The 144,179-nt window shown below is 36.2% G+C and overlaps 1 protein-coding gene across 5 annotated transcripts; it reads right to left on the bottom strand.

Moving 5' to 3' along the window:
* Positions 1 to 38,945: 38,945 nt before the first annotated feature.
* Positions 38,946 to 121,958, bottom strand: SCN9A (sodium voltage-gated channel alpha subunit 9; the record flags this gene model as incomplete). Of its 5 annotated transcripts, none has more annotated exons than XM_082657759.1 (26): positions 38,946 to 40,409; positions 43,476 to 43,746; positions 45,360 to 45,457; positions 51,236 to 51,377; positions 52,286 to 52,339; positions 53,129 to 53,410; positions 57,076 to 57,198; positions 59,901 to 60,074; positions 61,595 to 61,749; positions 71,277 to 71,397; positions 89,153 to 89,629; positions 92,682 to 93,038; positions 93,785 to 93,958; positions 95,980 to 96,218; positions 97,429 to 97,558; positions 100,321 to 100,692; positions 101,532 to 101,819; positions 103,500 to 103,706; positions 105,776 to 105,917; positions 106,803 to 106,866; positions 112,823 to 113,032; positions 114,023 to 114,114; positions 115,562 to 115,690; positions 116,256 to 116,336; positions 116,686 to 116,813; positions 121,693 to 121,950. In XM_082657759.1, the coding sequence occupies 26 exons, from the start codon at positions 121,948 to 121,950 to the stop codon at positions 39,217 to 39,219; spliced, it is 5,961 nt and encodes a 1,986-aa protein (XP_082513885.1). In that variant the 3' UTR covers positions 38,946 to 39,216. The 5 variants fall into 5 exon arrangements, with proteins under 5 accessions (XP_082513885.1, XP_082513884.1, XP_082513887.1 ...); XM_082657758.1 differs by having other exon boundaries at positions 116,256 to 116,349; positions 116,693 to 116,813; XM_082657761.1 differs by having other exon boundaries at positions 100,354 to 100,692; positions 116,256 to 116,349; positions 116,693 to 116,813.
* Between the last annotated feature and the right edge of the window lie 22,221 nt (positions 121,959 to 144,179).

The following is a 144,179-nucleotide window of genomic DNA, read 5'->3' as shown; positions in this document are numbered from 1 at the left end:
AGAGCATTGATTAAGCATTGCTGATGCATCTCTATCAACAGAAACCATGGGGTTGGGGGTGTGCTCAGAACCCCTGCAAGAAAGCCCAGGATACGCTTCTGCATAGATACAGTTTCTCACAGCCCTGAGAAACCCTTTCAGACATTTTCATAAGCCTGGGTCCTATATGAGCATGTAATTCTAGCTTACACATAAATAAATAACATCAGTGCTAACAGTACGTGCATTTTTGTTGTGAGGTAAACTTGTCCTAAATGCCTATTGCTATACATTTTTAATTCCCTTCAGAATAAATAGAAGCTTTTCTTTACAAAGTAGTTAATGAAAGATAAAGCCCTTTTCTTTTGTTTTTCTATCTGATGAGAAAAAATGTCTACATCTTTTTTAAGGTTTGAGAACATAGGAGACCCGATGTTCATTCCCCAAAGCAGATTTGAATTTTCTAGTTTTACTTTTTAATGTTTAAATGTTAGCATATTGTATCAACCAAAATAAGACTATGATTATAAAAACTATAATTCACAATAAACCTGCATTATATGATCATTTGGAGTTAGCCTTGGTTTAGTGTAAAAATCATAGCAAAACACAGGCAGACCAGAATCGAGCTTCTGGCTCCATTAATTGATAGTGTTGTGACTTCTGGAAGTTGCTTAAATTTTTTGAGCCTTTGCTCTCATCTGTTTAATGGGGATGATGATCCAAAATCATAGGGTGGTAAAATAAGATAGTGAGATAATGTGTTTGCCATAACAAAGGTATTAGAAAAATACTACCCTTTTCTCACCTCTCCTTCTTAATCAAGTTGAAAGCACAGGGTAAGAATTTGATGAATGCTTCATTGAAAAAGAAAAATCAAGACCTCATGATTTTATCCTAGGCCTTCTGTTTTCCTTACTGTATACACCTTCCTGAGCCATCTGGATCTCTTTGTTGGCCGCAGTTACCACCTCTATGCTGATGGCCTCCTGGTCCAAATCACTTTCCTGTGCTCCAGACCCTTTTATCTGTATGCTTTTTAGTAATCTCACATACATGTCCTGTTAAACTCTACATTTTCTAAACTGAGTTTAGCATCGCCCTCCTGCCATTAAAAAAATGCCATAACAATCAAACAATTGCATTCTCTTGCTCTGTTTCCTATCACATGTACCTAAGCTACAAATGTGGGTTATAGCCTGGACTCTTCTCTAACTTTTCCACAACCAATTGCCAAGTCTTGCCCCTTCTACTTCTTAAGTATCTTTGAGATCCATCAACAACTCTCCATTCTTACTGCCACCACCCTACCTCAGGCCACTGTCATCTTTTGCCTGAATTTTTGCAACCAACTTTCAACTGGTCTCTCTGTCTACAGTCATGCCTCTCTCCAATCTGTTGCTCACTTTACAGCCAGAAAAACCTTTCTAAATATACATCATATTGCATCTCTTCTGTGCTTAAAACCCACACTTACCATCCTTCTAATGGTTTAGTCAATGCATCCTTAATATACTTTATTTACAATGGAGTTCACTCCCTAGGCCCCCTTGAAAACTCAAGCATTTGTTGTAGTGCTGCAGCTAACAGCTCTCAATTCTGTCCCTCCCTGGGACTTTCCCTCAGCTGAAGAGAGCCTACATGCATAAGGTCATACCCTCCCCAGAGCAGCTGGTATCCAGTGACAGCTCCATTCAGAGGTCTAAAATTCCAACCCCCTGAATCCAATCAGAGACAACTCTGAAGGTCCATCCCAATTTCAGAGCTCCCTGTGGGATTGGCTAAAGACTTTGTAGTGACCATATAACAACCCAACTTCTTCCACGCACAGGGAGAGAGAGAAGTTGGGCAGTGGAACGCCTTCACTGACTCACAGGGGTTGATATTGAAACCTCTCCCCAGTAAACTTCCTGCATGAAGACCTCAGCATTGGAGCCAATTTCCAAGAGAAGCCAATATTTGGCACAAGACTCTCCTGTGGACTATTTAGCATTTTGGCCTCATACTGTATGACTTCTTCCCGTTGCACTCTATTTTTTATCTGGTCTCACCTAATTTCAGTTCTTCAACTATATAGTGCTCTATCTTTGAGCCTTGGCACTTGTCCTTTCCTCTGAGCTCTCTCCTCCCTCCTTCTTTTGGTCTTTGTTTAAGTGTCACTTCTTTCAGGAGGCTTTTCTGATCCAGATTCTAGTTAAGTGCATTTCCTTTGTGTTCGCCTGGTATTGCGTTGGCCAAAAAGTTCATTCAGGTTTTTCTGTATGCTCTTATGGAATGAACTTTTTGGCCAACCCAATATTTCCTTCCTTACAGCATTCATCACTTCCACGTTGTGTTGTTACAGCCCATGACCACATCTAGTCCATATTGTTGACTGGCTATAGGTTCTGTGAGGAAAGGGAATTTTCACCATTTTATCCCAGCACATTTTATGTTAGTCTCTCAAACATTACTTAATCAGTAAAGAACAAGGTAATTACATATACATATATTCTTAAAAGTCTGCAAGCAGGCTAACTTTTTCCCCTAATAAGTAATCCTTAAAACAGTTTCCTTCACCTCTCAGAGACAAGGATACCATCTATTTTGGCAAAGGCGGAGAAGCCCTTTGGGATGGACAAACTTGGCCACGTGGTCTTCTCTTTTCCCCAGATCCCACCTGCCAGAGCTAGAGCTGAGCCACATGATAGGCCCTTAGTAACAAGAGTGAGTGTCCAGCCAGTGTGAAGGCAACCAGACATTCAGCCTATCAACCATGGGCCTGGAGGTTTTCACACTCCCTGGAGAGCAAAGAATTGTCCAATTACTTTCTAGTTTAGCAATTGATGTGTTAAGTTTCTCAGTCAGTATTTAGTAGCGATTTGCATGTATTTTTAGTTTGACCTACATGATCTCATTTAAAATCCTTTCTAAACTTGACTTAAAGCCAATTTTTCACTTCAGATTTTTTTCCTTCTCTTCTGTCCCAAAGATACATATTTAGATGATCTTTGGTTTTAAACTACAACTGTTTGGTCAGCCTGTTAACAAACACTGGTGGTGGTTTCAGCTGCAGCCTCTTATGATTCTACATCATTAAAAACAATGTGATTATAAACAAATCAAACCTGCACTGGATCTCTCTAGAATCTGACCATTGTGTGCTTCTATCAAGTTCCTATGCTTAATGAAAAAAACTATATGGTCTCTCTGTTTACCACATCAGGTCTCTATGAAGCATTGTGCTACAGGGGTGGGAAGAGTCTTTAGCAGACAAATATTGACCAGGGGCTGACAGAAAAGATGAAGGAGCCAACAGGTAGATTTGTTTTTCTTTTCCTCCTCTTACAGACAGTTCCAAAGCATAGTGCTGTATATAGCCTATCCAGAGACATCCCACATGGCTGAGTGACCAGTTGGTGGTCACTTGGTGAAGCAGGCCACAGCCATAGTGTACCACCTGACTTTACTCCCCTAACCTCCCAACTCACTGCCGTCTCTCTCTCAGTTGCTCTTCTTTGATTCCATCATGGCCTCAGGCTGTTTTCTAGTCAACCTTGGCTAAGATTAGAGCATAATCCCTTACCTACTGCTAGACGAAATAATTATGAAACACTGTAAATTCCAACCAACACTCCTAACTCCAGCTTAATACTTCTTTTTAGGCTTTATTGTCACTAAGAAAATAGTAGCTATAAGCAAGAGAAAAATCAGGAAGGCTTAATTGAAAAGCAGTAACAATGGTTTTCATTGGTAAGTTTATTGGAGATTTCTAGTTTCTGGTTTGTTTTCTTTTTTTTGTATATTTCTATTTTCATTTTTTTCTGAAGTGCAGGTATTTATGTAGTTAAAGGACTATTAAAAGAAAGCAAATAAAAATATTTTATTTTAAAATATTATAGCTATTATTTTTTTAATCTACTTTTAAGTATTAGTCTAAATTCTCCAGAAAGTGGGCAGAGAGAGAACGTACCTCAACACAATAAAGGCTGTATATGACAAACCCTCAGCTAACATCATACTTAACAGTGAAAAGCTGAAAGCATTTCCTCTAAGGTCAGGAAAAAGACAAGGATGCCCACTCTTACCAATTTTATCCCACATAGTTTTGGAAGTCCTAGCCACAGCAATCAGAGGAGAAAAAGAAATAAAGAGAATACAAATTGGGGCTTCCCTGGTGGCGCAGTGGTTGAGAGTCCGCCTGCCAATGCAGGGGACACGGGTTCATGCCCCGGTCTGGGAAGATCCCACGTGCCATGGAGCGGCTAGGCCCGTGAGCCATGGCTGCTGAGCCTGCACATCCGGAGCCTGTGCTCCACAACGGGAGAGGCCGCAACAGTGAGAGGCCCACGTACCACAAAAAAAAGAAAAAGAAAAAGAATACAAATTGGAAAGGAAGAAATAAAACTGTCACTGTGGATGATATGATACTATACATAGAAAATCCTAAGATGACACCAGAAAATTACTAGAGCTCATCAATGAATTTGGTAAAGTTGCAGGATACAAAATTAATATACAAAAGTCTGTTGTGTTTCTATACACTAACAATGAACTACCAGAAAAAGAAATTAAGGAAACAATCCCATTTACCATAACATCAAAAAGAATAAAATACCTAGGAATAAATTTACCTAAGGAGGCAAAAACCTGTACTCAGAAAACATCTAAGATGCTGATGAAAAAAATTAAAGACAACACAAAAAGATGGAAAGATACACTGTGTTCTTGGATTGGAAGAATCAATATTGTTAAAATGATCATACTACCCAAGGCAATCGACAGATTCAATGCAATCCCTATCAAATTACCAATGGTATTTTTCACAGAACTAGAACTAATAATTTTTAAATTTGTATGGAAACACAAAATAACCTGAAGAGCCAAAACAGTCTTGAGAAAGAAGAACAGAGCTGGAGGAATCATGTTCCCTGACTTCAGACTATACTACAAAACTACAGTAAGCAAAACAGTAAGGTATTTGCACAGAAACAGACACATAGATCAATGGAACAGGACAGAAAGCCCAGAAATAAACCCACACACTTATGGTCAATTAATCTATGACAAAGGAGGCAAGAATATACCATGGAGAAAAGACAGTCTCTTCAACAAGAGGTGCTGGGAAAACTGAACAGCTACTGTTCAGCTACTGAACAGTTCTAATTAAATTAGAACATTCTCTAACACCATATACAAAAATAAACTCAAAATGGATTAAAGACCAGAATGTAAGACTAGATAGTATAAAACTCCTAGAGGAAAACACAGGAAGAACACTCTTTGACATAAATTGCAGCAATATTTTTTTGGATTCATCTCCTAAAGTAAAGGAAATAAAAGCAAAAAAAAAAAAAAAAAGAGGGGGACCTAATTAAACTTAAAAGCTTTTGCACAGCAAAGGAAACTATTGATAAAATGAAAAGACAACCTGCCAAATGGGAGAAAATATTTGCAAATGATATGACCAATAAGGGATTAATATCCAACATATATAAACACCTCATACAACTCAACATAAAAAAAGAAACTTGATTATAAATGGGCAGAAGAACTGAATAGATAATTTTCCAAAGAGGAAATGCAGATGGCCAACAGGCACATTGAAAAGATGCTCAGTGTCACTAATCATCAGAGAAATGTAAATCAAAACCACAATGAGGTATCGTTTCACACCTGTCAGAATGGCTGTCATAAAAAAGAAAACAAATAACAAATGTTGGCAAGGGTGTGGAGAAAAGGGGACCCTTGTACACTGCTGGTGGGAATATAAGTTGGTGCAGCCACTGGAGAAAATACTATGGAGGTTTCTCAGAAAACTAAAAATAGAACTATCATATGATCCAGCAATTCCACCTTTGGGTATATACCCCGCAAAAAAACCCAAAAAAACCACACTAATTTGAAAGATACATGCACCCCAATTTTCATAGCAGCATTATTTACAAATGCCAAGATATGGAAGCAACCTAAGTGTCCATCAAAAGATGAATGGATAAACAAGATGTGATGTATATATTTATTGATACAATGGAATATTACTCAGCCTTAAAATAGAATAAAATTTTGCCATTGTCAGCAACATTGATGGACCTAGAGGGCATTATGCTAAGTGAAATAAGTCAGAGAAAGGCAAATACTGTATAACATCACTTACACGTGGAATCTTAAAAATACAACAAACAGGTGAATATAAAAAAAAAGAAGCAGAACACAGATATAGAGAAAAAACTAGTGGTTACTAGCGGGGAAAGGGAGCGGGGGGCAATATAGGAGTAAGAGAGTAAAAGTTACAGACTTATGTATAAAATGAACTATAAGGATATATTGTACCACACGGGGAATAAAACCAGCATTTTGTAACTTTAAATGGAGCATAACCTTTAAAAATCGTGAGTCACTATATTGTACACCTGTAACATATATTATACAGCAACTACACTTCAATAAAAAAATAATGATTAAAAATAATAGCATAGGGCTATTAAGTAGCCGATACTTGAATTATTTCTAGACTTTAGTTCCAGAGTCCACGCTCAATAAATACTTGTCGAATTAAGGAATCAATAAAAGAATGAATGAATATTTTAAAAAGTTCTTTCATCTTAGAAGTGTTATTCTGAAACCTCAGTTAGCTTTAACTTGTATCCAGTGAAGGAAAAACAAGCAAATGAAATACTTCTTTGATCAGAGTGCTCCACATAGACTTAATATTCAGCTACTAATTTTGCAAAATTGGGTAAGGGATAGGAAAATCCTTAGGAAGAACTAACTGTTCACTGCTTAAAACTCATATTGTGTTACCACTTGCTATCCTTTTTAAAAAGTGTGTTATAATCTTTCTGAAATTTTAAAATGCATTAGTGTTTCCACATTTTTGTAGTTGATGTTTTCTGTGTCTAATAGAAGTACACAAGTCTTCAAGTTGAGATGATTCCAGTTTTGCTTTTCTTGCAGGCAAACACTTGAGGTATTTCCCTGCAGAATTTAAGACTGGGATTCCCCAAAGCAATTTCTTCTAGTTAATTGCTCCACTGTGATCTAAAAGATTTTTCTCTCCACTGCTGCTAGAATCTTGATGCAATCAGATAGTGAAGCAAGAGGTACTGACAACTGAGGCCGAGTGATGGCCTCAGTCTTGTCTTGGCACCTTTGTACGAAACAGGCTCTAACTACCAGCTGACAAAGAAGTCAGAGAGGTTGCTGCCACCAGAAAGCCCTTCCTGGAGTTAAAAATCTCAGGTCAGTAATCTCCAAGAGCTTTGGAAGCTACATTGAGATTTCAGTTTCTTCTACACTCATCCCCCAAAACACACACTTTTTTGCACCCCCAAAAAGTAACATGAAAGGTATATACATATATGTGTGTATGTATAGAACATAAACACACTAATCAAAATACATCCTAGTACCACATACATCCTAGTTCATTGTCCTTGGGATAGGGTATAAGAACATTTTTCTTAGAAGAAAGGACTATATATTTTAAAAGACATCCCCACAGAACTTTATTTTTGTAACATGCTTTCATTATTTTTCTGAGGTAGAAAGGACACTGTAGAGAACCAATAAAATTGCTAGCTTCCACATTGGTTTAATGTCTGCAGATGGAATTAAAAACACTTTAATGTGCCCTCCAGTGCAATGTTACCACTTCCTGGCCATGTTTAAATTGGGTTTAAGTGCTTCGATGTCTGCCAATAGCAATATCCATGTTAAACAGTGATTGTGAGGCACGTAAAATGGTTCACCAATGTTTTTGTCTGAAGTCTCCCATGCTGTCTTTATAGAGAGGAACTAAGTACAAGATATTGGATATTTTCTGTGCACAATGGATGAAATATTTAAATATAGTTGTTGTTGGGAAGGTGTAACATTCAGATGTCTTAACTGCTCTGTATTTTTCTCTTTTATTTGTACACAACTATGGTGAGCTTCACTTTGCAGTAGAGCACATCTCAGTTTCCTTTTATTTCATGGCTAATTGGTAGAAAGGAAAGGGCAGATGTGAATCCATCTCCCTACTTAATCCTTAGAGCATCATAAAAATGAAAACTTCTCAGTCTTACTTTGTAGTCCCTTTGATCCAAGAAGTAAAATAATTGCACACATTAACTCACTCCTCCACAAGTGGTTAAAAGGTATGAGCATCATTTGTTTAGAAATCAAGCTCTAAATATTTAATAACAGATTCAAAGATATCTCATCAGTTTAGTGATGTTATTCTCTAACTGAAGTACAATATTTACCTATGAAAAATGGGACTGATTTATTGTCTTATTTCTTGTGTTTATAAAAAAAATCAAGCAACTATTCACTGGTTCTTGACTCTGTTCCACATGCTAAGAAAATGAAATGTTGATTTTTCTCTTCTCTACTTCTTTGTTCCAATCGTCCTCTTTCTATGTCTAGGTTTATTAAACTCACTAGTAAAATAAAACATCTTGCTCAGTTCTGATAGTATGTGTGACCAGAATCATTCTTTAAAGCATGTTCATACTGAGACTAGCTCTTCTTACTCTAAGTGAATCTTATTTTCTCAATGATTTTTTTTGTTTCCAAGAAGACACAAGAGCTTTGGGATGCACTGCTAAGAGTAGAATAATTAAATTCATCTTACAAAGTAAGCTTTGTACTCACTATTCCTTAAGATAATAGAAACAGTTAAAACTAATACAAATATGAGAAACACATACTGTAGAAAAATTATCCTTTTTTAAACTTCATACAATTTGTGGTTTATTTATTCGCAGGTTTAAGGTATTATTCTTTTTCCAAGATAAAATTATTTGATAAATGTTTTGAAAATTTATGAGTACATCCAAATACTAAATGGAAAAAAAAAAGCAGCAGTTCTAATATCTTTGTGTTTGGAGATACCTGATGAATAAGTGGGCAGCTTTTCTCACTCACTGTCTGTGTCCTTAAATACAATTCCACGCAACCTAGATGCCACTGGGGCACTAGAGATCCATGTCAGGTACAGCATTGCTATATTTTGTTAATTTTTCCCTTTTCCCCTTTACCGTGAAACAATTACCTTTCACATATAAAGCTCTCATTAAATGTAAACCAGTTAGAATGATTACCAACATGACCTTAAAGGAGTATCCAAGCAGACAGTGAGGCCTGGATCCTGAAAGCATCCTCACCTGGCAACCGGCCCACTCTCTGCACGGACCTGATTGAGCTTCTGATCCAAAAACTCATACTATGGGGTCAAGTTTGCCTCAAGGTTAAAGCCTCAATATAGTATTCCAAACTTTTAAATAACCTCTTTGCTCCGTGTCCATTTCACCTGCTTTATGTCTAAACTGATTATAAAATTCATTCACCGGAATGAACCTTGTTCTACAAAACCTCACCATTATATTCCCTGGACTATAATGTACATCAGTTCTACCAGCTGTTCTTTAGTTGGAACCCTAGTTTCCATTATTCTTCTTTTGGTAAGAATGCCAGGCTTCACTTTGGGCAAATAACCTCTCCTCATTTTTGTGCAGTCAAGGCATCTTGTCAAGAGGAAGAGTGAATGACTCAGGTTGGGCCAACTGGGTTTTCTCTCTTTAAATTTGGAATCTTGAGCAGGTTGAACACAAGGACAGAAAAAGTAGTCAGAGTGTTCATTTTGGAAATGGTACTCTGATGGTACCAAAGTGGTATTTTGGCACTTTAGAGCCTTGTTCATAGCTTTTTCTCTGAGTCCTCTTTCTTTAGCCTTCCTGTGAATTTTGAACTACAAAATATCCTTATAATACATTATTTTCTCTTGAAATTAGCCATAGCTGATTTTGTTGCTTATAACCAAAAGCTTCTAGCTGAAATATGCTGCTTTCTTGAGTGTAAGTCTGAACTGCATCTATATTCCTTATGGATTTCATCAACATAATTATTTCTGAATGTATACTTTTGGGAAAAGTTTGACAGTTTTAGAAATGGTTTCAAAGAGGACAGGATACCGGCTTGCATTTTAGGCCTAGTTAAAGATAAGAGTAAATTAAAATATAAGATTCCTGGTCGTGTAATAAGTATTTGTTTGGGTGCCTATGAAGAGCACATTTCTATGTTGGATTAAGAGGGGGATATAAAATAAGAAAAGATCCATATATCCATACTGAAGGAAGGTTTAATTTAACAGTCTAATGAGGTTGTATTAGACATAATTACAGAAAGTTAAACAAAAATGTAAAATATCTTAAATAAAAATTAAACCACAATACAAAAAATGTCATAAGGCAATCACAGGATTCATTCCCAAATGAGAGATAGAGACAAGTGCTATGATGTCAGAGGAAGGCGAGACACCTATGCTTTGAGGGATCTAAGAAAGTTTCATAGAGGCCTGGAGGAGATTGGGTTGAACTGGGCCAAGAAGGATGGGGTAACCAGTAGAGGAGTATTGTTAATTCAAGGGTATCCCTCAACTCTGCAAAGCATGCCAAACAAACCACAAGAGAGGACAGCAGCAGAGGATACATAATAATTCCCAAACTGGCCTCTGGCACACTGACACCTCACTCCTTTTACATCCTCCAACTCAACTCTCACATTAGCTTTCCGACTTTCTGTTCGCTCAGATCATCTGACTTGGCAACCCCTCTGATCAAATCTCAGGGCCCTTGATTCCCCCTCCACCCCCATTTTACTCGAAGGTTGAAAATTGCCTCCTTCCTCCAATATTGATTTTGGAGTGTCCTCTTGGTGATGCCCTTCTTCCAACTGGCTCCTCTCCTGATAGAAAATTGTCCTTTTGAGGAGCACCTCCTGGGTTCATGCCAAGCTTCTCTCCTTTACAGTCCCCATAGGCTGTACTCAAAAACTGTGAGGAGGTGGAGAGGCTGAGGGAAAGAGACTCCAGAGTGATAAAGTACAGGCAAAATAGCATGAGGCCAAGGGCAGAGGTAGAAAAGTTTATGATGTATTCAGGGGAACAGCTCTGACTGATTGAGGTGACAGGATTGAATGGGAGAATTGTGAAAAATTAAAATGATATAACGGGTTGGAGTTGACAACAGTGATGGAACCAGAATAATCAGTATGGATTTTATCTGTAGATAATGGGAACACACCAATTGTTTTTAAGCAGCACCATCTATATAAACATTGACTGGATTTTAGAAAGATTAATTTGGGAAGGTTATGACCGCTAGATTGAAAACAAGATACTCTTGCAATAATCTAGATATGAAGAGATGAGTCCTTGGCTAGATGGTGACAGCAGATATGGAAATAAGTGACTGACATGAGAGGCATAATAATGTTCCTAAGACCCCAAATGGTTTTTATCATGCTGGGCTTATGCAGAATAAATTACCAGTGATTATTCTACAGACTTCAGAGCAAGCCATGATAATAAGAAAAAAATGATTCTTACTATTTTATCCAGATTGGTTGTCAACAATAGACTGATCTTCAAAATTCTTCTCCCTGAGAGGCACAGACATAGAATAATAAGTATTGTTACCAAAATGGTGGCCTAGGAGACCCCAGCCTCCATCCTCCCACAAAGATCAACCGTGAGACAACTATCCATGAACAAAAACAGCTTTGGGAGAGCTCAGGAGCCCACTTCAGAAACTCCAGCAACACAGTAGAACAAAACACCTGAGAACACAAAATTGGAAGGAAGAACAGCTTTATTTTGTCTGTATTATTCCAAGCCCCAGGCTGGCATTGTTCAGCACCAAGAGGGAACACCCCAGGTAGAAAGATTTTCCTTCCCTGGGAAAGGGAGAATGGGGTGAGCGACCCACTTCCCCAGCCTTTTGGGGCACTGCATGAAGGACCCGCTTTTAGTTTCATGGAAGAGACCAGTATAGCTGAGATGTATGGAGATGGCTAGAAACAAGGAAGGAGAGCCGGGGCTATCAATGTCAGCCCTGTAACGGGAAAAACCACGGCTCCCAGTGACCTGCCCTGGAGAGGACCCTTGTAGCTTTTGCCACTGAAGAAACCAATGGCTAGCATAGGCACTGCAGACCTCCTGCAGATTTCACTAGTTTTTGTCCCACAGGTATTAGCATCTGCATACACCTACTGCCTGACTCCCTTCCTGTTTCCTCTTCCCTGACGCTGCTAGAGCCCAGGATCCTCCCCAGCAGCCATCCTAGGCTTCTGCATCTGTGCGAGTGCAGGATGCCAGCCTAGACCCCCCACAGCTGAGTTCCACCATCATGCCCTCACTCGAGGCTAGCCTCTAGCTGGGCTCCTGCACCTCGCTGGCCTGATGCTTGTCAGAGTCTGTGTTTGTCTCTGTGGTGAGACCCTGTAGCCGCGGAAGTGCATACCAACAGCCAAGGCCACCAGAGCTGTGTGTGGGCTCGGCTTTGGTCTTAACTCCTATTACTGGCCTGCAGCACCGTGCTCAGCCGCGGCTAGCCTACCCAGCCAGGCACCTGCATGACCCCTGCCCAAATCCTGCCACCGGCCTTCACTGCTGTGCAAGTGCCTGGGGTGAAATCCTGCAGTCACAGGAGTGCACACAGATAGCCAGGGCCCCCACAGCTGCCAGAAAGCCCCTAGCGACCCTGGCTCTTGAGGCTGACCCTGGTCCCACCACTATGCGCAAGTCTGCCACCAGTCCTACTACTAGCCAGGTTCTTGCAGCTAGGCTCTGCAGCTGAGTGTGTACACACCACCTGTTCCAGCCACCACCACTGATTGCCATAGTCCCTCACTGCTGGACCTATAGGTGCTGCCGAGGACCCTGACAGTCCTAGCAAACACTGCAGACTCCCCACAGTGCTCATCAAGGACCACAAATTTGTCAAAGCTGTGGAACGTAGCAGCCTGAGCTGATAAGACATCACATCCCCCCATACTTGAAGCTGCCACATGCTCCAGCACTTGGTGCCCTGCACCTCTAGACCTGGGGTCACAGCATGCTCCAGCATGCCTCCACTTACAGGTAAAGGTCTTTTCTTACTGAAGTTAAATCCATAAAGTCTGAAAGAAATGATTTCTTCAAATGCACAGACACGCACACAAAGCTATAGGGATCACAATGAATCAAGGAAACATGACACCACCAAAGGAGTACAGTAAACTCAGGAATTGACACCAAAAGAATGGAGATAGATGAATTGCCGGACAAAGATTTCAAAATGAAAACTAAGCCCAGGGCTTCCCTGGTGGCACAGTGGTTGAGAGTCCGCCTGCCAATGTAGAGGAGAGGGGTTTGTGCCCCGGTCCAGGAAAGTCCCACATGCCGCGGAGCGGCTGGGCCCGTGAGCCATGGCCGCTGGGCCAGCGCGTCCAGAGCCTGTGCGTCCGGAGCCTGTGCTCCACAACGGGAGAGGCCACAACAGTGAAAGGCCCGCATACCACAAAAAAAAAAAAAAAAAAAAAACTAAGCCCAAATTTACCAGAAGCAGGGATATAACAAAGATCAGAGAAGAAATAAACAAAATAGAGAACAGGAAAACAATAGAAAAGATCAAAAAAACAATAAGAGTTGTTTTTTGGAAAGAAACAAAATTGACAAACCTTTAGCTAAAAAAAAGGAGAGAAAGAACTCAAGTAAAATTATGAGTGAAAGCATAGACATTACAACTGATATCACAAAAAAAACCACAAAGAATAATTATACGCCAAAAATTTGGACAGTTTGTAAGACATGGATAAATACCCAGACACATACAACCTACCAAGTCTGAATTATGAAGAAATAGAAAATCTGAATAGACCAATAACAAGTAAGAAATTGAATCAGTAGTCAAAACCCTTCCAACAAAGCAAAGCCCAGGACCAGATGGCTTCACTGGTGAATTCTACTAAACACTTAAAGAAGAATTAATACCAATTCTTCTCAACTCTTCCAAAAAATGAAGGAGGCAGGAACACTCACAACCTCATTTTTACAAGGCCAACATTACCCTAATACCAAAGCCAGATAAAGGTACTACAAGAATAGAAAGGTTGGGCTTCCCTGGTGGCGCAGTGGTTGAGAGTCTGCCTGCCGATGCAGGGGACACGGGTTCGTGCCCCGGTCCAGGAAGATCCCACGTGCCACGGAGCGGCTAGGCCCATGAGCCATGGCCGCTAAGCCTGCACATCCGAAGCCTTGCTCCGCAACTGGAGAGGCCACAACAGTGAGAGGCCTGGGTGCCGCAAAAAAAAAAAAAAAAGAATAGAAAGGTAAGGCCACTATCCCTGATAAATATAGGTGCAAAAATTCTGAACAAAATACTACCAAACTGAATTCAAGAGCACTTTAAAAGAGTAGTACAACATAAGTAAGTGAGATTTATCCCTGGGATGCAAGGATGGTCCAACATTCACAAATCAATAAATGGGATATATCACATTAATAGAATGAAAAGCAAAAATCATATGATTATCTCAATAGATGCAGAAAAAACATTTGACAAAATTCAACATCCTTTCATGATAAAATCTCAACAAATTGGGTATAGAAGGAACATAACTAAACATAATAAAGGCCACATATTATAAATCCATAGGTAACATCATAACATTGAAAGATTAAAGGTTTTCCTCTAATATCAGGAACAAAACAGGGATGCCCAGTCTCATCACTCCTATTATAGTATTAGAAGTCCTAGTCAGAGCAGTCAGACAAGAAAAAGAAAGAAAAGGCATCCAAATCCAAAAGGAAGAAATAAAATTGTTCTGTTTGCTGATGACATGATCTTGTATATAGAAAATCCTGGACTTCACCAAAAATCTGTTGGAACTAAAAAAGAGTTTAGTAATGCAGGATACAAAATCAATGTACAAAAATTACTTGTATTTCTATACATTAAAAATGAACTATCTGAAGAAAAAATAAAACTCCAATATCATCAAAAATGACACTTAGGAATAAAATTTTTTTTTTTTTCATACGTGGGCCTCTCACTGTTGTGGCCTCTCCCGTTGCGGAGCACAGGCTCTGGAAGCACAGGCTCTGGAAGCACAGGCTCAGTGGCCATGGCTCACGGGCCCAGCCGCTCTGCGGCATGTGGGATCTTCCCAGACCGGGGCATGAACCCACGTCCCCTGCATCGGCAGGCGGACTCCCAACCACTGCACCACCAGGGAAGCCCACTTAGGAATAAATTTAACCAAGGAAGTGAAAAATCTATACACTGAAAATGACAAGACATTGATGAAAGAAATTGAAGACTCAAATCAATGGAAAGATATCCATGTTCATAGATCAAAAGAGTTAAAACTATTAAAATAGTTTTACTTCCCAAAGCCATCTATAGATTCAATGCATTTCCATCAAAATTTCAATGGCATTTTTCACAGAAATAGAAAGAATAATCCTAAAATTCATATGAAACCACAGAAGACCCCAAACAGATAAAACAATCTTGAGAAAGAGCAGAGCTGGAGGCAGCACTATACTACAAAATTATAGTAATCAAAAGAGAATTATATTGCCTTAAAAAAGACACACAGACCAATGGAATGGAATCGAGAGCCCAGAAATAAGCCCATGCACATATGGTCAACTGATATTTGACAATGGAGCCAAGGATACTGAAAGGAGAAAGGATAGTCTCTTCAATAACTGGTGCTGAGAAAACTGGGTATTCACTTGCAAAAGAATGAAATTGAATCCCTATCTTACACGACTTACATAATTGTCTTGAAATGGATTAAGGACTTAAATATAAGACCTGTAATCATAAAACTCCTGAAAGAAAATATAGGAGGTAAGCCCCTTGACATAGGTTTTGGCAGTAATTTTTTGGACATGACATCAAAAGCAGAAGCAACAAAAACGTAAATCAGAAAGTAGGAGTACATCAAACTAAAAGCCTTCTGCACAGCAAAAGAAACAATCAAGAAAATGCAAAGGTAACCTACAGAATGAGAGAAAATACTTGCAAACTATGAATCTGATAAACAGTTAATATCCAAAATATGTAAGGAACTAATAATTCAATGACAAAAAAATCCCCAAAACATCTGATTTAAAAATGGGCAGAGGATCTGGACAGATATTTTTCTAAAAAACACATGAATGACAAACAAGTATGTGAAAAGTTGGTTAACATCACTAATCATTAGGAAAATGCAATGTAAACCACAATAAGATATCACCTCATAACTGTTAGAATGGCTATCATCAAAAAGAAAAGAAAAAATGAATTCTGATGAGGATGTGAAGAAAAGGGAATACTGTTGCCTTGCTGGGTGGGAATGTAAATTGGTGCAGCCCCTCTGGAAAACATTATTGAGGTTTCTCAAAAAAATTAGAAGTAAAACTCACATATGATCCAGCAAATTCACTTCTGGGTATATCTCCAAAGGAAATGAAATCACTATCTCAAAGAGATATGTGTACTTCCATGTTTAATGCAGCACTATTCACAACAGCCAAGACATGGAAACAACCTAAGTGTCAACTGATGGATGAATGGATAAAGAAAACGTGGCAAATATATCTATAGCAGAATATTATACAGCCATAAAAAGAAGGAACCCTGCCATTTACAACAGCATAGATGGACCTTGAAAGCATTATGCTAAGTGAAATGAATCAGAGAAAGAAAGACAAATACTGTATAATCTCGTATGTGAAATCTGAAAACGCTGAACTCATAGAAATTAGAATGGTGGTTGCCAAGGGATGAGGGGTAGGGGAAATGAGAAGATGTTGGTCAAATGCTACAAACTTTCAGTTAAAAGATGAAAAGTTCTGGTGATCTAATGTACAGTGTGGCAATTATAGTTAATGATACAATATTCTATACTTAAAGGTTGCTATGAGAGTAGAGTTTTAATATTCTCACCATAAAAACAACTACAAAATGGTAATCATGTGAGGTAAAGGATGTGTTTACTAACCTTATCTGGTAAACATTTCTCAGTACACACACACACACACACACACACACACACACACATATCAAAACGCCTCACTGTCCACCTAAATTTACTCATGGTTATATGTCAATTATATTTTAGTATAGCTGAGAAAAAAGAATAATCAGTACTGTAATATTATAGTAACTCACATTCTAAAGTCTACTTAATGAAGTTTTCTTCCAGACAGCAATATTTTCTCCAATTTTAATATAGTTTGAAGCATTTTCTTATAAGCCTTGGCCTCTGTAGAGGGCAGTTTGGTATTACTTTTTAATGATTAAGAATACATAGCCTTCAAGTATCTTCAGGAATGTGATATGAATTGGGTAGGATGCTACTTACCTAGTCATGTTGTAGTTTTGATTCAAGCTTTTCCAGATCCATTGTTGGAGGCAAGGAAAGCACATAAGTCTCTGAAGTGAGCCCTGGAAAACAAGGTATGATTCACGTTGCTGCCATATTCAGAAAGACAAATGCCATATCATTTTCTATGAATCATTTCAATTGTTTCTGAGCAGGTGACACATGGCAAATAAGCCTTACTCCATAGAAGAGGCCTGTGTTTGCTCCTCTGTGTGCTGGTATCACCGTCTTCCACTTCTCACTTACTGTGGCATAGACACAAATGCGGCCAGGGCAAGTGCTTTGCTGAATTAATCACTTAAAACTTTTTGTTTTGTGTTATTTTTAAAATAAACTAGAAAATATCTTTTTTGTGCTGATAAAAGTAACTCATACTTCATTTTTTAAAAATGCAAGCTAAAGGTGAAATTCATAAAAGTACAAATATTCAGAAAGCACATCCAAATACCAACACTTAGAGACACTAATGTATGATGTATATGCTTCTACACATGTTTATGAATTTATACACACATGAACTTATAAGAGTTTTAAAGAGTTGAAAAATGGTTAAAATAAGTAGAAATGTTTTCAAACACACTCCCCTTTTTGGTATTTTCAAATACATACATATACACCCATTCCAATTGTGATTATAAGAACAATACATGAATAGATATGGGAGGGTACTTATGATGAAAATTTTGACTCTCATAGGGGTCTGCCCCAGGACCAGAAGCTGATTTAGTAAATGTTTGTAACTGAAAGTTTCTATACACATTTTATTGAAAAGTGCTCCCCTAGGTGGATTAATATTTGGAAGCAAGCCTGTTGATAATTTTGTCTTTGCTACCACTAAGAAGCAGCACACAAAATCCCGCTTCACTCCTCTGTCCACTGGAGTCAAGTAAATTAAATAGTATAGCCTCCATACGTGGGAGCAAGGAGTGGGGACTTTTCACCAGCATCAGTGCCTTCACTGGTGAGAGAGAGAAAGAAAGAGAGAGAGGCATGCAGAGATAACAGAGACAAAAAAGACAGAGACAAAGAGACAAAGAAAATCAGAGAAAGCTCTATAAGACGAACCATCCACCTCACTAAAAATAACTCAATTTCGTTTCTTTTTATGGCTGAGTAATATTCCATTGAATATATGTGCCACATCTTCTTTATCCATTCATCTGTTGATGGACACTTAGGCTGCTGCCATGTCCTGGCTATTGTAAATAGAGCTGCAATGAACATTTTGGTACATGACTCTTTTTGAATTATGGTTTTCTCAGGCTATATGCCCAGTAGTGGGATTGCTGGGTGGTATGGCAGTTCTATTTTTAGATTTTTAAGGAACCTCCATACCGTTCTCCATAGTGGCTGTATCAATTTACATTCCCACCAACAGTGCAAGAGGGTTCCCTTTTCTCCACACCCTCTCCAGCATTTATTGTTTGTAGATTTTTTGATGTTGATCATTCTGACCGGTGTGAGATGATATCTCATTGTAGCTTGTTTTTTTTTTTTTTTTTTTTTTTTGCGGTACGTGGGCCTCTCACCGTTTTGGCCTCTCCCGTCGCGGAGCACACGCTCCGGATGTGCAGGCTCAGCGGTCATGGCTCACGGGCCCAGCTGCTCCGTGGCATGTGGGATCCTCCTGGACCAGGGCACGAACCCGTGTCCCCTGCATCGGCATGCAGACTCTCAACCACTGCACCACCAGGGAAGCCCTCATTATAGTTTTGATTTGCGTTTTTCTCATGATTAATGATGTTGAGCATTCTTCCATGTGTTCATTGGCAATCTGTATATCTTCTTTGGAGAAATGTCTTTTTAGGTCTTCTGCCCATTTTTGGATTGGGTTGATTTTTTTTTGTTATTGAGCTGCATGAGCTGCTTGTAAATTTTGGAGATTAATCCTTTGTCAGTTGCTTCATTTGCAAATATTTTCTCACATTCTGAGGGTTGTCTTTTGGTCTTGTTTATGGTTCCCTTTGCTGTGCAAATCTTTGAAGTTTCATTAGGTCCTCTTTATTTTTGTTTTTATTTCCATTTCTCTAGGAGGTGGGTCAAAAAGGATCTTGCTGTGATTTATGTTGTAGTGTTCTGCCTATGTTTTCCTCTAAGAGTTTGATAGTGTCTGGCCTTACATTTAGGTCTTTAATCCATTATGAGTTTTTTTGCGTATGGTGTTCGGGAGTGTTCTAATTTCATACTTTTACATGTACCTGTCCAGTTTTCCCAGAACCACTTACTGAAGAGGCTGTCTTTTCTCCACTGTATATTCTTGCCTCCTTTATCAAAGATAAGGTGACCATATGTGCATGGGTTTATCTCTGGTCTTTCTATCCTGTTCCATTGGTCTATATTTCTGTTTTTGTGCCAGTACCATACTCTCTTGATTACTGTAACCTTGTAGTATGGTCTGAAGCCAGGGAGCCTGATCCTTCCAGCTCCGTTTTTCTTTCTCAAGATTGCTTTGGCTATTCAGGGTCTTTTGTGTTTCCATACAAATTGTGAAATTTTTGGTTCTAGTTCTGTGAAAATTGCCATTGGTAGTTTGATAGGGATTGCATTGAATCTGTAGATTGCTTTGGGTAGTAGAGTCATTTTCACAATATTGATTCTTCCAGTCCAAGAACATGGTATATCTCTCTATCTATTTGTATCATCTTTAATTTCTTTCAACAGCGTTGTATAATTTTCTACATACAGGTGTTTTGTCTCCTTAGGTAGGTTTACCCCTAGATATTTTATTCTTTTTGTTGCAGTGGTAAATGGGAGTGTTTTCTTAATTTCACTGTCAGATTTTTCATCATTAGTGTATAGGAATGCTAGAGATTTCTGTGCATTAATTTTGTATCCTGCTACTTTACCAAATTCATTGATTAGCTCTAGTAGTTTTCTGGTAGCATCCTTAGGATTCTCTATGTATAGTATCATGTCATCTGCAAACAGTGACAGCTTTACTTCCTCTTTTCCAATTTGGATTCCTTTTATTTCTTTTTCTTCTCTGATTGCTGTGGCTAAAACTTCCCAAACTATGTTGAATAATATTGGTGAGAGTGGGCAACCTTGTCTTGTTCCTGATCTTAGTGGAAATGCTTTCAGTTTTTCACCATTGAGGATGATGTTGGCTGTGGGTTTGTCATATATGGCCTTTATTATATTGAGGAAAGTTCCCTCTATGCCTACTTTCTGCAGGGTTTTTATCATAAATGGGTGTTGAATTTTGTCGAAAGCTTTCTCTGCATCGATTGAGATGATCATATGGTTTTTCTCCTTCAATTTGTTAATATGGTGTATCACATTGATTGATTTGCATATATTGAAGAATCCTTGCATCTCTGGGATAAATCCCACCTGGTCATGGTGTATGATCCATTTAATGTGCTGTTGGATTCTGTTTGCTGGTATTTTGTTGAGGAATTTTGCATCTATGTTCATCAGTGATATTGGCCTGTAGTTTTCTTTCTTGGTGACATCTTTGTCTGGTTTTGGTATCAGGGTGATGGTGGCCTCGTAGAATGAGTTTGGGAGTGTTCCTCCCTCTGCTATATCTTGGAAGAGTTTGAGAAGGATAGGGGTGAGCTCTTCTCTAAATGTTTGATAGAATTCGCCTGTGAAGCCATCTGGTCCTGGGCTTTTGTTTGTTGGAAGATTTTTAATCACAGTTTTAATTTCAGTGCTTGTGATTGGTATGTTCATATTTTCTATTTCTACCTGGTTCAGTCTCAGATGGTTGTGCATTTCTAAGAATATGTCCATTTCTTCCAGGTTGTCCATTTTATTGGCATAGAGTTGCTTGTAGTAATCTCTCATGATCCTTTGTATGTCTGCAGTGTCAGTTGTTACTTCTCCTTTTTCATTTCTAATTCTATTGTGTTGAGTCTTCTCCCTTTTTTTCTTGATGAGTCTGGCTAATGGTTTATCAATTTTGTTTATCTTTTCAAAGAACCAACTTTTAGTTTTATTGATCTTTGCTATCATTTCCTTCATTTCTTTTTCATTTATTTCTGATCTGATCTTTATGATTTCTTTCCTTCTGCTAACTTTGGGGGTTTTTTGTTCTTCTTTCTCTAATGGCTTTAGGTGTAAGGTTAGGTTGTTTATTTGAGATGTTTCTTGTTTCTTAAGGTAGGATTGTATTGCTATAAACTCCCTCATAGAACTGCTTTTGCTGCATCCCATAGATGGGATCCTATAATGATCCCTTGATCATTATGTAGTGCCCTTCTTTGTCTCTTGTAATAGTATTTATTTTAAAGTCTATATTGTCTGATATGAGAATTGCTACTCCAGCTTTCTTTTGATTTCCATTTGTATGGAATATCTTTTTCCATTCCCTCACTTTCAGTCTGGATGTGTCCCTAGGTCTGAAGTGGGTCTCTTGTAGACAGCGTATATACAGGTCTTGTGTTTGTATCCATTCAGCCAGTCTATGTCTTTTGGTTGGAGCATTTAATCCATTTACATTTAAGGTAATTATTGGTATGTATGTTCCTATTCCCATTTTCTTAATTGTTTTGGGTTTGTTATTGTAGGCCTTTTCCTTCTCTGGTGTTTCCTGCCTAGAGAAGTTCCTCTAGCATTTGTTGTAAAGCTGGTTTGGTGGTGCTGAGTTCTCTTAGCTTTTGCTTATCTGTAAAGGTTTTAATTTCTCCAACAAATCTGAATGAGATCCGTGCTGGGTAGAGTAATCTTGGTTGCAGGTTTTTCTCCTTCATCACTTTAAATATGTCCTGCCACTCCCTTCTGGCTTGCGGAGTTTCTGCTGAAAGATCAGCTGTTAACCTTATGGGGATTCCCTTGTGTGTTATTTGTTTTTCCCTTGCTGCTTTTAATATTTTTTCTTTGTATTTAATTTTTGATAGTTTGATTAATATGTGTCTTGGCGTGTTTCTCCTTGGATTTATCCTGTATGGGACTCTCTGTGCTTCCTGGATTTGATTAACTATTTCCTTTCCCATATTAGGGAAGTTTTCAACTATAATCTCTTCAAATATTTTCTCAGTCCCTTTTTTTTCTCTTCTTCTTCTGGGACCCCTATAATTCGAATGTTGGTGCGTTTAATGTTGTCCCAGAGGTCTCTGAGACTGTCCTCAGTTCTTTTCATTGTTTTTTCTTTATTCTGCTCTGCAGTAGTTATTTCCACTATTTTATTTCCCAGGTCACTTATCCGTTCTTCTGCATCAGTTATTCTGCTATTGATCCCTTCTAGAGAATTTGTAATTTCATTTACTGTGTTGTTCATCACTGTTTGTTTGCTCTTTAAATCTTCTAGGTCCTTGTTAAACATTTCTTGTATTTTCTCTATTCTATTTCCAAGATTTCGGATCATCTTTACTATCATTATTCTGAATTCTTTTTCAGGTAGACTGCCTATTTCCTCTTCATTTGTTTGGTCTGGTGGGTTTTTGCCTTGCTCCTCCATCTGCTGTGTTTCTCTGTTTTCTCATTTTGCTTAACTTACTGTGTTTGGGTTCTTCTTTTTGCAGGCTGCAGGTTCGTAGTTCCTGCTGTTTTTGGTGTCTGTCCCCAGTGGCGAAGGTTGGTTCAGTGGGTTGTGTAGGCTTCCTGGTGGAGGGGAGTAGTGCCTCTGTTCTGGTGGATGAGGCTGGATCTTGTCTTTCTGGTGGGCAGGTCCACGTCTGGTAGTGTGTTTTGGGGTGTCTGTGGCCTTATTATGATTTTAGGCAGCCTCTCTGCTAATGCGTGGGGTTGTGTTCCTGTCTTGCTAGTTGTTTGGCATAGGGCATCCAGCACTGTAGCTTGCTGGTCGTTGAGTGGAGCTGGGTCTTGATGTTGAGATGGAGATCTCTGGGAGATTTTCGCCGTTTGATATTATGTGGAGCTGGGAGGTCTCTTGTGGGCCAGTGTCCTGAAGTTGGCTCTCCCACGTCAGAGGCACACCCCTGACGCCTGGCTGGAGCACCAAGAGCCTTTCATCCACACGGAAAAACAGAAAAAGGATAAACAAATATATCTTTGCTCCCAAAGTCCACCTCCTCAATTTGGGATGATTCGTTGTCTATTCAGGTATTCTACAGGTGCAGGGTACGTCAAGTTGATTGTGGAGATTTAATCCGCTGCCCCTGAGGCTGCTGGAAGAGATTTCCCTTTCTCTTCTTTGTTCTCACAGCTCCCAGGGGCTCAGCTTTGGATTTGGCCCCGCCTCTGCGTGTAGGTCGCCTGAGGGCGTCTGTTCTTCGCTCAGACAGGACGGGGTTAAAGGAGCCGCTGATTCGCGGGCTCTGGCTCACTCAGGCCGGGGAGGAGGGAGGGGCACGGAGTGCGGGGCGGGCCTGCGGCGGCAGAGGCCGGCGTGACGTTTCACAAGCCTGAGGCGCGCTGTGTGTTCTCCCGGGGAAGTTGTCCCTGGACCCCGGGACCCTGGCAGTGGCAGGCTGCACAGGCTCCCCGGAAGGGGGTGTGGATAGTGGCCTGTGCTGGCACACAGGCTTCTTGGTGGCGGCAGCAGCAGCCTTAGCGTCTCACGCCCGTCTCTGGGTCCGCGCTTTTAGCCATGGCTCGCGCCCGTCTCTGGAGCGCCTTTAAGCAGCACTCTTAATCCCCTCTCCTCGCGCACCAGGAAACAGAGAGGCAAGAAAACGTCTCTTGCCTCTTCTGCAGCCCCAGACTTTTTCCCGGAATCCCTCCCGGCTAGCCGTGGCTCACTAGCCCCCTCAGGCTGTGTTCACGCCGCCAACTCCAGTCCTCTCCCGGTGCTCCAACCGAAGCCCGAGCCTCAGCTCCCAGCCCCGCCTGCCCTGGCGGGTGAGAGACAAGCCTCTCGGGCTGGTGAGTGCCAGTCGGCACCAATCCTCTGTGCGGGAATCTCTCCGCTGTGCCCTCCGCACCCCTGTTGCTGTGCTCTCCTCCGCGGCTCCGAAGCTCCCCCCTCCGCCACCCACAGTCTCTGCCCGCGAAGGGGCTTCTAGTGTGTGGAAACATTTCCTCCTTCACAGCTCCCTCCCACTGGTGCAGGTCCCGGCCCTATTCTTTTGTCTGTTTTTTCTTTTGCCTTACCCAGGTACGTGGGGAGTTTCTTGCCTTTCGGGAGGTCTGAGGTCTTCTGCCAGCGTTCAGCAGGTGTTCTGTAGGAGTTGTTCCACATGTAGATGTATTTCTGATGTATTTGTGGGGAGGAAGGTGATTTCCGCGTCTTACTCTTCCGCCATCTTGAAGCTCCTCCCCTATGAAGTCTTGAAGAAAAATGGCAGAGAATCAGAGGTGCATCTTTTAATGCCAGCCATGGCTGGTTTCCTCGGTTCAAGGCTAGAGCCAAACTTCACAACATAAAAGTAAGTGGTGCAGCAGCAAGTGCAGATACGGTATCTGCCTGGGAATTTTCTGAAATGCTTCGAGAAATAATTGATGAAGGCATGTATTCACACGAGCAGGTTTTTAATGTGGATGAGACAGGACTGTACTGGAAGAGGATGCCAGACCAAAGTTACATCAGTAAGGAGGAAAAGTTGATGCCAGGCTAGAAAGCAGCAAAGGATAGGCTAACTCTGTTGTTTGGTGGCAATGCTTCCAGAGATATGAAGCTGAAACTTCTCTTAGTTCTTCATTCAGTGAACCCAAGAGTACTTAAAAACAGCCAAGGGCTCTCTTCCCGGTGTGTGGAAGAGTAACCGCAAAGCCTGGGTTACACAGGCCATTTTCCAGAACTATTTTTTCCACCACTTTATCCCCGAGGTAGAGAAATATTGCTTGGAGAAGGATGCCCCATTCAATATTCTTTTGCTGCTCGACAGTGCTCCAGGCCACACCCCATTCATGGACAACTTTCATCCCAACGTCAAGGTACTGCATCTGCCACCAAATACTATGTTGCTCATCCAACCTATGGACCAGGGAGTTATAGCGACTTTTAAGAAATATCATTTACGTCAGACTTTTCATCAGGCAGTAGAGGTGAGTGATGAGTCAGGAACAGCCTTGCGACAATTTTGAAAGGCATATAACATCTACAAGGCCATAAAAAACATTGACTTTGCTTGACGTGAGGTTACAGCCATCACCATGAATGGGGTTTGGAAGAAGGTTTGCCTGCAGTCTATTCATAATTTTCGTGGATTTGCAAAGGTGGATAAGGAGTCCAAAGAGGTCTTCAGCAGCTTAGTGACCCTCAGCGAGAAGCTGGAGCTAGATCGGCAAGAGGACGACTTCATTGAACTCCTTGCTGTGCAACACAAAGAGCTTACTAATGAAGACCTGATGGAACTGGAGGCCCAGAGAAAGGATGAAGAGAGACAAGAGGAAGAAGAAGTAACTGAAGAACCGAAGAGATTCACAACGCAGGAAATGGCAAGGGGATTTTGTTTATTTGAGGGGGCACTGTTAGTTTTTGAGGCACAGGACACAAACTAGGCCGGTACACAAAGGTTGCAGCAGTCGTTCAGAATGCAATCCAGTGCTACCGTGTCATCTATGACGAGGAAAAAAGAGCTACTACCCAGACATCAGTGGATCGTTTTTTCAAGAGGGTAGATAGAATTGAATCCAGCAAGGAAGCGGAACCTGTGCCATCACCGTCAGCTGTGAGTGAAATTGCAGCTCGCCCTCCGTCTCCTATTGCTGACGATCCTTCAGCTCTACCACCTCCCACCTCCTTTCCCTCTTCCAGTCAGTAACTCTTCTTGCCGGTTCACTCAATGTCAGCCCCTGTATGCCAGCTGTTGTTCTGTACTGCTGTGCTTTTCAACGTACTATACTGCAAGATTTAAAATGTTTTCTTTATTTTTGTGTTTGTTTTTTATGTATTATTTGTGTGAAAACTATTATAAACCTATTACAGTACAGTACTATATAGCTGACTGTGTTAGCTGGGTACCTAGGCTAACTTTGTTGGACTTAAAAGCAAACTGGACTTATGAACACACTCTCAGAACAGAACTCATTCATATGTAGGGGACTTATTGTATTTTTTTCCTTCTTTTTGTGTTTCTGTGTTTTTCCAGTTTCTACAAAGAACATGTTATTTTTGCAATCTGAGGAGTGAATACTAGATTTTAAGGAAATAATAAATGTGTATTTCTATAGTGCAATGTGTTCCGCCAATAAATCAGGCAACGCAGACCCCTTTGAAGTGACCAGCCTGGTGCAATGTGGTTAAGCAGCCTACATGTGCTGACCAGACTACACAGAACTGGTCTGTGATCAGTGACTAGGGAATGTATACTCAGACTTAGTTCACAGTTGTTGTCATTTTAGTTTATACCAAATTAGCAGCAAGTGGTGCAAAGATTAAAAACCAGATACAGACACGAATGAGTGAGTGGATGCAGCTCCCCAGAGCCCTCCCCCCTTCAGAGGAACACCCAAAGAGAGCTAGCTATAAGTAGAGTGAGCAAGCTGTAAGGTCGCGGGAATCCAGAGCTGTAGGCGGGCTATCTTTCATATCTTCGGAGGCCACGTCACAGTTTAAGACTTACCTACTACAAACAGGGCATGACTTGCTGTCCACAAGTTCACTTTCTGGATCCGTTTCTTACCATTAATCCTGCAGGGGGAGGCTTTTACAGTGATATCTATGCCACCTGTAGTTGTCTACGGAGGTGTCCCTGACCCGTTTTCCCTCACTGTTCTAGCTTGCTTGTTCCATACCTTACTTTTCTTTTCTTAGTTCTCCTGACTCTTCAGGCTACTTAAGTGGGACCACGACGAGAGGCCTATTTTAAGTATAGATCCCAATACTGTGTTAGTACTTCATAAAGATGAAACAAAATCCCCAGAAAGCTGAGTACTGCTCAGGGCTGTTCTAACAACTTGCGGTGAGGAGGAGAATCCAGGCACATGACATTTATAACAGAACCACGCCAAGCCTCAACCCCCTCCCTACCCCCAAAGCTCCTTTCTGCCATATTGCTCAGAATGAACTCGGATTGTTGTGATTTTTTTTTTAACTACAAATGAGGGGAGTGAAGGATAATGAAGAAAAGAAGGGGACAAGAAGAAATTCGTTATAAATATTAATTGAGGGATAAATTAGATGAATAGATCATGCAGGATCTGGTGTAATTATGCCAAACTACTACTAGCTATTGTTACTGTTGTTATTATTATTAAAGACTGAAACTGTTTTCTGTTTTGTTCGCTCCTTTTTTCCCCCAGTGCCTAGAATAGTATCTAACAAAGACGGCAGTCAATAAATATCTATTGAATTAGTTATCCTACCAAAAAATCATCGGTTATTTCTTTTCCTTGTACATTTCATATCAGAGAATGTAAGACCTTATTAGTGAGTTAGTGAAAATACTGTGTCCATTGGAGGTTCACAAGAGACTCAGTGATTATTTTGCTATTAGAGCATTTAACATCTTAATCTTTTATTCTTCTTTAGTTTCTTTACTATACTTCTGAGGTAATTTTCATATCCTTTCATTTCAATAAAACCACTTAAAATATCTCAACAGTAAAGTATTAGAAGAGACTAAGTGTTTCACTACCATATTTGTAGGATGAAACAGTAGCAGAAGTTTTATTCTTCTTATAGAGCAGTTACAGAGCAAAAAGTATGGTACTTCTCTCCAACACTTTTCTTTTACTATTCAACTAACTGCTTGCACTCACTTTATCCCAAGAGACATATTAATAGACTCAATATGTGTTGGTGTAAATAATATCCTATTAGACTCAATATGTCTTGATGTGAATAATATCTACTGTGGCCCAGAACATTCCAATGGGTACAAAAATGAATCACGATTTCCATAAAATAAATATAAAAAGTAAAAATAAAATTTCTATTCAAGTATGTCCCTGTCTCCCTATTCTAAGAAAAGATAGTGTTCCTCTTAATAAAAAGCAAAACAACAGCTATAATGACAATAGGCTGATACTGGATTTCTAAAATACTAACCTAGCTGTGTATATTAATATTCAGTTATATTGAACCAGTAAGTTATATTTGCTAAGGCTCAGATAGACATTGAAATACAATTTTAAATGGTCTACTATTTTACTGCATTGTATTAACTAAAGAATATGGATAACTTGTGCTATATTTGCCATCAGATACACTGGGCACAGGGAGAGTAAAACATTTCCATGAGATTTATATCCAAACAGTAAGTGGGTTCATAGGGTTTTTTTTCCCATTCAAGTACACATCTTTTCTATTCATTTAAAATTAATCTCACTTTTCTTTCCTACTAAGCTAAGCCCATAAGCCCCCAAAGATCTCTTATACTTATTGGATCTAGATCTGCTATTGAGAATCTTTCTCTCTGCTGGATATTCCATCTCTAGGAACCACACTTTGTTCACGGGTCAGTTATCCATACTTTCTCATTGCTATTTTAGCATAAATTTCATAAAATTTCTTCCCAATTAGAATGAAAAGTTGGGCACAGAGCATGAAACATCAAGCCTGCCTGAAGTATCAGGGGTAGCAGCAGGACTGGGCGCCGGAGGAAGAAGTACCAAGCGGGAAGGAAGGGGAACAATGACTAAGGAAATCAGAGGGAAATATGCAAATACAACACCGTTCACTTTTACATAGCAGTGTTACAGAGATTGGGCTTGATTCAAACAATAAACAAAGGAAAATTCTCAAGGAAGAAATTAAATCAAGTTTGTGGAAGCTTTCTAAATAAAAAGTCACCTTATTCTTTTCCTGACTCAGACTAGACTAGTTAATTTGTGAAGCGTGAAACCTGACTGCATTTTGGAGCCTGAAAACTCTTTATTTCATTGACCAGTAGATGGAGCCATTATATAAAGAATTTTTAAAACTTGACAGCCAAAATGGAACCACACATTCTCTCTTTATTATTATTTTAGACCATTTTATGCAATCTGAGTAGGCTGAATATCATTTTGTTCTTAACAATGGAAAGGAGGTAACATGTTTTAACCTCCCATATGCAGAGAAATAATATATTATTATTATTATTTTCCAAGTTTTTTTTTTAATATACTGCTCACTATTATCTATACCTAAGAACAGGAGACAAAATAGAGAAATTAAATGTCATATTCAACTAAGTAAGGTCACACATTCAGTAAGTAGCAGAGACTGAGTGAGACCCGAAGGAGAGCTTCCTAACTCATAGCTCAGGCACAGTCTACTGGATCTCCCAGCTGGCACTCCAGCTTATACCAATCAACACACACTTGAAACAAGCTAGGACACTGAGGGAACCAGTGCTTTTCTTATGGGCCAGTTTTAGGAGGAAACACTGAGAGTCATGTGCAAAGAATATAGCATCCAAGGGTTAAAGTTCAGATCAACTTCTACTGGTTTTCAAACTTAGCTGTGCATTAGAATCACCTGTGGAGTTCTTAACATTCCCAGCACCCAAGCTGCACTCCAGACTAATTAAAGCAGAATCTCTGGGTTGGGACCTAGACATTTGTTTTAAAGTCCCCAGGTGATTGCAACGTGCAGTGAAGTTTGAGAAGAAGGGATCTTTACCAGTGCGTTTCCATCTGTAATGTGTACACCAATTACCGGGTATCTGAAGCATCCCTGCTCTAATTGTGGTCACTGGATGAAAAGCCTCAGCATCATCTGGGAACTTGTTAGTAATGCAGATTTGGGGCCCCACCTTAGATCTAGTGAATCAGAAACTGGTCGTGCAACTCAGTGATCTGTGGTGATCTGACACGTACTAACATCTGAGAATCACTGGTCTAACTTGGGACCAATCTTCTTCTCTTTTCATTCCTGACAGGTGGAGACTCAATCTCCCAAAGGGATGGAACTCCTTCACTACCTCATTGACATTTTTACCATTGAAACTGATCCATTTTTTGTTTTTCACCAGAATTGCTAAACACATAGACACATCCTGTTACTCACTTTTTCTTTCAATGCCTGCTCCCTTGACGTCTAAGATATTAATGTTTGGAGGAAAGGGTCAAAAAAAAAAAAAAAAAAGAGCTAGCAAACAAAGCAAGAAAGAGGACTAGAGAGAGAGGTTCCAAGAGTTTGTTGGTGCACTGAACTCTGATTAATCTTCCACTCTAAAGATTCTCAATCCATCTAATTGTATACTTTGCATATAATTGATGCTAGCAATAAAATTTCCATCATCTGCAAGACATCCAGGATATTCAGAAGATAACCATGATCTTAAGAAGCAACTCAACATTTAACCAAACTCTTGTTTTGTTTATTGCTGAGGTTTTGGGTGGCTTTTTTGACTACCACTCCCTGAAACAAATGAGAGATGTGGTCTCTGGAATCAGAGAAATCTGGATTTGAACTCTCGTATTATCCTTTTCGTGATGTATAGCCATGAGCAAGTTACCTAAGTTTATGTCCTCATCTCTGACATGTGACTATCAATTTATGGGTTACTCTAAGATAGGAGAGACTGAATAGAAATTTTCCACTCTGTTCTTGACGCATGAGAGATGGCAGTGGTGTGCTGGAGCCAGCTTGGACTGGCTGGAGGGGCCCGTGGTGCCCATCTCTTCCCACCTGTTTACAAAGTCCGTTGTGGACATCTCATTACCCAGCTTCTCCTTTAAATTTTTTTTATAATCTTGTTCACCCTGACTGCTATCACTGACGTGGGCAGATGCAATATTAAATAATTGCGAACAACTGCAGGGTAAACTCTTTGCACTGGCTGAGCTCTGAAGCAGGCCAAATAAGACAGCCATGCAAGTGGATTTACCAGGGAACTGCCACGCAATTTTCTGGTAATGGCTTTTGGGGAGCTCCAAATCTGTTCTCTCCTCCAGTGTCTCTAGGCTGTAGGTTTTCACTGTGATTGTAGGACTGTTGATTTTCAAAGGCTACTATGAAGTTTGCTGTTCTTACTGAGATATAGCCATTTTTCTTGAATAAATGTTCCTTTGGTTAATTTTGGTTAATTTTCAAAGTTCTGAATAAGTTGATTTTGACAATTTTGCTTGTGCTCCTGTTCATTCATGGAGAACTGGATTTTCAGAAGTCATTACTCTGACATATCCACTGATGTCCTGAAAGCCCAATTTAAATATAGGCAGAAAATGCAAGCATATACTTCATGAAAGAGGATGTTCAATTTGGCTCCTTAAGTTTCTATTCTTACACTATCTACTCTGCTGTGTGCTGGAAAGGTGAATTTCGTGACAGGTGTTTAATGGTCATATTAAGCCTTAACATACTTTTCACTGATTCATGCAACATAGCTCTTGCATGTACTATTCCTCGAAAATTTTTTGCACTAAATGACTGATACTTTTAGTTGTGTGCCAATTTTGCAGCATTGTGTAATGCTGCTCACTTTCTCTTTCTTAATACTCTCTTGGTTCTCCTTAAAACTCTCTGTTTCACGTCTCAGCCTGCATATGCTCTTCCTGGTTCGTTTAGTCTGTCTTTAGATACTACCATCCCTGCAAAGCAATGACTCCTGGATATGTGTCTCTAACCCTGATGTCTTCATTGAACTACAGGCTATTATATTCAATTGCCTTCAGGACTTTTTTCTTTGACCTATAGTACCTCAAATTCAACACACTCAAAACTAACTCTTACTCACTTTTCAATACTCAGCTCTAGCCTACCCTGGCTAGATTTAACTCGTCTTCATCATGTTCGCATGGTACAATATGGAAGTAAAGCATCGTACTATCATTGTGGACTGATTCTTCCAAGATACAGTAGATGCTCAATATTATTTTATAGAATTTATTACTGAATCCTAAATTGAGAGATACTTCAGAAAATGCATAATAAATTGTTGCCCTTTTAAGTTTCTGCCACATCTTTATGTATTTTGGATCTAATGAGTGCCAGTCTCTGATAGATGAAGAAGGCTCAGAGAATAGAGTACATTGTTCAAGTTTATAGTCACATTGTTAGTAAGTGACAGAAAGATTTAAACTCATGATATTATGTAATAGGCTGCTGCTGTGTATATGTGTGGCTATCTATATATTTTGGCAATCCTTAAAGGCATAAGATGATATTGCACTCTGAAAAGCAGAGCTTAGATTTCTTTAAGTGCTTTCAAAGTCATGTCTAATTTTCTTTATTGATCTTGTAAAGAGGAAGAGATTTGTTCGTCTTAGCTCTGCAGATGACAGATACAGGGGAGAAAAAAGAGAGTTCTCTTACTCTTGAAGGAGATAACTAGACAGGAAGAAATGCCAATGGGAAAAAAATGCCAACGCCTGCCATTTTAAGCTGCCAGAATGATTCCCTAGCTTTGTTCCGGTCAATGGGCTTTGCTTTTCTATAGAAGCATTGGCTTCTTAAGACCAAACTAATCATGCCCGTTATAGCTCTTGGCATGAGAGTTAAGTGAAGTTTCAGCTTTATTTCAAAGGAAAAAAATATGCTTACCCACATTCACTTCTTGCCTGCAGTCATTCTTCGGATTTCTCATATAGTCTGTCGTTTAGTATCATGAAGCTAAAGTAGATCGTTTCCTTTGTTCTCCCTGGCTCCCTCCCAGATCACTTTCTGCCCATAACCCGGCTCTACACTCGGTATTCTGGCCGAGGTTTGTAGGAGGCAGACCCATTTACCTATCAAATAAACAGACTGTGTGATTCCTTAGAGATAAACATCTTTTCTTTTAGTTGCAAGTGTCAGGGCCAAATTAGATGACTCTAAACCAATTTTCAATCTTTGTGGGTCGAAATGAGATGGGTAGGGAAAGATGAATTTATAAAAAAAAAAAAATTAGGCAGGAAAATGAAGCATGGAGAAATTCTTTTCCCACCTGTTTCCCCCAATTCTTTTCTTAACAGAACTGATTTTATTGAAGGCATCAACTAGAACCAATATATCAAGACAGGCTGAGTTGTTTAGGGAGATTACAAGAAAATTCTATCTTTACTGTTTTCTTAAAGGGAGTCAAAAGGAGATATTGATATTTAGGAGTTTGGTAGTTGTGAATTTCACAGGATTTTTAAGAAAAAAAAATGTTTTCTGTGGAGCTTTGATACCTATGTCTCATTCATCGTATTTTATTACAAAATTAGTTCTTAATTTCCAGGATTGGGAAGAACATCAGGGACAATAGTAATATCCTAGCTTCAAACAGAAGCACACATTTTAACTATAAGTTTTAATCTTTTCTCATTAAATATTTGGCCTGAACTGCCAAAGTGAAATAACTATTCTGTATTCTTGATTTCTAAATCACTTATTTGTAGGAGTGAGAAGTAAAATACCTACTAGGGCTGAAAACTTAGCTCCAGAGTGATTTTCTCTGGCCAAACAGCTTATAAATGATTAGAATGAATGGCTAGAGTATTTCTACAGTTACAAAATTTGCAGTAAAAGAATCTGAACAACCTCAAGTCACTGTCTTTAAGTTATGAACCAAAATTATGAAGCTTTTGAGAGTGGAATGTCCTGATACTCTTTCAAAGTATCATAAAAGAAAATAGTATGTAACATAATAATAGAAGAAATAGTAAAATATAATTTAACTCATATATACATGACTTATAATAAATGATAAATTAATATAATATTACTCTCTGATATTTATAATCATTCAGTTGTCATCGTTTTTGTCTCTCCTCAAATAAAATCTCCACGAGGGAAGGGATTTGTCTGTTTTACGTTGTCTGAAACAGGGACTGGCAGATTGAAGGTGCTCGGTAGATATTCACTGAATGAATGAACAATTCACATATGACAGTTAGCTCTTTTTGAACATAAACTGAATTTTGCTAAGTTTGACTCCCTTGAAAGTAATTAGGAGTCACAAAAGCTTTTAATTCATGGATTTGTTTCCATAGGCTGAGGTGGAAGTGAAGGTGTCAGCAGCTCTAAAACTCTGCAGAAAGACAAAAAGTAGATGGGGTTTGCGTGACGTTTTGGGGAAGGTTGGAAAAGTTCACTTTTTTGTTGTCTTAATTTGTCAGGAGTCTTTCCCAGACCTTGTCTTTGAATTGCGTTCTTTTCCCTCAATACTTTACAGCGGTTTTCTTTGGTAGTTCTCTTTTCAATTTTGCCAGGGGTCTAATGCAGTTAAAATCGATTTTATTTTAAATTCCCTAAGGTTATGAAATAGTTTGTTCTGCGTTGAAGTATTCCCATTGGTGTCACCTGCTAGTTTGTACGGTATGTTGCCTTTTCAGACTGGTTTCTTTCACTTCGTAATACGGTTTGTCTTCGCTTTTAATTATTTTGATAGGCCCATAAAGATATCCCAAGGTGTTGCTAGTCACCTAGTGGAAATTAACTAAATAGAAGTCATATTGTCTTGTATGAATTACAATCAAAACTAGCACATGCCAGCAAATATAGCATCTGGAACAGGAGTAATTTTTCCTCAATTCCACTAGGTTTTCAAAATTGTTAACAAGCTCTGAATCATTTCTATATACTTATTGCCTATAGTTTTATCTATGACGTTTTTGCCTTTAAACTGCTTATGAAAATATATATTAAATATTTGAGAATCAAGTTAAAGCACATGACACAGACATGACACATGCCTCCTAAATCTCTTAAAATTGGCTTTCTTTTCTGGGATGGATTAATTGTTAATGTAGGTACCTAATTATACAACTCTTAGAATAATAAAGTGTAGCATGTTTGCTCTGTTGCTTGTTTATAGCTCTCAATTATTCATGTTTCTCTTCCTGTGTGCATTAAATGTAGTTGCAGCAAAGGTCTCCTCTGCTCTAATCAGTATGCAACTTTTCCCTCCCTTGAGAGAGATTACCGTGTACTCTGCAGCTCATTTTGCCTGGATTATGGTATAATATTATCTACAGCAAGGAAGAATTGAGCTGTTCTGTTGTAGGAACTTCATGTGATTGCCAATCAGGTTGAGGTGATGGTACTGTTGAGGGACTATAATTTTATTCTGCAGAGTGACTATCACAACTGCCAGTACAGAGATTCCCTAGGAATATTTTATACCTTTCTACACGCCATTATACTAACACACAAGGTAGAAATAGTGGCCCAGCTCAACAGCAATTCTTTTTAGTATATCTTGTTTAAAGACAAATAACAGGACTGGATGCTCACAGCTGAACTAAAATAGAGGTTTGGATTGACTATTTAGTTAATATGGGAACTTCTACCTCCAAATACTCTCCTGGAAAAAGCTAAACCTTTGTAAATACAGTATGCATGTTTTCTCATTTTAGCATGTTGTTTGCATTCATAAATCTAAAAAAATAGTTCAATTTAAAAATATTTTGGTGCACTGAATGCTCACTACCTACCAACTGGGGGCATGAGACTCTCTGGGATACTATATTCACACTTACCCATATAAAATAGAAATATCATCATTTAACATTTATGGAGACTGCATTGTGCTCCTGTATGATGGAGAGGTAGCTTGAGCTCATACTTTTAGCAGCGAAGTGACTGTCGCACTAACTACTATTAGAAATATAAATTCTTGATTCTGTGTTGTCAGGCACTGTTCTAATTGCTTCATGTGAATTTTCTCATTCTACCCTTATAACCATATGGCAGCGTAGTACTATTATCTACATTTTACGGATGAGAAAGCTGAGGCACATGTTAAGTAATGTATTAAGGAAATTTGAAGAGTCCTGGCTTAACTGGTATCCAAATACAATTCTGGATCTAGAACCCAAGCCCTCGCCATTATGTATGCTATCTTACCTCTCAACACTATCACACAAAAAAGATACACACTGTCATTGTGTGGCTAAATGTTTATATATTTTCACTTCCTGACTCAATTTTCTTCTCCTGCACAAACTCTATTGTAGATTTCAATGAATTCCTTTGGAATTCTGTAGTCTTTATCCCTATCTTTCTTACCCTGGAAAACTTCTCATGGAAGACATTTGAAGCTGTCCATTTTTCAATAAAAAGAAAAGAGTTATCAGTAGCTACAACTTATTTAGGGAGGCACTGAATTGATCTCCTTAAAGATTATTTTCACAAAAACAGAAGATACATGCCAACATGATTTAATTTTTTTGATGACTTTTATTTTTAGATTCTATTACAATGTGTAAGTCTCAAGTATAACTACAATATAATTTATGACAAACATTTTGAGCATTCATAGATATATGAAATTTGTAAAGAATTCTATGTAAACAGCATTATTATATTCACGGCTATTCACTGAATTTTATGAAGCAGTTCTTGATTATTTTCCTCAAGAATATAACATAATAAACCGCAGATATTAACAGAAATTGATGGCCTCTATATATAGGTCCTAAACCCAAGCCAATTACTTGGGCATTCTAATTTAGCTGGCCCTTTTTCATCACTCCCAGTAACATTTCTCTGAAATTGCTATTTAGAACTGCTTTATTTACATATGCATTTTATCTTAACTCTTTTTAACAAAGCTATTAAAATTCTATGAAATCATGCTGAACATTTTTTGGTTGAGGTTTTCAACAATCAGCATTTAGAAACAGCCCACAAATCACTTATATCTTTTGCAAACTATGTAACAGTCAAAAAGGTAAAGTGAGATTCACCCACTTTTATTCAAATTGTATGAATGGATTTGTATTCAAATCTGTTCACTTCAGTTTTATTCCAATTTAAATTTTACAGTGTAACTGCCATTCTATATCATTAGGTTAAATGAGTTCAATGATTGTGTGACTTAAATATTAGCATGACAGTGCTTTCTGAGGGTGGTATCTTATAATCAGTACCAAACGGTAATCTACATGAAAAGAGAAGTCTAATTTTCCTTCAAGCTTGTACTGTATTAAATGAGCTCTTGGTTCCAAATATTATTAGTAATTGATAAAAAGTCACAACTAGACATTCCTGGGAAAACATACATATACAAAACCTAAGCATGTTATATTGAAAAAAAATTATAGTTCAGCATGAAATAGGTTCAGCATGAAACAGAAGTGTGACTTTGTAAGTTTTTTTTTTGAAATGCTAAGAAGAAATTGTGTTGAGGAACCAGTTGCCAATATTTTCTTCACATAAAAATCAGGCAATGTAAAAACATTAGTAGTAAATCACACATAAACCTACCCACTATACATCTTTTCACACTGTATTATATAAATATGCAAAGTGCAGTTATATTTATATAGATTTAAAATGATGAGGATAAACTGCATTCAAATTAAGTTAGTATTAATTTCTTAATTTAATGTATTAAAATATCTTACAAATGTTAATATATTTTGTATGGTTCTCTAATTAAATTGTCAAAACCTATTTTCAACAGACTTAGCAGGGATGTGATGCAATGCTCCACATAGTCTAGGAAAACACTGTGTGGTATCTTATATATTAAATAAAAAAGAGGCTCAAATAATGTAAGATGAGTGATTGAATTTAGGTGTAAAGAATCTTTGGCCCTAGGTTTAATTTCATATGTGCCTTAGGACAAATATCTAGATGTGATAATCTCCTTCACAGATGCTGAAAACATTCTAGATAGAAAGTTCTGTGGAAATTTCGCTTTCTTGGTTTTTATCTGTCTCATTTCTGTGTTTCTTTGCCTCTCTGCCTCTCATTCGCTACCTATACTTCTTCATCTCTACAGGTATGCTTAAATCTCCTTTATTTTTAACTAGCCAGAACAACAAAAAAATTGCTTTAAGTACTTAAGATAGAAATATATTTATGTTCTTTTTTCATTTAAGAAAGCAAATGAATGAAATATTGTTGTATATATTTGCTTTGAAAACTCCCACAAAATCTTCTAAATAAAATTCCTTCTACTTATGTAACTCGATTTTTGTGTGTGCATGAATAACTCGATAGAAGAAAGATCTCATATTCCTGGAATAAACTCATAAAAAATACATCATGGCTGTTTCTTTTCAAGCCACTATTAACAAGGATTTTTAAAAAACTAGATTCATAATCCTTGGTGGAAGGACAACAGCTAAAGCAAAATGAATGTGTGCTTGGTAAACTATAAGCTCAGGATATGCTATTGATTGATACATAATATACCTCATAATCATAGAATTTTATGGAGAAAGTGACATCTTTCTCATTCTGTAGATGAAAGCATAAAAGTTCAAGAGGATGAATGCTATTTCATCCTTTTCACACACAAGTCTGTGTTGAAAGCATGCCATACACACTTAGGATGGTGTGCAGGAGACACAGTTAATACTGTGCCCAAGTCATTATCTGCTCAAACATGTTCCATGGTATCAAATATCTACCTGCATATCTGGAAGCACTCCATGGAAGAGAAATATCAACTTTGCTTAGTGCTAAAGCATAACTCAACAATACTGAATCAGAAAGCAGAAGACGGTGACAAAAATGACTAAGAGTTGGGTTATTATTGGTATTTTGGGGCAGCACAGTCCAGTGTTACACTGTATACATAAAAGTGAATAAAGCTTTCTCCAGTTGCTTCTTTTCTCAATTACCTTCATTTTTTTCTTTCGAGGAATGTGATACATACTGAAAAGAATTTTTTCATGTTCCACAGTTATTGTATGAACAAAGAAGGATATAGAAAAAGGCAGTCTATGAAGCACAATACTCTAAAGGTAACTCTTATCCTAGTTGGTATATGAGTCAAGATGAATAAAAAGCATTTGTTGAACTGACGAGCCTACATGTTTTTAATCCCATGGCATTTAATAGGCACATATAAATTGGTTTTGATGCAATATGAATAAATTTAAGCACCTCAAAATATAGAATGACCACTGTAGATGGATAAAAGAGTCTTGCCCCCTAATAATAACAAGATGTTTTAACTAAACATTCATTACTAGTATTCATTCCTTCCATCAGGGCACTTCACGGCAAAGCCACGGGAAAATACTTTTGTAGATATCCAAATGATAGATATTTGCGCGCACGCGCGCGTGTGTTTGTATTTGCATGGGAAACATGAATGTTTACAATCCTGTGAAAAGATGACAAGGCAGATGTGAACATTTTCTACATGGTCTTCTGATTTATTAAAAGTAAATAAAATTAAATCACCTTTGTTTGCTGTAATCAATAATCCCTGTACAGTTACTCTTAAGAATTCTTATAGATTCATTTACCAATGCAAAAATAGCCACTGCTAATGCTGCTCACCTATGTTAGAGAATCAGAGCTAGCGACTGCACTGACTTTGAGACTATTTTGATAAAAAGAGTTTTGGCATAGACCTCCTTAAAAGAGTCTTATTAACACAAATATATCACCTTCACAGGCTGTAAACAATATATCAAAGTGAAGCTCTATTTTTTGCCTTCCTTGCCATCTTTTCCTTTGTCCTCCTTTTCTGTTTTGTCTTTTTCATATTTCTCTTTGTCTGGTTTTGTTACACTATCATATGAAGGTGGAGAGATGGTGGATGGAGTTCCATCTGTTTTTTCTGGACTTGAGTTCTCATTAACGTTATCAAAAACCATATCTTCTTTATTGGGCAAATCATCATCTCTGTCACCATCTTTTATGTATATACTTGATATGTTCTTGACATTTTGCCGTAAGCGATAACGTCTGTAAGCACGCTGAATGACAGTAGCAGACACATCTTCCTGTTTTCGTTTTAGTGTAGTTGTGATGGGTTCATAGGACACTTTAGAAGGATTTGCAGACATGAACCTTTCTTCCATCTGTGAACGAAGAGAGTCCATCTCTCCACTTTCACCCAAAACACGCTTTGTAAAAGCAAATAAGATGTCGAGACAATGGATCCGGTCCCCACTGACCATGGGCAGATCCATGGCAATGAGCTGGACTTTGTTTGGTTTTGCTACGAGAAGAGGAGGATCCAGGGCAGCTGCAAAATCAGAGAGTTTGCTATATTCTATAAATTGGGTGGCATCGGGATCAAACTTCTCCCAAACCTCGTAGAACATCTCAAAGTCATCCTCACTCAGCGGCTCAGTACTTTCTTCAGTGGCAACACTGAAGTTCTCCAGAATGACAGCGATGTACATGTTCACCACGACCAGGAATGATATGATGATGTAACTGACGAAATAGAATATCCCCACAGATGGGTTCCCACAGTCTCCTTCAACTGAGCTTCCAGGATGAACTTTCCTGGGGTCACAATCAGGCGGTGCACTGTTGAGAATAGGTGCTAGCAATCCATCCCAGCCAGCAGAGGTGGTAATCTGGAACAGGCAGATCATGCTGTTGCCAAAGGTCTCAAAGTTGAACATGTCATTAATTCCAGCTTCCTTTTTAACGTAGGCAAAGTTGGACATTCCAAAGATGGCGTAAATGAACATGACCAGAAAGAGCAGGAGGCCGATGTTAAACAACGCAGGAAGGGACATCATCAAAGCAAAGAGCAGCGTGCGGATCCCCTTGGCCCCTTTGATCAGACGCAGGATTCGGCCAATCCTGGCAAGACGGATCACTCGGAACAGGGTAGGGGACACAAAATACCTTTCTATCAAATCTGCTAGAAACATACCTGGTGAAGAGGGAAGGAATACAAAGAAAATACTTAAATATCCATGCTACAGAAAATCATGACTCTAAACAGTTTTATGTGCCATCTTACCCCTTATGATTTCAGGATTGTCATTTTACATTGCAAGCAATTTCATAACAACCCAAGGATCAAGCAATCCCACAGGAAAATGGTTAGAATTACTATTGTGAAATTTTCTCTCCCTTACTAAGTTTGTAGATCTTATTTTTTTCCTCCACAACAATTTTTTTAATTGTTAAGGGTAGAAAAATTAAAGCTACACAGTAAAATGCTAAAAAGAAAATATAAATCACCTGAAATATCAACCAACCATTTACTACTGTTAATATTTTGTTGAGGACCACTCCATTTTTCTATGCAAGCACACAAACATTTACAAATGTAATCATGATATAGGAGCTTTTTTATGTCATCTGTTTTAGCTACTTCATCATATGTTATGGACATATTTTCATATAAATGACAACAGAATAATTCCTTATAGTTGTATAATGTTCTGTCCAAATAACCATATATTGAATAATTTTATGTTGTTTCCAATTGGTTTGGCTGAGACAAATATCCAAGCAGGTATATTTTCTTTTAGTTGCATGGGCATTTTTTTTTTTTTTTTTTTTTTTGCGCAGGCCTCTCACTGTTGTGGCCTCTCTGGTGGCAGAGCACAGGCTCCGGACGCGCAGGCCCAGTGGCCATGGCTCATGGGCCATGGGCATATTTTGATAATAAAAGAAGGTAGGTCAAACGGTATATTTAAAATTTTGTTATATATTGCAAGTCTATCTCCAGAAAGTCTGTACAAATTAACACTCCTAATGATAGTCTATGAAAGTGCTCACACTCCACATGCTCACCAGTGTTGTCATTTTTCTTTATAATTTTATCCAAAATACTTTGTGATGTTTAAAACATCTCATTATTATAGTTTATTTGCATTTCTTTTGGGAAAAAATAATTCAAAAATTTTTTATTATTTATTGGACATTTTGTATACTTGTTGACTATTTTCAACTTTCTCTTTTTGGCCTAGTCTAGTCCTTTGCCCATTTTTCTATTGGGAGATTTACTATTTTCTTACTGATTTATGAGGACTATTTTTCTATTACAAGTGCTAATTCTTTGTTGGCCTTAAATGTTACATTAACAATAGCCCTGTTTTTAATTTGTCTTTCAACTTTTTTTTTTTTAATTTGGTGGTGGTAGTGAGTTTTCCTCCATAGAATATTTTGATTTTTATGTAGTCATATCTATTATATTTTCTTCATGGAGTCAAGTTTGTCATGAATAGAAAGGACTATTCAAGCTTATGGTTATAAATCTATTTCTACTAGAATCCATTTTTTAATACATTAATTTTTACACATCAATTAATAAATCTTGATCCATGAGATCTTTTAACTGAGTTAACTTAGTAATTCTCTATATATTGATGTTTAATTTTGGATTATTCATTTGAATCCATTGAGCTTCTTAGTAAACACTGTTTTACTTCATCAATGTAATAATAATCTTAATATCTAGCAATGTGAGTCACCCCTCATTACTCTAATTTTTCTTCCAGGTGAATTTTAGAATCATTAGATTTATATCACCAATTTATTATCCCCACTACACAAAAAGACGCTCATATTCTCATTGGGATAACACTGGAATTATAGATTAATCTCTTAAAAAAATGGTCATGATTACAGGGAGACCCTTCTTATCCAAGTACAAGAAAAACCTTTCAATTATTTTAAACCTTCTTTTGTTTCTGTTAGTTTTCCTCATAGAAGCCTTATACAGTTCTTGTTAAAGTTGTTACTAGGTATTTTACTTTATTTTTATTGGAATTGTGAATGAAATTTTTCTTTAGGCATATTTTCTAATTTTTTGCTCCACATATAAAACAATTACTAACATTGGTATGTACAATTTAAAATTTGCACCTTCTGAATTCTAATTGAATCCATATTTTTCAGTTGATTCTCTTGCATTTTTAGAGTGCCATAATAAGATCTGAAAATGAAAATTTGCTCCATTGTTCAAATATACGTACCTCTCTGTTTTCTTATCTAATTGTATCAGCCAACACTGTTACAAATAGAGGTGATAGAGGGATACACTTTTCTTCTTCCTAAGTTAACTGGAATGCTTCCACCATTTTGCTTGTTGTATGTGATTCCTACCTAAATTTTAATTTGTGTTTTTTATATATTAACTTTAATCTCACCTCTGGTGATAACACTCCTTTTTCAAAAATTGATTTTGAATGCCTATTCTAACTTATACTACTCAATATGGCAGTTTTAGGTTATGTGACTTTTAACCTTTCTTGTCCTGCCTGTTTCAGTATCTCCAAATTGAGTTTGTATTAAATAATCTCTACAATCTGTCTAAAATTCATAATTATGAAAATAAATGCAATCCTAAACTACTGGGCAAGGCATGTACAAATAATAAAAAAACAATAGGATAGAAAAAACAGCTATGGTAATGAAATGAGAGGAAGTATAAAATCAAATACTGTGATTCACAGATATGACTGGGGTTGGTTGAGAAATGATTACAAACTTGACAAGTATGAAGCCATAAGAAATGAAGCTGGCATTTCTTCAGACCTTAACTTTTTACTTTGAGTTCAGGAATAATTTTCACAAAGAGTCACCAATATTCTGGCTAGTTATATTATCATTAATCAAAGGATAGTTCTCATATGTGTAAAAACTGGAAGTGATTTCAGATTCTACATTGGTCTTCTAAGATATACCTACCTATAGACCCAGCTGCTACCTTTGTGAAGGGTAATCTTGGAAATCAAATATCAAGGAGTTTTATGTGCTTCCAACAAACAGAATATGTGTGGCTTTGAGGCTTGTTGTGTGAACCTAGGAATTCTGACACAGAGGTATTTGTTTTTTTTAGTTTTGTTTTTAAGGTTCCTTCACTTTTTCAGTGTTACTAACTTACTCAAAAGTAAGTTTACACTCAAGAATTCAGAAACTTCTCTGAGTATGTGTGATGTTTAGTTTGATTCAAAATGGAAATCTGATTAATAAATGCTCTTACCTACAATGGAGAGAATCACAACCACAAAATCAAAAATGTTCCATCCTACAGTGAAGTAGTAGCATCTGAGGGAGATCAGTTTCAGCACACATTCTCCAGTGAAAAGGATAACAAAAACTACATTGATCCAATATAAAACTTCAGTCATGTATGCACTTTGTCCCTCTTTTTCTACCATCATGGTTACCATGTTGAGGCAGATAAGAACCATGATGGCTATATCAAAAGCTTGGTTTGTTACTAGGTCAAATATACATCCTTGGAATTTGTTCTGCAAAGAAACAAAAATAATAGGAAATGTACAGTAAATTTTGCAAGTAGTATCCATAAATCATTACATTAGTAAAAAAAATTTTTTTAAGGTATCAGTCTTCAAAACTTGCATAAATTATCCCTGGTCATAGGTTCTTGCTTTGTACAAGAAATATTATTAAATCTTAGAGTACATGAAAACTTTTTGTTGCTGTTGACTTTTAGTATACCAAGTCTTCAGCGAGCCTTATAAACTAACATTTGCTTTTAAGCATATCCACCCCTAGTATGTTATATAGGAGTTGCCAGGATCACAAGGTAAGTTTAACTAAGAAAACCTCAGCTCTACTACCTCGAGTATTTCAAGGTAATAAAATGACATCTCTAAATTTCTACTTTGTCACGTTATTTTGACTAATGTGTTGGCACTGTCTTGTACTGATATTACTGCTATAATATCAGATCTATATTTTCCAATCTCTTCCATGTATAGAATATACATTTCCAAACATACCCATACTTAACACATCACCTTTCTTGTCAGTCTCACTGATAGTATTATGCTTTCCAGGAAACCCAATTTCAAAATCACTTTATTAGTTGCATAGGCAAGTTTTAAGGCACTGTATTCAAAGTCAAGTAGTGTACTGAAAAAATTAAATACCAGAGCTTTAAATTCATACATTATGATTCAGTAGGGTCTGGGTGAAACCTGGCCATGTGTCCATTTAAAAAGTGCTGGGTAATCCTCATGTAGCCAGCTGGTACTAAGTGGATTCCCATCTTTAGGACGCTCTGTCTGCAGCCATGACTTTTGGTAAGGTGTGTTATGTTGAAAAGAAATTGAAAAACATGTAATGCATTTAAAATTATTTTAATTGTTAGAGGAATACAAACTATTCTTTAACTGCTAAGACTCACTATTTACATCTGAGCCTATTCTGGTCTTTCTTTGACCCTATGGTAAGATAAAGTTTAGATTCATGACCAGTCCAACTGCTTCTCTGGCTATTTGTTGTAATATCAGAGATCTACAAGGTTAGTTTCACCTGACTGATAGTCAGCCATCATTACATCATAAAGCCATCAAGAAAATCAAATTTCAATCAAAAGTACATTTTATTTTGATTCTCTACAGGCCATTTGTACTAATAGTAAGTTGTATAGCTAAGGTAGAGATAAAAGCATATATAGGGGCTTCCCTGGTGGGGCAGTGGTTAAGAGTCCGTCTGCCAATGCAGAGGACACAGGTTCGTGCCCCGGTCCAGGAGGATCCCACATGCCGTGGAGCGGCTGGGCCCGTGAGCCATGGCTGCTGAGCCTGCGCGTCCGGAGCCTGTGCTCCGCAATGGGAGAGGCCACAACAGTGAGAGGCCCGTGTACCGCAAAAAAAAAAAAAAAAAAAAAAAAAAAAGCATATATAATTATTTTTCATTTTTATATAAAAAGAAATTATATGAAGGCATATTACGAGCTGTGATAGTGTTCAAAATACATATGTTCAGTTTTATAAGAATTTTTCTTCAAAATATTAAAATATATGCATTCATGTTTAAGAAATAATTATATATTAAAGATGAATTGAAAATAATTTTAAAATTTACATGCTAAATATAATTTTTTTTTTTTTACCCCCGGACGAGGTATTGGCTTTTGAGGTTTCTTGGATCCCAGCTTTTTCATTGCATTATAATATTTCTTCTGTTCTTCTGTCATAAAGATATCTTGACCTCCAAGGTAAAGAAATAAAAAATAAATCTAGTTAAAACCAGAATCATTGTCTAGATCTTCCTTCAGATCATTATTCAGGTTAAAAATGTATTCATATAGAAATGAAATGTCTTCTCACTTCAGTAGCACATATATTAAAATTGGAACCATACAGAGATTAGCATGGCTCCTGATCTAGGATGACATACAAATCTGTGAAGCGTTCCATAGTTTTGGTGACAGATGGTGACAGACGGTAACTAGACTTTTATGGTAATCATTTCACAATGTATGCAAATATCAAATCATTATGTTGTATACCTGGAACTAATATACTGTTATATATCAATTACACTTCAATTTAAAGAAATGAAATGCCTTTTATTATGTGCAAGGTAGCTATAAATCAAAACTGTCTTAAAGAATTACCTACGTGTAGGCACAGACTCTCCGTACGTAATGCAGTATGCATAATACACAAAATATATGGATTACATGCAATAATGATTGGCTCAATTATCTTTTAGTAGCCTAACCTGCTATCTCATTTTATCTACTTGTCTCACCAGGCATTTCATTGCTAAATAACAAATATATCAGTAGTGAATGATAATTTGGCTAACGTTTACTTATTAGCCATACTGACTCATAAAGAGTAGGAAGTAGGGGCCAAAAGTGGTAGCTAAAATAGTATTATTTTTATATTCACTTGCATTCATTTTAATATATCATATTCCCTTAGCAGAATAAATGAATATACTATATACATGTATAGCACATATCCATAAATACTGCATATACACACACACACATATATTTGGTATACATATAATAAATTTATTTATTTATTAAAAAAAAAAAACTCTTTAGTTACCTCTTTAATTCCAAACAAGGAATTTCAACATAAACACTTTATTGGGTGTAAACATTACATGTAATAGAGTTTTAGATGTTGAGAAAATTACCAATAATCCAGGGTTTCTGACTTGAAGGATTTTCTAATTGAATATACAACATTTAAGATTCAACAGTAAATAAATTAACATCTAAATAAAGTTTTTGTTCCTTTCTACACTGTGTAAGTCTAAATCGCACAAAGGAGGCCTAGAAACTTTGCCTATTCTTTTAGACTCCGTTAATTTCTTAAAATTATCTGTAATTTATACAGATTCACGCATATTCCTCATCGGTCTACAATATAAACTTTTTAGTTATGGCATAAATTAGTACAATCCATGTAACTAGGAAGTTATGTCGGGGAATTTACAGTTCCGAAATCCTTACTTAACTTGTAGGGTCCTGGAGCTAAGGTGATCTGTTTATGGTTTCCCTTTGGTTTTTCTGGATTGCATTTTCTTATCAAATACCTAACGATAACCAGGCTTCCCCTTCTGTCTTATGTGTTTTAATTTACATCTCCTCTAATTGATAGGAAGTCTTTGTGCAATTCTGGCATTCATCTATCTGATCTATTGATGCGTGAGACAGAACTTTCATGCCAATGTTAAGAGAAGCCCAGACCCTTTATTCCTCAGTGATGAGGGTTGAATATCACAGCAGGTCAAGAACTTACAAGAAGCTAGGAAAACACTGGGAAGATAACTCTGAATTAGAGGTAAAAACCAAAGTAGCAGGTTTTGTCTTCCCTTGATGATACGCTGGTTGTCAACATAATGAAGGATGGGATGAAGCTAATAGGAGATTACAAAATGCTCCAGTAGAGAAACTTGTGTTGTGATTTTATTTAACTGTAGCTTATACAGACCTTGTAAAATGCATCCCGTTACTAAAGAATGGACTTGATGGGGAGGGGGAAGGGTAAGCTGTGACAAAGTGAGAGAGTGGCATGGACATATATACACTACCATACGTAAAATAGATAGCTATTGGGAAGCAGCCACATGGCACAGGGAGATCAGCTTGGTGCTTTGTGACCACGTAGAGGAGTAGGATAGGGAGGGTGTGAGGGAGGGAGACGCAAGAGGGAAGAGATATGGGAACATATGTATATGTGTAACTGATTCACTTTGTTATAAAGCAGAAACTAACACATCATTGTAAAGCAGTTATACTCCAATAAAGATGTAAAAAAAAATAAAAATTTAAAATTTAAAAAAAAAAAAAAAAAGCTAGGTGGCAGACATTCTGTAAGTCAGGCTGGTCTTTACACTCTGTCAAGGCTGTATTATATAGTAGTTAAGAAGACCCCAGTTCTGGTGTAAGATCATCTTCGTTCAATCCCCATCTCTGTTGCCCTTGGGTAAGTTTTTTAATCTCTTTAAGGTTATATCATCTCATTATTACAAGAGTAACTACCTCATTGGTTTGTTGTGAGGATCAATTAAGATACTGTATTTCAAACACTCAGTAATTATTTATAACTTCCGTTGTTGTTATTAACCTTCCAAACAGTTATAGTTACTGAAAAGGGTTGATGTTACTTAGAATTTACTCCTATGTACCCAGGTCTGTACTAGTCATTTGTGTAAATACATTGCATACATTTCCCTTTTATAACTTGAACTCATTAATAACATGTTCTAATTTTCAGAAGTATATTTTCTGATGAACTATTAAAACCCAATTATCACATGGATTTGTTAAAGATGAAAACAGTGTGTATAAGAATGATGGATAGTTGGCAAACTAGTAAAGTGGGGCTGGTGATTAGAAAGAGGTATGGGAATTTGGCAGGGTCCTAAACTGAGACCAAAGTGTTGAAGTTAAAAAGCATTAAGAGGCAACATTGCATTGTGGAAAAAATAGGCTTTGCAGTCAAACGGAACTTTGGATCCTGACTACCAATGACCTACTACTTGATTTGAAACAAGCTGTTTATCTTCTCTAGGCCTCGGTTTATACACTTGTATAGAGATACCACTTTCATTTGTTTGTTCCATGGATTAGATGAATTCATATAGAGGCCTCTAGCAGGAGACCTCCTCTGTAGTAGATTATTAATTGACGTGTTGGTCCTGTCTTCTTTCATTCTCTTAGTAGGTTGTAAAGAAACCCTAAACCATTCAGAAAGGGTCAGAAGATAAAAAGCAGCTTAGAATGCAAGTGAAACACTGGAAGAATGGTAGGGGATAACTGTAGTTGTCACTGCTTTGAAATTAGTAACTTTTGCCTGACGTTACTGGTAATGATGTCTACCCAACCCATCTTCCTGCAGTGGCAATTCTTGTTGTAAGAATAACATTCAAGAGCAAGGGGATCAAAGCAATTAGGGCTGTGGCTGTCCTGTCATGTCATACTGCTCTTTCTAGATCCACTATAATTTATTATATACAGGGAATGCTGGAGAACCATATGTATGTGCTTATATATCACATATACAAGTATGTAATGACTAAAGTAGGAAAAATAAATTGGAAATTAGGGTATAATTTGTGAAATTATTTTCAAGATTTATTAATTATTCAAGATCCTCTGCCTAAAGGCATGAATATATGATAATATGAATATATGATAATGCTAGCTAAGTTTGACTGTTAGATGTGAAATGTAAGAATGGAACATGGAATTTAAAAAATTCTTTGAAAAATGAACACCTGTATTTGGAAATATAAGCATCAATAATATTTAATATTTGCTACATCTTCTTTCACCTGAGAATAGTCAATCACGGCCACTGATGACATTTCACTGCATGTACACCTGTCTTTTCTTAGATGCTAAGCCAGTATCTGAAATCACTGCCTCCTGGTATTCCAGCACTCACCCTTCAAAGGTCTCTTTTCCTGTGGGTGGTGCTACAGCCACTGTAACTCTGTTAACTTTGAGAAAACTGAGACTTCTTAGACATTTTTTTCTCCTGCAAATCACAAACAACACTGTAGACCTTACCCCCTAAAATCTCTTAACTGAATGAATCCCCTATTCTCTATTGCTGCAAATGACGAATTTGGAGAATTAAGTGTGGTCTAGGTGGCAGGTAAAGCAGGGTCTGACCTAGTCTTTGGTCTTTCCCCAGTCATTCTCTGCATCATTGTTAGGTTAAATTTTTAATTAAAGCTGAGTTTTCATAATCTCTGGGAAAAGAGACTCTGGAGTTAGATGCATAATGAAGCTACTTCTTAGCTATCAGACCATGTGCAAGTCACACAATCCCTCTGAAAGGTGAAGTGGGGATACTGTGCTCTGTAGACTTATAAAATGTGACGAAGATTACTGTGTAAAGTACTTTACACACGATCAGACATGTCATCAAATCTCAATAGATGTCTACGTCCTGTTTATACGTTCTTCCGTACTCAAAATACCTCAATGACACATCAGATCCTACTGAAAAATACCTGACATGACTTTTCAGATCTGCTCTCAAGCAAATAAAGACCTCATCTTTTCTATTTCTCTTCTCAAAACTCCATCCAAAGTGGATGGACTGGTATTTCTCCTGCACTGCACCTCCTTTGCCAGCATGGTGCATGTGCTCACACACTTCTCTGACCCTTCATGTGGCTTACTTATCCTTCTGCCTGCCACTTGCTTTGTGTCTTTTCATCCATCTTCCAAGGCCTGCTCAATTGTCACATATATCATAAAACTTTCTATAGCTGTATCTAGTTTTCCTCTGACTGCCCATTTACATTTTTTGTTGTTAATTTTCTTAACTGCATTTATCACTATGTCATATTATAGTATTTGGGGGTACAGCATAGGAAAGGGCCTAAGTAATATACAAGGTACATGGGATCAACTATTAAAACCCTAACACTTAACCAGGTGCATCATCGTGGGTAAGTCACTCAAACTCCCTGTGCCTTTCCTCATTTATCAGACAAAGTCTATAATAATAATTCCTCTCATGGTTGATGTTAAGGATTAAACTGTGTCCAATCCCCCTCCCCACCCCGTCGGAAAAAAAAAAAAAAAAAAAAAAGGAGATATGTTGAAGTCCTAACCCCTCGTACCTCAGAAAGACCTTATTTGGAAATAGTGTCATTGAAGATGTAATTAAAATAAGGTCATACTGGAGTAGGGTGGGCCCTTAATCCAATATGACTGGTGCCCCTATAAGGAGAGGAGAGAGACAGAAAGAGAGAGAACGTCATGTGACCACAGAGGCTGAGACTGAAGTTACGCTGCCACAAGCCAAGGAATACTTGAGCTACCAGAAGCTGGAAGATGCAAAGAAGGATCCTCCTCTAGAGACTCTGAGGAAAACATGGCCCTACCAACACTTTGATTTTGGACTTCTAGCTTCCAGAACTGTGAAAGAATCAACTTCTGATGTTCGAAACCACCCAGTGTGTGGTACTTTGCTGTGGCAGCCCTAAGACTGATACAGTTGATGTGAACATTAATGAAACAAAAATCTCATTGTGTTTGACCTGCAAATCTTAACTTTAATTACCTGTGTCATTTCTTCTGCTATAATAAACTCCTTGAGCTCAGGAAAGTATCTTCTGTTGTTCTCTTTAAGTACCAACCCAATACATACCACACAGAACAGTGGCTCAGAACAGAATACAGTAACTACTTATGAAACATGTTTTGAGTAAATAATTAGTTCATTGAATTTTCTTAATCAATCCCCTACAGGGAACATTGGAAAATAAAACTGAATAGTTGATGTATTTCTTAAAAATAATTATGACTTAGGAGATGATTATTTTCTGTGCAGAGATGAATGAGATTAAGCATATCCATCATTGTATAGTAACCAATTACTTGGAAAATTAATGAAATTCTAATGAACTAATTACTAACTGACATCAAATTAAATTTCACATTGTATTTTTGGGAAAATAATTGTTAATTTCTTTCAGTGCAATGACAAAAACTTGAAATACTTATCTTCTTTTTCTGTTGGTTGAAGTTATCTATGATGACCCCAATGAACAAGTTCAAGGTGAAGAATGACCCAAAGATGATGAAGATGACAAAATAAATATACATGTAGAGGCTGTATTCATATATGGGCTGCCTGTCTACCTATAAAATTAACAAAAGTTAGCAGTATGTTGACAATAAAATTCATCATTTTCTTTTTCACATGGTTTGACAAGGTAATTCAAACAGTGCTATCCTAGGTAAACGTGGTTTTTCAGAAGCCATAGTGTTGACAAGGTTCAACATAATCATTCTTAAAAATTTATTCAACACTAAATAAATATTTATTACATGCTTACTATGAATATAATCTTCAAATTACTACAAAGGGCTTATCCACTGTAGTACTTATTCTCAGATTGTAGGACAATTTAGTAAGTAAAGGACCTAATGCATAATTTTTATTTCCAGAAAAAAATAAAAGAGATATCACATTTATATAAATCTTTTTTTTTTCATTTGATTACAATGTCTTCTGTGGCTTTTGTGACAATATGAAATAGTCAGCAGTCTTCAAACTTTCTTAGTGTGTGACTAATTTCGCATAAACTCTTTCAAGGAACTTTAAAATATAAAAGCAGTAAAAACTATGAATAAAATATGTTATTTCCTTTTTATTTTGATAAACAAATATTTACTGAGCACTTATTATTGCCAGGCTGTGCTAAGCGCTCTACTTAACATTTTCTAGTTGGATCCTCACTCAGAACAATCCCATGACGTAGGCAGTGAATTACTTTCTTTTCATAAATCAATAAACAGGCTCAGAGAGATAAAGTAATTTGCTCGAAGTCATATGCAAGCTTGTCTGGTATGGGACAGCCAGAATTTAAGCCAAGCTCTGTTTCCAAATGCAGCACAGGTAACCACTAGACTACCACCAGGTGGGTGTTCTTCAGTGTGTGTGCATATACCAAGGGCTCCTTGGAGCTGCTGTTTGAAAACAGCCTAACTAAACTAAGGAACTTTTCAAAATTGTAGAGTTTAGTGTTATGTTTACCAATACTTACGTTAACAGAATCAACTGCTGCATACATAATAACCATCCATCCTTTAAATGTTGCCTGTAAATATAAAATTTATAGAATCTGAACCTCATACTTTAAAATAGTCACAAGTGAGTTTAGTGTGTTTAATGTTATAGCATTTATTAATTAATACTAAATTAGTGAGTTTTACTATACAGTCGTCCCTCGGTATCTGCAGGGGATTGGTTCCAGGGCCCCCCTGAAGATACCAAAATCTGCCCATGCTCAAGTCCCTTGCATTAGGCAGATGCGAACCCACGGATAAGGAGAGCCCACTGTATTTCAAAATACCAATTTAACATAAGATGCTGTGTCAAGGGAAAAAAGGGGAGGGACACATCACAAAGTCACATCCTAAATCTGCCTCCTAGTTAATTATTGCCAGGTTGTCACAACTGCCTGTGAGTTTTGTACGTGAACTTTTATTTTTTTCCAGAGTGGGGAGGAGAATTTTATGAATAACAAAGGAAACAATTTTTTTCCATATCTTAAGGATTCTCCATACCCGTGGGAAATCCTTCTCATTTCCCTGTAGTGTAAAAGTGCAGTCCAAAACGTGACTATTCGTTTTTGGACGCAGTATTCAGATGGCACAGTGGCAGGGGGTCAGGTGACTCCAAAAAGGTGGATTAATAACTCTAAAATGCAACAGAACCCATGTTCTGTTCTCATGTTTATAGGCACATGTTCTAAAAAGACCAACTCTATTTTTAAAGTCACAAAGTACTTTATCTTTAATTTTTAGTTAATAATTATATAAATAATGACAGCTCCTCCATCCAGTGTGCACCAAAATGTCAAGCATTCATAAAAGGGCTCACTTACGACTTGAAGCAGAGACAGGTAACCAAGTCCAACATTATCAAAGTTCACTTTCAGGTTCTTCCATCGCACATTTTGACTAACATTCATAAGTGCAAAACACTCAGAACGATTTTCAACTGCACTTGTAGGAAACGGTGACCCATCTGTGGTGTTAACACACTGATAGAACTTGCCAGCAAACAAATTTACTCCCATGATGCTAAATATTAGCCAGAATATAAGACACACAAGTAGCACATTCATGATGGAAGGGATTGCACCTATGAGTGCATTCACAACCACCTAGCGTTCAAAAGAAAGAATGATTAGGATTAGTATGAATGTTAAATGGGCAACATTAATGAAACTCAATACAGAATTAAAGAAGTTAGAAAAGCCACCCTTACATGTTTAAGACATAAATCAACCAACACGTACTTATTGAAGGCCTACTGTGTGCTCATCAGGACAAAATAAGACAGGAGCCCCTTGATCAATGAGTTTACAAAAGTACATGAGGATCACACAGTGAAACTACTAGCAACAATACAGAACAAATCACTAAGATTATATGACAGCTTAAATAAATGAAAAAAATAAATAAAAAGAATAAACCAAAAACCTGATACACGTAAGGTGAAGCCATAAAATCTGCATGCTCTAGAAAAGAAAGAAATTTATAAATGTAAACAATGAAAATAAAATGTACATTTAATGGTTCATAGTCCTAGAATTACCAGTGCTAAAATTCTCCCATATAACGAAACTACTAGTACGTATAAGCTGGAGTTAAGATTGGGAATCTTTTCATGGTCTGAATGCCATAGATTTAACTGGTTCTGCTAGTTGTGTGATATGTAAACTTAATTAAGACCTTGGGACCTCTGTTTCCTCATCTACAGAATGAGAGCAGTCTTTTCAAATGTATTATTCTAACTCTAAAAACACTTTACACATAAGCCCTTGGCTAAATATAGATAGTGCTGGCCTCAATTAAAACAAAAAATGCAGAATAGTTTATCTTTAATACTCCGTTTATTTCTGCTTTTCAGCATTTCCACTACTATTGATCACCAGTGCCTCTTGCCACCCACTGTTCCTTCATGGCGACCACTGTAGCATTTATCACTCTCCAGATTTTCTAAATTACCTCATCTTTCCACTTACTATCTTCTTACAGTTGACCTCTACTCTGAATTTGAGTGCAAAGGTGTTAAAGAATAACTTGTTAAGTAAAGAGCACGTGCTCCCTTTTTTTTTGCAATGTATCAAGCAGGATCCCTGACTACTTTTGAGATTGTCTAGAGCAGGAGTTGTCAAACATTTTCTTAAATATTTTTAGGTTTTGCGGATTATATGATTTCTGTTACCACTATTCCATTCTGCTATTGCAGCGAGAGATCATATATAAACAAATGGGCATGGCTGTGATCCAATGAAACTTCCTTTACAAAACAGGCATCCAGCCTGTAGGCTTTGGTTGTTGACACTTGGTCAAGAACAACAGTTATTACCCTGGGGCTCATGGGTAGACATGGACCTATAGAGGTTCCATGGGGGCATGAAATCATACGAAGAACATTATTATGGGTATGCTTTCTTTACGGAGAAATGATTTCTACTTTTATGAGATTCTTACAACGTACATGACCCCCAAGGGGTTAGGAAGAACAGAATTAGAGAGTAGAATTCCAAGTGGTCAGCTCTTATTCAAGCCTACATTTTCATCCTCATTTCCTGCTACACTCCCACTATGCTCATAACCTAGGCACGCTGATTCTTATAGTCACTGCTCAAACACACCTTGCCTAGTCAACTCTGTCCTCTACCAAGTTGCATCTCTGCCTGGAATGCCCACCTGCCTGTGACTTGGGGCCCATTCTTTCAGTCATGGCTGCGAGGTCACCTCCATATGAAGCCCCTCCCAGACCCCCCCAGGCAGCCACTTTCATCTCTACTCCCGTAGCACTGTGTACCTACTGTTTTATAGCAGATGTCACAGAATAACTACTATTCCCCTCTCTGTCTCTCCCTGACCGCTGTCCTGGCTCACTCTTGGGGGACTGGGGTCTATTTACCATTGTACTCTTTTTATAGTACAAAATTTGACACACAGTTTTGGTGCTGAAAGAATGTGCGTAATGATGAGTCTCTGAGGGAGATGGATATAGTTCTGATGAGAAGCCATTTGGAAAAGTCAGTAAGTTCAAGAACCTCAAGCTTTTTTAAAGGAAACTACTACAAAATGCCTCCAATCATATTTCATTTATTCTTTAAAACGACCCTGCAATTTGAAGAAACATTCCTGTTTCGCACGGCTAATAAACGTAACTAAGTAGACATACTTGTCCCTCCAAATATATTAAAACATTCTCCTGCATCCAATTCACCTGTATATTAGATAAACAACAGAGAGCAAACAGGGTAAAATAATGGAGTGGCTTAATCACTGAGGGATGTATTAATGTCTTGATGGGGAAAGTATATTACTTGATCATGAGAATGTAGTACACGCTCTGCTTGAGTCCAGGGATCAGTCATAAGTTCTGAATAGATCGCAACATTCTACTAATGCTCAAAAAGAAAAATTAATGTCAACTCCAATACTACCGTTCTGTATAAAATGAAACTTGTAATTTCAATTCTTACATGACCAAAAGTACTTGACTTTTACTTATGAAAAAAAATCTTTGTATAATCATGATCTTTCATATATTTACATGGGGGCCAACATACACCGGATACACTAACAAGCAGAGGTTACAGTCATAATTAGGTTACAGTCATAATGTAATGAAGATCTGCTAGACTAAAACACATCTAACATTCATTCACCTGAGGCTTCAGATTTCTGAGCCCCGTTCCAGAGTTTATTACTCAGTATATCTGGGGTGGAACCTGGGAATTTGCATTTCTAGTAAGTTTTCAGATGATGCTGACCACATTTAAGAGATGCAGTAAGCAAATTGTTCAGAGACTACAGTTAGAGAGGCAGTCGGATAAATAAATAAGTACGATGCAATATAACGAGGATGTCATGTGTCTGAACATATAGGAAGGATGCTCAATTATACCTGGTGGTGGACAGACAAGGCACATTTAAACTGAGGCTTAAAAGATGAGTAGGTATTTACTATATTGATGAGTTAGGATTGAGATAGGGCAGGGAGAAACATTCCTGGCCAAGAGAACGGAGGAATGAGAAAGCAGGAATATATCTGGAGAAGAAGAAATTCAAGGAGAGAAGCAACAAATGAGGATATAGACTCATTAGAGAAAATAAAGCATGGATTTTATGAAGAAGTTGCTGGTTTAATACAGCCCTAAAGCTAAGTTGCTGGTAGTCATTATTTATCTCACCTTGTTTGTTTCTGCAAAATGAATCTCTTTTCAGGTACTATGCTGCCTACTGCAAATTAAGTAAAATCAGAGCTTTAGTTTTCTCAAATATAATTTGGAGCTATTTCCACTTTCACTGAGCCATGTATTTAAAGAATGAAATTAAAAGTGATGCCTGATGCTACTTCACTTCTCTGTCTTTTCTTATGCCCCACACCCAGGGGAGTTCCTTAAAAAATTGTTTGAGCACCTGATAAAGGCAAGTCCTTCGTGGCTTGTATATGAGAGAGACTGTCAGGACTAAGAGTGTCCCCTTCACCTGAGTTTCCTAGTATAGGAAAGATTGTCATTTAGGAAGGGAAAAGTCACTTATTTGAATCACTGCCTCACAATATAATATAGAGGCATTACTGTATTTGATTTAGTCTTTGTTAAACAATAGGCATTGAAATACTGCATCTATATGCACATGTATACACACTTATATACATAAACAGCCCATATATACGTATATATATGTACATGTGTGTAAATATAAACAGTCCATAATTCCTACATACCCATTTTTTCATATCTTACACTCCATTAGGAAACATGAATATTATATTAGAAGTTCAGTATTTTCTTACCCTCATTCCTTCAAATCTAGATAAAGCTCTCAGAGGTCTTAAGGCTCTAAGTGTCCGAAGGGATTTAATGGGGCCAAGGTCTGAGTAGCCAAGAGTGTTTGCGACCAAAGTAACCAAAGAAACCTAAAAAAGAAGAAAAATTTCATTAATCATTTCAATGAAATAATAAAGCATGAAGAGAAAAAGTCAATTTCAAAGATCACTAAGAGCAGTTCAACAAGAACAATATGATTTTATACATAAAGTTATCTACTTATTGTCTAAAAATTGGATAAGATAGATGCTTTTTAAAGGAAATAGATTTAAAGGAAAGTTAACCTAAATAAGATGAAATAATAGAAGGAAAGTAAGTTATTTCTTATATCTGAATAAAAAAATCACACATGCTTTTCACACTTCTGTAGTCAATGGTTTTGTACTTGCTTATTAATCCTGAACATTTAAGTAAAGCAACTATCAAAATTTCAATTGGAATAAAGCCCAGGGCATAACAAAGTGTGTGATTCTGAAGCTAAGTTAAAAGAGTATGGCAATCACTCAACCAAATCTAAGTCCCAGTATAGACCTTTTTCAAAAGCACTCTGAAGACTTATGACTTTGAGATGAGGTAAATTCCCCAGAAGATTATTCTGACCTACAGTTTCTCAGAATTGGCACCAAAGATCTTCCTATCAATAATTAGTGGGAGAAAATCTCAATTGTACTGAAGAGAGCACACAAGCAGGTGATCTCACTGGCTTCACAAACAACATAAACACACAAGAACTTCGTCATATTAGACGGACCCTCCACAATCACCATCACCAGTATCCAACAGAAATTTGTGTTCTTATCGTAAGTTATCTCTGAAGAAAGAACATGGACAGAAGTAAAATCAGTACATGTTTTGGTAAGGACCAATGAGCTCTTCAATGACCCAAGATCTGGATCGGTAAATGTATTCAGTCTTTGAATAAGTTCCATTTAAAATATCCATTGTTTCACACTGCGTGCAGCAGGAGGCAATGCCTAAGAACAATGTCCGCAATGCAGTTCATTGGAATTAAGTAATGACTGAAAGATTGAAGTTTTCCAGGAAAGATTAGGAGCAACAGGAGAGTCAAGTTCCTTATGTTTAACTATTGAAGAAGTAGAAAAATTTATTGCTTGCAAGTTCACTACTGCTGCTATCAGAAACACAGTGAACTGATTTTTGAATCAGGATGTGTTGAAGTGTTTTGCTCTCATACAGTTACTTCTAAATGTCTCACTAAATGTAACATAATTCTTTGTTTTTAGGTCCTCATGCTATGTATTCAGAATTACTAACTAATCCTCAGTATCACTCTTAAATTCACCCAGTCATTCAGGTCCATTATTTCCCACTTAAGTATGCTTTAAAAAATGTGTATTTTTTAATCAGAATAATAAATGTTCCTTTTTAATCAGAAAAAAATAAAGGTTTAAAATGTCTATGATAATTTGAATAACCCCTAAGGAAATGGTTAACCTGATCTCCAAACCACTGTTAAATGAGTGTTATTATATTGAATATATGTAGTCTGTAACTGAGAACATATGTATATGCATATATTTATTTATGTATACATGTGTATGTGCATGATATATGCCCCTACTGATGAATAATGCTCAATCAGGTAAGTTTCAACTAATCAGGAAGCTTGCAGAAATCAAACAAATCCATCCTCTGAATATCAAATCAAAAGAACATCAAATCAGGTTCTGAAACCTGAATATGTACCAGAATCATGTGGAGATCTTATTACAAGAATTTTCTGCGTCCCAACACCAGAGTTTCTGATTTAGTAGCACTTGAGTTTGACCTGAGAGTTGGACCTGAGAGTTGGACCTGAGTATCTATAACAAGTTCCCACCCACATGTGCCGATGCTGTTGGTTCAGGGATCACACTGTGAGAGCAACTGTGCTAGATAAATTTCTCAATTTTTGAGAAATAAAAAAAATCTCAGCTCCTCCCCAAAATCCACATGCCTAGATTTGCACCTCTATCAGCAAGACAATTGAGTGGAGTTTTGCTCTCTCTGTTGCATTATGAAAACATTATATATATATAATTATATGCATTATGTGTATGTGTGTGTATATATATATATATATATATACACACACACAAACACACACATATATATATAATTTACTTAGTTTTTTCAAAATGTTAAATATTTCAAATTGAAGCTATATAACTTCCCTGAATTCTGCATATTACATACCCCTAAATATTGAGAAGCACTACTTCAGATTTTCAAATACAAAAAAATTTCATCATTAAATAGCCATATCGCTTTCTTAACTAAAAATAAATTCAACTCTACTTGTAAACGTTTTTTTTAATCTGAGAGATGAAAAGAACACTGACAATATTTTAAAAAGTTTCTGAATATCATAAATTCTATAATTTTTAAAAGATGCAATCATATTTACAGGTTAAGAGAAAAGAAATAACCTACATTCCTTCTATTATTTCTTACTTTGGTTAACCTTTCTTTAAAACTATCGTATTACAAAAGTGTTCATCTTACCATTCATTTTTCTAGGCACTAACTATGTAACGTATATGAGAAAAAGGTGAATCAAAAAATAATCAAATATGAAATCATTAACATACAGTATCAAAAATTAAATATCTCATAGAGGAAGTCTGAGAGAACATAGGAGATATAACGTATAGCTATGCCTGCCTTGGAAAAAAAATTTTTTTGCATATCACCTATCTAAATATGATAATATTTAACATTAGTGAAGGTTTTTGAGAACACTTATTTGTAAGAATAAATCCCCTTTTAAAATTTACTCAAAATTACCTACATCGACAATTAAGAAATCCAGCCAACACCAGGCATTGGTGAAATAGGTTTTATAACCATAGGCTATCCATTTTAGAAGCATTTCCAGAATAAAGATGTAAGTGAATATCTTGTCAGCATACTCCAGGATAATCTTAATGGTCTTTTTCTTTTCAATATATATATCTTCAAAAGCCTGTGAAAATAATATTCAGATTTAAATTTGGTACAACTTAAAGCTTATGATTCATGACAAAAACAGGAAATGAAATTCTGATAAAGAGAACACTGAGATATAATACTATTACAGGCCAGCTGTCTTTCTTCTGGTTTACAGTTACTGTGTAACACTTAGTTCTAGCCTTTGCACCAGTGCAGGGGGCTGATCACCAGAGGTCAAGAGAAAGAGAGTGCAAAAGAATGAAATTATTTATAGTCCCCTAAAAGAATCATGATCTCTGACACATTCAGGGATTTCCACTCATCTGACTCCCCTTTTATCCTCCTTCAAATTAGGTAAGTCCTAGTAATTTAAGACATGATTCCAGGGTCAGCTCCTCTTATAAATCTCTCTAACCCTGCACTCTACTTCGACACAGAAGTAGGATTTAAGCCCTTTCCTTCAGCTCTTATGTGCTTGTACATTCCCACTGCCTAGCACTGTGTCAAGAACACAGCAGGAAAGGCTTGCTAAATGAATGAATGCAGTAGCTTAATAGGGCTATAGAACACAGACGATGGTTTCTTCCTTTGAATTTTGCACCAATACTTTATCATTCATTAAAAGTTTCAGCTCTACAAATCACTGTTATATTTATTCCATCAATGTGACATCTTTTAACACTTTCCAAGAAATTTTAGTAAGTGATAGACGATGGTACTGTGGTCATAGCCACAAGGCCCGTGGGAAATAATCTGAATGGACTTAAAGAAGTGATCTCACTGAAGCCACTGAAAATGACTGCTGACCGAAACAGGTCTAAAGTATTATATTTTTCTCTTTCAAGTTTAAACAATATTCACTTTGTTGGAGAAAATGAAAGCAAAAGGACCTGTATCCTTGGTGGTAACACTGGACTACCTGTCCATAGTCATGGACTTGTGCCATTCTTATTCTTCTTATTCCAAGTTCTTATATCAATACTTTAAAAATGATCCTTAGCACTTTTGTAGAAATGTAATCCTCAGTATTGAAGAAAACAGAGAAGTTGGAACAGAGAGAATGGACAGATCCATGAAGATGCTGAGAGAAGGTTCTAGCAGCTAGCAGAGGTTATGAAAGACAATGGAACTGAAAGGCAAGAACTGAAGTGCAGCCCTCAGGACTCTTCTGCTTCCCTTCTCCGAGTTCTGGAGGCACATCTACCGTTCTGAAATCCCAAGCAGACAACACTTCCTGCTCCAGAGCTTAATCATGCATATACTTCACTTACAAACACATCCCAATTCTGTATCACTTGTGCCTCTCACTTCCCTAATGCTCTCTGAGCTCCTTGAGAAAAGTACCTGGATCTTATCCAACTTTGCATTCAGGGCAGCAAGAATAATGCCAGGCATGGAGTAAATATTTACTGAGCTAACTAAAATTTTGTCCTTAGGACTGATCAGAGGGATTAATTTTTAAGTAAAACCATTTGCCATGATATTTTTATCTTCAACTCATCTATTAAAAATAATGACTTAATTGATTTAAGCATTAGATGTCAGATCACTTACCAGAGCACCACTGCTAAGCAAGATCATGAGGACAATGAAGCTTTCAAACCAACTGTGCTCAACTATCCTATAGCAGGTCTTCCTGATGTTCCACCAGATTTTTCCTTTCCCTGATTCTGTGTTAACTTGGCAGCATGGGAGCCTCTGCACACAACCTGGCAAGAAAGACAGGCATGTAAAATCTGGATATTCAGAATACATAAAATACTTAACATACATTATTTAATGCAAAGTGCTCCCTATGATAGTTCCTCAACCAAATAATTTCTAATGCTTACACCTGAAGCTTCAAATAGTTTCAACTTGGATGCTGCCTTTTCTCATCTCTTAACGCTCCTTGGTGTTTTCTTAATACTTGTATCAGTAATTTCTAACTTGGGATGTATTCGTGTTTTCTGTTCTTCCCTACTTTCTCATCAATCTCCTCTACAGTGTTTAAACCACATATTGTTCTTTTTATGATTGCAGCCCTAATGTAATCCTAATACACAATGAGCAGTAAATAATTATTGGTTAATGAATGAAAATCTCAAGACAAAAATGTATTTCATGGCCTTCTTGATATGAATTTAGTCTACAGTCTGGTGCTTCTTCAACTCCTCTATAAAAAACCCTTTGAGAAACAGCATTCTATGTAACACTTTAAAAATTAGTAGAAGGTCTTATAAGTCAGTTCAAAAGAAACAGATCTTGATTACAAGAAACAGATGAAACTGTTTCAAGTACTATAAGTTAAAAACAAATCTGACTCTGGAATCCCAGATGTAAAACACACTGCCATAAAAAACTGAAGAATATTTTATTTAAAGTTGTTTAGGTTAATTCATTCATATCCCCATCAAACATTTATTGATTAACCTTTTTACTCAGCTGTGTACATAGTTTCTTCTCCTCAAGATATCTATTACTGTGTTTTGGTTAGGCGGCTAGATATAGAAATAAATGACTATAACTGGATAATGCAACTAAAATGACAGATACGCTGGGGTTATGTTTGATAGCTTGGAAGAAATTCACCTAACCTGGCTTATTTGTTGAGAAAGTGAGGTCAGAGGAGGTTTTCTAGAAGAGGTGGGACCTGAACTGAATCAAAGTAGTAGCCAAAAAGAGTGGAGTGGAATTCCAGGCCAAGAGGCAGCAAAATGTGCCGTGTACAGGACTTACAAGTAGTTCAGAATTTTGATGAAAGCAAAGTGTACAGAAAAGGCATGGATGAGAGATAAGGAAGAGAAACTGGTCAGATTATGGAAAGCATTTTCTCGCACCTTAAGGAGTTTGGCTATATCCTAAATCCTAACGAGGAGTAAGTGAAGGGTTGTAAGCAGAAAATTACATAGGAAGATTGTAATTTAAATAGATGTCTCGGGCTTCCCTGGTGGCACAGTGCTTAAGAATCCGCCTGCCAATGAAGGGGACACAGGTTCGAGCCCTGGTCCGGGAAGATCCCACATGCCGCGGAGCAATTAAGCCTGTGTGCCACAAGTACTGAGCCTGCACTCTAGGACCTGTGAACCAGAACTACTGAGTCCACATGCCACAACTACTGAAGCCCACACACGTAGAGCCCATTCTCCACAACAAGAGAAGCCACTGCAATGAGAAGCCCACGCACACTGCAACAAAGAGTAGCCCACGCTCGCTGCAACTAGAGAAAGCCTGTGCGTAGCAACGAAGACCCAACGCAGCCAAAAATAATTTAAAAAAAATAAAATTAAATTAAAAAGTAAAATAAATTTATAAAAAAATAATAATAATAATAAAATAAATAGATGTCTCCAGCAACTGTGGAGGATAAGTTGGAAGAGAAGAAGAAGGAGGGGTGGGGAGCAAAGGAAGACCCAGAGCTAGAAAACCATTTAGGGTCTGGTTCAGTATCCCCAACAAGAAGGATAGATTTGGGCAGCTCTGGTTAGGAACTAGAGCAATAACAGAGTCAAGACATATTTGGCCGGTAAAATCAACACATTTGCTGACTGATGGGATATGGGATGTAAGAGGAAGGGAGAAGCCCAGACAACTGGGTGGATATCAGTAATGAAATGAAGACCACAGGAACAGGAGCTGCTTGGGGTGGTAATGAGTTTGAGATGCCAGTGAAACCTCTAAATACAGACATCCTGTAGATATTTGGAGGTGTGAATCTGAAGCTCAGGGGAAAAGTCTGGGCTGGAAAAGAATGTGTAGGAATCATTAGCACATATGTGTCAGCTGAGATCAGGACAGTTGTTGAGGTCACACACAAAAAAGTATTTAGGATGAGGAGAGAAAAGGGTCAAGTCTGGAACATTCTGGGACAGCAATATTAAGAGACAGAATTCAGTGGTATGCTGGAGCCAACTCATACTGGTTCTTGACAACTTATTGTTAAATTGCCAGGAAATTTTGCTAGCCTGTTGTTAAATGCAGCTGTTATAAAAAATTAAATTGTATAAACTTAAAAGTATAACTTACTTTAAAAAGGTAATAAATACTAAAAATATATTACTCTACATTTTACTATTATCTATGCTCTTGAATATATTTAAGCATTCTACCTGGTTGGTAGAATATGTTATACTGTTGGGCTACTACGTATCTCTTCCCAACTCTACATGCAGCAAAGTCACACCAGTAGTTTGAGATTAGCCATGGTGGGAATCTTTACAAAAGTCATCAAATGCTATAAATTCAGGCTTGTTGATTTTCTAGAGTAGAATTAAGAAAGTGATGGAGAAAATGTTAATAAAGCAAAAAGTATGCCATATTGGTAGCCATTACACTGTGAATAGCACAAAAAATTGAGGAAATATTCTTTCATTATTCGAATTCTATTATCTGATTCAGCAAATATTTGTTCACATCATTGATGAATGGGTCAAGTTTTGACACACAGCCTTTTTGTTTCACTCTCACCTTACTGATTAACGTAAATGAAAATACCAACCAACCTTCAGGTTAAAACTATACTTGTTCATCAGTTGCAACCACTGTTGTTTATAAATACAAAATTTTGGCAACATTCAACAAAAGCATTCTGTGGGAACCAATTAGCTATATGAATGTTCAATGAAGGATGTTGATTATATTACTGCCTGTAAATTGTGTACCACATATCCTTTATATCAGTAAAATATATGGTAAACTGATGGATGTATGCATACTTTCTTTTTCTTGGAGAACTGGTTGTTAAACATTTACCTGTCCACCACTGGGAAAGGTGGAAGATGAGAAAACCCTGAAGGAGGTGACAAAGTTGGGGTGGGGAAAATGTACAAGAGGCTGCAATAAAAGAAAAGTCAGGGAAGAGTTCCATGAAGGACTGGTGAACACAGCTATGACCAAGAGAGGCTCAGAGAGATAATGATTGAAATTAAAAAAAAAATTAAAGTTGATTAAAAAATAAATCATCAAAATTACTTAAAAAAGGAAGAATTTAAAAAGAGAAACTACAGTGAATTCTCTTAAAAATTTTAGATCAAAAACCTCGTTTGGAGGGAATGTAGAAGGTGGGAAAGCAAGAATGAACAGCACTTTTTAGAGACTTGTTTTAGAAGTTTGCAAGTTAGGCACTCAAAATAATTTACTTGTCTATGAAACAATATATTTCATTAAAAATATTGAGCCTATCAAGTAATAACTTCATATAATCATAAGCTGTCTGTCCTGAAACAACAAAGGTAGAATTCTCTTGATGAAATACATTTTTTGGACAATGTCTTGTTATGGCTTCTTTTACGATTCTGTAGCGAAATTAATTCATTGATCCTTAATACGAGGTATCTCCTAGTACTTTAATTTCCAGTTTTATAGAAATGTAGCAAGTTATGTTTTTCTCCCAAGTCTGACATTTTTGCTAACAATTTTATGTGATCTTGTCCTTTCTCTCTGGAAACTTCTAAGTTCCCAGAAGGCTGAACTGTGCCTGTTATGCCCTTTCTTTCTGCTCACAGTACTTACTACAATCCTCTACACAGATTCACATGCTGGGATAGTTGACTTAAAAGACATAACCCCCCCAAAAAGAGTTCTAAAATAATCTAAGCATTAGTCATGATCTGAAGGGTCGTGTCTTTGTGAATTCTAGAATTTACACAAAATTTGGATGAAACAGAAAACAACAACAACAACATGGTGAAAGGAAAATATACACATGGCTTCATTTATCCAATGTTAATTACAGTTCACATGACCTCAGATCTGAAAGAATTTATCTTCATTGTATCTAAAACAATTACTTTATATCTCAAATGCATTTAGTAAAGAAAGAATATTTTATAAAATGATATGAAAAAATAGTAAAAGGTAAGGCCAAAAATTGACACCAGATCATCTTTTTCGGGGCAAAAGAAAACACCAGATAGAGTGGAAAAATTTAAGATGGAATTTTTTTTATTAACTTAATGCTTGAGACTTTCGAATTTATTTTAAAAACAAAGATCTTGTGCAGAACAGAATCTATCTGCATCAAGTACAATTACCAGAGGAGAAAGTTACCTCTTTGGTTAAAAGATTTTACTATTTGGGATTTCTTTTTGTAGGTCTTAAGGTGGAAGATAATATTATTCTTATGATTGAGGCAGGAAAAGGCACTATATATTCTAATTAGAAAAGTAAGTAAACTTTTTATCTGAGATGAAGGTTCATAAGTATTGTCCTCAGGATTTATCACACCTCAGAGAGTTTCTCTCTTATTTTGAGCAGGAGAATAGGACCACTGCCTGTCTAGCTTTTATGCAAAGGCATATCCCAAGAGATTTCCAACCTAGCTGGTTAGCAACGTTATATCACACCTTCTTTTTTAAAAGGACTATTAATTAAATGTAAATACAGCACAGAATGTCTCAAACATTTTAATAGGTCCCCATGGGTAAATGCTATTTCTTTTGGGTGGTTTCATTAATTTGCTCTTGTGATCCATTAAATAAAATCTCTATTGTGTTTCATCATGTTAAACTAATGCTTTCAAATAAAAAAGAAACCACAGGCCTCTTCTAAGTTTAGTCATTAATAAAAATATAATCGCATGATCCACATAATTAATATAAAAATTTATTAGGAAAACATGTCTTTTTTTAAACACTTCTTAAAAACTTCTAAATCCTTTAAAACAAGTTTTTTGTCCACATTTTCTTTCCAAAAAAAGACAAAAATAGGCACAAAGGAGTTGGTTATTGTGTTACTAAACTTAGAATTAGTTATTTTATAGGAAGTGGAACTCAGAACATTTGGGGGGAAAGTTGAGTCAGCTCCTCCTACTAAATTAATAGAAAATACATTATTTTAAGGAAAAGAGTGTATCCTTCTCACACCTTAATCTTGATTTTGTGAGTTACTAATTGTATAATCCAAAAGGAGTATAATATAAAACCAAGCAGAATCAGAGTCATGTCATGTTCATAATTACACAGATTGCAAAGACATGGAGAATTAAGGATAGTGAAAGAGCAGTACCAGATCTGGGGAAGGTACCTGAAGTCTTGAATGATAAAGCTAATGAAACAGAACTAAGGAAAAACACAGAATAACAGGGAGGAGAAAAAGGTGAAGAGGGACAAGATGCAAATGAATAAAGTGATAGTTACGAAGTTAAAAAGGATCAGTGGATGTGAGGCTATGAACAACAAAATCATTTTAGCATTCGTCTTCACTGAAACACAACTATTCTGATTTAACTCTCCCACTTCCTTTGATTTTTCTGCTGCCTTTCAGGTAACAAAAACCTCTAGAGGCCAAATGCTACTGCAAATTGGCACTGGTTCTAGCGCAACACTTCTCAACCAATCACGACTTGGTAAGGGTCATTTCCACTATGAGTAAACAAGTTCCCAATTTTCCATCCTGTCAAGCCTACTCATTTTGAACTCTTCATGTGGAAACCATCTATTTCCAGTTTCTTGAGGCCCCAAGCTTGGTGTCATCTTTGACTCTTCTGAAGAGAAGAAAGCTTTAACACCCAACATCGAATCCACCAGCAAATCCCTTCAGCTTTAACTTGAAAATATACTCAGAATCTCATACTCTCACCATCCCCAATACTCCCACAGTAGTCTATGCTCCCATCATCTCTCACCTGGATTACCGCAGGGACATCCAAGAGGTTTCTCAGCTTCTGCCCTTGCTATCCACCTATCTGCTCTTAAGATGGCATTTTGTAAGACTTCTAAATGAGATTCTTATGTTTTTCAGTCCTCTTGAGATCTGGCCTCTACTGTGTCTCTAACCTCAACTTCTATCACCCTTTCCACCTCTCAATCTGTTCTACTCATACCGGTCTCTTGATTTTGTTTTCAAATGTGCATATCGCCACTTCAGGGCATGTGCCTTCATTACTCTGCTTAAAATACTCTTCCTTCATATATTTGCATGGTCCAATGTTATCTTTTTAGAAAGGCCTTCTCTGACCACTCTGTTTCTATGAGAGTAGGCTTCTACCCCTCAGTCTTAATATTCCCATTTTCACTTTACTTCTCCATAGCATGTATCACTTATCGGACCTACTAAATATTTATCTATTTATTTGGGTAAGAAACATTGTTTTGTTTTCCCTGCTCTATCTCTGTCTAGTGCTCAGGTCTGGGCCTGGCAGACAGAAGGTATTAAACGATTATTCGTTGATTGGATAAAAGAATGATTAAGTGGATAAAGGGTTGAAGGGCTCAGAAAATTGGTTGCCCTGTTTAATTTATCAGGCTGAGCCTCTTAGCCCAGCAGGTCCGGTGAGTATAAAGTCTCGAGTGGAGCACAGCTGCTCAAAGTGATATGACTCAGAGATGTGTGTTTGCCAGTATATTTTCTTGTCATTTAAAAAAATATATTTATCTGTTTATTTACATTGAGAACATACATACAGTATAGTACACATATTTTAAGTATACAGATTGATATTCTCATGTAACAGCCATGTAGGTCATGATATAACATTTCCAAGCACCCAGAAATCACCCTCATGCCCTTTCCCAATCTGTACCCGCTAAAGGTAACCACTAGTCTGACTTCTATCTTTGTAGATTGATTTTGCCTATTCTTCTCCTATTTTGCCCATTTCTTCCAGCTTTACTGAGGTATAATTGACAATTAGAAATTGTATATATTTAAGGTGTACAACTTGATGATTTGATATAGGTTTATACTGTGAAATAATCACCACGATCAAGTTAATTAAATTGCCAACACCTCACGTAGTTACCAATTTCTTCTCTTTGGGTGCGTTGAGAACATTGAAGATCGACCCTCAGCAAATCTCAAGTACACAACACGGTATTGTTAACTATACTCATATTGTTGTCCATTAGATTTCCAGAATGCATTCATCTTGTACAACTGAAACTTTGGTTCCCAGTAAATTTTCAGTGGTCAAGACCACAATTCACTGAAAATGTGTTTCTATAATATCTCTTATATACTAGACTCAAAGTCATTATATAAGTATTATATAAGTATTATATAAGTATTCTCATTGGTATATGTTATTATATATGTTATTATATATATTATATATATTATATATATATACTTATATATATAAGTATTCTCATTGGTATTTTATGGGATTAAAATAACTTTTGTAAAGTTTGATCTCAGTAAGATAGCACCTACAGTCTGAAATAGCTTAGCATTAATACTTTCTGCAGAGGGTTTAAGGTTTTCTAAAGCCCTTTTCTGATATAGAGCCATAATTTGTTTGATAAGCCCAACTTCTTTCTGGTTATCCTAGAATTTTAAGTCAGGGTCATTCATAAAATGTGTGGAAGAAATCTTGGTAGCATCCGTACAAATTTAAGTTTACATGGTACTAGTCAATTTAATTTCATCGTAATGCTGAAATACATGGTGATACTCTTAAATGCCTTTAACGTGAACACTTCTAAAGAAAACTCCATGTGTTTTGCTTATGGTACTAATTTGAGCTAACACGAATTTCTATTAATTGAGTGTCACACTTTTTTGCTTCTCACACACACAAAAAATGACATTTGGCTTTTATTTAAAGAGAATTCATGCATCCATTGTAGTTTGCAGATATCTTTATTTGCCGGTCATTTTGTTTACTGCATGAGTGTTATAGGAGACCGGTTGAGAAAATCTTGAAGAATGAAAGCGAGTCAGTGATTTCTACAAAAAACCACAAATGCTGAGAGTTACGGCCATGAGTAGATTGTGAGCCATTAGCATCAAGGCTACCATTGCTTCTAGATAAGATTGTTAACAAAATACTTTAAAAACAATAAGGAAACTAGAAGGAAATGAAAGACAGTACTGTGCTAATTAATTTATTAATGCTATCTCATTTAATCTCCTCAACATCCCTATGATATGGATGTAAAATGTACCCATTTTACAGATAAGGCGTCTGAGGTACAAGATTAAAAGGTGCTCAAGGTCTCATAGAGAGTTAGCAGTAGGCCAGTTAGAACTTATATTTATCATGCTCCAAAGCTTGTACAATAAATTATTGTATTACATTGCAACCCTACTCTAGGTTTGCGTTTTTACTTAGATGACACAATACTTGCTTAGAAAACTGCATACTTTCCCAAGTCAAGTTCAAAGTTACTGCTTTGAATAAAATCCCTGAAAAATTCCAGGAGTAGTAAGACATTCAGTAAGATAGAAAGTGAAAAGGAATGAAAAGAGGCACTGTTATAAAATAAGACACTGAGGCCAAATGTAAAGGGCCTTTACATGCCAAGTTAAGGACTTCAGGTTTTATCCTACCAATGGTTCTCAAATTTTAGTGTGCATCAGAATCCCCTGAAGGACTCGGACCCTATTTCCAGAGTTTCTGATCAACTTGTGTGTTTTGTGATCAACCTGTGGCTAGAAAGGGAGAGGTTAGGACTGACTTAAAGTCTAGCTTGAGAGGCAAGATAGATCATGACGTCACTAAATGTGATAGAGACTGGAAGAAGCTGTAGATTACACGTGGAAACCCCACTGAAGTTTGTTTTGAACTTATTCAACTGTTGTTTAAAGACAACAGATGGAGATGAGCAATGGGGAGCTGTAGGCAGATCTGGAACTTGAATGAAGTCAGGGGTAAAGATAAAGATTTAAGAGCAACAGTACAGAAATGGTTGCTTACACCACAGACGTGGATGAAACCACTTAGGGCTAGAGAATAAGAAAAGTAGATAACCAAGCATCAAAATGTGGGGAAACGTCATTATTTAAGGTTTGTGCATAAAAAATAGTCACTAAAAGAAACAGGGGAAGAAACTCAGAATTCTCAGTGATGTAAAAGAAGAACAAAAGTAGAGTGTGGCCTCTGAAACCAAGGGAAGGAAGAAGTTTGAGACAGACTATGGTCAACTGTCTCAAATGGTTTCCTGACAGAGTAGCTCCAGCTTTTGATGAAAAGGACAACAGTACCATCTACCCCATTAATTTGTTTACTGGTTCCATGGAGCTGAGAACATGAATTAAGGATCTAAAGGAGAATATGAACATCTTTCAGTAAGTAGAGTGCTATATAGTACAACAGCATCACCATCATAAATTACTGTTAGTAGCATATCGTAAGTGTGGAAACTGAAGCTTAGAAAGCTCCAGCAACTTGCCCTTAGTCACAGAGCCATGACTGAATCAGCATGGAATAGAGTCTTCTGACTTTTTACTCATCAACCCCCAGTAAGTATTAGGTTTTAAGACCAAAGCCAAAACACTAATAAATGGCTGCTAACTGAGGTCTCAGTTTTTCTCTTACCATCTGTAAAACAGGCCTCTGGCTCATCTGAATTTACAGGCTCAGCCTCTGCTTCCTCTCCTTCTCCTGGCACAGGGTTATCAACTGTGCTGCACTCAGAGGAACTCGATCCGTTCAGCCTCTAAAAAGAAATTCACCACCCCACCAGAGAGTTCATTTAGGGTTCATTCAAATCTTGCATTAAAACCATATTTGATAATCAGAGTCATGCAAAGTGTTATGAAAAGAGATTAACAGTATGATGGCCATAAAAACATATAAACATACATTGAGGTCAGGTCACCTTACAATGCATCTGTGCTTGATCTTTCTATCTACACATCCTGTGAAAAATACATTTCCTTATTTTTCGTATGCTAACAAGTTATGGACAGAATTAGTCTTAAGGTAATATTTTTATGTAAACTATAACATCTGCAAAGTATTGGCCACATTTTTATTTTGTTTTATGTTTAATATAAATTTGTATACACCAATAATTACTATTTTAGAACAACCAAGACCCTGATAGAAATAATATACAAGTGCCAAATTGCCAACACCTGATAACTGAAAGGTCAGATCTGACAACTGGCAGAAAAAGCTTGTTGGTACTTAAAATTTTTAAAAAGAATAAAATCAGTGTAAAATGAAATCCAAACATATTTTTTTCTATTAACGCTTAGATTTGAGAATATGTATCAGGATGATATAGATAGAAGGCCTTTCATCAAAACAAAAAAAGTCAAATACTGTATTGGAATCAAAATGTCAAAGACCATAGTAATTATCTTATCCAATACCACCTATTTCAGTGATAGAATTTCAGGATACAGTAGAAGAGATCATAAATATTATTTATAATGTCAAGAGATAGTGGCTACTAAAGTGAGCACCACATGCAAACTCTGAAACAAAGACTCCATGAAATTGAACATGGCAGACCAACACATGAGAGGAATGAACTCATTGTCATTATGATCATAAAACTGATCATAACACAAATTTTCCCCACCCAGAACTTTGTGATCAAACATGATGTTTACAAACACACACATACACAGAAAGTTTTAGATAAAATACATACAGCAATTGTAGCAAAACTGTGTCAAATTTTCCTAATATTATTTTATAAGGGGTAGAGCAGCACATCAATGGAAGAGTTCAATTTTCATTCTCATTTGCTAAACGACATGTGAATATTGAAAACTACTAGTTATTATAGCATGTACTTCTCTTAATAAGATTACAGCTTTACTTGTTTTTTTAAGAATAATTCAAACAAATGTAAGTGCTAAAAATGAGGAAATACTTATTTCATTTAAATTGATTCTTCAATCTATTGATTTGCATTAAGATCATAGGCCCAAACTAAAATATTAACTTTTAGAGAATGACTTCGGAAGCTAAAAGTATACTTTATGGGTAACACATTAAATTCTCAGTACTATTATTATCACACAGTATTCAATATCAGTAAAAAAGGCATTGATAAGAATTGAACATAAGGAATGATGTAAGCAAAGTGGTTTGTATAACTGAGGTAAAGAATTATGAACACTATTAAATTACTACTTCTAATCTACATTGGCATAGCAGTATTATTCCCACATAGTCGAAGAGTTTTAGAATATTACGTTATTAACAGTATCAATATGAAATTTCACTTAAGAAGCAGGTTAAACTGATTGAATTAATCTAAAATTACTTAAAAAAACAAATAAAAATTAATTGTAAGACAATATCCTGTAAGACTTAAGGTTTTAAAATATATATTACTCCAGGAAACAATGGGGAAACTTATAATTATTAATATGTCCTATTGTGCCAATTACCACAAAAACCCATTTTAAGTACCATATCTAAAAGACTACAATTATTTGATGTCTTCAATTCCTGACCTTTCAGTTGCAAGTGAACTGTCACTAGGGAATTGAAGGACAAGGCACTATGATTCTGTGGAGATGAGACCAAACATTTCCATGCTGAAAATAAGTTATTGGCTTGGACCTTGAGGAAAAGCAGTGGGTGAAATAGCTGATAGAATACAAAGCTCCTCCCTGCTATTAGCCAAAATGCTGACAATTAGGATATAGTTATAATGATTTTTCTCTCACCTTGTAACAACTTTTAAATAAAATGTTTCAAATCTGCAGAACCCTGATGTATGTTAAATTAATGAAAGCATCTTCAACCTCAACATTTGGTTTTCTCACTCTTTAAAAGAGCAGTAACAAAGCTGACTTATACCAAGTTAATTTATAAGTAAAAATTAAGATGATTTTATGACGTGTATTCTTGCCATTGAAGGCTTCCCCCCCCCATAACTTTTATGGCAATATTTTGTCAATTAAATTCGGAGTTTGGCTCGGATCTTACATCATAAATGACAGTTATTCAAAATTATTCCTCACTGGAACAGAAATTATCAAAATATTTAATATGAACTATAATTTGTATCACAAGCCAAATTCAATGTTTAGAATGTTTTTAGGAATTCAATGTTTTCCTGGGAACGCATTAAGTATTCACAAGTAGCTATTTCAGTACTGTATATAATGTTAAATATTTATGGGCATGTCCTAGCAATATAGACAGTTTAGTTTTAATCTATTCAGCTTTTAAACTTCATACCTACTAAAGCAGAAGTTTCTTTAACAGGGTCCAAAAAGGACATTTTTAAATAGAAAGGCTAACATCTATTACAAAGGTTTTCTCTTGAAGGTAAATTCTTTTAAATCTCATAGTAGGCATTGCTAGATTTAACTATTGAATCTTCTTTTATTCTTATTTAGTATACAGTAAAGATCAAGTCAATCATTTGTATCATTTTATATAATTAATTATATGATTATTTTCATTTCTGTATACTCATTTACTATTTAGTTTTCTTGTGATTTTGGAAATGGAAGAATAGTTATACTATACTAAGAGCAGTGAAATAAATACTTCAGTATGAAAAAGTTCCCTTCTGGTTTTATAAATAGGTCATTTTAAAATTTCACATCGATTTTATTTTTAGTAAAATGTGAAATATACTTCTTGTCTATTACTTCTTTGCTTGTCAACAAAGATAATTCTTAATCTGTCGTGGTCTACATATTAATAGAAATAAGTGTAAAAATAGGACCATAAAGGTAGACTCACTAGTATAGTATAAAATAGGAAATATGCTATAGTTAGCATTCCTGACTTTTTATTAAATAATATGGTATTGACTGTAGGTACTTTCTAATTTTTTTATTTCTTTCCTTTAAATAAAACCTATACACTTGATTCAAAAATTTCAAATGTACAATAGCATGTGATGAAAAATACAAGTCCCCTCCACTCTCGCCCTGATTCTATTTCCTTTAGGTAATTACTATACTATATATATGTACTTTTTGACATGTGTTTCTATATTCTTCAATAAGCATCCATAAAACACTGAAGTAGTTTTGAAACATCCTACTCTTGATTATAAACTTATGTAGCTATTTCACTATTGAAAATATGATCAAATTAAAGCTTAATTATTCTTCATGGATCTCCTTTTGTCTTGAAGGTGTGTTTTCTACAACACTGCATATAGTTAGAAACTCTGTTAAATATAGGTGTCATATGAAAAACTGCCCTAGGCTGGTCACTTACAAATTTGTTACTGTCATTTCCTGAAATAGGCGATCTCATTGTAAGCCTATTTGATGCTAGTATAGGATGGTGGTTAATGCTAGTTGGTCATTTATTTCGAGAGGTATGAAGTAGGATTGTCTAATAACGTGACAATCTGGCACTCAAAATCAAAAACACTATCAACATATAGCAGCACTGTAGAAAACACAGAACTCCACAAAAGCCTTATTCAAAGAGGATGGTTGGTGTTGAAAACATCCGAAAGATGTCATGTTTAAAGTACATGCTATAAGGCTGTTTGCTTCACACAACACAAGAAAGGTATTCTTTGAGTAGCAGAGTCTAGAATAGTTATTTCACCTGAACGTCCAAACAAAAAAACCCAAAGGACAGCAAGATTGAAAGAAGCAAATCAAAAGGAAAGGATGGGCATATAAGGGCAGAAAAATTATGGGAGACATTAGTGATACACTAAGCTCCACTGTATGTCAATAAACAAGAAAGACTTCTATTAGATTCAAATCAATTATCACCCATCTTTTAATTTTATAGCCTAATTTTACAATTGATATCTATAATGAGGGCTCTGAATCTATAATGAGGAATGAAATGGTAAAGTTTAGAATAAACGATCAAAGAACATTTACAGAGGAATTCCACAGATAGCTACTATGCTTGTTTTTCCAAGTTTACCGTTCTATTATGGGATAACTTGAATTTTAAAGCCAAAATATGCTTTCCTCTCCCTTGCAATTGTTAGGCTCTTTTTTTGCCTTCTGAAGAAATGCAAACACTACCCCTTTCAGCCTTTTAAAACTAAAGATTACCTATGGTATTACCATTTGTGGGTTTTTTTTTTTTTTTATTTTGAGAGTAATGATATTTCGTTTCTTTACATGATTTGGCTTCTGGGCCCCTCAAAGTCCCTCAAATCGTTTTCCAGTCTCTCTGGAATTCTGCTTTCTCTCAAAATTATTTTTAAAAGGCAAATACCATATGCTAACACATATATATGGAATCTAAAAAAAAAAAAAAAGTGGTTAAGAAGAACCTAGGGGCAGGACAGGAATAAAGACGCAGACATAGAGAATGGACTTGAGGACATGGGGAGGGGTAAGGGTAATCTGGGACAAAGTGAAAGAGTGGCATGGACCTATATATACTACCAAATGTAAAATAGATAGCTAGTGGGAAGCAGCCGCATAGCACAGGGAGATCAGCTCGGTGCTTTGTGACCACCTAGAGGGGTGGGATAGGGAGGGTGGGAGGGAGACGCAAGAGGGAGGGGATATGGGGATACATGTATACATACAGCTGATTCACTTTGTTATACAGCAGCAACTAACACAACACTGTAAAGCAATTATACTCCAATAAAGATGTTAAAAAAAAAAAAAGGCAATGACCAAAGTTAAAAAGTACTCCAGATACACTTCATCAATGGAAAATTAAATATTTTTTCCTCTCTGTGATCTAGATTTTCATTTCACTTCCATTTAAATTAGCAGAAAATAGTTTATTTACTAGTTACAGTAAATTCTTTTTTCACATTATGGGCAACTAAAACTCCAGCACTTTTTCATATAAAGGGCAAGAAAATGGAGTTTTTCCTTTCCTAGTGTTTTGTTTATCGCTACTAGAGAAGCTGTGTAGGCTTTTTGGGAATAGTTGTTCATTCAGCAGGAAATCTACTTAACAACTCCATCACAGGGTCAGATGGTTTGTAGTATTAGTTGATGGAGAAATAATGAGGTCAAATCACAGTCACCACCAGCGAAATTCAAAATAAAGCAAATAGTTTACTGAAAGTTCCTAGTTTTCCCAGAATCTTCTAGCTAGGGTACTTTCTATTCAATAACAGGACAATTTACGGGGCTGAAAGATCAAGATCAAGATCTTGCGTATGAAAACAAACAAACAAATGCAGCAAAATTGGGCCATATAAGATCTGACCGGCTATAGATTTCTCAGCCAGATCCTACAGTATCATCAACTTCTTTCTAATGGAAAGGCAAATGGCATTCACCAGTAAGGTCTTGAAAGGTAAAGCAACCCCCATTATTCAAAGGCTTTGTGCACTAACACAGAACTGCTATTTGCAGAGGATAGTTATTTAAAAAGCTGGAATACAGTGGGCCAAATCAGAAGAAATACCTTAAAAACTTTAGGAACGAACACTTAAACAGTTCTACTTTTGCGGCCTGCTAGGGAACTCCAAGTAGGTAAATACGGATTGGAACACAAGCAAACATGACAGGAAAACGTGAGGTAAAAGCATATACTCTATGACTCAAGGTCACTCAATATTATTTATAATAAAAAAGGAAATGACAAAAAACAAACTACCTGTACATCTGAGTGATTAATGGTATTCCCTAAAACTACCCATAATGAGGAAGGACAAGGAAAGAAATTCCAATTGCAACAATTCCAATTGGAACGTTCCAATAGTTTTTAAATACCGGGGCTTCTAATACTGCAAACACAATGTAAAATAAAATTTGGCACAGATAAAATATATTTTTCCTAACCTTTATGTAGGTAGCTTCTGACAAAGAAAAGTATTGTATTTCAAGTCAATTTTTTGCAACTGAATTTTTGTTTATCTGGAGAACAACCACTCCTTAATATGTGCCTCAAGTTTTCTAACAGTAGTTTGGTAAAAAAAAAAAAAAAAAAAAAAGTAATAATAATTTAGGAATTAAGCACACACACACATACACACACATATATATTTCTAGAAACAGTTTTCTCAAAAATTGTGTTTTAGCTGTACATATATAGATTCTATTGTATATGTGTACATCTTTACTTATGTTCTAGGGGAAGGAAATTTACTGCATTTTGGAATAAAATGGTTCTCTAAAATATTGCCTGTAAATCACCATCAATTTGAAATAGAAAAATATGTCTTTTACCTAGGAGCACCTTTAAAATTAACTGCAAGTAAACTAGAACAATTATATGTTTCTTTTTAAATTTGAAACTCCTATCATTACTATTCCTAGAGTGTATCAATTTTAGGATAGAGTTTTGCTTCCATCATTGCAAACGGAAAACAATAATACAAACATCCTAACAATGACAGAGAAATTGAAAATATGAACTGCATTAAATATAAAAAAGGCAAGATTCTTATTAATGTGGATTTTTTTCCTTCCAAGGAATTTTAGAGTTCATTCATTCAACAGGTTATACTAAAATTAAAACAAGATATTATATCTTAGTAGTATATTTCTTTTATATGTGTTAGCCAGATACAGCAATCCATATTAATCTTTCTAATTTTAGGGACAGTGTTTCATGTCTTATTGACAGGTTTAGTGTTCACTTCGTAATATGTTCCATTTAAACCTCTTATCTTTCTTGAGGCTACATGTATATCTATCTCATCATGAAATATATTCAGTCATCCCTCGGTATCCTGGGAGGTTGGCTGCAGGGCCCCAGCAGATACCAAAATCTGCAAATGCTCAAGTCGCTTATATAAAAAGGTGTAGTATTTGCATATAACATATGCACATCCTTCCATTCTCCCTTATACTTTAAATCATCTCTAGATTACTCATAATACCTAATACAATGTGAATGCTACGTAAATAGTTGTAAATAGAATGTATATGCATATAGATAGTTGCTGGTGTACAGCAAATTCATGTTGTGGTTTTGGGAACTTTCTGGAATTTTTTCCCCAAATATTTTCAATCCCGATTAGTTGAAACTGCTCATGCAGGACACATGGATACAGAGGGCCAAATGTACATAATCAGAAACTTAGTCTCATCAGTGTGTAAATCTGCTCTGGAATCAAATTAATCATTTCAGGCATTTACAACTCATTCCTTCATAGGCAGAGCCAGTAAATTATTAATTGATTCATTTTATATACTGCCAAATAAAAATCAAATATTACTGAATTAATTAAAGAAATAAAGTCCTAGTTATCATTGTGCTTAAAATAATTTCAAAACATACTCAAAGTCTGGCCTAGAAGCTGGGTACTTTGGCTCTGTCTCCAACTTTCTACATGTGTACTCAGAAACTGTATGAGTCTCAATTTCCCTACCTGTGAATACACGACTAACACTAGAAAGGTCCTTTCCTGTTACAAGAATTTTATGTTTATGCCTGAAATATTTCTCCCACAAAAATTATTTCTTGAGTTTTAATTTACTGAATTTGAATGTGACAATTTTTATCTTTTCCCCCCGGCTTTACTGAGATGTAATTGACATACAGCGTTGTGTAAGTTTAAGGTAAACAATGTGATAATTAGATACATGTATATATTGTGAAATGTTTACCACAATAAGGTTAGTTAATACGTCCTTCACCTCACATAATTACCATTTCCTTGTTGTTATTATGGTGAGAATATTAAAACTCTACTCTCATTGCAATAAACCTGACAGTTTAGTATGACATACATCTATATATATATACAGGTGACCCTTGAACATCATGGGGGTCAGGGCACAACCCTCTGTGAGGTCTAAAATCTGATTATAACTCGTAGTCAGCCCTCCGCATCCACCGTTCCTCAGCACCCTCTGTTCCACATCCGTGGATTCAACCAACCACAGATCGTGTAGTACTGTATTCTTTATTACTGAAAAAATCCCAGTATTAGTGGAACCACGCAGTTCAAACCCCTGTTGTTCAAGGGTCAACTGTATGGCTTAAATTAGGAGGGGAAGTTGATAGAGGTTTTTTTAATTAAATACTGCTTCAGTGGCTTCTGTTACATACTAACTTTTATAATCCAGCCAATAAAATTTATAGATCATGCACTTGAAATCACCTAAGGACATGAGAGCTGTATCAAGGAATTAAGCAATAGAGTAACAAAAAACGATGGAATTGCCCCAGTGACATGCTGTGATGTCAATTTATCTATGGAAAAATTGTATATGTTGTAACTTTCTTGCAATGGGTCAGGCAGAGAGATTTTGTAGCTGAACAGCATGCATGACACTGAAAAAAAATATCATATACATATGTATGATTTTTTTTTTAGGTAACCTGTGTAAAAGTGGTCACATATGTCTGTGCCTGGTTAAAAGCACAGAGCTGCATCTTGATGGATCCAGTTTGTTTTTACCCCTGTGAGAAGTAAGAAGGTCAGGTACTGAAGTCTGTAAATGCAGCATGATGGAACAGTTTAATCAACAGATTTGAAATGTTTAAAGACATATACCTGTAAGTAGAAATTAGTTATATTTGACAATGCATGCTATATGCTCAACGCAAAGCAATGTATTTGAAACACAGTAATAAGATTAAATATCATTCAACACAGATTTAGAAATAATGAACTAAACAGTAATATAGTTCTGTTATTTAGGAGATGAATTTAAACACTATTGATATAATGTGCGACGGCAATCTTTTGCATTCTGCTTGCTCTTCATAACAAACATTTTAAAATAAGTGATCCTCAATATTGGAATGAGGTGAGAGTTGAGAGTATGTGGTTTTTGAAGCATCTTCTAAAATTAGCATTTCTTGATTTACTTTTAATTTTGATATTTCAAACAGCATTACAGGAAAGGAATGTTTTCAAATTTATCAAAATATAAAAATTAAGAAACATTGATTTAAATGTCAGACCAAAATGTCACTGTTTTTAGACACAAGAACAAATCCAATAAAGATGAAAATAATTTCAAATAGTTTGGAACCAATCTGCAAAAAAGAAATTATCTAAGTAAAATTCTGTAGGGGTGCTTTGTTTTGTTTTTGCAAGAATCTATGCATAAAAGATAGGATCAAATGTCAGCTTCCCCCAAAGGTATAATTGAAACTAATCCCTAAATCTTGCCAAATCAAAAGCATTTCTGGAGAAGATTATTATATTTTCTAAAATGCAGTAAAGAGAAGAAATCTAAACTGCCTGCAACTGCCTCTTTGTGGAAAAAACTTTATAAAAAATCTAAGGAGAGATAGACCTAATAACAATGTAATTAAAACCACCATATATTAAAAATAAATAAAATATTTAACTTTGATGACTATAAATATTTAAACAACTTTTTATAAAATCAATAAAAGGAATGAATTTAATAACAAGTAAGCACATTTAAGTTTCTCCAAAGATGATGGCTTTCAAAAATTGAATACTGAATAGATGAATAGGTGGATGGATAAAATGAATGAGTGAATCAGATGAACAACATGAATGTTTGTTCCTCTGCCTGGGATTTCCTTCTCCACCACATTCACACAATGAAATGATCTCCATCCTTTAGGGTCTAGCTTAGGTGCCACCTCCTTTCATGTGCCTTCGACCTGATATAATCCCTTACTTAATACATCCTCAATGGACTGGTTTATTATTCTCTTATGGACTGTACTTTGCTCTGCTCTGCTGTATTATCAAAGTAAACTATAAGCTAATAAATTAACATTAAGGAGGATTAGACACTGAACACGAATCAGCAAATGCACAATACCATTAGAACTGAAAATCTGATCCTGAATTGCAACATTACAGAGATATAACAGAAAATAATTATATTCCTATCCACTCTCTTGCCTTTCTATATGATATGTATTATGGTGGTTAAAGCTTGGAGCTCAAATTTTTAAAGAACCCTAGAAACATCAGTGACTAACCAGCATCATTTCTTAATCTTTTAGCATCTTAGTAAATATAGATTCATATTATCCACTTTCCTGGGTTGTTTTAAGGAGGAAAGTTACATAGCTTATATGAAAGAGACTAATGTATACATTTTCTCCTTGGTCTCTTTGGTGCTTTCTTGTGTCCACTTCTCAAGTGCTGAGTTGATCACTTGTCCTCTTCCTTTCTATGGTCCCTGTACTGCAGTGGATGCTGTGGTGCACTGCCCCAGTCCCCCTTTCAGACAAGCCACTCATTCTTCCACCTGCTAGGAGTGTTGGCAGCTGAAGGCTCACAGCTGAGTCCCTCTCTGGGAATTGAAATACAGAAGGAAGCTACCTCACTCAAGGTTACATCCCCTCCCCTGGCCTGGAAGAGTGGGGGGAGAGCCTGTATCCAGCGACGGACTGGTGCGGAGCACACAAAGTCCTGACCCCTTGCTTCAACTTGGGACTACTCCAAAGGGTCACTCCAGTGCCAGAGGTGCCTGCAGGGTCAGCTGAGGCCTCTGCTGCAACTGCAGAGAATTTCAGCTTCTCCCTCTGTGCAATCATCTTGCTTCCCTCACTTCTTACAGGTGTTAGGTGCTGAACCCGAGAACACTACCCAGAGTTGGTTTCCCAGGGAACCTGACCTCAAAATTAACATACAAAATTCCAACCTGTCTACAACTCTGACTTATCTTCTTAAAACCTCCAAATACCTACTGCTCACCATCACTTAGCTACCTTGCACATAGCTCACAATTAAGATGTCCCCAAATTAAACTCTGTCTCTATCTTACCCCCCAAGTTTTCTTCCCTCCCCCGACCCCGTGTATTTTTAATAGCATCAATATCCATCCAAGTCATCTACGCCAAAACTTTTGATTATGAGTTAATTTGTATCTCCCAAAACAGATATGTTGAAGTCCTAATGCTTGGTACCTCTGAATACGACCTTATGTGGAAATAGGGTCTTTGCAGATGTAGTCAAATTGAGAGGAATTCACTAGGGTGGGCCCTAATCTAACATAATTAGTATCTTTATAAAATGAAAAGACAGAGATAGATAGGGAGAACTCCATGTGACAACAGAAGCGAAGATCAGAGTGATGCAGCTGCTACACATGGGAGGCCAAGGATGAAGTACCACCACCAGAAGCTAGGAAAAGGCGAGGCAGGGTCCTCGCTAGAGCCTGCAGAGAGCATGGCCCTGCCTACACCTCCATTTCAGACTTACAGCCTCTAGAACTATCTAAGGATACAGTTCTGTTGTATAAGGCCCCAAGTTTGTGATACTCTGTTATGACAGCCACAGGAAATGAATATACCCTTTGAAACAGCTCACAACTCACATATCCAGACCCTGAGCCCTTATTTTTTAACTTGCGGTGTCTTACCATTATCCCACACACCACCATCACTCCCTTAGACTGAGCCCTCATCAAGTGTGCTTGGGATGGCTTCAATAGCCTTTCATCCTCTCCCCTTTATTACACCCCCAACCAAACTTTCTTTAAAAGTAGAGGTTTGAGGGGCTTCCCTAGTGGCGCAGTGGTTGAGAGTCCGCCTGCCGATGCAGGGGACACGGGTTCGTGCCCCGGTCTGGGAAGATCCCACATGCCGCGGAGCGGCTGGTCCCGTGAGCCATGGCCGCTGAGCCTGCGCGTCCAGAGCCTGTGCTCCGCAACGGGAGAGGCCACAATAGTGAGAGGCCCACGAACCGCAAAAAAAAAAAAAAAAAAAAAAAAAGTAGAGGTTTGCTAACAACAAAGTATAACAAAACAAGACAAAGTTTTCTCTTTCTGGTAAATAAAAAGAAACCTATTTCAATCTCTTGCCCATGGTAAGTCAAGCCATTTACTCTGTGGCTCCAATTTACCTCTGTCACTTACTACTTCCCAGCAGGCCATCCTCATGTGTATTTCATGGGCTTTTGTGCATCTGGATGCTTCCACATGCTGGGCCCATTACATCTACCAGAAGGGTGTCTCTGTCTCTCTCCGTGTCTGTCTCCCTCCCTTCCTCCCCCTCTCTTCCGGGCTCCCTCTCTTTCATTCTCTCTTTCCTGATGAATTGTCTTTTTACCATAAAATCCTCTTCAAGTGCATCCTCCACTGTGAAGTATTCCAGTTTATTTTCAAGATTATTAACCATATCTTTATCCTGCTTCAATATTTTTTTCTAAAAATCTGTTTTAATTCTTTTTTATATGTTTAATTATAATTTCTGATTTCTATACATGTTTCTCCTCAAAGGCAGGGACCTTGCTTTACTCTTTATCACTTAAGACAGTGCCAGAGAGCAAGAAGACCCTGAGCCTACGTCTACTGAGGAAATGAGTACACCGATGACATCTTTCTAGTGTCCAGCAGGCATAAGGCAAAAAGCACGTGCTTAGGAAATGTGAATTGAAAAAATGAATAGCCACAGTTTACTGAACATGTACTCAGGTATTCCTTCACAATTTTTTTCTCTCACAATGATCAAAGTGAATGGACTTTGCTTCCTTTAAGAACAAAAATTTTGCATAACTGTGTTTGCAGTGTTTTAAATGACACTCCGTTGAAGGTGAGAAGTTTGATTATGTAAAATTTGAAGGTTTCATTGGTTTCCTTTCTTCAAGGACCTCAGTTAGCTCCATCACAACTTGGAGACAGTGTTTCAAAACACTAAAGGGCTACTAAGTAAAGCTGAGTAAAGTTTCTGTGTTTGACTGGAGGAGGAATGAATAGGGGATCTTTCTGTGCAGGAAAACTTTACACAGGATGTTTTCCTTTCTGCTGAGTACACAACAGGAGCCAATTCACTTAAGCCTTGATAATAGATACATTTGTCAAAAGAGCAGTAAAGAAGATTTGGGGTATTAGATTCATAGTGAGTAGCTTCTCTGAAAGCTGTCAGAGTTTAACCACCCCAAAATCACATGAGGCTGTTATGTTTTAAAATATTTGGAGAAGTAAACTGGATAAATTTAACGTTTTTCCCCCAAATTTACATACAGTTTCAAATCAACGTCACAATTCTGTAAAATGGCTCTTTTTTTATCTTTAAAGCAAAGAAATAAGTAATCTGTAATAACTGAAAACAAAGGGTCTCTTTAACTCTCCAAGAAAGACCTCTCCATTTTAAAAAATTTATTAATTTAGTTTTTTAGAACTTTCAATTTTGAGATTTGGCATGATTTAAAAAAGAGAAAAAAACTACACTTCTTAAGAATTTAGTTAAGCCAGATCACATTGAATTACTGCAGCTGGGTGAAAAAAAATTTTTCTTTTTTTTCTCTAAGCAGCTGTTAGCACAGTGCCTGGAGCATAGTAGATCTCAATAAATATTTATTGAATGAATGGGTGCATTTCATGCTTCATTTGAGGCTCAGAATAATGAAGCACTTCATTGTTAATGGTGAAAATCTGCAGCGTGTTAATGTTTGCCCGGGGCTTAGAGGGCTGCCTCAGGTGGAGGCTGATTCTGAGAAGGGCCATCAGTTTAGAGTGTATTCTGAGAAGCAGTGACAGGAGTCTTACTCTCATGGGTCCCCTTGAGATGACAGTATGCCTTTCTCGATTCTGAGGCAGACTCTATCTTCAGAGAAATGCTGACGTTCTATTGCCAATTACTGCCTCAAAACTCTTTTAGATATTTTACTCAACACCTTATTTGAACTCATCTCTTTGGTCATTTGCTGGTAAGGTGTTTGATTACAAAATATTTTGACTTCAATCTGGAGTGTATATCTAACTGTCTGTCAGAACACGGAAACCTGCCTATCTGAGAGCCGACACTAGAAGAGGACAGAAAGTCTCCATAAAATACAATGGGAATAAAAGTATGCTAGGACATGAAAGAGAGGGTGGATTTGTTTTTTTGGATGGGGAAAGGGAAAGAGGAAAAGGTGTCAAAGGTCAAAGATATTCTTTCCCCCTGTTCAAAATGCAGATTCTTAAACAGGTAAAAGTGGAAAATACCCCAGCCCCTGAATAAAGAAAATGATTTCTCAGAAACCTGGATCAAAATAAACCAGGGATGAATTTAGGTTCACTTCCTACGCAAACTCAATCCAGCACAGTGGTCCCTGGGAACCCTGCTGGTAAGGATTCTGAGGTTGCATCCAGACTTAGGCAGAGAGAGTTTGGAGGATACGGACCAGAACAGGCGTTTGTAACAAGCTCCTGTGTTTGTCTTTACACACTAAAATTTAACCTGTAGCAAATAGCTACTTACAGTGTGTACATGACTACTAATCATACCCATGATAATTGTTAATTGGGCACTTATTTTCCAACAGGCACTGGTTTACCTAAATCATTCAATCTTTATTACAATTCTATGTTGCATACAAGTAAACTAGAAAAAAACAGAAGTCTTTTTTTTTTAATTGCTCAAGATCATGGAGTTATTAGCAAACATTAAATACAGGATCTAAGGCAAGTATTCTATCTCCAGAGGATGCATTCTTCATCATACTCCAAGGTAGTGCTTAAGACTTAAATAACTTACATATATTCAATTGGGCATTATTTTCCATTGGATAATCATGATTTGCCTCTTTGGGCAAGGTTCATCAAGAACATAGAATCATTATTTCAAAGATACCTGACGCATGAAAAATAAGAAAGTTACATAGCAGTTAAAAAATTGGGAACTCAAGTAAGAGCTGAAGATTAGGGGAATTAGAGCAGGGAGGTTAGCCTGGAAGGGCGTTAGAAACACTTTAGGTGAATAAGGAAATTGTGGTCCTTATAATTGTGGTGAATAATGATAGTGGTCCAAATTGAAAAATAAAACCAACAAGTCATAACTAGGATCATTTAAATCTCAAGCTACTGGAGAGACAGGCTCTAGACACAGGGTGTCACAGTTGGCAACAGCTTAATATTATCTAACAAATTTCCTGTAGAGCTTGAAATTTCATTACTTCTCAAGTCCAGTATATAGTCAAGTAGGTTTGAATGTACTCAAGATGACACATTTTGAGATATGCCATGGAAAATGTCTTATGAAGAAGGATAAACTTTCAAAATCCATAATTTAAAATCTGAACTTTTAGAGGCTAATAATGATGATGAATTCAATAATAAACACAACACCTAACACTTTTTTAGGGCTTACCAAGTCAAATACTGTGCTAAATGATTTAAAGAGACTAGCTTATGTATTCCTTATTACAACCTCTGAGGTAGCCTCAAGCTCCTGAATATTATACCATGTAAACCACAGATATGAATTAGAAAAAGTGTATTTTTTCTCATGTAGTTATGACTATAATGTCATGAACAAAAACCAATGATAATTAAGAATATTAAAATGTTACCAGCAAATGGTCTTTGGATAACACAGTTTAAGTGCACTAAATTTCATGCTTTTTAGGAAGGATTTATGGGCTAGGTGGCAGAGTAACTTTATGGATGGTTAAAATAGTCTATTTCAGTAACCAAATAGTTTATAGATTAAATCATTAATTATAAAAGACTGCTGGATACTATGACATCACAAACTTCCTCTGGATACTACAGGGTATGTAAATTCTTCAGAAGCATGGCTCAGTATCCCAGGGGAGACAAACTGGGTATTAACCCCAATAGGAATGTGGGTTTTATCCCTGAAATAGACAATGACAGGAGAAGGAAGGTAGACTTATGAATAATAAGACTGGGATTCTTGTCTTGGCTCTGCCTTGAACCAGCTTTATAACTACAGATAAAGTCACTTCCTCTTAATGGCTTTCTCAGTTAGGAAATGAGGTGCTAAATGGGGCAGGTCTATTATAGTCCCTTTACAATGCTATAATTCAACATACTAAGAATATGATTTTTGCCAGCGACTAAGGAAATCCATGTAGGGAGAGTCACAGGCTTTGAGAAAAGAAAAAACGACCAGGTAAGAAATGATTCCTCCCAAACATTAAGAGGAAAGCAGTATTTGGTAAACTCAACCAAGCTACCAAAGTGCTTTAACACCCAGAATCTCAAGCTTATTCAGAAAGTCTGCCAGGCAGTTAGAGTTTTACAACTCTAATCTTTGTAGGGAGAAAAGTGGGTAATTGAATTAGTTTTCATTTTCACATGAGACTAGCCCCAGATTACTGTTCCTGAGCGGGGTATGTGAAATCTAATTTTCTATCTTCAAGCCAAATCAACCACACCTTTTGAATTTTGGATTACTTCTTCCATGTAAAGATTTCTTTAAATAAAAAATAAAATATTTGATTCCTTACTTTGTGATCTTGGAAATAATTTTTTTGGCTACGTAAAATATATATGTTCATAATTTATTTAATCATCTATTCATTCAATAAGTATTGAGCATTTACTCTGCACCTAGTACTGGTCGTATGGTGTGCATGCACACACACACACACACACACACACACACACACACACACATACACACACACAGAGCTGTGTATCTTTGTTCCAAAATCCACTATAAATTCATGGAGGATAGTTCTTGATATAAGGTTAAGAAGATAGAAGATGTTTGGGAAATACCTGTCAAATACTTTCAAATATGACCTAAAGAAAGGAAAAATATTTTAAAGTGATATCTTAAAACTTTAAAGAGATGTCATAAAAAATGCTTTGTGATAAAACTCACTTATGATTATTATATTCCATATTAATAAAAATACAGCTCAATAATGCTTTGCATATATGCAAGCAGGTGTGGGGAAGGAGGATACAAAAAAAGTTTTAATAAAAGTCTCCCGTTTTCAATGAGTTTACAGTACCATTTGGTGCATACAATAATTTCTCAAAAAAATTAAGATACAAGGCTAAATAATAAATCTAGGAAAAGGCATAGAATTGTGTGGGGTTCAAAATGAGATCATATCTGTTTGAAGAGAAACTAGGAATGATGCAACAGCTACCACTTCTGAGCACTCTGAGTACTGTTCCAAGCATCCTACATGTGTTAATTCATTTAACCCTCACCTAACCCTATGCTGTAAGGGCTAATAATTTTACACGCAAGGAAGCTGAGGGCTATGACTTGAAGTACGTGTTTAGGATTTTGACTGAAGAAGGAAACCCCAAGCAAAATCATGCAGGTTGTGAGTGTATGTGGCCCAGAAGGAAATCGGCTTGGTTCAGGCACAGGAGCCCTAGCAAGCCCAGGAGAGACAGCTGGTCAGGGCCATGGTGTGAAGGCTTTATGTATGGTCCACAATTCAAATCTATGTTGGGGATCAAGGATACTTCAAAGGAGAAGTATGATTAGGATTGAACCTAAGTAAAATTAATCAAACAAGTGGATTAGAGTAGATGGAAAATGGAGGCAGAGACACCAGTGGGGAATTCACGTGGAATGGTTTCGGTAAGAAGTAGAGAGGGCAAAGGCAAAGGTGACGAACAGGAGCTGTGGATTCAACAGACACTGTGAAAGGAGATGGTATATGATTTTACGATTGATAACAAATAGGGAATAAAGGAAGGGAAGACTTAAAGATACCTGGTACTTTCCAATTTCGCTAAATGGATTATATCAGTTATGAAGAATCAGTAAGTAAAACCTTACCATATGAACTTTCAGGAAGCTACAGTATAAATTCATATACACACAAACTACTCATTAGCATGCAATATTAGAATAAACTTAGGACAGCCAAGAATCTGAAATTTTAACTCATTTCGTACTAGTTAATAACATGAAACAAAATGCGTATAAAACAATCTTACCCCTTTGCTGTATTCACTATCTGAATCACTGCTAAGTTCCTCAGTATTCATAATTTCCAAATCAGATTCCCCGGGTGCAATTGGCACTGTCACTGTGAGGCTGGCATTATGAATAAATGATTGACAATCACTTTCTTCCACCAAGTATTTGTCCATGCTGTTTCCAAAACCACTGGTTTTATCTTTTTCTTTGTGAAAATTGTGATCCTTGCTCATTTCAGCAAGTGTGTGGTTAGAGATGTAGTTTTCCTTCTTATAATTTAGATCTTCTGTTCGTCTTATCTCTTTGGAAATCTTTGGCTTTGTGGAAAATGCTTTTAGAAAAAATTCACGTAAGGTTTGTTTCACATAATTTATTCCCTTCTTAATTCTAGCCACTGCAGTCTGGAGGTTGTTTGCATCAGTGTCTTCTTCAATTGCTGTAAGATTGTCTGAACTAAATGAGCTCAATAATAAAGCAAGAAATAGGTTGAGGACCTATGTCAGGGTGGGGATAGGGTGTGGAGAAAAAGGGAGACAGGAAATAAAAACGAAAATAAGTGCAGTTTTCTGAAATACAGGCCAAAATCCAAACCAGCAACGAAGAGCTCTGCACTTCTTCACCCATAGATAAGAACATATGATAGGTGTAGAGGAGAAGCTAGAGTCCTCATCAGTCTCTCCATGTCTGAGCTTCTGTGAGCTCTGGGGAACAGAGGTCAGCCATACCCTTAAAGGGTATGAGGAGCAAAGAGAATGCTCCCTCACCATTACCAGGATGTCATTCCTAAGTTCCTTTCTACAGCAGGAATCCCTCGTCCAAATTCCCTTTTATGGGTCTAAATAGCTCTTCTAACACTACCTTTAATTGATATTTGTTACCTGTGAGAAACAAGTAGAACAAGAAAATTGTGACTAGTGTCTATTGTGAAGGTTACTTAAGCCAAGATCTGTGTTCACTTTTCCCAGGAGATAAATGTCACTTATTACAACAAATGGAACACATAATACTTGCAGAGCGCCTGTAATAAAATATTCTGTCCGAGATTTTTGCCAACTTGCAACTTAATGAGGCTTTTTTTTTTTGGTTGCACTGTGTGTTATGCGGGATCTTAGTTCCCTGGCCAGGGATCAAACCCACGGCCCCTGCAGTGGAAGCATGGAGTCCTAACCACTGGACTGCCAGGGAAGTCCCTTAATGAAGCTTTTAAAGCAAAGAAAAAGACCTGCCCATTGAACCCAATTCAAATGAGACAATGGCATTATGATTGGGTGGCTTCACTGCCAATCATTTTCGCCCCGGACAACTCCAGGTCAAGACAACTCCAACTTGAAGCAAAGTTCTGTTTGTGTGCAAACTATTTCTGTTTTTCCTCCTGGAAGTAAGGGTCCAGGTGAACTGAACATTGTGGAAAAGAAAAAAAAAAGAATTCTTACAGAGGGCTAAAAATATGTAAATCATATTTTAAAAGTGTTTTATATAAAAAACAAAAAGATAATTGAAATAAACTTTCATTTAAGTCTCTTCACGGTCAAAAACATCTACCTCACATTTAAACAATCAAAATTAGATCAAACTGAGGAAAAGGGACTCACCCCTGATTTTGGTCACACCTAAAACAATTTCTCAGAAATGTAAGTAGAAAAGCACAAGTTAAAAATGTCTGTGTTGGGCTTCCCTGGCACAGTAGTTGAGAATCTGCCTGCCAATGCAGGGGACATGGATTCGAGCCCTGGTCTGGGAAGATCCCACATGCCGCAGAGCAATTAGGCCCGTGAGCCACAACTACTGAGCCTGCGCGTCTGGAGCTTGTGCTCTGCAACAAGAGAGGCTGAGACAGTGAGAGGCCCGCGCACCGCAATGAAGAGTGGCCCCCGCTCGCCACAACTAGAGAAAGCCCACACACAAAAATGAAGACCCAACACAGCCAAAAATAAAAATAAATAAAAATTAAAAAAAAAATGTCTGTGTTAATATGTCTAGTTTAAGAGAAGAATCTGAGAGGGAGGGGAAAAAGAAAAGCATAGAAAACAATTTGATGAATCATTAAGGAATTCGGAATTGGTTATTTTCATTTTGGTTTTTATTGTCAATGAAAAATATATTTCACTATGAAATGCATGTTTGTTTATGTGTATGTTTTAATAGGAATGTTGATGGGAAGCCAAGGGCTCATTTTACCCTTTAGTCTCCCTAATCAATGCAAATGTTAATAGATTTCTTTTTTTCCTTCAAATTTTTAATTAGATTTCATTTTTCCAGCTTTACTGAGAGATAATTGTCATACAACACTGTGTAAGTTTCAAGTGTACAACATGTTGATTTGATATCCTTATATATTAGGGAATACCTCCATCATGTCTCATAATTACCATTATTTTCTTGTGGTGAGAACATTTAAGTCTACTCTCTTAGCAACTTTCAAGTTGGCATGTGGGCTGCAAGGACAAAAAAAATGAGCAACTTATATTCAAGCCAGTGGGGAGTGAAGGTACTAACCATATGGCTATTATCACAGACAACCTCCTGGGATACCTGATGAACAGTCTGATGCTAGGTTGACCAACTAAACCAAACCAACATGGTGGCTTTGAAAACTGAATTGAGTCATTGAAGAGCATCTTATCCCAATTATCTCCTGCCTCTAAGCTTGAAAATTCCTACCAACAGGTACGTATAAGAAAGAAGGAAACAAACAGTGAAGGCGTACAAGCTAGGAAAATACTAATGGAGAAGCAGATCACTTGTAAAAGAGATGCCATAGAGCAGTAGTGGGCAAACTTTTTCTGTAAAAGGGCCCGGTAATAAATTGTTTAGGTTTTGTAGGACAAAGAATCTCTATGGAGACTACTCAGACCTGTCTGTGTAGAGTAAAACAGCCAAAGACAATATGTAAATGAATGAGCATGTCCGTGTTTCAATAAATTTTGTTTATGGAAACTGAAATCTGAATTTCATATAATTTCCATGTGCCAAAAAATATTTTTCTTTATATTTTTTTAACAATTTAAAAATGTAAAAAACATTTCAGTTTTGCAGGGCCATGCAAAAACAAGCAGTGTGTGGGATTTGGCCCATGGGCCATATTGTTTGCTGATACTTGTTATAGGTGCTAGTCTTATATGTGACTTTAACAGAGCAGGACTAGTCCTTCCATTTGCCTTGTTCCACTATAACTTCATTTTTGTTATTGTTAATTTAATAATATTCTGTTTACTAGTATAGCTTCACATTGGAATCAACACTTAAGAGACATGAAAACCACAGATGTAATTCATATGACATCACTATCAAAATGAAAGAATAAAATAGAACACTTTCCATTAAAATAAATATTGTGAAAAATATAAATATAGGTTATCTGGCACAGAAATGTAGACAATATTTCATTTTCTTTTCTGTTCTTCACTGAATTAAAATAGTCAATATTCCATTATAATTAACAGTTTTAGATCTAATTAATCCTATAATTATAAAAGTAACGGATCATATCATCATGTAACAATTTTCTATGGAGAATTTTAAATGTATGAACATCAGATTACATACCACCAGGTTTCCAATGACCATGACCATCATGTAAACAATAAGGCACATGGCTTGACCGGCGACCTCCATGCAGTCCCACATGGTCTCTATCCACTCTCCACACAGCACTCGGAACACAATCAGGAAGGAGTGGAAGAAGTCATTCATGTGCCAGCGTGGGAGTGTGCAGTCTTCATTGATCTTACAGACACATTCTTTGTAGCTCTTACCAAAGAGCTGCATGCCGACCACGGCAAAAATGAAGACGATGATGGCCAACACCAAGGTGAGGTTACCCAGAGCCCCCACTGAGTTACCAATGATCTTGATCAGCATGTTCAGTGTTGGCCAAGATTTTGCCAACTTGAAAACTCGGAGCTAAAAGTCAACACAAAGCTTAATATTAATTTTTATGAAAAAGTTCTCAATGTTTCTAATCTTGAATTTTGTTCCAAAATTTACTTCTAAAATATTGTCATTATTACCTAGCTAAAATCGATTATTTCTACTTTTCATTTTCATCTACTCTCAATATTCCTGTTATTTTGTTATACTTGCCACCATATAATTACCACACAAATTTTGAAGGAACTGTAATTTTAGTTCAGGATTGTTATAGAACCTCTATCAGATATTATACCCTTTAAATTGAAAATTTATCCTTAATTCTATTTTCTGATACTTTCATAATTTTTTTCATGCTGACATAGGGAGAAAGCCTAACATGTTAGAGGAAAAAAGCATTAGAAAGTCTTTACTTTTTAATATTTTTGATATCAGAGAACAATTTTGAGGGTATAATCTTTAATTATCAAATACACAAAGTAATGAACATATTATAATGGTTGAAATTCTATAAACCATAAGCTTATTGCGATATAAATCATTGCCCTACCATTATACTAGCATACAACTGAGTATGTCTTCAAGATCCTAAAATTAAGATATCTCTGTGATTTTGAGCTCTAAGTACATGTTACTGAATGGGCTTTATTTTATTAGATATTGAGACCTAATCTTGTCTTTTGATTCAAACCTCCAAAAGTTTTAAATGATAATAATGCAAAACCAAAGAAACACCCCTTTATATATAGAATATAATGGTAAGGTTGGTCTATATTTACCAGTCTGAATGATCGTAGAACTGACAATCCTTCCACATCTGCTAGAAAAAGCTCCACTAAGCTTAAAGTCACAATAAGACTGTCAAAAATATTCCATCCTACTTGGAAGTACTCATATGGATCCATGGCAATTAGTTTTAAAACCATTTCAGCTGCAAAGATGCCAGTAAAGACCTACATGAAAAATATAATATTTTTCTAGTATTATTAGAAGGTATGGAATCAAGCTAACGATAATAATGACTATATGTTTAGCATTTACTGTGTTTCAGACAATGTGCTAGATACTTTATAAACATATTATTTCATTCAATCCTACAAACCAAGTATCACTAGTCCTATAGCTCTAATACAAGCATCGAAGGGTCATGAAGCTCTAACTCACCTATCAGCTCTCATCACCTTTAGATAGCATCATAGAAAAGCACACTAAAATTTCAGATAAATAAAACCTTTGAAAATTAACACAGGCAATCTTTGCAAAACAAGTTTTGTGCGTCAACAAGTTATTCTGGAAGATAATATAAAGGAAACAGACTGATACAAAAATTTTGAACCAGGCTTTTCTTCTGATCTGACTACTCTTAAGGTAATAAGGAACAAACTGACTCACTCTTTAAAGATTTATCAGTAAAGGAAAAAGTATTTAATTGATACAGTAGCAGGTAAAGTAAGACTGCCAAAGCTCTGACACAAAAGTGCATCACAAAACATCATTAATTCATGACATGGCATCTAAGGACTCATTTAAAAAGGCAACAGTGAAAGACTTATGAATCATTCGGGTACAATTTGATTCAAAGAAACTAAGCAAAGAAGGTTCAAAGGGAAATAGTTAGCTCTATAACTGTGTGAGTCATTTTTAAAATAATGCAGCATCAGGAAGACTAGCAGGGACCACCCAGACTTGGGATCGTAGTTATAGACAAGAAACATGGTGAGTCTCTTTTGGATTCACAGTGATGCAGTCAACTCAGTAAGAAGGTACTGATTTTCATAATCTGGACCTCTACCAACAATTAGAAACTAGACAGTCCTGCCTTTTTCCAGTGAGGAATAGAAAGAAAGAAGAATGCTAACTTAGAGCACATGAGTTTTAAACATCCTGACTGGGAACATTCATAAGAAATTTTAGAGAGACGATCAACTCAGAAACACTCTTTGACTTCAAAGATCGATTGGTTTGGGACCACGGCAAAAGTAAAATTATCTTATACAGACATTTGCAAAGACATCCAGAGTTTTTTATGATTTATGAAGAGTCATAAGTTGGGACCTTTTGGCTGTGAAATAGTACTTCTGCCTGGTTCATGCAGATTGTTGGAAACTAGCCCTTTCTATTTGCCGTAAGGCATTAATTAACTTGAGTGTGATCAACACTGCACATTAAAGAGCATCAACTTTCTTACTAGAATCCTTCTAGTCTGCCCTTATGTCTTCTGTGTCTAGTTTAATCATTCTAGTTTCTAAATATTCTTGTTCTTAAGGCTTGTTTCTGCTGATTCATTGAAAGCATGATGGTGATGATGACAATAGGTTTGATTTGTTGAGTACTTACTATATGCCAGGATGATGAGTAGAAAGTTTTTATTCCTCTCAATAATATGATATATAAAATATTATTATCGTTATATTAAAGAATTATTATTTTATAAAGTATTATAATTATATAAATGAGAAAATTAAAGATTATAGATATTAAAACATTTTCCCAAGGTCATATAACCAGTAAGAGGCAAAACCAAGATTCAAACTCAGGACTTTGGGCCTCCAAAGGTCTAGATTCTTTACCTATTATGTCAAAACAAAGTATCCATAGCTTTTCTGAAAACATGTAGGGTATGTACTCACAAGGAAGCTGCAGTGTAATTATAAAATGGGTAAGGAAGTATCAAATTTTCAAAGTGTTGCTGCTAAGAGACATGCCAGCAGAAAAACAGAACACACTATCAACTCCCAAGATGTGACTCGTTATAGAAATAGTATTGTTACTTATAGGCCTCAATATTACTGCAAAGTTATTTAAAAATAGTAACTATCACCAGAAACTTGACTCTGTACAATGATTCATACTGTGAATTCTGAAGATGCCTAATTACCTAGCTAAATATCCATCTGACTTCAAAAAAAGAAACGACAATCATGACAAACAAAGAGAGCAGCTCTGGGAACATAACTCACATTAAGAGACTTACCAAATTTCCCACAGTGAGCACGTTTTTGAATTCATCAGTCATTGGGTGATGTTCCATAGCCATGAACAGAGTGTTTAAAACTATGCAAATGGTAATAGCAAGATCTACAAAAGGATCCATTACAATAAAATAGATAAGTCTTTTGAATTTTATCCAATATGGAGAGCAATTCCAGATCAAGAATGTGTGTGCAAATCTGTACCACCAAGGTGGACATTTTTGTCTGGACTCCTCGAGTTCTGGGAGAAAAAACAACAGAGAACACCAAGTCAATCATTTGCATATTGTACACTTTTTATTCCTCACAAGATACAAATCAGCAGTATACTTTAACACTGAAACAAGTCTTCTTGCAAATTTAACAGTAGACTTTGCAAATTTAACAGTACTGTTTCTATGAAAGCATAGCATGTTACATACAAATCTTTGATCACACATTCATTTACTAGATCAACCAAGGAGAAGGCAGTGAAATTAATGAATGAGAGCAGATATGGATATCTCTGAGAGAAACATATACTTAACATATGACAGTAAACAAGAGAAATGATGTTTTCTTAATGGAGATATGTATATTTTTAAGATAAATGTATGTATACCAGTATACATACTTTCCCCTGTGTCCTTAACCCATTACGACAATAATACACTTCTACTCTCTCCAGGAAAAGCTCTTGCTAGTTCACAGGTGAAAACAATCCCAGAACCAAGAGACTGGAAATAATTTATAGAGTGACTCATGCTATAGGCACTAAACACCATTAGCCCATTTAGTTCTCATCATAAATTTAGGAGGTGGGTGAAAACTTTGACTGGGCCCATCATGGGTATGTCGGGGGATGAGGTGGTAGCCCATGGACAAGGTAAGACCTGGGGCACATTGTGGGGAGAGAAGGTGGGAGCCAACACATTTTTTAAATTGCCACCCTTTGACCGGCCACTACTATTCACATCATATTCTCTGAACTGCTTTCTCTAATTCCTTTGGATCACAATCTTAACAGATGTCATATCACATGTTACCATTTTGCAATTTTATAGAAGGTGCTCAGAGGCAGCACTGTATAAACACCTGGAAGTTTGTATTATTTTCTCACATTTTAGAAAGATGATCAATTCCAAGAGACTAGGTAAAGTTTCGAAGAATACATAGTGAGAGAACCACACAGGCCTGGGTTAACCTCCCTTTCTTCATTTAGTACCATAAAGCTATCTATCTTTGAAAGGCATATCACCCAAAGCCTGTCTTTAATCACAAATAACTTTATCCACTTTTTAAGCACATAAAGACAATTCCTTTAGTGTCCATTGGTTAGCCTTACCATTGTTTATAACCATTTTATATTCTTTGAATTCTTTCTAAGAACTTGCTATATCTATTTAAGGCTGACTAGGACTTACCTGAATTTTGTTAAAAATCTGTATGGTAAAGAGAATATTATTCCATACCTTCTACAGTGTTTGTTAATATGCTTGCCCTACTCATTGCCCTTTGTCTGAGATTGGGATCATTCAACATATCCTCAGAAAGGAGGTAAGAACTGGAACGTCTTTTCTTGTGTATTTGATTGTTTGTACCCTGAAAAAAAGAAAGATGATTAATTACAGTTTTAAGAATGGAATTCTAATAAATTGTAGGTAGAAAATAAAATCTTGCTCACATAGTTGTAGTGAATAATTAAAAGTAGAGTCTAGATTGTTGATTTGAATCATGGCTCTGCTACTTACAGGCTGTGTATCATAGGAGAGTTACTTAACCTCTCTGTCTCCATTTCATCATTGGTAAAATGGGGATTATCATAGCACTTGCCTTACAATCTTGCTATGAGTATTAAATGAATTAGTACTTAGGAAATAAAAAATAAAATGAGCTGCTTTTATTGTTAAATTCACTATCATTATCTATCTTTCAGGGTTTCCAATTTATTCAGATAGTTTTACTATGTAAGAATCCTACATGTAAACAGCTAAACAATTGTTGTAAGTGGCGTGTGTGTAAAGGGGTAGAACCTAGATTTCTAGGTTAAATTAAATTTCTGTAATTATTCTTTGTTAAGGTTCAGCAATAACAGAGGCAACTGTAATGATTGTTTCTCACTGCCAAGGAAGATCTCATGAACTGCTCTGAGGCTATGAGGATAAATGACTCAGTTGGAAAAGGACAATTAAGACTGATGGAAACTGTAGGAAAATGGAGAATATAAGCTCCATCTAAAAGAGGTGACCACTCTCCAGCTCTAAAGGATTGCTGCTATGCAGGAATATGAGCTCAGTCTTACCAGGTATACCCATTTTCATGTGAAGGTGTCTTATTTCTAAATCTTAGCAACTAATTCAAAGTTAAAACACTATGCCAGTTCAGTGCAGGCCAACAATACACACACACACACATGCTCACACACATATATATACATACAAACAACTATACAAGTCTACATTTATCATCTATCTATCTAGATGTGTGTGGTATGCATGTACATGTGTATACACACACACACACCATTCTACATATATATAAATATACAGATCTAGAGTTGTAAAGTTGTACAGTTGTTTAGATATAGTTATATTTGTGTATATATTAAAACACTGACAAACAGGCAAAAATATATGTATGTGTGTATGTATGCATGTATGTGTATTGCAAAGACACACACACATATCTGCAGGTGGCTTTATATAGAAATCTTTCTATAACCATGTTTTCTCTGATATACTCTCTAATTTACTGACTTTCCAGAAGCAGAGATTTCTTTTTCCCCCAAACAATCAGCTGTGTTGATTAAATAATTTGTTCTCCATGTAGACATGTCTCAGGTGTCAAGTTTATATTATTTCTCATGCAATTTTTTCATCTAAACTGTACATTATTCCACACTATTATGTTTTGCATTTCTATTGAATCTTAAAGTATCCACCAATTACTCAAGTTTTGTAGTTTTAGTTTCAGGATTTAGAGTGCTACTGATTTTTCTGTGGGTAAAAATAAAGTATTAAATGAAACATTTCATTTAAAAATAGGAACTAATCTCCAAATCTGATACACATTATATAATCTTTTACAGGTAATACACATTGTTGAAAAGCAAAACACAACAAAGATCTGATTCTATGGAAACTTAACATGCTCGTTTGATAAGGAAAAATACCTTCACAGAGGGCTGAAGCTGTATCATGCAAGCATAGAGGTCACAGGTGACCTAAAAGCACATGCATTCTTTCAAACCAAACGAAAATATGTGTGTGGCCATGGGTCTGATGGAACTTTATTCTCACTTGAAATACTACATTGTCTGCAACTGTGAATTTATGAATCGGTAGCCCAAGTTCAAAGTCAAAGCCTTGCTGATACTGAGTAATGCAGTGTAACATAGTGAGTGGCCTTAAGAGGTTACCTAGATACTCCATAAACCAGAAAGACTTTCAAGCCTCATCACACCCTTTTCTCAAACCACTCAATGATTCCTAAACTCTTGAAACTGTTGTTTTGGAAAGGTGTTTTGTTTTTGTCTTTATATATATACGTTTGCATTTCTGTATGTGTTTTGGATATTATGTTTTTATTCATAGGTTCCAGATAAAAGAGTTTTGTTGTTTTTTAATGAAAACAGTAAGTTTCATTTACGTATGGGAAAAAGCACAGTTATTCTAAATTATTTCCAAGAAGCCTACCACACATTGGAGAGGAAGTATGGTGGTTAAAAGCACAAGCTTTGAAATAGAGGGTCTCTGTTTGAACTTTAGGACTACCATTTATTAGCTGAGTGACCTTGCACAAACTGCTTTATTTCCCTGTGCCTCAGTTTCCCCATTTGTAAAACAGGGATAATAATATATCACCTCATAGGGCTGTTGTAAATACTAATGTGTCTGCTATTATTATTACTATTACTGATTATTAACAACTCAAATAAGATCCTTGCAATAAGGTATATATTAAGTAGTGACTCGAAAAAAATAGCAGTAGGTGACAAATAATCCAAATTTCCTTAGAGACATGGGACCTATTATCAACTAATAAGATCAGCATTATCAATGCACTTTGTGCTGATATATAGATCTTTTATAAATTATTTTCTAAGGGGATGATTCATAATCAAGTACAGTAACAGAAGATAAGTACCTTTTTTCAAAAATGGGGTTTTAAATATCTTGGAATTAGATACCTATAACGATAGTATGAGGAATATGTTAATCAGTTAAAGGTGTGTTTCTAACATAAAAGGTATTGCAAGATGCAGAGGCATTCACAGGACCAGAGAGAAGGCACCTCCAGCAGAGAGACTGATGGATGCAAGAGTAAGGGCCGAGCCATGCCTGAGGTATTTAAAACGTCCTTACACTGTCATCAGAAGTTGCCTTATCTATTATCACCTCTGGCAGAAGCTGTCCATTGGGGAGCATGAGGGCTGAGGGTCCATCCACCAAGGAGACCACACCATTGCAGTCCACGGCGCTGTGCATCTTCCTGTTCACCGGCAGCCCTGGGGGGGACCTACTGGCTTGGCTGATATTACTGCTGCGCCGCTCCCGAGGTCTGTGGGGCACGAACAGTGAGCCCCTTCTGCTCTCATTGTCCCCAAAGATGCTATGCTCGTCGTCAGCAAATTCAGTCTCAGATCCAATGTCTTTTCCTCGACCTTTGAAACTAAAAAGACTTGTTCTGCTACTTCGCCTTGCAGAAAACAAGGAGCCATGAATGCTGAGTGGTGACTGCAGAAAAAATAAGAGATGACACGTATCTGCTGAAGCACCCCAAAACAGAAGTTCATTTCCCATAACTTCCACTGAGACCACTGGCTTGAGGGCAGGTGGCTCTGTACAGGTTTAAATGAAACTGCATATTCTTTGGAAGTATCTAATTGAATAAACATTAGTGCTTGCTATATACAGGACAAGGTGGTAGGCATAGTGAATAATGGAAAATGGGTATGACAGGGTCGTTACCTTAAAACTAGCTTGGACTGCTCTTGTCATATTTCTTTTTATTGATATCACATGTATTCAAGTTCTGTCTCCCCAACCAGATTATGAAATCTTTGAAGGCAGGGACTTTTATTTTGTATGTATCTGGAAGGGTCTTACAGACTTAAGTAGTAGAAGATAGAAATTTTAAATGATGATGTAGATAAAAAGGATAGGAATTCTGCGTGGGTAACTGAAGAGCAGATTGGGAAGAGTGGAGAGGACAGAGGAATCTTTGTGGATGGGTGGCACCTAAGCTAATGGATAAAGAATGGGTGGTCCTATGCCAGGAGGCAGACAAGGAAGAAAATCATCCCACTTAGAGGAAACCATGTGTAACAAGTAATAAAGGAATGAAAATATAGGGCATGTAGGTGAGAGTAAACAATCATGGGGGACTGAGGGTACATGAAGGTTGAGAAAGGTAGGACTGAGGTGAAGCCAGTCCATGGCATTGACAAGATGTGGGTCTTGCTCTGTAGTCAGTGGCTACAACAATTCACTCCTCTCCTGAGGTCCCTTCCCTCAGAACACTTTGCTCTATGATGCCACCTCTGGTGATATGCATGTGACGGTGTCAGTGGTACCTGGTTAGGGGTAGAAAATCTCTTTTCACGTGCTCGCCTATGACCTTCAACACCAAGGTGGAAACTTTTTCTCCTGATGCTCTCCTCGGATTCCGATTTGGACAATTTCTCATCATCTCCCTTTTCTTCCCCAATGGAGAGTTTCTTTTGATTATTTTTCTTTCTTCTGTTTCTTCTTTCTTTAGCACTTTTAGAGCTCATTTTGGATGTTTCGGAAGAACTCTCGGAGAGGCCCATTATCCGGCTTCTCTCAATGCTTGTATATTCAGCTGCTGCCATTGCTATTGCCTGTTGCACCAAGAGGTTACACACACAGTGAGTCATTTCCAAAGTCTGGGAAACCCTATTATGGGGCACCTGTTTACTACAAATTCAGTTACACTGTTCATGTAATCACGTCCCTTGTAAGGGAAGTAATGTCGTTTCCTTTGCACTCTGAATAGAGAGCTTACAAAATCTATGTTTATTGCTTCTCCTGCATTGTAATAAAGCTATACTGTGCCTTGAAGTTAAACTATTACATACTATTACTATATAGTAAAGCAATTTAAGTAGTATATGTGGAATTTTAAATTGTATACGTAAAAGTTTTAATTTTAGGTAATTCTGGGTCATAAAACACATAAACCATGTAAAAGTTTTAATTTTAGGTAATTCTGGGTCATAAAACACATAAACCATGTGATAATTCATTTGTATATCTTGTTCGGGTAATTAACTCAATATTATCAATAAATTCAGGTACAGCTATACTTTAATGAAGAATGAATTATTTGCAAATAAAATAAATTATTACAGAATAATATCTCAAGAAAATGAAAGAGCCTTTTAGGGGTTCTCTAGGAAATTCCTGGGATAGCCTAGTGCTACCCCTTTTATAAAAATTAAATTTTTATTATTAAAGTAAAATAATCCTTGTAAAAATTTGGAAAATAAAGATATTGTGAATAAAAAACAAAAATCAGCCAGAAACCTACATCCTAGCAATAATTGGTGTTAACATTTCTTCCACTCTTTATATATATAATTTTTAAATTGTTTGTATCCTATATTCTATTTTGTATTCTACAACTTAATATATTGTTATATTAATACCTTTTCCTGTCATAATATTCTTAAAACACATCATTTTATGGCCGAATAATACTCCACAACACAAACATATCATAGTCCTCTTAACCATTTTCTAATTTTTGGAAATTTGGAAAATGCTTTCTGATTTTTAATATTATTAAAATACTGTCCTGAACATCTTTCTGCTTCAAAGTTTCTCCGCATCACAGATTACTACCCTCCCCCAAATAGGTTAGATTGCTTGAAGAGATTTGCTAGGTCAAATCATCAAACACGTGTGGAATATTTGAAATTTTGGTTCTCTTAGTACAAGCCTCCTCAAACTTTTCCACTGAAGTACCCCTTTGGAGGCAGAAGTAAGGAGAAATCCTCAAGAATTTGTGACTTAACCTAAAGTGGGCACAATCTTAAGTATGATTTTCTTAACATCTCACACGTTATCTTAAAATCCTTGCAACATTAACCAAAACTGATGAACATTTTGCTTTCTACCCCACAGAGTATCTAACTTTAACATCAAATAATTTTCCCTAAACATTTGTGTACAATTGTTACTCTGGGGAAATACATCATATACGTTCTGGGACTTTGCATAATGCCATACACACAGAGAAATTGTGAGTAACAGGTTTAGGAGGAAGATTTTAGAACATTCTCCTTGCTGGAGTGAGCTGATTATGTGGGAAGGTGGAATGGGGCAGATGTCAGTTCTAACTCAATCCAGAATTGCTTCCTTTGACCACACCAGAATGAAAATTCAGTTTTCACTTATAAAAATGAAAGGAAACCAGGAAGGAAAATCTCCCCGGGGAAGGCTGAGCATAGGCCACAGGGCTTCTGCTGTTTCCGCTGCTTTTCTACTTCTAGGAAGAATTTTAAATCAAATAACAATACCTCAGCTTCCTCTTGCTCTTTTTTAAGTCGATCTAACATCTGTTGAAATTCTAACTCTTTCTGCCTAGCTTCTTCGATGTTTGCCTGGTTCTGTTCTTCATAGGCCATGGCAACCACTGCCAGGATCAAGTTTATTAGATAAAAGGATCCCAGGAAAATCACCACAACAAAGAAGATCATGTAGGTTTTCCCAGCAGCACGCAGTGTCTAGGGAAAAATGGTAATTATTATTTTAATAACACAAAGGGTTTTTTTGGTAAATCATTTCAACTTGAATGGCATATTAGGTATGTAAATCGTACAGCTCTGTATACTCTCATGTTATCAAAAATATAAAGGAATAAAATTGTATCTTCATCGAAAACAATCAGTATTAAAATACACACTTTTTCAGTACAAAAGATATAGCAATTAATTAAGCTTGTACTGAAATTAAGTGTGATTCTTGACTATTAGTAAGCATAATAATAACCCTGGATCTTTTCTCCCCTAATCTGAAAATTACTCAAAAACTAGCTGCTTTACTCATTTTCAAATTATAGGACTAGACAATTTCCATAGTATCATTTACTGATAAAATTATATCTTTAAGAAGTATTAATGATTATGTTAACACAAGGTAGATAGCCTTATTATATGAATTTATGCATTCATCTTTTATGTATTTTAAATCAACATTTATTAAAAATTTTTAAATGTAATACATGGTAAAAAATTCAAATGGTACAAACAGATATTAAATGAAAAATAAGTCTCTCTATTCTATCTCTGATGCGTGGTAACTCAATTGCCTTTTCTATCAGTTACTGTTCTTACTGATTTCTTCTTCTGGATAAATTCTTTGTAGTGGAATTCTTAGGTCAACAGGTATATTCATTTTAATTTTCATAGAAATTGCCATGATATCTTCTCCAGTGGTTCCCAGACATGTGTGAGAAAGTCTACCTCCCCACATCTAGTCAGACAGTATCTCTCCTTTGATCAACTTTTTGATTTTGGTCATTCCGACAGGTGAAAAGTTATATGTCACTCCAGTTTTAATTTGCAGTAAAGGTGGGTATCTTTTTGCATACTTAAAAAGTCACTTGTATTTCTTTTTTTTCCTGTGAAGTAAGATTTTTATATAATTTCTACATTCACTTATAATATTCTCAGAAATTAAACAGACATAAAACAGGCCAAAAGAAGAATCTGTAGCAATTTGAGAAGTGATTCACTATTTTTTATAATATAGAATAATCATTTTTGATCTCCTTCCTCTTGGGGTTGGGTACTGATAACATATAGGTGAAAAGATAGAGCCACAATCCCAAGAGGATCACATGTAAGTTAGAGAGGAGATGTTCACATGAATGAAGAATTCCAGTACAAGAGATGGATGCTATAAACTGAAGAACAAAGGGCATGGAGGTGTAGAAGAAGGAACAAGTGAGTTGAGAGAGAAAAACTCAGAGACATGAATTGAGTCTTCCATTCTCATATTAGTTTGCTCAGGCTGCCATAACAAAATGCTATAAATTGGGTAACTTAAACAACAGAAATCTATTTTCTCAGTCCTAGGGGATTGAAATCCAAGATCAAAGTATTGGCAGGTTTGGTTTCTCCTGTGGTCTCTCCCCTTGGCTTGTGGATGGCTACCTTCTCACTGAGTCCTCACAAGGTATTTTCTCTGTGTATGTGTGTATCTCTACTCATGTCCTAATGTTTCCTTCTTATAAGGACATCAGATAGGTTTAGGACCCACCCTAATAGCCTCATTTTAGTTACCGCTTTAAAGGCCCTAACTCTAAATATAGTCATTCTAAGGTACTGGGAGTTAGGACTTCAACATATGAATTTGGGGGAGATACTATTCAGTCCAGAACAACTGTACATGGGAGTGCACAAAATAAAGAACAGTGAGCACAGGAGAGCCTGATGTTTAGGGCACTGCAGGCAGGGAGGCAAGTGTGGAAAGCATAGCGTGTGTAGGAGTGCTGTGAGAGAACATTACAGTATATTTCTTGCTATTTACCTAGGACCCCGTGGGATGCTATATTCAGAAAGGGGGAAAGAGATCTAGAGATCAAAAAGCCCAGAAGAGTAAGAAAATAATTTATGATTTAAGAACTATCCATTCTAATAGTGCTGGAAATAGAACATGTCTATTTTAGTACTAAGACAATAGAGTTTTCTCCATTCTAAATTGAATAAAACATCTCATATATAAGGCTGGTAAGGAACATACATCAGATTTTTGTGCAATGAATGCAATGAATGTTTCTCTTGGCACTCACCTGTTGGTAAAGGTTTTCCCAGTAATCCTGGGTCATTAGCCGAAACAAGGCTAAGAAGGCCCAACTGAAAGTATCGAAGCTCGTGTAGCCATAATCAGGGTTCTTGCCAACCTTCACACAGGTGTACCCTTCTGGACACTGACTACATGTGAAAAAGGATATCAGAAGTCAGAGTACCTTCAGGATGCAAGCTAAAGGGTACTACAGAGAAGTCGGAAACTCAAGGTTTCCTTTCCAGGGGGACAATATTGAATAATGATTAAGAACACATTATTTGGAGTCAGCAAGAACTGGGTTTGAATCCCATCCTTACTTTTTACTAGTTGTTGACTTTGTCAAATTACTTAAAATTCTCCAAGGCCGGGTTCCTTCTTTCTGTGAGACAAGATAATAATACCTACCTCCAAAGGTTAAAAGTTGAAGGAAATATATATATATATATATATATATATATATAATTTATATATAAATATATTTATATATTTAATATAATATATAATATATATTATTTATATATAAATATATTATCATATATTATATTATATATATTATTTATATATAAATGTATATATTATTATATAAATATATATTTATATATACATAAATGTATATATTATTTATATATAAATATATATATTTATATATATATTTATATATATAGTCTTATATATTTTCCTTCAACCTCCAAAGGTTAGGACTGTTATTAAGTTTAAAGAAGAGAATGTATGCAAATTACCTAGCCTAGTTCCTGCACACAGAAAGCATTTAATAAATGGTAGCTGCTATTAGTATCATCATCAACATCCATCATTAAGACTTGGAAACTTTCACCAGATGTCATATAGTAGTTCTTGTACCCATAAAGATTGATATATAGGCCTCGAATAAAATTGTCTCCCCAAATTATTCTTGGGGTGAATTAGAATCAAGAACAGTCAATAGATAACAATTGTGTAAGTACATAGAGATTTTTAGTTTAAGACTTTTTTTCTCTTTAAAGAGAAAACTGAAAACAAATATTACGTACCCTGAATCGGTGCTGAAACCACAAAGGAGAGCATCTTTGGATCCCTCCAAGTAATAAAAATATTCTGTTCAGAAAGAAATTGAACAATATAACATTATGGAGTGTAAGCTTTAAGAGTGACACAGCAGGTCAGTTAATTAATATAGATATATTTACAAAGATATTCAGGCCCAGTGCCAGGCAATAGGCATTCATTTGTTTATTGTATTCTTATATATTTTCCTTCAAATATTTGTCGATAACCTCTTATGGGCCAGGCAGTGAATATGATGACAAACATGATAAATAAGATCATCAATTTTATGAAGCTTTCTTTATGTTTAGGTAAGGGTGGAGGTTGGGGATGGAGAAAGACACTTAACAAGTAAATATACAAGGTATTTTCACATAGGGATAAATGCCCTAAAGAAAATAAATTAAGACAATGTGACAAAATGTGGTCAGGGAAGTCTTTTCTAAAGAGATGACATTCGAGCTGGAACCTAAATGCTACAGAGAAGCCAGCCATTCGAGGACCCTCGTGAGACATCTTGACAGACTGAAGAGCAAAGAGCAAAACCCCAAGGTAGAAATGAAGTTGGTATATGGAAACAAAAAAGCAAAATGGCCAGCCCAGTTATAGTGCAGTGAGTGGGGAGGACTGTGGTGTCAGAGGTAGGCCGGGGCCACGTAGCAAGGCTTTGCATGCCATGGAAAGGAGTTTGGATTGTAAGTGTGATAGGAAGTAATAGAAGTAGGAAGTAGAGATGTGAGACAATAATTAACATTTCTGAATGTTGCTGTGGCTGCTTTGTGGACTATGGACTATAGGAGGGCAAGTGTGGAAGCAGGGATACAAGCTAAGTGACTACAGTGACAGGTGACATGGCTACAATTCAGAGCTGTGGAAGCAGGGATACAAGCTAAGTGACTACAGTGACAGGTGACATGGCTATGATTCAGAGAGTAGCCATGGATACGGAGAGAAGGGGATAGAATCAAGCGGACGGGAAGTGTTGACGGAGTGCATGTGGGGTATGTGGAAGAGAGGAGACACAAGGATGTATCAGCTGGTCAAGAGTGGTACCAGTTACTGGGATAAGGAAGAGTGGGGCACAGAATGGCCTGAAGGACAACCAGGAGCTCCGTTTTAGCTGTGCTCCACGTGAGATGATTATTAGGTATTAAATTATATTTGTCAAGTAAGTGACTGGATTGATATGAGTCTTGAGGTCAGTGAAGGTATCAACTATGGAGATACAAAGAAGGGCGTCATCGTCAGGCCATGGGACCTGATGAGTTAACCCAGAGAGAAAGTGGAGCTGGGGAAGGGGAGGGAAAGAGAAGGAAAAGAGCCCCCAGCTCAGCCCCAAGTATTCCAGAAGGGGTACAGTTGGCAAGGCAACACTATAAGTGAAGGAAATTTATTTTCTGAAATTCTCTCATTGTTTACTCACCAATCAACATCTATTTAGGACTTACTAAGTTCTGGATGTTGAGGATACAGAACTGAAATAAATGTACATTTTCCCCTTTCATGGTACCCTCTGTGCCCATTTTCAGGTGTAAAGGAACTCATAACTCTTCCTTTATTTACTATAATGACTTATTCTTAATACAGGGGGCTGATCCAAACCTATACAGTAAAGGTATAAAGGACAAAAAGAATTTTTTTAATAAGAGCCCAACTTCCTATCTGGCTCAAGTCAAAATAAATAAAGATGTAATTTCTAGGAGGCTCTGGAGTAACAGCAGAACGAAGACTTTGAAGTCAGATGTACTTGGATTTGAATATTGTTTCTACCCCTTCCTGTGTAGGTGAATTACTTTATCACTTTAAGATTTAGCTTCTGCATCTGTAAAATGTGGGTAAGAACACCTACTTTGTAGAGCTGTTGAATTAGTACTAATAGGTTATGGCATGTAAAACACTTAACACAGTGACCCACACTTTCTACATCAATGCTAAAAGAGCAGCAGCTCTTATTAAACAACTTCAGATAAGACTAACTGACTTATATGCCATCGTTTGGTCTTATGTAGAAGATACAAATATTAGAAGACACAAATAAACCAATAAGGCCCCTTAGTTTGGGGTGAAAACTCTCAGTGTTCATTTTTGCAGAAAATCCTGTGCCTTGGGGAGGGTAGGCATGGCAGAATGAGGATGGAGGAGGTGATCATGCAACGTTTTATACATAAACCTCTGAGATATTTTTATTATGGAAGGATTACTTTAGAGTTATCCTTTAAAGAAATACCAGTTCACATTTACCAATCACTGAGGAGTTGCTTTATAAAAGTAGGCTCTAGAGCTGCCTGTACGGGCATGTTGCAGGGCTAACATAGTCAGTTCAATACACGGATGGTGAAAGGTGAAGCAATGGGAGTAGCTCACTCTGGTCTTGTAGAACACTTGAAAATAATTCCCAAACAAATAAACAGTAAATTATTAAGATAATTAGCCTCAAGAGGATTTAAGGTTAACATGTAAAGGGAAAATGTAATACTAAGAGAAGAATTCCTCTTTTGCACTGCCAGCCAATGATCCCACCTCACATTTTTCTGTGGAAATAAAAGCCACTGGGCTTGACTTAATCCTCCTGAGATTACGCTGGAGCCTGCTCTTCCATCTTTCCTCCTGCTTCTACGGTGAAGATGTCTCTCCCCTTCGCTCTCCCACTTTCTCAAGGACTTGCTCTCCCCCGCTCTCCTGAATTATTAATCCATATTTTATTACTCATTCATTTCTAGCACTAGAAAAACATCCCTATCAAAATCCATCTTTTAAAAAAATGCCGGCCATTGCCCCTGTTATTCTGATTCCCTTACAGCCAAATTTCTTGGAAGAATTGTCTACACATACTGTCTTCTCTTCTTTCTGACATCTTATTCACCCGTCACCACCTTCATCCAACCTTGTGTCCTACTGCTCTACTAAAATTTGCTCATGAAATTCTCTAATGACTTCCATGTTGTTTAAGCTAATATACATTTCTCTATCCTCATCATCCTTGATCTTGATCTTAATCCTTGATCTTGCAGCGTCATTCAACACAAGCACTCCCTTTTTCTCAACATACTTTTTTCTCTTGATTTTCCTACTTATATCTTTGCTTCTTGCTTTACTGGCCACTCTTTCTCTGCATCTTTTTTGGGGTCCTCCTCTCTACCTGCCTTCTAGACATTAGGGTTGTGGAGATGAGCATCTTCTAAACACCAAATTTGCTTTAAACACCAGGTTTCCCATTGTCTACCTACTTATAAACATGAGGATTTTCAGAAGGATGTGTGTATGTGTGTACATATCTTTTCCCTTTGCTGATTACTTCGAAGTGTATATCTCCAAACTAGGCACTTCCTCTGATCTCTATGCTTAAATCTCCAATTGTCTACTTTCTATCTCCACTTGGATATCCCAATGACATCTCAATTTTAACTGGTTAATAGTGACTTTCTCCTACAAACCTGCCCACTCTTCTCTCACTTCCCATTGCCACCTATCCAGTTACTGTGCCAGAAACGTAGATGAGATTCCCCAAGCCCTTCTCTCCTCTCTAATTCATCAGTGAGTTCTATAGGTGTCATTTTGAACTCACAGTTTTCACTTTCTGCCGCCACTCTAGATGAAACCACAACCTTGTCTTGTTTGGAATGATAGAAACATCATCTTAACTGGTCTTCCTTTTTCTAATCTACCATCTATCTTACCCAATCAGCTCCCCATATGGTAAAGTGATTAAAACCACTGCATTTAAAATAAAATCCAAACTCCTTTCCATGGGCTAAGACATTCTTCATGATATGACCCCTGCCTTTTTCTCTAACTTTCTCTGTTGCCATTCTGCCTCTCCTTTGCTAAAGTCTAACCACACTGCTATTCTCCCATTCCTTAAACACATGATACTCTTTCTTGTCTCAGGGCTTTTCCACAAGCTCTTCCTTCTAATTCAAGGAACAGCCCCCAATTTACACTTACACTATTTTATGGCTTCTTATTATCCTTTAGATCTCTGCTTAAATGCCACCTCCTCAGAGAGGGCTTCTCATTTAGTTGGTATCTCAGCCCCTGAGATTTATTTTCTTCACATAGCATTTGTTATAACTTGCAATATTTTTTATTTGTCTGTTCCCCTCCTTTTACTCTTTCATTCTCCCTGGAAGATAAGCTCTGTGGATGCAGAGGCTGAGGTTATCATACTCACTGCTACAGGTCCAGAAACTTGTACAATGCTTAGCTCAGGGAAGCACTCAATAAACCCATGTGATGAATACTTGAATAAATATTGCAGTGAGACTGGGCTTCTATGACACAGAAAACAGGTAGGAAACCAAACACGGAGTGAACACAATCATCTCTGCTGTGAAACTATATTTCAGAAGAAAATCAAGAATAATGTATAGAGTTGAGGGAGAAGATTGTGGTATAAAATTTCATTGTTAGCTAAGCTGTCATTCACTCATGTGTGAACCCAATATGAAGATATACTGCAAAATCCAAGAGCTTTTTCTACTCCTTTTGAAAAAAATTGCTTGAAGCAATTCCAGAAAGTTAAAAAAAAAAATCAAAGTATGAACTCAGGAATGAGACCAAGATTCAGAATAAAAGGACTGGTAATGATCCTAGTTAAAAAAAAGTCAAGTTTAAGTAAGTGCTGTAAACTGATTCATAAAACAAAGTACAAATGTCAGCAATTACCTGTAAGCTCTATAACTTGCATGGTATATAAATTAAGAAATAAAATCCTTTGGAAACTAGAAATAAAATTTAAGATCATATTAATAAAAATCAGAAGCTGAAAAAATAAATTAAAGAAAAGCAAAGGAAAATATGCTACATTCCTCATCAAATGCTGGTAGTAAAAAAAATATACATTAAAAATTTTACTTTGAAACCCTTCAGTTTTCTTGTTTTAGGCTTCCTTTTTTTCAGTTTTCTTTATTTACAGTCTTTCACTATATCAGCTAGGTTTTATTTGCCTTTATATTACTCCGTGAGTAGGAAAAAACACATTGAGTAAAGTAAAAAAAAAAAAAAATGATGTATACGACTCTTTATTATTTAAGGAGAATTAACACCTGACCTTTACTCCCTGATCTCCTTCTATCAAAGGCACTTGCATGTCCACCTTACCTCTGGATCTAATCATTAAGGTTTATGGGTTCACGTGGGCAACATCTTACAGACACCCTGTAGGTGTTAGACAGAAATTACAATCTTGCTAGATTTCATTCTCACCCAAACTCATCAGCTCTGGTGAGAGAAACTGTGTTAGGGGATAACTATTTAGAAAACATGCCGTTTATGCTTTCTGTAGGATACTCTAAAATACACTTGTGAATTAAGTAGACTTCTGAGACTGTGCGTACAGATCATCGTAAATGGTATCTACAGAACTAGTTCTGATGAATTAAACTATGATGGTCATTAGCTAGATTGAGGGCAGCCATTAGAAAGAGCTGTAAAACTCATCATTGGTTATAGTATGAGGATAGTGCTGATAAAGCTGAATAAACTGTTCTGCTTATACAAATCTTTAGAAATACTATTGAGACAAACATTTTAATATGTGATAATATTATCATTATAACATATTAACATGACTGTACAATGTTATAAGAAAAATACAAGGGTAAAAATATAATTATATTACTATATAATAAATTATACTATAAAATAAACATAAGTATAAATTACTCAATAAAACTATAGTATATAAATATATAACTTATGAAATTTAATGGTCAATATCATTAATTCATAGCTAAATTTATTTTTCTAGAGCAAACTTATTCTTTTTTATCTTACAGAAATTGAGAATTATGCAACTATCCCATGTTCTTAATACCAGAACCGCTAGAAAGCTTAGATCCAGGGAAATTTATGAAAATATAACATGATCCAAATTCACATTGCAGCAACTTTCTCTATATTTGAGTGATTTTGAAACAATTAAAATGAAAGCAACATTCCATTGCCAGAAGAGAACAATGCTCTTAGCCTTATTTCAACCTATTAATAACTACAAGGGCATTCTTACTTCCATAGTCTTCTTCATCGAGAGTATTCAATATGCTTTCTATTGTTTCATTATTTTCAAGCAGGGTCCGCACACATTTTTGCTTCAGGTTGCCCATAAAGAGCTGCAGTCCAATCAGTGCAAACACGCTCAGACAGAACACAGTCAGGATCATGACGTCAGAAAGCTTCTTCACAGACTGGATCAGGGCCCCTACGATGGTCTTCAGGCCTGAATACGGGGAGGAGAAATAGGTGTTCAAAATGAAATAAAGCCTCTGAATGAGAAACGAAAACAAAACACAAGCTTTCCTAGAAATGCATGCATTTTATCAAACCAATGATCTTAAATAACCTAGTTGGAAAAAAGTCTACCAGCTCAAAAGGGTGGACTTGCTGTTTTATATATTTTGTTTCTGTATATTACAGCAAGTGGTTAAAAACTTGAAATATTTCCAGAGAATAACCAAACTGTCAAAATGAATAATTTGGTTGCTCAAACCATATCCACACTCACTTGAAAAAATAATTTTTAAAAAGTGTCAATTCAGTGAATGTTTGTCAGACAAAACATCTCTTTATAACGACACCAAAACAGAAAAGAGGCTGAATTGCAGCACACAGTGACAACTTACTAAATTTCAGTTAAGAAATGGTTTGTTGAGGAAAGAAAAAAACATTATGTCATGCAATCCTCCCCATGCTGATATTTTGTATCTCTTTTCTTAACCATATGAAAAGCAATAAAACAAATTGAAATTTTCATTCCTGGATAAGCAAAATGGAAAATGAACTGTTAGACAGGAGGGAAAATTTCAAGTTGAGATGTGAACCAAATGGTCATCTTCATCGCCTAAGACTCATGCAACTGATTAAACTCAAAGGCTGACTTTTAATAACGATTGTGAAAAACGTAAGAGATCAAATGTAATTAAAATTGCGTAAGAGAAAGTTTTTCTTGTTTTTCCTTCAAAAGATCAAAGTCAGCCCCGGTGTTTAACCCCACTCTCACCTGGAATGACTGAAATTGTTTTCAAAGCTCGGAGAACTCTGAATGTTCTCAACGCTGAGACATTGCCCAGGTCCACAAACTCTGTCACATATCTGTAATAGGGGAGTTTATACACAAACACGGTAACAACACACACACACAAACAAAGAACAACTCCCAAAATAGTTGGAGTTATGAGTGGCCTAATGCTTCACACCAATTACTTCTTACCTGGGATTACAGAAATAGTTTTCAAAGCTCTCAACACTCTGAAAGTTCGAAGAGCTGAAACATTGCCTAGATTTACAAATTCTGTTAAATACCTGTAGAATTAAATCAGAGTTATTCAGAATTTAGATAGAGTCTATGATACTTACCTGTGCCTTTAGTCAAGGTGTTTCCTACGCTTGGAACCTCTTATTTAAATTTACAGTTCTGCAAGTCTTTTGCTTCTATCATTACTAATTTAATTTGATTTGATTTGAGTCATTTGATGTGAGCAAAATACAAACGTATTATTAAAATGGTTTCATACACATAAATGCCTAACTAAACAATTAAATGCTTCAATTACTAAACTTCAATATTATGGTAATATAGATATTTAATATTCTATAAAATACCAGCAGCAAACCTAGACAACTGTATGCTAATTCAAAGAAGCCAGACACAAAAAGGTCATATATTGTATGATTCCATTCACGTGAAATGTCTAGAATAGGCAAATCCACAGAGACAGAACACAGCTGAGTGGTTTCCAGGGACTGGCGGTGGGGGGAGAAGGGAATAGAAGTGACTGCTCTCTGGGGTGACGAAAATATTCTGGAATTAGAAAGTGATGATGGTTGCACAACTTTGTGAACATACTACAAAACACTGAATTTTATACTTTAAAAATGGTAAAGTTTATGGCACATAAATTTAAAAAAGGAGACCCCTGAGAAGATGCAGCCTTCTTTGACACAGTGTTGTCTTAGCAGGTGGTGGGTGGCACTACAGCAGTCTTATATGACCACAAAAAGAGCCAGCCTGAAGGACAAAGAGGTGGGGCACGTGTGCGGGAATTGGAGACTAGAAATCCCAAGACCCTTCTGTATTGTCTAAATCCCTCCAATGAACACGTATTACTTTTACAATTCAAAATGACAGAGGGAAAATACTGTATATAGGTTTGAGATTTAAAAAATAAAGAAGTGTTTCTGACAAATATATTTAGGAAAAGAGCAGCAATATGAATAAATTAAAATTATATCTTAATGTGATACTTTTCCCTTGAAAATAAACTGTGGATGCCTATGTAATGCATACACAATGCATTGATGTTAGGTTTAGTACGCAGTGACAGCCCTTATAAAAAGATTTATTTCTATATTTTAATATACTTATTAGCTTTTGAATAATATAGGTTAATTTAAAAAAAGAGCACCGTACTTATAATAAATGTCTGAGTTTTTTCTTATAGGTTTTACCAGATTTTAAATAAGAACTTGGAAAAAGTGTGACCCTAACTGGCACTACATATATTATCTATCCAAGTACTGAGCATGGAGGAAGACCATCTATCTTAATGATGTCACACATTTTTGAGTAGAAAATGCTCTAACTGAAAAAATATTAATATTTTTTTGATGACTAACTTTCATACAGTATCCTTTAAATGCAATCATTATATGCAGGAAAAGTCAAACCCCAAAAGTCTGTTCTTACTGGAATATTGTGCTGTCTGAGACTTTCATGAGTTTGGCATTTCAAAAAACTGAAAGTACTTACGCAAAAACAATGACAATAAAATCAAGCCAGTTCCAAGGGTCACGAAGGAAAGTGAATTCTCCTACACAGAAGCCTCTTGCAAGGATTTTTACAAGTGATTCAAAAGTATAGATTCCAGTAAAAGTGTACCTAGGCACAAGAATCCATTGGGATATTAAGTGTGAAAAGAATACAATACCATGTGAATCTTTATAATTAATTTTTTCTGATCAACCAAAGGAAGGCATCTGTTGGAGTATGGCTGTTGGTTTATGGACCCATTCTAACTATTAGAATAAACTACAGTAAAGGTCCTTCCAGAAAATCTTAAAATGTACATATCAGAAACACTCTCAGAAAGTAGAGGTATTTAAAAATTACTAAGAACACAGGTATTAGATCTGCCTAGAAAATTCCTGCATTGTTCCTATCAGAAATATACCCAAGGACAAGATATATGTGGCATGTCTAAGAACAAAGCAGGGCATCTGATAAGGTCTTTTTTCTAGAAAAGACTGTAGCACGTATTATTCTATTCTAATATTAGCAGGTTAATATTGTAGGGGAGAGAAAAATAATTGAAAGAAAAGCAACTATGTAACATGGGAAGATAAACACCACAATATTTATAGATGCAATAACTTCCTGGTATAAAAAGGAAAGGATAAAAATGACCATACTAAGACTATATTAAAATGTACTTAAACCCACTTACTCTACATTCTTGGTCCAATCTGGAGGGTTACTCATGGTCATAAATATGCAATTCGTCAGAATAGTGCACATGATAAGCATGCTGAATGCGGTAGCTTAGAATCAAGGAATATGATAAAAGACCACGGTAGGAACTTTGAGTATTTGATAAAGACATTTGTTGAAATGCTAACAATTTTTCCTTAGAAAAAAATTCTAAGCACGTCTATAGACTTAAAAAAAATCTCTTTGAACAAGGGAGTAATAGACAAAAGCAATTTTTCCTAAAATACTAAAATTGCCATTCTCCCAATCTACTCACAGATCTACACCAAATTATATTGAGATTGGTAAACCAGAGTCTTTTCAGGTACAAAATGGCTAAAATCTATATTTTAAAAAAAATAACAAAAAACTGCATTTTAAAGAACCATTGTAAGTAAGCATTTTAAAAAGGATATGAGTGTACTAAAATCTTAATAGATATTCTTCTGAGAGGACTGAAAGGAGAGAGGATGTACAAAGCAGGTGTGGCATTGAAACGGAAGATTGCTTTCCCTTTGTTCAAAACTATGAAAGTCTGCAGGAGTAAAAAGAAAACAGTATGAATCGAGACTCCAAAATTTCAATGTAGTAGATTAATATCTGCAATTTACCTCTCCATGTGGTAGGGTCATATTAAAGAAACACTGCCATTAGACTCAAGCAATGTGGTTCCAATACCATTGATGCAGCTCTTCACGTCATGTTGGCCAATGAACTCCAAGTCCATTGTCCATTTCATCAGTAAAGTAAGAAGTGAGCCATTTATGAGCATGTATTATTTAGAGCTTTCAAAATACAGTTTTCACTTTTTCATATCCCTTCAACACCCAAATCAGTAACAATAACTTGTGGCCACCGTAAATATTTTAAAATACAACTTAGTTCTTTCATTACATTGCATTTTATGCAAACCAAATAGATACTAGCTATCCTTGATTTTTATCATATCACTGAGAGAATTTTAATACTTCTTGGCTATTGTCAGGTTTAGTAGCAAATGTACCAAAATATGAGTTTTCAAAAATATTTTCATAAATTTAAGGAATATTAGAGTTGAAAGAATCCTACTACTCAGTATGATTTTCCTATTTTAGATGTTAATACCAATAACAGCTAAAATAAAAGAACATAAAGGACTTGCTTGCTACTATCCATGGCAATTTTTTAAAATAATACGAATAGAACCAAACATTTAAGAAATATGTTATGTAACCATTGCATATGAGTGACAGTTTCCATGTCTTTGGTATTTAGTTGAAAAATTTGAAACCCAAACAAACAAACAGCAATAACAACAAAACATTAAAACAACCGAAGGAGTTGGCTTGGATATCAGAAAGACCAAGTTCAAATCCTTGTCTTATTTTTCTGTGGTTGGCAAACGAATTCCTTGTGTTATCTAGAAGACACTAATTTGGTCTTTTTGTTGTTGATTCTGAATTTTATATAAGTTTATAAGGGAGCTTTTGGTAATAAATATTTTTCACCAAACTGGAGATGTAACTTCGGGTAATCTTGCTTTTGTATGTGGCAGAGCCCCCAAGAAAACAAACAGAATCTATTATTTTCAGATGCCCTTTTATATTCCTGGTCCCTTGTACTATACCAGTTATATATAGTAAATTAAACATAATTTAACATAAAGTTCACTTTTACATTGAAAATTAGTTTTAAAATTAATATCTCACCTTTGAGTACAACTATTGTCTTCTTAAATCTCAATACACTGTGCTTTTTAAAATTCATTCAGCCATTATATTCTACAATTGTGCAGTGAGCAACTATGGCATAAGAGGCAATGAAAGGGATTTGAACATAAATGAGGCATGAGTTTTGCATTCAAGGAGCTTCCTAGAAAAGTGATAAGAACACAATAACTCTAATACAAGGCAAGATGTGACAGGTAGCATACAGAGAAATACAAATGGCAGAGCATGAGAGTAAAGAGGGGGCGTGGTCACATGTCTGTCAGAATAATCAGGGGACTTCATGAACCAGAGGTCATCTGAGCCAATGTGAAGATCATATTACCGCCTCAACTTGGCAAGATCAAGTTACCTTGTACTTGATATTAAAAAAAAAAGAACCGGTTTACTATTTTTAAATTCAGATTCCCAATTTTCATTTTCATTAAAAACTTCTTTAGGATTGTCTAGGTTTATAAACAAGCAGGAGTTAATTACAGGTGGGAAAAACAGATATGCCTATGAAATTTTGGGTAGCAGAATGAGTCTCTTTAGCAAAGTCTAAAATCCTACTAGGAAATGCATAGATGTCAAGGTTTGAATAAATTGTTTTTAATATTGCTCATTTATTTAATAATTTATTGAACATAAAATTAGAGAATTAAGGTACTTAAAGAGTATAAGCGTTGGAGTTGGACAGATAGGATTCTAAATACCTGATCTACCATTTCACAACTTGAGAGCTAGCACTTCATGTCTGTGAAGCTTTTAAGTTCTGGTGTATTGTAAATTCTTAGTAAATGGTAGGAACAGCTGCTGATATTTTGGGCAACATATAAGGCACCAATGATATGAAGATAATAAGACATTGTACCTGTCCTCTTAATACCCATAGCAGAGGGTGATTGGTAATTTATTCTTTCTTAAAGACACAAACTTTCATCTATAATAAAGGCACTGCATAAAACTCTTCAGAAGCACTTAATATATTCATCACACATGAAAATGAAGCCCTAACTTCTATCATTAGTTTATTAAGTGTCCTTTTTTTAAACAAAGCATTGATAACTACACTCAAATATAAGTTAAAATCTGAACCCAGGTCAAATCAGGAGTCATTTAGATTTTTAATCCAAGCAGTGATTGTAATGTAGCAGAAATAAAGTTCTTGTCAATGAGTGTGAATAACCCGAAACATTAAGAAATCAATCCACACAGAAGTCAATCCTGAAGTTGCAAATGGAAGTCAAAACTACTTTAATCAAGAATGATTGAAGGGCTAGGACATGGCACAAAAAGCCGATCATTTAAAGCTCGAAACCAAAAAATTAAAATAAAAAGACTCGGTAATCCCTGTGGATATTTATTCATCTGTTAATAGAGGACTGTGAAAATAGATCACTTCGTTTGACCTAGCTCTACCCAAGTACACTGATGCCGATGTGCGTTAGGCTTTTAATGTGGTTGGCGTCATATTTGAAAGGAGCTGGGGCCAAGGTGAGGGATTGGAGACCCACCCCTAAATATTCTCCATTAAAGTTGTCTACCACATACCTAAAATGATTCCATTAGTTAATCCTCCATCCAAATACAAACATTTTCTCCTTACCTCCCAAGTCATTTTAAGCCAATATTAGTTTATATCTCTGAATTGGGATTTATTTCAGAAAGATTCCTTTCCTCCTTCAGGGGTTCCTGGTTAAGTAACATCCAGGCCCCCTTGAGAAATGGGAAATGCAGGAGGTATCCATGAAAAGCCAGGCATTTTTCAGGATGAAGTAGTAAGTAAAATGAGAAAGTACTTTCTATATTGCCGGTTTCATTATTTACCCATTCATTCTTCCATTCATTTTTGTAAAGCTGTGAGCATGGTGATTGCTATACAACAGAAATTAAACTAAGAGATGTTACACAACAGAATATTTCAGTAGGGAGTCAAATCAACTTGAACTAAAAAATTTGTGACAAAACTTACCAGCATGTAGCATTTTGTAAGTTACTTATTTTCCCCAGGTCCTTTGTTACTTCCTGTCTTACCAAGTTATAGTAAATATGTGTGTTAATTTGTATAAAAAGTCTAGTGCCTGAAGCAGAGATCCAGAATACATGTTAACATTCTTCCTTCCTGTGTCAGAATACTGATTGGTTAATTGGAATGCTGGGTAGTATCTCAAAGGCTTCTCAGGTATTCTGCTTTCTCCTTCTGTGCTGTCAGCTTGCTGAGATGCTGGCTTTAATGTGAAGCAAAATATTACATATTGCTATTCAGAGCAACTATCCCAAAGAAGATGTGTTTCTACCATCAAAATTAACTTCATCACATTTTCTATTTCTATTTCTTAAGACATTTCAGTGCCCTTTATTTTATTTGCTAGATGTGTTATCAATAAATAATCTCTTTTATTTACATCTTAAGTCAAAATAGTTCTTTTTAATGGACTTTATCCTGCCTTTCTTGACCTCTTAAAGATAACTCTGCAGTTGCCATGCAGCAAAGCATTGTTGGAGAAAGTTATGGAACCTGCTGATCTAATCCTTTACTGTCTCCTCTTTGTCAAGTTCAATCTGGTTGTATCTGCTACTGTCTCAGAAATGACTGTAATCCCCTTCTCATTTTCTTGGTAGAATAACCTTTGTAGCAGTGTTTCAAACTCTCCCCTTAATGCAATCAACACCTTCTCAGCTCTGCTGCTCTCAAGATTGACTCGCAAAGGACAATTTCCACTCCTGTAGTATGGAAAATATTGATATGATTTAACATGCATTTCCTCAGATGTGCCTACCTTTACTTCAACATATCAGGACTCAAATTCATCCTCCTATTTGCCCTTCAGGGCTCACACAGTAAGGCTTCACTCCATTTTTCTAATGCAAATACAAGCTGACCTGTGGTTTATCCCTTGTCTGTTAACATCAGCAACTAGCTACTTACTCGACCCTCTGTATTTTTCTCTGAGAATAATTTTTCTCCACTTTCAAACGTGCTATTTATACCCTACATTGAAAAGGTTTTCAATTTATTCATTGCCTCAAGTGACTATCTTTCTGGTGGAAATTTCTCAAATTTTTCAGCATGCATCAACTGCCACCCACTTCCTCTTTTTACTTGCTATCCACCACTATCTTGCTTTTATTTCCATCACCTAACACAAACTGCTTCCAAAAAGTTACCAACTCATCCTCCTTGTTCATTCCAATAGCCTTTCTCCAGCCTCAACTTTCTGGATAATTTTATGAGATACTCTCTTCCCTTTTTTTTTTCTGATTATAATCTCTTGCCTCTCTGACCATCTCAGGCTCTTTCTCTCCAACCCCCTAAATGAGTGGCTCTCTAAATCCCATTATTAGTTGAGTGATTTTATATATTCCCATGGATTCACCTGTCACCTCCGTGCAAATGCATTCTGGACATATCCCCAGGTCTTACTTCTCAAACTGACAATTATTTTGTTCCTACCAGGATGCACTTATGTTATGTCCCAAAAGGCAGAACATTATACGGAACGCTATTAAATTAAAAAAAATCAAAATAGTATGCCAGTGACAGAAACAGTTTTGATGAAAAATTAGTAAAAGTACATATTCTGAAAGAGCCTACATATGTATTTAACTAAACATTTTTGTCATGACGTGGCTTTTCACCAAATTCCACTTAATCTCAATTTAAAATATCTTTCTGTACAAAAGAGGTAAACAGAGACCACGCCATTGCAGGCACAATAAACTCACTTTTTTGTCTGCATAGTAAGGGTCCAGGTCCTCCAGGGGCTCCGAAACCATGCCCTGAGGGATGTCCCCATAGATGAAGGGCAGCTGTTTGCCGGCTTCCAAGTCACTGCTTGGCTTTGGCCCTTCTTCGTCATCGTCTTTCTTTTCTTCTTTGGGTTCCTTTGTTTTTCCTTCAGCAATACGTTGTTCAATGAGGGCAAGAGACTGTTTTGTGAAGTAGACAAAGCTCTGAGGTCCTGGGGGAGGCAACATTGCCATCTTTTCATCCTGTATATTTTATTTCCCCTTCAGCTTCTTACATAAGAGGCCTAAGTAGAAACAAACAAAGCCTTAAGTGGTTGCCAGCCAGGGACGGCACTTGAAAAAAATAATAATAGTAATAGTAATAATAAAACAGATTTTGGTTTCAACTACAAGAAGCACTGTGTTCACGGAATTATCATCATGTTGAATGAGCACTTATTAAGTGACTACTACGTACATGACTTATTTTCCATGCTCTCTAATGATCTTTATTTAAGAATTTGAACTTAACACTTCACAGAACTTAAAGTGATAACTTAATGAAAAATATGTTTAATTCCCTTTATTTTTCATCTGTATTTACTCTTAGTGCAATTCAATTCAACTTTCCTTGTTTAAAAATCTTTATGACAGTGCTTCTGACAGCACCACTCTCCAGGTTCCCTTCTTGCCTCTCTCGTCACCTGATCCTCTTCTGTCTGACATCTCATTAATATACTCACACCCTCTGCTTCTCTTTCTTGAGGAAACTCATCTCTGTGAAGTGAGGTGGTGGAAGATTGTTTTACTCTATTTTACACATTTAGATTTTCTTACAATAAATACATATACCTTTATGAATCCGAAAAAAATATATTTCCATTTTGAATTAAAAACAATTTAGGCAAATGTTTCAGAAGAACAAAGAAGATAAAAGGAATTTGGGAAAGGTTTGGGATAGATTCAATTTAAAAAGTGAAAACACTATAATAGGCATTCAAATTATGACTTCCCTAATTAACTTACATGTGTATACAAAACATTACAAGAACTACAGGAAAGAAAAATACAAAATAAAAAATGCAAACTTCTATATATTATTATTTTGGAATGTTCTAAATAAAAGAGCATAAAAAATAACTTCCTATTTTAAAAATAAGAGACTTATTATTTCAATGAGTCAAGATAACTTCATAATTCCTCCACTGGAAAATAAAAATGAGTCCTTCTGCATTAGGATTGCCTGAGAGTTGGGACACACCAACTTCTAGTATGTCAACCCACTGTGAACAACTTGAAAGGTTGTATATTAAGTGATATCATGACACACAGAGGGAGGATAAGCTAAGAGAAGCCACGGTCTGTTCTTTTATTTTCCAATGCGAAACATAAAAATTAAGCAAATCACAATAGTGACAACACAGGTTATATAGATTCAGAAAAAGTAGTGAAAAAAAGCTGAAACTAATTATTCTTTAACAGATTTCTCCTATTCCCATGTCAAACAAAATTTACTTCAATTATGTTTAGAGCAAAATGGATGACTTTTCCCCTTAGTTATTTGGGTATGGTATAAGAATAACCCTTATCAGAAATCTATGTATTTTTTTAAGGTGGAAAACCAGCTTAAAAACAACAGAAACTCATTTTGCAATGTAAAATTATAGAAAGGATTATAATGCAAATTTAGCTTTTCTGAAAAAATGCATTTTTATGTTTTTATCACATAAATGAGTCTGGTTTTTGCCATGGTATGTATCAACATATTTCTTTTTAAATCTGCTAACCCATATTCATTTAAAATGTTTTTACCAAATAGTTAATCTGGGCATGTTCCTATATCAGATATTTAAAGCTGTGAGAGTAAGGAGAAAACACAGTTTTTGTCATTAAGGACCTTACATTCTAAAAAGGAATACCAATCATACCAAATCATATAGCAAAGACAAGCCTGATTTGGCCATACTACAGGAGAATACAATCAGCTTAAATAACTCACAGCCTTCCTTTATACCCTGATGTAGACACAGAGAAAGAGATATAGGCATGTGCCAGGAGAGAGGGTACCATAGGTAATAGGAAGTGGCGAGTTCCTGCGATTTAAGTACAAAATTTCAAACATTACTGACATAAATTCCAGGACTCTTTTAGGAGCCTCTCCAAACATGGAGAACTCAAAACATCTTATAAATAGTAGATATATAGCAATAGTTCATGGGAGAAAATTTGCTGAAAGCCATGCAATGGCATATTTGGAAATAAGAACACATCTCTACCTATGGGTTCAGAATTATGGAATTTTATAATTATGAAAAAGAAGAGCAAAGTCAGTCCATTCTGCTGGCCACAAGCAGCTAAAATTGTTGCTTTTGAACAAAATTCATATAGTTAATTGACTATGTGTCTGCTGGTTTGCCCTGGGTTTTAAAGTATTTGACTAAGATTATTTATTCTGTTATTTCTATAAATTCAAACCAGTAAGAAGAGGTATATATTTTGATGGAAACGAAAGTTGAGAAGAATTTCGAAGAATGTAGTGAAAAATAAGGGACACTGCATGTGCACATTCAAAAGCAGGATAGAGTGACTCATGAAAGAATGAATCATGACTCAGCATTCCACTACTAGGTAAGTACTCAATAGAATTGAAAACATGTCCCCGCCAAACTTGTACCTGAGTGTTCATAGCAGCATTACTCTTAATAGCCAAAAAGTGGAAACAATCCAAATGTCTGTCGACTGACAAAATGGGGCGTATCCACACAACGGAATACGACAATAAAAATAAATAAAATACAGATACATGTTACAACATGGATGAACTCTGAAAACCCCGTGAAGGTGGCCAGACCCAAAAGGTCACATACTGGATGATTCCATCTGTATGAAATGCCCAGAACAGGCATACCCTCAGAGACAAAAAGTACATTGCTATTGCCAGACGCTGGGGGGAGGGGGTAGTGAGGAAAGATCATTAATGGTTATGGGGTTAATGGTTAATAGGAATGAAGTTTCTTGGGGAGGTGATAAAAAGTTCTAAAATTAGATAATGGCAATGATTGCACAACTCTGTGAATATGCTATAAACTACTGACTTTACACTTTAAAGGATGATTTTTATGGTATGTGAGCTACACCTCAATAAAATTATTATAAATGCTTTCTAAAAAAATTGAATCATGAAATCTGTGAAAATTGCCCTGAGCTGAGAAGAGAGGTTTAGGAAAATGGAAACAAATGCACATACTCAACACCATTCACTGTATAAGTCTCTGTAGTCTCAGTATAAACATGGGATTGCTCTTGGTGTAAGATTAATTCAGGAGAAGCTAAGGTTTAGTTCTAGCCCTTGAAGGCCAAGCCTGGTACAGGTTTTAAAACTGTGGTCACAAATCAATCTGAGAAGCAAGGCGGTGAGTGTAGTTGCCACTTGGGCTTAGGAGATTCCTCAACACTTTTGGAAATCACAAAGGCGAGGAGGGGTTACTTGTGTCAACTGACTTTCAGTGTACACATACATGGTCTCCTGCGGGAAGAGATGGCTGAAGAACTGGTATTTTTGTCCATCTTACATTCAAATGAAGGTGTCACCTCTTTCAAGAATTATTTGACAGAAATCCAGGTAAGTAGATGTCAGTAACTCAGATGTCCAGTCACCAGCTCCACTCTTTCAATATTCTTATTCTCTTTTTCCCTCTTTTTCTTCTCCTTGCTCATGCACATTCTCAATATACAGTTTCTGAGTCACTATAGTATATGGAAATAGCAGGGATGGTGGGTGATTCAAGTCAGTGGTACCACTGGGACATATTTTCCTCAGGCTAAATTGAAGGAAGACACTAAGCACCTGCTTAACGTCAGGGCCTTGAAAAGTTAAGTTGAAGAGACTCCGGTCAGATTCCATAATCATCCTCTAGTTTGGAAGGTAGAGGGGAGATCACTGCCTCCTGTCGGGATGATGGGAAAAAATAATGTGTACCAAATTTTGAGGGTAATTTTGCAATATCTATCAAAAGCCTCAAATATGTTGATTCATTTTTATGGCCAAATAACCTCCCTTCTAGGAATGTAACCAAAAGCAATAATCTCAGATGTCCTCAAACATTTATGAAGATGTTTACTGCAATGTTTTTATAATATTGAAAAATTGTAATCAATCCAAAAGTCTAACAGTCAGGGTTTCATTAAATGAAAATAAACATACAATGAAAAACTGAGTGGCATTTCAAGAGTGCTTTTAAAGACTATTTAATAAATTTAAAAAATCTTATAAAGGATAATTAATAGAATACAGGGTACATGTACACAAACATATATTTATATTCATCTTAATTTTTAAAAATGTATAGAAAGAAACTCTGAAATTAAATACACTATATATTTAATGAAGGTCATTCCTAGCTGAGGGCTTATGAGTTATTTTTATTAATTTATTTATACTTATTTTTCAAATTTTAACAGTAAAAATGTCATGCTTTTTTATCCAAAAAAAGGTACTTTAAAAAGAAGCACTTAAATTTATTTGACCGGATTTAATATATTTAATGAAATCAGCCTCTGTTTATTCTTTCCATGTTTAGTTTACAATTCTGAAAATTACTATGTTTCCACTTATTAATATCACTATGACTGCGTCTTCTTCAGAGTAAGATCACAATATTGCACATGAAGACAATATTTTTGTGTTCTCATGACTATTTTGCCGACCTACCATTAATCTCATAATAGAAGATACTTAACTTCTGAAAATAAAAACTGAAGGTATTATCCTTGTATCTAGGATTTCTTACATTTATAATAGGTATGAAAATATTTATTCTGAACTCTTATTTTCTAGCTATTATCTATGTATGTATGCATTTCTCTCTCCCTCTCTCTCTCTCTCTCTCTGTGTCTATCATCTACCTATTTTTATCTCATACATCTTTTCCAGTCAAAGCAATGTCAGCTTCCAGTTCATGACAATGGTTTTGACCCATGTGTTTACCACCCCTTGGCTTCCAAATTCCCACTGCACTGAAAACAAAGATGCACAGTAGGGAACAGTTTCATGACATCATTGAACACCAAAAAAGACACTAAACAGCTTTCACAAATCTGAAGAAGAGATAGCAGATGGGGTTACCCCAGTGAAGAGATCAGAGCAGAAGGCACAGCCTAAAACACTCATCTGAGAATGTCAGAACAGAGAAAGAAACACTTCTTCCCAGCACAGAAGTCACAGAGTTGGCACACAGGGCAAGTATGTCAGAAAACAAGCTGACTAGCCCAGGGATTGTCGATTTAACAACTTGCAGGTCACATTTCCCACTACTCCCTCTATATTCAAGTATAAAGCAGCAGAATTTATCCCCAGGCTAAAACCAAAAAGTTAATCTCTGAATTAACTGAGATAAGACCCCTAGGGTGTCCATTTCCATTTTAGCTGAAAGCAGAGTGGAGACTGGGGAAAGGTGGACTCTTCTTCTTGCCCATACGTCCTAAAAGGAAGCCAGCCTATCAACACACCAGACACACACAGAGAGCTTGCCGTCATCCCTCTCTTTCAAGGGAGTATTTGTTTGGAAAACAGGCCTACATAAAGGCAGGAGAAATCCTGACCAACAACAGCATAGCCTTTCATTTATAACTATTAATAGATAATTAAGGATAAATTGGTAATCAAAGACTACCAAACATGAAACTGAAGGACTAAGACGAACAGACCAAACTCCTAACTCTAGAAGAAAGGAAAAAGCAAACATAGGGGCATATTAAGAGTTTAAAATTAGTATTCCCAGAGAAACCTGAGAGGATAGAGAATCTATTACAGAAAAGAATAGGCTGCCAAAAAAAAAAAAAAAGAGGTATCAAAACAACAAAAATTCCTAATAATTAGAGGCATGATGGTCAAAATAAAAATTTCAATAGAATGTTTGCTGAAAAGAACTAGAAGTCAGAATTTTAGTTACCTTTCAAGGGTAGTTTACCAGGAAGGGGCATAAGTGAGCATTCTAAGGTGTGGAAATGTTCTGTATCTTGATCTGTGTGATGGTCACATGGGTACGTACATATGTAAAAATTAATGGAGTTGTATACTTTGGATTTGTGTCAAAAAATTCTCCTAAAAAGTAGTGCAAAAGAGCAAAGGAAAGCTCAAAATAAAATTCAGGAGATATAGAATAATCCAGGGAGTCCCAACATCAGTCTCATTTGAGCTTCCAAAAGAGGGAGCAGCAAACGGAAAAGAGAAAATAATAATTTTAAAAAGATAAAAGAAAATTAATCAAGAGTCATCAGGCTGAAAAATACAAAAGAGGTTCAATTAAAAAGGTCGATTCTAATGAAAATTTAGAATTCCAATAAGAAAGACAAGATTTTGAAAAAAATCCATATATTAGATCCATTGTTTTGTTCTCTTTAGGGTAAACTGGAGACAATCTGAAATTTATTTTATTAATATCTTCCTTTCAAGGGACCAAGGTGTCACACTGCAAACTCCCACAGGGTAAGGAATGTCTCTTCTACTTTCTTTGCTTAGATGAATACAGAAAGCTTTATTAGGTGACACCTATGGTTGGCTTGCTGAATGTATGATTTCCAATGGTATCAATTTTCATTGAATCTCACACCAATTCTTCCATAACTAGGTATGGATACTGGCATCATGTTAAACAATATCAAGAACCCATATTATAAAATTAATGAGTCTTATTCCCTACTATTTTCTTAAATACTACTATTTTAAAAGCTCTTTTCACTTAGGTAACAGTAAAAAGGCAGCTAAGGACTTCCCTGGTGGTGCAGTGGTTAAGAATCTGCCTGCCGATGCAAGGGACACGGGTTCGATCCCTGTTTCAGGAAGATCCCACATGTCGCAGAGCAGCTAAGCCCTGGAGCCGCAACTACTGAGCCTGCACTCTAGAGCCCACGTGCCACAACTACTGAGCCCATGTGCCACAACTACTGAAGCCCGCATGCCTACAGCCCATGCTCCACAACAAGAGAAGCCACCGCAATGAGAAGCCCACGTGCCGCAACGAAGAGTAGCCCCTCTCGCTGCAACTAGAGAGAGCCCGCACACAGCAACAAAGACCCAATGCAGCCAAAAAAAAAAAAAAGGCAGCTAAGTGTCATTTTCCCCTATTGCTGCCAAAAAATGTATGTCAGAATGAAGGTATACTCTGTTTTGGTTCCCAACCTGGGTGTATAAAAGTATCATCTGCATAACTTAAAAACTACAGCTGCCAGGGCTTATCCAAGTAATGCTGAAATAAAATTTTTGAGGGAGGGTTTAAGTTTATCTACTTTAAAAAAGCATAAAATATTGATGTGATTCCCCTTTTAAGAACCATTTTTAAAGCAACAAATGCACTAAATCAAAAACAGCAGATGAATACATATAAATTAATGACCAGGTTTTATTATTCAATAAGATAAATCAAATGCAATTAAAAGCACACAAAAGTTTTGGATTTTGTTTTATTTGAAGAGTATGCAGTAGGAATGTAAAATATGACAGTTTAAAGTCTCCATTTTAAAATTGAAAAGATAAACATAAATTCCATTCAATAAAAACAACACATTTTTTGAACTCTGAATCTATATTATGCTCAGTTAAAGAAAGAAGATTTGGAATGAGGGGAAAAAAGGAGGAAATGAAAAAGGTTGAACGAGAGAAGGAAGATGATAAACAAACAGGAAAGGAGAGTGTAATAGGGTAAAAGGGAGAGAGACTAATAAAAATACCCTTGGTCCCTTAGCTCCCTTCCGGCTACAAAGTCCAAGACAACAAAAAAACAAAGCAAGTTCTTCACCATATTAATTTTTATTTTTAATTCTCAACATTTTAAGCATCATTCATGTCCTATTACTTCATCTCTATTAAGACAGGAACCCCAAATATCAAATTATTATGTTGTACACCTGAAATTAATATAATGTTATATGTCAATTATTCCTCAATTTAAAAAAAGTTGATCTTTCAACTTTTAGGAATAAATGACAGCGCTGCAAAAAAAGAAGACAAAGATATTAAAAGAAACATGTTTATCAGCTTAAGAACTAAAGGTATGTATTAATTTATGAATGCTAAATATTTAGCAATGTACACACTTTAAAATTTTTTTTTCATTTTACATAAGTTTCTCCAGTTTCTCTTCAAATTTGAGTTTCTGCAAGACATTGAAAATATGGCTCAATTTCCAAAAATGTAAAATGGACAAAATCCTTCATAATATATACCATGAAGTGCACTTGTATTCAATACAGAAAAACTCAAACTGGTTTCAGTAGCTCACAGATCAGTCATCATCTTGACCTTTCCCATCACAATCCATGTTCCACATTTTATACGTATTGACCCTTTACAGATGACTTAATTTCTCTGAGCCTCAGTTTCCTAGTTTGAAAATGGCGTTAATAATCACTGCCTCCAAGAGTGGTTAGGGTTGGCATGGTTAAGTGTATATAAAGTGTTTAGGAGAATTTTACACATAGTAACCATATATGGTGCCGTTAATATTATTAACTTGTCTCATGTTTCCATTTGAATTCCTCGCTTTGGTCATTTACATCATACATTTGTAATTAAGATCTACTAATTACAATAAACTTGAGGATATTTCAATTTATAGAAATTTATTAGCCTTTTAAACAAGAAACATAGTTCACATATATGTATAACACAAGCAGAGATTTGATTTAGAGACATGATTCAAGTGCAGGTTCAGGAGCCAGAAATCTAGAGTTTGAATCCTGGGTTTACTAGTTACTAGTTATGTGATCTTGTATATCCAAGTTATGCAACCTATCTGAGCCTAAAAGACACTGAAGCATTTACAACAGAACCAGTTACTTTGTAAAACATAATGTTAAACACTACAAATATCCCCAGAATGAATCTTCATTGCTCAGAGATTTAGACGGCTGCTGAGTTTCCTTTGTCTAAGTAAATTCCCATTATTTTGCCTTTGCTGCCTTGAACTTTATATCAACATTTGTGAGATAATTTTTTATTTAGATGAAATTATGTGGTTCAAGAGTTATCATTAAGATGTTTTTTTCTTTTTTTTAATTGAAGTGGTATTTCTGTACAGGCTCGAAAGGAAGTGAATTCTACCACTTGGTTCATCTTCTGAGAAGCATTTAAGTATCATTAATGGAGTCTCTGAACAGAGTACAGGAATGATCCTTTCCTTCAAGCAAAGAAATATCAGTCTCTAGAAAGTTTTAGGGACCCTTCTATGGCTCTGAACATACTGTTCCAAAAACTGTATTCTTGTAGTCATGTATCAGCAGCAGCCATGACAAAGCTGCTTTGGGGGATTCCTTTAGTCCTCAAGGTCCTATGAAGCCCCTCACATAGGGATAATCTCTGAGAGTGAGATGGGTGTGGGTTCCCCTAGATGTTTACAGTCCAAACTGGGAATCTCCCAGAAATCAATGAAGTGAACCCCAACACCAGTTTTTACTTAAATGTGGAAAAGGGAAAAAATGTGGTCTGTGCCCATTATCTTATGCTGGTAAAGGTCCCAGTGGCCTCTGTTACCTTAGCCCCACGGCAGGTGCCTAATACTAGAACTCTAAATGGCAGTTCTCAATTAATTTATTAATGCCAGAGTGTCAACTCTATTGTGGTTCATGTAGGATATGTGTATATCATGTCCAAATAATTTTGTAACAAGAAATGGGCTTTTGTAATGATTATCAGCATACTTTGTCTTACCCATGTAATATATATTTAAAATTAGAATTATTCTCTTAAAATATTTCCTATGGAATACTTTAGCAGTTAGTTTCATTTGACAAGTTTCAACATTTCTTGTCGAGATCAGGTAATATTTGAATTTCTTATTTCTTTGTGATTGGACAATTAAAGATATGATATTTCCTCATTTCAAGGAACAGGAGAATAATTACATGTTCATAATTCTATAATAAACTCAGGCTCTGTTTTATATTCCATCACTGAGTCTCTTACCTATAGCTTACTTAAATTTATATAAAATTAAAATAGATCCAATAAACCATTTTGAAGATCTGCCAAAATCTGAATCAACTTTGGTCAAATCTAAATTATTTCAGACAGTGGGCAAATGTAAAAAAAGTAAAATAGCATGTTATATTGATCTCACTGTTGTCAAATGAAAAATTGCTTTGAAAATGTCACTTGTCTGGAAACAGACAGTGATATTTTCTCACAGGTAAAATTTTAGCTGGAGTACCATTCATATTTTTTTTTTTTTTTTTTTTTTTTGCGGTACGCGGGCCTCTCACTGCTGCGGCCCCTCCCGCTGCGGAGCACAGGCCCTGGACTCGCAGACTCCGCGGCATGTGGGATCTTCCCGGACCGGGGCACGAACCTGTATCCCCTGCATCGGCAGGCGGACCCCCAGCCACCGCGCCACCAGGGAAGCCCTCGAGTACCATTCATTTTTAAAGCCTTCTCAAGGCACCATGGAGTCCATACACAAGCATTTTAAAGGGCAATTTAAAATAAATCATACCTCACATCAACAGTGATAACTCATGTTGATGATATGTTCTCTTGATATATGATGAGAATGGTGCTTTACTTGTATAGTCGTCCTCCCCAAAATTCAAAACTTTGATCCTAATCATGAGAAAAACATCAGAAAACCCCAAGTCAGGGACACTCTACAAAATACCTGACCAGTACTCCTTCAAATCATCAGTTATCAAAAACAAGGCAAGTCTGAGGAACTGTGACAGCCTATAGATGTCTAAGGAGACATGATGGTTAAATGTAATACTGGTATCCTGGGCAGGATCTTGGATGAGAAAAAAAGACAGTGGGGAAAACCTAGGGCAATCTGAGTAAAGTATTATTACTTAATAATAATAATGTATCACTATGGTTTCATTAATTGCAAGATATATACCATAAAAATGTAAATTGTTATTAATAGGGGAAACTGGGTATGGAGTACATGGGAACTCTGTACTACCTGCATAATTTTTCATAAACCTAAAACAATTCCAAGATAAAAAGTTCATTTAAAAAAAAAGAGACAACACAGGTGTAAAATTACACTAATATTATGTAAAGTTAACAATGTATCGGTAATTTTATTTTATCAAGTAAATACATTGCCATTATTTACAATGTACCTAAGTGATAACAGACCTACAAAACTGAGCTACTTTAATTTAAATGGGTTATAATTAATACATAAAAATATTTTGCATAGTAAAAAACAGCATCGCTTTGATAAACAGGAGATCCATTAGAAATGCTGAACAATTTTTAAGTTATTATGCTTGGGAGGGTAATTTTTATAAACGTGCCCTCTTGGGTAAGGAATAAGCTTACAACTTATAAACATAGAATTAGACTGGAGTCACAATGTCTGAGTCCTAATTATACTTGAGATCATTATGACTAAGTAGGCTAAAAAATTCATCTATAAGGGATTCATATGTGTTTTCTTTTAGAATAAGGGTAATTTAGCTCACTCGGTAGTGTTAAGCATACCAAGTATTTTTTAAGTTGTTATATTAATGCATTATTATATGTCTGTCATGATGATGCAGTTAAGATATAAAAGGCTCTCTTTTGGTTTCTGTATTACTTTAGAAACTGTGGGGTAACACTGCGATGAAGGAAATCTATCTGACTCAGAAATTCTCATTTTACTGACTTCTAAACACCTGATAATAGTCAGGGATACGCTTAATTAACCATTTCTTATAACGAAAGTCCTCTGTTGCCACCATAGCATTTTAAAACCCTCATCTATGTTCAGTGACATCCCCTTTACAATTTTTCTACTCATAAAATCTAAAATCCCATGATAAAAGAGAAAGTCATCATCAGGAGATGCGAGAGGCAACCTTTACTTCCAGTACGAACTGTTATGATATAAGCTCTCTTTTATCAGAACTACAGAACTTCAGATGAGTCTGAAGTTCTGCTCTACATCTTGGCACCAAAGGAAACACCTGGATCCTTCCTATACCCAGCTGCAGTACATGAGAGGAATACCTAGATCATACAAATCCTATCTGTCAGCGACAAGGAAGATGAAGCTGAAACACTCAAAGATAAGAGGAAGTGTACATTAATCATCCAGTAGCTCTACTATTTAGATAAGAAAGTGAAAGCTGCTGGAGGACTGAATCTGGAGAGTATAGGGAAAAAAACAGTAACTAAACCAGGTTTGAGTCCATTCCTGGCTGCTCCCTGAATTGTAATTAGAAGGCCTCTCAATAGACGTTCATTTTGCTGATACATGAATACCTGATAACATCACTGGAGGAAGGCAATAGACAGATATGCCCTGGCTGTACAAATTTTATTCCATTCATGGCAGGATGACCATGGCATTTATGTTGTGAAGCAAGATTTTTTGTCAAGAATAAATGCTACATCACATCAGACACCAAGACATAAATTGGGACTGTTCTGGGCAAACTTCGATATGTGCTCATCCTACTTTTGAGACAGCCTAGAAGTTATCAAAAAGGACCTAAGATCCTTACAAGACATTCCTTTGTAATACTTTCCTTTTTATGGGAGCATATAAGACTAATTGTCTTGATCATTATTTGTCTAGGTGTACCACAGCTACTGTGTGCTTTGCTGAAAGACAGACGTTATGGCTGCACAGCAGTACCAAAATAAACATAGGCAGAACTTAAATCTTATATCCTTAAGATTTAATCATAATGACATTGCTACTCTTTGGGAATCCTACATCTTGCTTAAATGACATCCCAGGGAGTCTTCTAGCCTGGGACCTCAGATAACTAAAGATTCCCAGCTTCAGGTGCAGGCTGGAAGCACCATGGGTTATATTCAAATACTGCTTGGCATTGCATTTAATATGCAATAAAAGGTCTATAAAAACCCTTTGACTAATCTTTTAATTTGCTGTCTTGATATATCTAATTTTGATCAAAATAAATACATAATTTTAGCTCTAATTTGGGCAGAACCTCTAACACTTCCTATCAGTTTATCATTTTTGAAAATTGTACAAATTTTCAAATTGTCAATTGTTCTACCTCTGTTGCTTTATCTTCCTCTTTGCCAGGTCACGGTTCAGTAAAACCAGTGGTTGTAATCCATTATGTTTAGGGATTTAGGTGATGGCCATATTATTTGTTTCGTTACCTGAAATTTAAAAATTAACCAAAAATTTTTCACTTAAGTAGGCAGTAAGGAGACTAGAATTAAGACAGCCTTTATGAATCTATATGCAATCCTCTATTTCCTCAATTTGCTTTGAACTTTATATAATTTCTTACAATGTCATCAGTAGTCACTAAATATAATATACTTTACCATTTAATTGCCTATCTTCATTGTGGATTTATCTTGTGCATATCCTAGTAATTCCTCACATCTAGCTGGTACTAAGGAGCCTTCCCTTACAAGATGGGTTAGATGAACTAATATGTGTCATCATTGAACTATAGCCCATAAATATATAGCTTCACTTGACTGATTGTTAGAATTAGGTGTCTCTAGGAATCTTTAAGATCATATGATCCTAGAGAGCAGTGTATCCTTAGTCTGTAATTGTGCTTAGGACAAAGTAGACGTGCCACTTGGTTTTGTAGTCTCGTGGTCACTGACAATCCAGAACATTAGAAGGTATAAAAATATCCTTCTAGAGTGAACAGTTCTGTGTTTTTACCCCATTGCTGGTTGAGTGGTTTGTTTAGTTTGGAGAAATTCATGGAACTATATATTTAGGATATATGTACTTTTCTGTAAGTATATTGTACTTCATGGAAAGTTTAAAAAGATGAATGTGAAATTTAAAAACTTTTTTCAGAAAACACAAACTGAGAGAATTCATCACCATATGAAAATATACATTAAACATTAAAGGAAGTTCCTAGGCAGCAGGAAAAGATCCTAAGGGAAGAAGAGTGGAAATACAGAGAGAAATGAAGAACATCGGAATGGGTATGTGTCTGTGTATATAAAAAGAAAAACTGACTCTACAAAAATGAATGACTATACAAAGCAATAATAATTCTATATCATGGATTTTAAGATGATGTAGAATAAAATGCATGAATGAATTCCAGTTTATGTATTTTCTTGAATCCATCATTATACAAACTAGATTTCCTTTAATCTTATTTAATTTTTACTTATTTCAGCCTGTAACATTTGAGTTTTATTATTAAGGTAATTGTTCTCAGGTTTCAAAAAAAGAAGATGGAATTTTCTTCTCTGTTATGTAGAAAACACTGTCCATGACGACCTTAGTGCATACTGTTGTATAAATATTACTATTTTCAAAGTAGCCTTATTTTGAAAGAGCCTTCAATAACTGAAAATTAGAAAATGAATCTTAAATGAGCAGCCATCAGTTAAAGTATTTTCAACATGATTATTTGTATTAAAATTTATTTTTAAATGCCATCACAATAAACTGTCAGCAGAATTAACAGGATGTGCTTTGGGGATTTTTCTTTATTAAGCTACAAAAGACTAAAGCAAGAAGACCTAAATATTACGAATTCCTTATTGGTCAAATTATTAAGACAAACTGAAGGTAATCCTGATTTTAAGATCACCTCCCAATAGGTTACACAAATAATAATTGTTACATGTGTGAAATCATATGATGTTAATATTCCTTTAATATGTCCATTCCATTTTACTTACTGTTCAACAAATATTTTTAAACTGATTACTAAGTGTCAGACACAATACCAGGTTCTGGGGACACAAATACAAAATAGGCAGCCTTGGTCCTTGTCCTCTGGGACCTACAGTCTATTGGGGAATATGGGAAGGCAAACAATTGCAATCCATCTATCATATGACAGTAATGAGAATATATGGAAAAGGCACCTGACCTGGACTCTGGAAGGAAGATTTTGGTCAAGGAGGGAAGATGAATTGGGTGGTCTGTACTATGACTTGTAGCCCCGATAAGTCCTCTGCCTTGGCACTCTTTATTTGTAAGACTGTTAAGTGCCTACTATGGTCCAGGAGCTGTCTTTGTCATTTTTTAGGTTTGTCCCTAGCCTGATCGTCTTCTCCACACTCAGTTTTTCTAAACAATAAAAAAATCATCTCTGGGGCTTCCCTGGTGGCGCAGTGGTTGAGAGTCCGCCTGCCGATTCATGGGACACGGGTTCGTGTCCCGGTCCGGAAAGATCCCACATGTCGCGGAGCGGCGGGGCCCGTGAGCCATGGCCGCTGAGCCTGCGCCTCTGGAGCCTGTGCTCCGCAACAGGAGAGGCCACGGCGGTGAGAGGCCCGCGTACCACAAAAAAAAAAAAAAAAAAAAAAAAAAAAATCATCTCTCGCTTTGTCCTTCCATGGACTCTGAAATGTATAACTTCATAAGCTCTTTAGAGTCTATTCCTGGATTTATCTAATCTCAGGCTATTCTAACTTAAATTTTTTAAAAGTTTGCACAAAGCTTGTAAAGATTAAATCATAATTTAGCTGTACTGTGCATAATATCAACCATCACTGCATTCCATAAATTTTTTGTTTTAACCTCAGGTTTGGAGAGTTAATCTCCCCAGATCATGCCCATCATCACCACTGGCCATGCAAAGCCTCTATTATTATTTTTTTCTTTATTCAGCCCGGTATGCCAGTCCTGTTTACTCCAGCCCCTTCCCATTCCCATTCTCATCCATACGCAACCATCCTAATGAGTTTACTGTGCATCTTTGTGTTATGTTTTCTTAAAAATTGAATATTACCTTGGATGCAAGTATCTTAAATTTTTATAAATTTTGTGTTATACACCTCATTCCATTTCTATTTATTTTAAACTAAGCACTATGATTATAAGATCCATCTGTGTTACAATAAGTACATCTAATATGTGCTTCTAACTACTTCTAATATTCCAATGTATATTATCAGACATTTTACCTATCTACTCTCTTAGTGAGAACACTTGGATGCCATCTAGGCCCCCCTACCTCTCTGGGGACCCAGAGACAGATCCAGGTTATTTAATCCTGTAGCCTATACAATTTCTTAGCAGGAGGATTGAGGGAAAAATGCGAATTACAAATACAAATTAGATACAGAAATTAAATGTATTTCCATTAAAAAAAAAACTAACCAATACCACAAACACCATAAATTCCAAAATTTAATGAATTAACTCCCTAGTACACCTCTTTTAATACTTTTCCTCCATTTTTGGCTTCATTCTGGTTGACCACCTCTACACAGGGTAACAATTTTTTAATGAGGGAAACAGAGGCAATTTAGTCTTTCCTTTAGTATAACTAATTGGAATGTGTCTTGGTAATGGCATGTCCATTTTTAGTATTACTGTCAGATTTGGGAAAACCTCCACCAAGTTCCTTTCATATTTGAGCTTTAAGATACCAGAGCATTTGCGTGTCCTTGTTCAACGGCTAATCTTATATACTCTGAATTGACAACACTCACTAACCACTTTGTCATCGACGTCCTCAACGTAGTGATATACAATGAATTTCATGTTATCTCATGTGTTCGGGTATTTCATGGCCAACCAGCAAGAAATTTAAGTATTTTTTCCCCAACATATTTATATGATTCACTCTTCTTTAACTGGATTATCAAACAATCCAAGAGACTATTTAATACTTCTATTAGAAATTCACCTCTTCCTTTTAGTGAAATACTGTTTCTTACTTTTGCTTCTGATATGACAAAATGCTTGCTATGTTTCATTGTTCAATGTTAATATATAATGATTTCCTTGCTTTTTACAATTTTTGTTTCATATTCCACTAATTTAATATCTAAATTTTCTCAGTACTTTAATACAAAAAGTTAAAGATGAAAAACAAAGTGCCTTTCATATATATACATATATTATATATAGTTAATGTGTCATTTTTAACTTAGAGTATTCTTATATATCTTTCTAAATTGCAATTAAACTGTCATATTTGAGATTTATTGTGTTTGTGGATAAATATCTTGTACCTCATTTATAACTGGGTTTCTCAAGAAACCCAAAATATATATTAAGGATATATTTTGGAATTTCATCGTACCTATTTCATGTAATTTGGGAAGCTTTATAATAGGCAGAGTAAATAAAAGAAAATTCCAAGTTGGCATCTGTGTATCAAATATGACATCTATGAAATGTGACCAGTAAAAAACAAAAACATGTAACTGTTGAAAAATACCAAAGTAATCACAATTTCAGTTACTGGGAAGCTCCTCTGGCAAGATTAAAGAGGTGAACATGGCACCTATTCTATATACTTAGTGTTTTTATAAGAGTGTGTGTGATAAATGTACATGGAAGTAACTGTAAACCCCATAAATAAACTCAAATTAAATGTATCTCCAACTCAACTCCTCTTTGCTACAAACCAGATATGGTCATGGCTACTCCAACACTACTTGATAGCAGGGAAAATCATGGTAATATCGATAGTTAAAATATCTTACTTTTGTAAATGTTATCAAAATAGGTAACATGTGAAAACATTGCTAAAGCTCCTCCTAGATTAAACTTGATTATTTCCTCATTAAACTCACTTCTGTCACCACCACAAAATAACGTTGTCATGAACAACTTTGTATGCGTCCCTTTAGGGAGCTGTGTAAGAATTCTTTGGCAATCTCCCGAGGTAGGGAGCATAATTGTTGGGTCCTAGGGTACATATATACATAATTGGACTAAGTAATGCCAATTTCCTCTCCAGAATGGCTGCACTTTTCTATTCTCCCACCAGAGAAGGTTTTATATCTCTACATCCACACCAACATATGGCATTATTCAGTTTTTTAACTTTTATCAGGCTAAGAGGTGAAAAACCTATCACTTTTCAAACTGAGTTACCATTGCTCTGGTCTATAATGATGTTGAGCATCTCTTTGTATGCCTACTCACTTTCTGGGTTTCTTCTTATGTGAATTCTTTGTTCTTATCCTTTTTCCAATTTTTCTATTATGATTGTTGTCTTTTACTGGTTGATTAGCAGGTGTTCCCGTATAAACTAGACTGTAATACCTCAGTTTCAGAATTGCAAGTATCTTCTATTCTATCATTAACTTTGTCAGTGGTATCTTTTCTTCATTGAACAGGTATCTTTAATTGGCCTTATTTTAATGTTCTGAAAGTCTTGCTTCATATAGGCTTCTTCACCTCTCCTCCTACAAAGATTTCTTATAGTATGTTTTCATCCATATTGAGACATGTCCTCTCCTTTTCTCTCTACTTGAGGTTAACTTACCTATACATGATCGTTTAGCCTTCTACTTTATCAATTTTTCCAAAAAGCCAATTGACACATTGAATAATTTATGAAGGATTTATACCTTTATAATATTTGTCTTCCCATCTGAAGAGGTTAGATAATTTTATATGTCCCTTATTAGAGTTTAAATTTTTCTATGTAAGGATTTGTATATTACTACTTAAATTAATGAATTAATTCTAGACACTGTATAGTTTTATGTTGCTATTGTAAATGAGGTCCTATTTTAAAAACACATACATTCTAGTTGGTAATTGCTACTGATTGGACTTTATATCCTGTGATCTTTAATTTTCATTTCTAATAGTTTGTCAATTATGCTTTCTGAATAGATGATCATATCTTCTGGAAATAATGACAATTTTTTCTCCTTTTATTTCTTTTTCTTTTCTTGGAGCACCAATATAGAGTATGAATAACCACTTTATGTCAGATACTGCATAAGATCTGGGAATTCAATGATAAAAAAGACAAAATGCCATGCCCTCAACTTTAACTGCTTCTTTTTAATATAACTTACTTTTAGTGCATTACCTTTCACACTTATGTTATCTTTTCATAATATACTACTTCATAGTTCACTTATCAAATTAGAGAATAGGCATAGTTGGGTATAAATCACTTGGGAATTCTCTGAACTACAGAATAACTTCACAAATTAGAAAAGCACCACAAATTATCTATTACCTTGGGGAGGAGGGACATCCATTGCCACCAGATGACTTAAACTCAAATGTAAAATGATACTTTATTTAATTGTTATACTTACTACTTGAGGTAAAATGCCTTCCTTTGCTTCAAGTATATAAGGTATATCTATTCTAACCATTCAGTCACTCAATGTCTGACTGCACATACCTGATCAATCTCGCATAATCAGATATTAATCTGCTTCATTTTTAAACCCCAAAGCAAATTATAGGTGTGTCTATGCATATGTGTGTGTATGTATATATATTTATATTTATATCCAGCAGCCAATCTTCCTTCTTAACTGGGGTGAACAAGGATCTCCCCTTGGGAGCAGTGGTGATGGAACTTGAGCCCTACCTCTTGCTGTGGAAATCTAAGGTGAATTATCCTTCCTTTCTACTCTTGTTAGTATGGCAAGGCCGCATCTCCTAAACTAATCCGAATGGATTAACTTTCCCTTTACTTGGATCCTGGAATGAGTGAAGCCAAAATGAAGAAAGGTCTAGTTGGAATTCCTTTGTGCAACTACAGTAGAGTCCAATTCCGGCAGAATCATCCAGCAGTTCTGTCCTGGCCAGATGAGTCTGCCGAACAGCCTCTAGCCCTCCTGCTGGTCTGCTCATTTCCCCAGTCAGCTCGTCCAGATACCCAAAGCCTTCCAGTGACTGTGTGAGGATCCAGAATCTTTCAATAAATCTCCCTTTGGCTTGAGATAGCCAACGTTTATTTCTCTTGCTGTCAACCAATATTCTTGTTCAATAAGGGAAAATTACTTCTTACTCACTGTGTGGAAACTAGGTTATGATAAGAACAGGCTAATTTTAGACAGGGCAGTTTTGCTAAGTGATTAAAATACTTCAAAATTAAATTTTCTTTTAAAGTTACATTTTTAATACATTTCAAAATAAAATATTTGTAGTTTTTCATCCTCAGGAAAGTCTGGGACATACAGGAATATTGTGATTATGAGAAATATAAAGACTAATAATCAAGTAATTTAAATAATCATAAGAATGCTATATTATTTGATCTTGGCCTAAATTAGTGGTTCTCTCAACATGGCAATTCTTCCCTACTCACTTCTCAGGGTTCCCAAAGTTAGGAAATAAAAAAATCACAACATTCAGTTAAATTTAAATTATTTCTAATTGCCTATGCACATTTTGAGATAAATAAAACATATATACAGAGCATACTTATTCTAAAACTTCATTCATTGTTTATTGGAAATAACTGATCAGTATCTAAACTATATATATATATCTTTCCTGAATATCTGATGATTTGGCTTTCATTAACAGCCCCTTGTTTTGCAGAATTTTCTCCTAAAATTTCTTGCAGTTAGAGTCTATGTTCCATTTACACTGTGACACAGCTCCCATAGTGGTCACATCCACTTATTTCATTCTTTTGTCCACTGAACATTCATTAATGAGAAAACATGGTCAATATTAGCCTTACAAGCTGGGATACTGAACACATATGTATATAAAGTTAGAAACAGCAAGGCTCAGAGTTGTTATCTTTCATGACATAACTTGCTTTTGTATTTTTCAGGACTAAGTTGTATCTCTTGATCTACAACTTGTTAAAATGTTGCCTACTGACAAGAGCAATGTCATGAATTTTTATTCTCTTCTTTGACTACACATGACTTCAATTATTCCCATTCTGGAAGAGTATTTAGCAATATTCATATACAAGAATCAAATTCTTCAAGAGGTAGAATCCATTTCAAAATACAGTCATGAAAACTGTTGTAAAAATCATTCACTTCAAATGGATTTTTTCCCCACGTGTTCCTAAGCAATGTTGTCCCTTTTAAAAACAGCCTTGACATTTAATGAGTAACATTTTCACTCATTTTTTTCATTCAATAAGTTCTTTAAAGCAGTGGAGTACTTCAATAATACTTTCTACTCTTCTTTCAAACAGCATAATCCTACTTACAGAGAAACTGAAAACCATAAACAGGGAATAAGTAGGCTTCACACAATGAGCTACTTAAAAAGTCAGCAAGAATTTGTGGGGCCTTTTCAGAATTAATGTATGATTTCAGTGCTTCAATAGTCGAGGATTCTCTCCACCTCATTTGTTAGAGAGCCACTAACTTTTAGAATGCAAGAGAACTGAAGAATAATGAATGCAAACAAAAACACAAAAATCCTCTAATCATTCTGTTCGAACAGAATCCTAAAATAAGAAAACAATTTCATGACAATTACTTTGCTGTCAATATAAAGAACACCAGATGTTGTTCATCATGTACAATACGGCAGAATAGCTAACACCACCCAGAGGGTCATTTATACTTTGCTTCAACTTTGAATAAACAACACACCTTTAGGTAAACATTCACCAAATTATATTTGTATTGTCTCCACCAAAAGAAGTACAGGTTTTTTTGTTGTTTTTTTAAAAACATCTTTATTGGAATATAATTGCTTTACAATGGTGTATCAGTTTCTGCTTCAGAAGTACAGTTTTTATGATTAACTCCTAACTCAATAAGAGGGAGGAGTGTTTGTTATGGACATCTGGTAGGAAGAGTCTAGGAAGGCTGCTAACAGGAAAGCCTCCTACAGCAAAGAATTATATGGCCCAAATGTCAACCTTGCTGAGTTGAGAAACCTGTGCTTAAACCACAATTTCATCTGTAGGCCTCTCTGATGTAGCCCTGACCAGGGTTCTTAGGAACTTACTTGCTAATTTGGCTCTAATTGACTTTTACATTATCTACTTGCTGTTTACATTGTAAACACCCCGAGCAGATGGCTCAGTTTTTAGTTCTCCTGAAGGGTATTATAGGCTGTCAATAAATCCAAAGCCTCCACCATTTTCATTTATAATCATTACATTGTCATTACCTTTGGTCCAACCTTTGGTCCAACCTTTGGTACTCCTATTGTAGTACTCTCTATAGAGAATATCTGTGCAGAGCTATAGACCCTAGACACTGACACTAATTCACCTGGGAAATATTCACCATTTCCATTATATTTAAAGTAACTATGTCCTTGAAAAAATAAAGTGGAGAGAAAGGGAGCTGGAGAAGAAGGTAGATGCAATGACTGTGAATTGATTTAAGCAGGAAAATGATCAAATCTGTATTTTGTAAAGCTCAGGTCTCCCACTGTGCAGAGGGTGAATTTACGACACAGAGATCAGCTGGCAAATGAATGTGAAACTGTAGCATATCATGATGTAGAGGTGTGGTCATATTTGAGAGATAATGAAAAGTTAGAATTGACACTGGAATGTGGGACCCTAGGAAAGAGATGAGAATCAAGGACTACTTTCAGGTATCTGACTTGGTCAACCAAGAAATGCTCTCATAATTTCTTATGGTCGGAAAACTAGGAGGATGAGGCTTAAACAAGGGAGGAAAAATGATGGTTCCAGTTTTGGTCACCATGTGTCTGAGATGCCTGGAGACATAGAGTATACAGGTCCAATAAATAGTCAGCCATGTTGTTCCAGAACTCAATCCATTAGCCTGGGTTGGAAATAGTAACTTTGGAGTCACAAGCACAAAGAACTATTTGACACTGACCAGGAAAATTTCTACTCTTAATAGGTTAATA

This window comes from Grampus griseus, assembly GCF_964374135.1.
Source record: "Grampus griseus genome assembly, chromosome: 7".
Taxonomy (NCBI): domain Eukaryota; kingdom Metazoa; phylum Chordata; class Mammalia; order Artiodactyla; family Delphinidae; genus Grampus; species Grampus griseus.
Note: the sequence above shows the minus strand (reverse complement) of the source record. Positions and strands in the feature narration are given on the sequence as shown.